General features: G+C 49.5%; 1 protein-coding gene across 1 annotated transcript; it reads left to right on the forward strand.

Annotated features, from left to right (window-relative positions):
- The first annotated feature begins 4,425 nt into the window (after positions 1 to 4,425).
- Positions 4,426 to 87,051, forward strand: LOC136159825 (collagen alpha-1(XIII) chain-like). The gene is made up of 37 exons (XM_065922495.1): positions 4,426 to 4,446; positions 7,061 to 7,096; positions 9,885 to 9,911; positions 12,526 to 12,576; positions 19,809 to 19,844; positions 20,637 to 20,663; positions 21,273 to 21,299; positions 24,785 to 24,811; positions 25,588 to 25,614; positions 27,439 to 27,495; positions 32,395 to 32,502; positions 35,088 to 35,114; positions 35,839 to 35,874; positions 44,843 to 44,887; positions 45,799 to 45,831; positions 46,435 to 46,461; positions 49,553 to 49,606; positions 50,573 to 50,659; positions 51,447 to 51,500; positions 52,610 to 52,654; positions 53,024 to 53,092; positions 53,940 to 53,963; positions 55,427 to 55,489; positions 56,581 to 56,625; positions 56,945 to 57,097; positions 57,618 to 57,716; positions 59,058 to 59,102; positions 62,982 to 63,023; positions 63,993 to 64,019; positions 64,943 to 65,023; positions 68,943 to 68,978; positions 71,083 to 71,136; positions 72,448 to 72,501; positions 74,459 to 74,494; positions 81,152 to 81,229; positions 84,208 to 84,246; positions 85,922 to 87,051. The coding sequence occupies exons 2-37, from the start codon at positions 7,082 to 7,084 to the stop codon at positions 85,922 to 85,924; spliced, it is 1,758 nt and encodes a 585-aa protein (XP_065778567.1). The 5' UTR covers positions 4,426 to 4,446; positions 7,061 to 7,081; the 3' UTR covers positions 85,925 to 87,051.
- Positions 87,052 to 121,939: the final 34,888 nt, after the last annotated feature.

Genomic DNA, 121,939 nt, shown 5'->3' on the forward strand with positions numbered 1-121,939 from the left:
GTTCCGTTCCATCCGCGTTCTGAAAGGCACATTGAACCCAGCCTGACGATACCGCCCAGCTTGCTCGTTGCTCACTTAGAAAGAGAGGAAAATCTTGTCATTCCCTGAGAGGAGGAGGGTTGATTTATCATGCATGTTTTGGATGTCAGACCTCAATTCCTGTCATCAATCTTCCAAAATAAACTCTGCATAGGAAACTTCGACAGACCACCTGCTGGAAATGGGCTGCTTTTCCCTTTCTTTTCAGACAAAGCCAGAAAGAGTCCTCACCTCCCCCACTCCCGGGACCTCCCCCCAAATACCTGGTCCCCACAGCCAGGCTTCCTGGCTAACTCGAGTCAGCGCTGGGTCCCTGCCTGACTTGGGGGCTGTGCGCCCCAGGAACGCAGTGTCCTGAGAACTTCTATAGGCCTCATCCCACAGTGGTCCCCAGCCAGGGAGGTGCTGTCACTGCGGAGGGCTCTGCAAGGTGGGAGCAAAGTGGGAGGTGGTTGAGTGGGCTTCTCAGGTGGCACTAGTGGTAAAGAACCTGCCTGCCAGTGCAGGAGACATAAGAAACATGGGTTCAATCCCTGGGCCAGGAAGATCCCCTGGAGGAGGGCATGGCAACCTACTCCAGTATTATTGCCTGGAGAATTCCATGCACAGAGGAGCCTAGTGGGCTACAGTCCATGGGATCACAGAGTCTGAAACAACTTAGCTCGGATGCATGCATGCGTGGGTATGAGTCTCTCCTCCCAATGTCTGCCCGCCCAGCCCCCAGCCCCATGGAGTGAGGGACGGGGCCCAGGTAGCTCTCCCGAATTCTCAACCTGACACAGAAGAGGCCTGAGTCTTCACCCAACCCTGGCTGAAACCACAAGATGAGGAGAAAGTTGGAAGCCAACCAGGGTGGAAATCACCCCCTTGCCTGTTCTCTCTGCTTCCCACGATGGAAGAATGCCACCGGCCAGAGGCAGGGAGAGGGAGATGGCAGTTGATCACAAGGCTGGTCTGCCGCCCTTGGGGTGTTTCTCAGGGGCGCCTCCTGGGGTGACTCCAGTTCACAACCGTGAAGGATGTGACTTCATCCTGGGGTGACTCCAGTTCACAGCCGAGAACACAACCGTGGAGGATGGATTTAAGTAGCAGCAGGGATCATCTGAGCGGTAGAAAATTGATGCCCACCACTGCTGCATCCCCGCTGCCCATGACAGACATTGCTAATCGATTAGGAGGCATCTTAACAGAGAGCTTTACTCAGTCACTACCAGTCTACTGGAGTCCACAGTAGCTGACAGTTGTTGGCCATTCCGGCTCTAGATTTAAGAGAGTGTCTTAATGATGCCAGCTGTGAGACTGAAACAGGTAACCAAGGGAAGTGTACGTGTCTCTTACTCTGAAGGAATATGAGGAAATATAGGATGTTCAGCTGCTAGCCTTGGTTGCTGAAATACTAGCCAACACTTACTATGTGTTAGACACTGTTGTACTGTTATGGAAGCAGTGTAATAAAGTGATTACAAGCATCAGCTCTGGAGCCAATACACCTGGGTCCGAATCCTGCTTCTGCCACTTCTAGCTGTGTGACCTTGGGCAAATTACTTTACCTCTCTGTGCCTCAGTTTCCTCATCTATAAGATGAGAATGGTAATAGTACCTGGCTCATCCAGATGTTGTAAGGAATATATACATAATTATATGTATGGCCTGGAGAAGGAAATGGCAACCCACCCCAATATTCTTGCCTGGAGAATCCCATGGACAGAGGAGCCTGGCAGGCTACAATCCATAGGATCACAAGAGTTGGACATGGCTTAGTGCTGTCTTTCTTTCTTTCTTTCTTATATATATGGTTATGTGTGTATATGTATACATATTATGTATACCTATATATGTATATAATTATGTATATACTTTTCCATGTTAAATATATTAACTCATTTAAACTCTAGAAACAGAAGACTTCCCTAGATGATCCCCAAAGATTCCCCAAAGATTTTCAGGAGGAAATTATTGTTTTTGTATTTTTATTCATTAATTTACTGCTTCATTTTATTTCTATCCTACATTATTCCAAGAAACATTTGGGAGTGACTCATAAACTAGATAAGGAAACAGTGGGTGGGTGTGTGGAGAGCAGAGGCAAGAAAACAAGGGGCATCCAAGCTGGTGACCCCACAACATCCTGTGCAGACAAGCCATGGGTTCAACCTTGAGCTTCCTGGTGGACAGAGCAAACAGGAAAGCAGAGTTGTTGCAAGAGTCCAGGAGCAGGGAGAGTTAGGTGAAGCACTCCTTCACCTGCTGCCAAGACCATAGAGAACATCCCCCGCATGCAGGTGATGTCGGTGGTCAGCACACAGAGCGGTCAGTAAAGTGCCCCTCTGTCCGTCTCCAGGTCAGAGCCCCTGCGTGAGGTTGGGAACCCTCCACAACCCTCCACAAGGGGAGGTGGCCGCCCCTTGTTGGCGCACCCCCTGATGGCATTTAGAAGAGGGACTGGCTCAGCGCTGCAGCTCTGGATCAAGGAGGACACCAGGGGGGCCCCAGGCTGTCTCTGTGGGGCTGGGAAAGAAGGCGGCTGTGTTCCCAGGTTCATTTGTTCACAAACATGAATTAAGGACCTATTAAAAGCTCAGCACTCCTCGGCACTGGGGACACAACCATGAGCAAAATAGAAAGTGCACTGCCGGCCCTGGGAGCTTACCTTTTAGTGCCCCAGGGGTAAAACTCAGCAGAGAGGGGTGGACACTGACCCTCTACCTGTGGAGCCGCTAACCAGCATCCCCTGAGCCCGGTTCTCTGTGGGGGCATAACCGCTCCCCACCCCGCCTCCCAGACATCCTCAGAAACAAGGCCCCAGGAAGGGGGCCTCATTCCTGGTACTGCCTGCATTTGCTCAGCAGCCCGGGACTAAGGGACTTGTCTCCAGGTGGGCACCCTGAGACCTACTCCTGGTGTTGCCATGGGTTTCTGGGAAGAACGGGATGGCTGGAAGGAGAGAAACACAGCTGATGGCTGTGCCCGTGAAAGGAGAGAGGGGGTCTAGCTGCACACACCTCCCGGCCAGTCCTCTTCTCTTCCAAGGGCTGTGGTCCTCAGCGCTTGCTCCCTGCCAGCCCTGCGCCATATGCTCTACATACATTATCTCATTCGATCCCAAGAGGTAGAGATTGTTCTCCCATTTACAGGATGAGGAAACTGAGGTACAGGGAGGCCAAGTGACTTGCCTGAGGTCACTGACTAAAAATGACAGCCGGGCTGGCTGACCCCAGAGCCCTGCTGTTAATTGAAGCCTGCTTCTCCCTTACCAAGACTCTGTCTCTCCTGACCCCAGGCCTTGGCCATGCCACGGTGGGGCTTGGCTCCAAAAGCTCTCTCCAGGTAGTCCTCCCACCCTCTGCAGGGTGCCCTGTGACATCCCACCAGGCAGCTCCTAGAGCAGTTTCTCCACCACCCTCTTGTATCAGATCTATCTGGAAGTTGGAGGCCAGAAGGAAAAACATATGCGCTTCTCAGAAGCTCCTGCATTCCTGCACCCCCTCCTGTGCATATGACTCTGAGAATAACTATTATGAGCAATGCTTTGTTGAGTGTTTTCCTCTTTTCAAGGGATTTTAGATCCATCATAGGGAGTCTTTAGTCTACACCCAGAATTGCGCTAGGCAAGAGTCCTAGAGTTATTCATATAAAGGGTTTGAGACAGACATGGCTGTGGTCAGTGAGGACAGGCTCCTGGAGCCACATGGGGTGGGGTCCAGCCTCCTGCTCACTCTCAGGGCCTATCCCCTGTAGAGAGAGTAGCCTGAAGCCAGTTAGAAGCATGAAAGAAAGGAAGTCCCACTGCTCCCCTCACCATCCCAACAGAGGGGAAGGGGTCCCCCCAAGGGAGGCTCCCACCCTTTCCCACCCTCTGCTCCCTAGTCACAGTCCATTGGCGCGGATGGGGCAGGTCCACCAGAAGTGTCCCAGGCAGACCGGCTGCACCAGAGATGGTGTCTGGCTTCTGTGTCGTAGGACAGGGAGGGCCAAGCCCCAGGCCCTCAGGCCCTTTCCCAGGCCAGGGCCAGAACACGTGAGCAGAGACCCTGAGGCACAGAGGCTCAGAGAGGGGACTTGCTGCTGAGGCCCGGAGCTCTGATACTCCTTGAGGGATAATTATGAAGCGGCATTCTTGTCTTCTGTTCCCTGCACAGACCCTGGGCCTGGCACAGAGAAGACCTCTGCTAACTGCTTTCCTGAATGAATGAATGAGTGACTGAATGCATGCTACGACTGAAAGGAAGTTTAGTGATTAAGGCCCTGTCTCCATTTTGTTTATAAAATAACAGAGGCTCATAGAGCACAAGGGACTCCAAGGTCACACAGCTAGTTGGAACTATCAGATATTGCAATACCCTGACCTTCCTAAACTTCACTTTTACTCCTTAATTTCAGGGTCCTGCTGGAAGACCCGGCCTCCCGGTAAGTACCTTTCATTTCTTTTTTGCTTTGCCTTTCTCTCACAGGCTCTTCCTCCATCCAAGGACAGGAGAGGGTGGGTGGCCGCTTTCCACCAGGTGTGTCTGGATGGGAGGCCTCTCTTCAGCATCTCTAACCTACGGCTGAGGGTGAAACACCTGGGTACCTTTCCTGGGGCCCCAGGCAGGCAGATGACAGCATGCAGGCCCCTGCAGGGCTGCACCTGACTTCACACTGGTGGCCCCATAATGGGGGGCTGGATGGGAAGGCAGCCCCCTGGCTTGCTGGTTATCCTCCTGCATACCAGCTTCATTGAAGGCCACTGTCCCTGCTTTGTCCCCTGGTAAGAGTAGACTCAAAAGCTTTATTTTCCCCCTGAGTTACCATTTCTGAGTGCTGGAGAAGCTGGGTCCAGTAACCATGGGGGCTTTGGGACAAAAGTAGAAATAGTACTCATAGCCTTCTCTCACTGAGACCTTAATACATGCCAGGCAGCTCTTTATACATTTGATTTGTTCACCAACTCAATAAAATGGGTACTGTTATGCCCATTTTATAGATGAGGAAATAGAGAGGGAAAATAGCTGGTCTGATTGTCCAAGCCTCAGAGGTAGACCAGTTGAAGACCCCATGTTATCGCACAACATCCCATACTGCTGTTTTCTGTGATCCATACTGGGCATCTGAGACCCATCTTTAAAGTCTTCAAAGGCATTGCCCTGTGGAGTGTAGCCTGGGGCATCGATGCATGGAGTACTGGATACCATGGGCCCTCAGATAGCTGTTGGCTCAGGCGAGATGCCCTAGCCAGCCAGAGGGCCAAGGTGGGCGTTTAGGGGAAGCCAGGGCTGGCACCAAGCTGCCCTCTCTCCCTGCCCCGAAGGCCACCTCAGTTGGATTGCAGAGCCTCCTGTCCATCTTTCTATCCCAGTTACTCCTCTTTTCAATGTGAATTGTGCTATAACCTCTTGACTAAACCAGTAACTTCTAGAATTCAAATCTAGCAAGGACTCTTAATGAAATACATGTGGGAGAATGTTTAGCTTTGAAAAATGAAAACTGTCCCAGCAAGTACAAACCCTGGAGCAAAGAAGGACAGGGCAATCTGTCCCATGAAATCCAAGGAGGGGGGAAAATCAGATGACTGGGGGAACGTGGGCAGACTTTGTTTTTTTCTGACAACGTCCACCTTTAAAAAGCATTTGGGGGCAATTTGCAAAGCAGGGGCCGCCACACAAGAATTTCCAGTCTCCGGCCACTCCATGCCCATCCCTAACCCAAGCGTTTTATGGCCAGGACTGCAAAGACCATTAGTTTTTAAAAAAAAAAGAAATGAAACCAAAACACACATCCTGCAAGATCATTCAAAAGCACAAGAGCAAGTGGGCCATTGGGATGTCACAACCAACGACCAGTGGGCTGGCGTCCTCAGTGGGAAGGGTCACGGCCCTACTCAGGCTTCCCCATGAAGGAGCCTGGGAGTGACCCACAAAAAGATCTGCTGATGCTGGTCCCTTGTTGTAAAATCCAAAAGTGTGAGGTACACAAATGTTTATAACAATCACTTCCCTGGCACCTTGCTGGGCTCAGTACCTGTAGGCGCAGTTTACACGGCACTCACCAGGTGAAGGCACCCAGAGTTAGATTCCCAGAGCCATCGTTTCTTGGCATCCTCTCAGCAGCCCCAGGAGGGAGGCCCGGATGCTCAGGGAGCTTCAGGGAGCTCATGGATCATGGTTATGATCCGTGCTCATAACCCTCACTGCAACCCTGCCACTCTCTCCCAAAGTCTGAACACTTACTGAAGACACCTTCAGTCTTGACAGTGTACGTGTAACAGGACCCTAATTCAGAGCTGGTTGCTACTCCCTGGTGTGTCCATGTACATCTTAGGATGTTAATTATCCCTCAGGACATTTTGCCTAAGTGGCATCAGCAGACACAAAAATCACTCCAGAAATGCCCACCCTTCAGATGAAGCCACGAACCCAGCTCTACAGGGAAAAACACTGTCTGATTTTCAGCTCCTGTGACTTTCCATCCTTCCAGGCTCCCAGCAAACCCCAAGTCCTACCCCAGATTTTATGAGTCTGCACATATATGATTGCAAAAAAATATTCTCTACCAAAAGAGTGAGGAGTAAAACTTAATAAGCAGATTTCCAGAATGAGGAGATATAACCCCTGGCTGCAAAATAAAGCAGTTTGCTCTGAGCAGCTGAAACTCGTGATGTGGCTGAAGCCACAGGGCGCACTGTGGGTGCCAGGTTGGTGGCGAGGAGGGGCAGGACTCTGTTGGTAGTCTTTGCAGACACAGGGCTTGGGAAGGAGCTGGGCACCATGGGCGCTGTTCCCCAGCTCTGGCAGAGACAGAGCGAGGGTAGTGATTCACCCTTCTGTCAGATGGGAGCTGCCATTCACTCTCCCTGCCTTGAGGCTGAGCATGACAAGGATGCGACCGAACAGTCTGTGGGGCTCAAGGGGCAAGTTCACCCACAATGCCTGGGAATCGTCCCAAGCACCCAGGCAAACCAGATCTTGGGTGTAGCTAGCCATGGGGCCCCTCACATGCTGGCCCGGCTCTGGCCATCTCTAATTGTTTCTGCCTCCTTCATCAGGGGGACAAAGGTGCCATTGGGATGCCTGGACGTGTGGTGAGTTGGAGCATCTCTGCCTGCTCGGGCAGCTGTTGCTTGCTTCCCTGTGCTGGCCTGGCCTGCAGACCACCCCACCCCGCTAGGAGGCAGTTGGACCTCTCACTTCTCCCCACCCAAGGCTGCTGCAGAAAGGACACTCAAGGAGGAGGGGAATGGTTTATTCCAATCCTTCAGATCTTGCAAAATGGCTTTAACTCTCCAGAGAACTGCCATGGCAAAGGAAAAATCCAAAAACGGCACGAATTGGCTCTTTGCCAATCACTACCAAGGATTCCCATCCACTCTGCTCCCTAACACCCCCCTCTCCTCAAGACTGGCAGACACCCTCAGATTTATAGCTGTTCCTGCAACCATCCTCCAGCAAGAGCAGTGAAAGATGGCAGGAAACACGAACAGACAGTGTCCTACAGAAACTACAGTGTAACCAGTATTTGGAGGCATCTTCCCTAGATGGAGGCTAGTGATGAAGACAGGGCTTCCTTCCAGGCAGTGCCTTCAATCCTCACCAGGAAGGTGGGGGTTAAAACCTTCGTTTCCTGATGAAAAAATAAGATGGTGAAACGGAAGATTTGATAGGGAGCTTGTGTCACAAATGGGAACATTAGCGCTAGGCTTTGAGGGCCCAGCACCAGGGTTTTTCCTAGGGCTTGGAAAGGCAGCACCTGGTGGCTGCCTAAGGCAGTGATAACCACACCCCCCCCCTCCAAGTCTAGGACGTGGCCCGAGCTACTCTACCCGACTGACCTCTGATTCCCCACCAACCGCCAGCCTCAACCTTCACCCTGGTTTCCAGTGCCCCTGACCAACCCCGTGCCATCTTTCCATGTCACACACATGCTTTTACCTTGTTCACATCACCTCTTGGCCTGGGTTGGCCTTAAGCCTGGGTCAGGCATCCTGTGTGCATAGGCTGGCCTGGTGTGAGCCCAGTGCGCAAAGCCGCTAGATCACAGCTAACACTTGAAAGTGCTGCCTCTTGTGCTCAGGGACTTCCATGCATCAGCTCATTCGGTCTTCCCAAGAACTACATGAGGCAGGCACGCTGTCCACCGCCATCGTTCAGATGAGAAAACCGAGGCTCAGATGTTAAGTGTCTGTCCCAAGGCCACAGGTTCAGGAAGTGGCTTATCAGTGACTTTAATCCAGGCAACCTGATTCTAGATCTGTGCTCTTGACCCTAATAATGGAATCCTGCCTCCCACCTCCCAAATCCCCTCCATGGGCATCACAGCTCTAAGGAGGGTCTGATCCTTAGGGTGAAGCCAAGTTCTAGGCCTAGGTTCTGGGACATTCCAGAGCTTCAGGACAATGTCGCAGAGTTTTGAGCTCCCTTGGGCCACCCGAGAACCATCAAGACAGGGAGATTGGGAGCCCTGGGCCTCCCCGTTGTGTGGTTCTCCCACCACTCCCCAGATCACAGCACTGTGGCATTCCTGCCTGACCCTTTCTCTAGGCATCAGCTCTCTAACTCCAAACCCTGAGTCCCCCAGGCTTTCAGTGGGTCCTGTGTAGAGTAGGGGGATGACATTCAGCCAGCCTTTCTCAGGGGCTCACTTTGGGAAAGCCTGGGCCAGGTTCGTTCTCCACCGCAGCCCTCTGAGAGTCTGTTTGTCTATGAGCACGTTGAGGCTCAGTTTACCCAGGATTGGCGTGGAGTTGGGTCTGGTACCCAAGACACCCAAGTCCTTGCTCCTGACAGGTAAGCTTCAGGAGTCTCTACCCTGCAGGCAACCACCAGCCAGCAGGGAAGCCTGCAGAGTGCAAAGCAGCCCCTCCAGGCCTGCCCCCTCATGCCCTCCTTCTTGGGCCCTATGGATGTGTCCCCCCAGGAAATGTCCATCCAAGCCTTGTTCTGACCACAGTGCAGGGGGGGCGGTGCAGCAGGAGAGAGAACAACAGGAGGTCTCCCCATTTCCTTCTACACAAAGCTATTTTCAAACCGCCTTGGTGCTTTTATGCTGCTTGTGCTGTTTTACATGTGACAATGGACCCATTTGGCTGCTCAGTAGGCGTCCTGGCATGGACCACCTGATAAGTACTGGGGTGGCCAGTGGGTGTGATATGCCTGAGATGTTCTCGTGATTCACCAAAGGTGGCGCCCCTGGCTGCTATGAATGAGGGTTGATTGGTCACCCTGGGTCCAGGGGTCCTTGGCCATGACCCACTTCCCTCTGCATCCCGGATGCATCCTCCGTCTTCCCAGATGTGTGTCCTTCTGTCTGTGCTCCTCTTCGCATCTTGCCTGGCCACCCCTAATGACTCCTGCCGTGTCTAGCTTGGCAATTTTGTGCTTGGTGTTCAGCTAGACCTTCAAAAGGACTAGACTCCACCTCACCTCACAGTCCTTGAGAAAGTCTCTCCCATGCCCACTCCCTCCTCAGATGACCCAGGCTGCCGGGGCCACGGCTCCTCAGACATGTTTCTGGCCTGGGTGGGCTCTCCGTCTTTCTGTCTCTCTGTCTGTCACTCACACATACACACATACACACACACGTCTAGAGGGCCACTTAAGGCCCCTGCCACTATTTCCTTCTTCGTTATCTGGCTGGGGCCAGCCTCTGGGCTGAGACGACAGCCGGCCATGAGCCATGCTTGCCAGATTCGGGACCTGTCGAGTGTCAGCATCTGCGTTTTGTTTTGTTTCTCATTTCACGGTGATTTCTTGTGTTTGGTCGTCATGCCATTAACACGACTTCTTGTGCGTGTCTCCCTCTCATCCTTTCTTTTTTCTCTCCCTCCCTCCCTCTCTCTTCCCTGCACCCCATGTTGCATGTGATCGCCCCAGGGAGGAAAGGGCCAACCAGGCGAGAAGGTGAGTCCACACTTTCCCCTCTGCACCGGCGCCTCCACCCCCTGGACTCGTGGGGGCTTTTGGAAGCCCCCCACTCCAGCCCCCCTTCTGGTGCACAGGCCCCAGTGGAGGATGCCAGCCTGGGCTGCTCTGCCCTCGCAGCCTGTCACGGCCGGGTCTCCTAACAGCCTCCACCCCACAGGCAGGAGTCGTGGGCTGAGGTCCCACTTCCCTGGCTGAGGTCCCACTTCCCTGGCTGAGGGGTCTCTGCAGCCCGTAGGGGCTGCACGTGGCCTCCTGGCTCTGATTTTGGCCTTAGACAGTCACCCTTCCCAGAGGTGAGGAGAGCACCAGCTGCCGTTGTATGTGACTGGTTCTACCCCCACCTGCAGCCCACCACTGCCCCCTCAGACCTGGACACTCTCTTTGTGCTGCCCCCGAGAGAGTCCCCCGGCAAACACCCAGACAGACTCCGGGGGTGATGGAGAGGAGTCTCCCAGGAAGCGAGACGCCGAAGAGACAGTCCTGTCCCAGAACTGGGTGGGCTCTGAGGGATTATAGAGCAGTGCAGCTAACCAGCTGGCTCTCGAGATGAGGCCCCGAGTGGGTGTGGGGCTTGCCCGAGGTCCCACAGGATTAGAGATGACCAGAGGGCGAGACGCAGACTCCTGGTCCCAGCTCCACACTTCCTCGCGTGGACACCACAGTGTGTATTTCTGCCAGTCTCCCTATCTCCGAAATAAAAGTGACAACCGTAATGACAGCAACAACCGTGTATTACGCACAAACTGTCAGGCGCTGTTTAAGCGGTTTACTCTGTAACAGTAACATCCCAGGTAACAGTGATGTGGCCCTTCCAGGGAGGCTTGGTGGTCTCATTTACGTGAGAGGGAACTGGAGCACAGAGAGGCAGGGTCACAGACCCAGAGTCACAGAGCAGAAAGTGACAGAGCTGGGGGCTTCCCTGGCCGTCCAGGGGTTAAGACTTGGCGCTTCCACTGCAGGAGGCACAGGTTCAATCCCTAGTCTGGGAACTAAGATCCCACAGGCCTCATGGCATGACCAAACAATTAAAAAATTTAAAAAAATATTTTAAAAGTGACAGAGCTGGAGATGATTCCCGGGGTGCCTGACTCCGAGTCAGACGCGGGTCCCTAACCACTGTCCTATGCTGTCCTCCAAGTATAACGAAGGCTGGGTCTCACCCTCACAGGTGGTTAAACCACCCAGGAGAAAGACAGGGGACACGATCACAGTATAAGGACAATAGCAGACACTTGTTAGCCCCTTCGGAGACCAGGCATTCTTTTAAGCATTTTACACCATTATCTCATGAGATTTTCACATCCACCCTACGAGACAGCCGCTATTATCTCTGCATTACAGGTAAGGAAACTGAGGCAGAGAGAACTTAAGTAGCCCAAGGTCAGCCAGCACAGAGCAGAGCTGGGCTTCAAACCCAAGCATTCTGGCTCCTACCCATCACACTGTGTTGCCTTGTATAAAAATTATTATATAATTGCAATGGAATTAACAGCTACTAATTTGAATTCACTCTTCACCTGCATGTGAGGCATGACATTTTACAAATGCATTTCCATCCCTTGCCCTGTAAGGGCAGCAGAGTTTCTCTCAGCATCCTGTTCACAGAGGAGATATATGGGCTGAGAGTTTCCGTGAGGCAAAGCAAGACCTGCAGTTGAGGCCTGGGCATTTCCTGGACTCCTGGAGGGAAGTAGCATCCTGCTGTCCTCCAGCGGGGCACCATCAGGATCCTTCTGCAGGACCATCACCTCTCACCCCCACCTGTGTCCATACAACCTTCGCCCCATTTCTGTCACACTTCCCCAGGCTCCAGCACACACACACACACACACACAAGCTTATCGAGGCAGCTGGACCACATGGCACTTCGAGCCCCCAGCCCAGCATCCACCGTCCTCTCCGGGCTGAAAACTCTGCCGCAGGCTTGACCCCTCTGTGTCACTCAACACCGGGACTAGGAGGCCAAGGCAGCCCTAACCTCCGGGCTCAGGTCTGCTGGGCCCACACGGCAAGTGTGTGTCTCGTTTACAGCAGATCCATCCAGGGGGCTGCTATCTGGCAGTCACGGGGTGCAGCTGCGTGGGCACTGGGGCCTGGGGAAGGAGACTCGGGGGTGTGAGATTTGGCTGGGGAGCATCCTGAGCCGGGCCCTGTGGGGATGCCTCTAGGGCCTGAGCAGCCGTGGCTGAGCTGAGTCTCCCTCCTTCCCTCTCTCCCCCACCCCCGGCACCTCCCTCTTCCCCATCCCTGCTCGAAATCCTCTTCTCCCCGCTTCCCGGCCTGGGGGCCCGCCGCACTCTTTCTCTGGTCCCCAACCATGTGCTCTCACTTGTATCTCCTCTCTCCTTTCCTCCTGCTTCCCCACTGCCCTTCTTGGTCCTTCTGGAATGTTCCGTTCATCCTCTTCTCATCCCTTCTCCTGTGAGTCCTTCATCTTCCTCCACATTTTCTGCCCCTTGTCCTGCGGTCTCTGGGTCTTGGGGTCCCCCCTCGCCCTCTCTGCCTTCCCCACCTGCCAGCTTCTCCCTTCTGCTCCTCCCTCCTCCCATCCCCTCCCTCTCCCCCTCCTCCCTCTTTCTCTCCCCCACAGGGCGCCCCAGGAGATGCCGGCATGTCCATCATTGGTCCCCGCGGCCCCCCTGTAAGTGGTTTTTGCCCTTCTTTGAGATGGATGGATGGGTGAGTTAATGAGAAGGGCTGAGTGGGGAGCGGGGTACACAAGTCCTGGCTGTGCCTCTGGGTGTGATGCCCACCATATGGGATGCGGTCAGCCCGGCCAGGCTTCAGTGCTGCTGTCGATGTTAAAGAAAGTAGCCTAAATCTGCCTCAGTTACACCCTCTTGGGAAGGTTGAGAGCCACCCCTCTAGCCACGAAATGACAACAGCTGTGAGGCGGCCCTGCTGTTTACAGGCAGAGGGAGGAAGTGCTGGCTCTGCTTGGGGTGGGGAGGCCTGGTCCTCCAGCTTTCCAGGGTACAAGACTTGTTTCCAGAAGCCCAGGGAGCAGCTACCCCAGAGGCCTGGTTTCCTGACCCAAGCTCCCACTCCTGGTCTTAGCAAAGCCTGCCCATCACTCGCCCACAAAAGCTCTTTTTTGTGCTCAGTGCTGGGTCCCAGTACCCTCTGCCCAGTGGCCAGGGGCTTGGGAAAATTGCGAGAGGCTTCCCCTCCAGCACAGTTCCTTAGGGACCAAAAGGGGGGCTCGGGTGATGCTGCAGGAAGATACCGTGACTGTGGGAAGGAGGACTGACTTTTTCTCAGAGAAAAAAACACGGGGCTTCAATCAAATCTCCAATTGTCAGAGCAGAATGGACCTCTCAGAAAGGGAAACTGAGGCACAGGGATGGGAAGGGGCTTGGCCGGGGTCCCGCAGATAGAGAAGGATTAGAACCCAGGACCCCTGGCCCCAGGGCTTCCCCCATAGCAATGGGCTGCGGTCTCTATGCTCCGCTGGGCTCTTTTGCTGACTGACCATGTATGGGAGGGGGGAAGGGATGCGGAGGCCTAGCCTCAGATTCCCCAGAGCCTCACCCAGTGGGTGGATGAAGCCTTCTAACTTGTCCCCCTGCGTTCAATGGCAAGCAGGAGTCTCCTACCCACAGACTAAGGAGAGGGGTCAGAGAGCAAATTGCTAAGCTCTGTCCAAGGGAGGGGACCCTTGTGGCTGTGCAGTCAGGGAGGGGCTATGGTGAGAGCGGGGAGCAGAGGGGGAGAGCCCAGGAATTTTAGCAGGGGGAGCCAAAGGATAGAGTGGGGCTGGCAGGGCTGGCCAGTCGGGGGCCTGGGCTGGAGGCAGGGATTGAAGGGTCCTGGGCTGCACAGACAGGCCTTTCAACAGGTTTCCATGGCTCAGACCACACAATAGGGCTAAAGATTGACACTTTGCACTTACTCTATGGCAGGCAGGATCCTGAGACCTTTACACATAGCAGCTCGCTTAACCCTCATGAGAACCTCACAGGGAGGTACTATGAGCACACCCATTTTATAGATGAGAAAATCGAGGCCTAGAGAAGTTGAGTGACTTGCACTCATACACATGAGTGGGGCCTTGCTAGGATATGACACTCAGCCGGGCAGTGTGCTCAGAGTCTGCCCTCTGCCCTCTGCTGCTGAAGCAGACCTCCCGGCCACAGAGTTCCCATCACCTGTGCTTCTGGGCTCATGTGGCCACTCTCACAATGGACTATAAGCCCCCTCATGTATTGGGTATTCCCAAAAAAGGCGGTATGCAGCTAGAGGGCAAGTCAGGAGATGGGAAAGTCACAGAGAAAGACAGTGCCCTAGGTTCCAAAGGCAAGGACCAAGCCCGGGGCGGGCCTGCTAGGAGGCCAGGGGAGTAACGCAGAGTACGGGCCCTACCCCTTGGCCACCATCTCTGCCTGCCTCCCCATCTGACACGACGCTCCGTTTGTGTGGATCAGGCTGGTCCTCTCACACCCTCTTAGCTGCAGTTTTCAGCAGGCTACGTAGAGGTGGTTGAAAAGACCCTACATCCAGAGAATACAGTCAGAGGGCAGAGTCTGCTTTAGCCACACCCTCCCCCCTCCAACCTTCCGCCCTTCTTCTGGCTCAGCGTGCATAAATATAACCACCACGCTGGACTTGGTTCCAGGGGTGAGAAGTACTTTCTATTTCTGGTAATAGCGACTGCTTCCCTCTCATAGACACCTGGAGACATGCTGGGTCCTAAACTGAAAGACCAGGTATGTGCTGGTCTCCTTCAGCCCCCAGGAAAACTGTGAGGCAGGCCCTGCCAGCCCATTTCCCAGAGAGGGAAAGAAAGGTGCTTGACTGGCGTGTGGTCACCTGGCTCCTCAGTGCTGGAGCTTGGTTTGGGCCCAGTCGGTCTCATTCCAATGCCAACATCGTTTCCCCAACACCCCCTTTCGTGTTTTAAGTTCAACTGTTTAAGAAAGGATATTTACCTTGCAGAAAAAGCCCTCCCTGTGAGTGCTGGGTTGGTGTTAAGAGAGGCTTTATGGCACCAGAAGGCTTGACCAAACCCAGGGCCCTCTGACTTTGGCCTGTGTGTGAACATCACAGAGATGGCGGGGCCCACCCCCACTGAGTCCTCACTAGACATCAGGGCAGCCCCTGCATCTCCTCCCAGCAAGCCCCCTGGAGTTTGTGAGAGTACGGGACCCCAGAAGACCAAGGGACCAATGCAGTCAAGGGGCAGAGGTCAAGTGGGCAAGCCCTCTGTGACCAGGGGTGATGGGGAACATATGGCTTTCCACTCAGCCAGGAAGGGTCTCAAATATACACTGCTAATGAGAACCAGCCTTGCTGCTCTAGGGTTCACCTGCCTCCTCTCTTGGAGCTTTAGAAATGGTCTTTGCAAAGAGGGGACCTCCACGCACTTTGGTGAAGGATGGTTCAAGATGCCGGAACAGTGGGCCCCATTAAGCTGAGCTGGAGGCTGGGACCCTGAGACGCTGGCTGGCCTCGCAGGTACTAGAAAGGTCATTACCCAGGTTAGGAAAGCCCACCATCTCAAAGGGAGCTTGTTCCTTCCCAGAGCCCGTAGCTTTTCTTCAGAGGCAAGGAAGAGCCCTCTAAAGTTCCAGCCCTCACTCACAAGGAGACACCCTACAACCAGGTTGATACACCTGCTGGATGTGTCTTCATTTATTCATTCTATTAATATTTGTCAGGCACCTACTGCATCCTAGATCCCGTGTAGATGATGAAAACCTGACTGCAGCCCACTTACCCTTTTGCAGAGAGAAACCACCCTATCATGATTATAGTCCAGATGGTCTGTGCTTAGCTGGGGACAATTAGGGACACAGAGAGAGGCACCTGACCTGGGGTGAAGGCAGGCAGGGAGGACTTCCAGGAGGAAGAGGTAACTAAACTGTGATCAAGGAGGAGTAGAACTTCCAAGGCAGGTACAATTCCTATAAACTACTGGAGAAATGGGTAAAGTTCTTTTAAAAAAATTATTTATTTATTTGGCTGTGTCGAGTCTTAGCTGCGCCACGCAGAGCCTTTCATTGCAGCACACAGGCTCTAACTGGGACCCGTGGGCTCAGTAGTTGCAGCACGCAGGCTTCGTTGCTCCGTGGCATATGGATTCTTAGTTCCCCAACAAAGCATTGAAACCCAGTCCCCTGCATTGTAAGGTGGATTCTTAACCACCAGGGATGTCCCAGGAAAGTTTCTTCTAGAACAAAGCAAGAGCAAGGATGGTGAGAAGGAGGTTATCGGGGTGGGCGAGGACCCAATTATGAAGGACATGATGTCCAGGAGTTGGGACTTTATCCGTTGGGTTATGTTCTGCTAAGGGGGGACATGACCAGACTTGCGGTTTACAGAGCTCCCCTGATCCTTCCTGCTCCAGCACTGAGCATGTTTAGAAGAGGCTGCAGGTGTGGGGCTGGTTGGAAGGCTTAAAATGGGCTGTGATGGGAGTATTTACAGAATCACAGATTTCCAGAAATCGGCAAATGCTGCACAAAGCAAGGCTGTCTTCCCTCCTCTCCCCAGCGTAAGTGTTTACTAGCACCGAGTCCTGTTGAGAAGATAGTCAGCTCTGACTTGGGGTGGGGGAGGTGGATTGAGGCAGGCTCTGGACAGATCCATGACTGACCCTCTTTGAGAGGTCAGCCAAGAGGGAAGTTTCTCTCCAGCCAGAAACTTTGGTTTGTGCATGTTGCTTTACCCTACACACATACAGGCAGGAGAAAGGAAGGGAGAAGAAGACATAGGGATCCACCTGGCTCCCTCTCTTCCCTGGCCTTGAATTAAGGGAAGAGATTTTAGAAAGCATCGTAAAGTTTGTTTCCCTTGTTCTTATATTGTTGTTTAGTCCCTAAGTTGTATCCAGCTCTTTTGCAACCTCATGGACTGTAGCTTGCAAGGCTTCTCTGTCCATGGGATTTCCCAGGCAAGAATACTAGAGTGGGTTGTCATTTCCTTTTCCAGGGGATCTTCCTGACCCAGGGATCAAACCCAGGTCTCCAGCATTGCAGGCAGATTCTTTACTATCTGATCCACCAGGGAAGCCCTTGTTCTTGTATACAAGGACATAATATTAATCAGCAAATTAATCTACAAATAAATCTATCATCCATAATTTTAACATGATTCTAATACCAGTGAATTGGGGGGTGGGTGGTTAGGAGTTCAACGAAACAATCTTCAATTTCGTTTGGAAAAAAATCTTGTAAGAGTTTCAGAAACTTTTTGAAAAATAGAGAAGGGGGCATAGGAAGGAGAGGTGTAGTTCTTCTACTAGATAGTAAAACATATTGTAGAAACAGAGCAATTAAAAGAACAAACAGAACAGAAATAAAGCTAAAGGCATCTTGAAATCTGGTCCATGATAAAGACTTCACTTCCCAATAGAAAAAGAAGATAGATTGTTCAGGAAATGATGCTGAGACAACTACAAACAGTATAGAAATCAGAATAAATTTCAAATGAACAAATACTTAGATATAAAATATGCAGCCATAAAATTAGAGAACAAGCATGAGCAAACATTTATATTTCTGAACTGAGGAATGTCTTTCAAAACATGACCTAAAACCCAGAAGCCATAGGAAAATATTGATACATTTGTTGACATAAATGTAGAGTTTCCATATGACAGAAAGTATACCATAAAAAAGACAAATGCCAAATTGGAAAGAATATTTGCAACACATATGACTCTCTGTTACTATTCTTGACAAAGAGCTTTACTTAAATCAGTAGGAAAAAGATAAACAGTGCAGTAGGAGTTACTGGTAAAGAATGCACACAGGCAGTTCCCAAATAAATACAGTCAGTCAATAACCATTGGAAGATATGTCCACCTTCGGCATAGATGTGAAGAGAGAGAAATTAAAATCCAGTTTCAAGCCTCTCCATGTGCCTCACCAATACCCAACCTCTCAAGGAAGTGGAGACCCAGTTTCCAGTTGGTCAATGACAACATCCTTCCCAAGATCTCCTGAAAAAGCCTTGGTTAGCCCCAGACTTGGCTCTGGGTTGAAGAGACGCACCCTGCTACCAGGGACGGCTCTGTAATTAGCAAACCATGTGATTATCCCCACCATGTAAATATTATCCAGAGTGGGACTGAAGATGTTTCTTGGAATCCTTTCCTCCTGACCTTTTCTTCAGGCCTCTCAGTGTTCAGCATAACTGAAAGTTTACACTGGGAGGTTTCCGGGTTTTCTCCTTTGTGCTATTCTTAGCATCACTTATCCTTGAGAGGAGAGAAGCCTGGGTCCTTCTGCTACATGAGTGGTATCTCCACCCTCTTGCCCTTTTGGATGCTTTCCACAAGCCCATCCCAGGCCTGCAGCATGCTCCAGTGTGCTACCGGCCTGACCAGTGCATGGACTCTGCCTGCAGGGACCCGGTCCCACCCAGCCTTGTCCCCTGAGCATGCGCCCTGAGCAGAGGCCTCTGGACACTCAAGTCCACAGATTCAAGGAGGACCCAAGCAACCTGGAGAGGTTTCATGTTTATAGCAGATGAACCCAAAGAAATCCTCCTCAAGATACAGGGTCTGATTTGAAACTACTGCTTGGCAAGGACAACCCTCATTGACCCTGAGACATATCAGATCAAAAACAACCTTACTGTGTCTGGTGCCCCTAGGTTCAGTTCAGTTTACCGCGATGGTGGCAGCTACTATCTCAATAGGCTCTGAAGATATAGTTGAATGACCCTGTGAGTTTATATAGCTATTCTATAGATGAGGAAACTCTATAAAAGCGATTTATGTAGCTACTCTATATAGCCATTCTATAGATGAGGAAACTGAGGCACGGGGAAGATAAGTGGCTTGCTCTGAGTCACACCCCCCTCAGTGGGTGGAGGAGACAGGATTAGAACTCAGTCTGCCTGACTCAAAACCCCAGACTTGGGAAGGGACTGAGGCCATCTCAGCCAAGGGGAGACTCCAAGCTTAGAGTTAGTCATGTGAAGGATGTGGTGTGTCCAGGGACAAGCAGGTCAGCCAGGGCGCCTGGGTAGAGAGTAGGTGGGAAGGTGAGGCAGGAAAGGAGCTAAAATGATGCATCGGAATGAGATTGAGGCTGACCTTGAAGAGAACCCTGGCTAGTTCTTCAGAAGGGGAGTGATGGGATCCAGGTTTCTCAACTCTCTGTCACCTTGGACCTCCTGGTCACCCCACCCCAGCCCTGGATCTGCACAGCCTCATGTTTCTCATCACCTCCACTCTTCTCCTTTGTCCTAAATCTGGATCATAAACTTCTGGACTGTGGCCAATGAACCTGCCTCAAATTTCCAACCTGAATACCAATCTATGTACTCTGCACCCCTGGGGAAATGGGCATGATGGCTCTGCATCCCACAAAGATGGGGGGGATCCAGAGATTGTCCAACCAGGAGAGCCCCATCAGCCAGGGTGAAAGGACGCTGGACAGTGGACAATCTGACCTGTTCTGGCCTGAAAACACATTCTGAAGGTCAGTTCTGATATCCAAACCATCCTTAGATAGGTGGCCACGAGCACTATCTGTAAATGAAGAGGACTTGGACAATCACAGTCAAGGAGTTCAGTGTGCTGTAGATTGAGTCCCCAATGTCCTTGCTCCCCCTCCTATTCCCACACAGGGGTTCAGAGCATCTAGGCAGGCAGTGAGGAGCTCAGGGAGCTACTTCCCAGAAAGACCCGAGGAGGCTGACCACCTGCTTTCCCCTTTCCCACCCTTAGTCCCTGGAGGAGATTTCCTATGATGGTCCATGTCCATCTTTCCCCATCCTGCCTCCCAGGCTGTGTCTCCCAGAGACGATCACAGTGGAATGCGAGGGAAACCATGGACCCTCTGGGAGCCCAGGTGAACCAGAGACTAAGGTTTGGCTTCCTCACCTCCTCGCCCATCCTCACTTCTCTCCCACTCTTTTCAGGGTCAGCCAGGCACCCGAGGTTTTCCAGGATTTCCGGTAAGTGGAGAGGACTGGTGAGTTGTGTCTGCGGAGACCCCTGGTCCTGGCTGGGTGATAAACTTTAGGCAGGGCTGGCGCTCAAGCTGAATGTGCACTATTAAACCCCCATCAGCAAGGACCCCCTTCTGCTGGCTTTCACGGAAAGCCACCAAGGAGAGTAGCCTGGTGCTCGACTCACAGTGCAGAGAAGGACAGGGACATCAATATGGAACTAGAGGCGTGTCAGACCAGACAGGCTGCGAGGTCACAGGCTAGGAAGCCTGGCTGGCCCATGGACTCTGGGGAAGATGATGCATCTCAAGGAAGCCACCTCCAACCTCGCTTTGAGGGTCAGTCCACCTGGGGTGTGGGGCAGTCAGCTGGCCATCTGGATGTCCGGGGAGCCCCTCTTAAGCCCTAAGACAGATTCTGAGAGCAGGATAGGAGGCAGGCCTTTCATGCAGGCCTCAGTACTGGCCAGCCCTGCTATCCAGGAGCATGCCATCCACTCTCCCCTGGGGTGAGAAGGACTTTGGTACCAAGGTGACTGCCACCCATCAGGTGCTGGGCATGCGGCAGGTGGCATTTCATTTACTCTTCACAAAGACTCCATGTCGGAGATTATTTTATTCCCCATTTTAGAATGGGAAGCCAAGGCTTACCCATGGTCTCATAACAGCCAGTGGTGAAGCAGAGACATGAACCCTACCTCGTTAGAGTCCAGAGCCTGTGTCCTTAACCGCCCCCAGGCTGCCTGTCTGCCAGAACACCTGTGATGCACAGTGTTCACATCTGGCCTCTGTCTTTCAGGGTCCCATTGGGCTCGACGGCAAACCGGTGAGTGGCCCCTCTCACACTGTGAGCGCCTCCCCCTTGCTTAGTCCGGATCACTAGCCTGGGGTCTTTTAGTCCTTCTGGGAGACCCTGACTCCTTAGAAGGCGCTTTAAATAAAAATGAATCTTCTTGAGGTGTAAAGTCACTGCCAGTGGGAAGGGGAGGAGGGGCCGTTAGGATGAGTTGCCGCAAGCCCCATGGGCACAAGTCCACGGCCAAGCTGTGCCCTCAGCATCTGGAGCAACATCCATCCTAGAATTTGCTGTTTCCTGCCTCCTGAAGGAGCTGGAAGGGAGTGAGGCGGGGAGAGAAGAGGGCTGGAGAGCTTGACCTGCTATTCTGAAAGGAGCCCAGGCTCCAGCTCACTCCCTCGCCCCCTGAACCCCCACCCCAGCACCTCAGGGTGCCTCCTGTGTTCTCCTGAGGGTCTCCCGTCCTGGTTGAGCCCGCACACATGCCCAAGTCCATGGGGAGGCCGCTGCCCGTCCAGAGCCCGTCTCTGTTCATTTCAACCCCCTTGACGTGGCCGCAGACACAGATGGTCATGAGAGGGGCAGCTGTGGGGGAGGGGGTCCTGATTGCAAACAACTCACTTGCTCTTCTCCTTCCAGGGCCGGCCAGGACCAAAGGGGGAGATGGTAAGACCAGCTCACCCTAACCTTAAGCCTTCTCTCAAGGGCAGGGGGGTCAGACTGGCCCTCCTGGGCTAACAAACCCTACCCAGCCGAGGGAGTGTCTGCCCCAGGGTCACTCCCCAGCTGGGTGCCACGCATCCCACTTATTGGGCACAGGAAGGAGAGATGGGCAGGGGGCTTCTCCACCTGAAGAATGAGGAGAGAGAGATTCAGAGAGCATCCTTGCTTGGCCAGTGTCACACAGAACTGGCAGCTAGCACCCCCAAACCATCACTCATGCTCAGCACTCACACTGGGAGCAAGGGGTCTCCCTCCAGCACTACGTCCTGAGCCTCATTTTCTTTTTTAAAAAATAATTTTATTTATTTATTTTTGGCTGTGCTGAGTCTTTGTTGCTGAACAGGCTTTTCTCTAACTGTGGCGAGCTGGGACTACTCTCTAGTTGCGGTGTGAGGGCTTCTCAGTGAGGCTTCTCTTGTTGCCGAGTGTGGGCTCTAGGGCTCAAGGGCTTCTGCAGTTGCTGCCTGTGAGCTCAGTAGTTGCAGCTCCCGGGCTCTAGAGCACAGGCTTAACAGTTGTAGCACATGGGCTTAGTTGCTCCACAGCACATGACCTCCTCCAGGATCAGGGATCAAACCCGTGTCTCCCACATGAGCAGGCAGATTCTTTACCACTGAGCCACCAGTGAAGCCCTGAGCCTGACTTTCTAGCGTTCCCTGCTCTGGGCTGCCCAGGGCTCCAGGTGCTGCTGCCCCAGCCAGGCAGAGAGCTGACCTGGAGAGACACACCACTGTCCCCACCTTCCTCCTGCTCCTTCCCACCTTCTGCAGAGCCTTAACACAGTCAATGCAACCCCAGAAGTAATAATGATGGTCATCAGCCAGGCTCTGCCCCCTAATCCTCATAATAACAACTTATCATCCTCCACTCTACAGAAGGGGAGATAGAGACTCAGAGTGGTTGAGTATAGTGCTCAAGGCTACACAGCTCATAAGTAACAGAATGGGATTGAGACCCACATGGTAGGATCTTACCCTCCACCATGCCTCCTTTTGCTGCCAGGGTCCTTTGTTCAGAAAGAAAAGGACCCTTCTAAGGGACTCCTCCTCCCGCCATCCCTCTGCCCCATCCCAGTTAACTACCCATGAATCTTCCCAGTCTGTTCTGGAGTTAGAACAAATATAAGGGGGGGGAAGGGTGAGGCCATCCCTTCTACCACAAACCCACATCGGTGTATGCCTCACAGTCATCCATCAAAATCCAACAGGCCACAGAGCCATTAGGCTCCTGTTTGGCTTGGCACAGGGACCCCGAGCTATTAATCCCACATGCCGTCTAGTGTCATTATCTTGGCCTGCTTATCAGCCATCCATCTCCTACTCTCCTCCCTTCGGGATGGTTTACCGTCTGTCGGGCGTCCAACTTGAGGGCTGGGGCTCACCCTCACCTGCTTAACCTGTGTCCTCACCTGTCCAAAGAGGGTCACCTCTGCCCCACCCACCTCCCAGTAGCCCCAAGCAGCTGATGTAAGGTATAGACAGGATCAGGGTCCCACCAGTCGTGTAAAGGAGAACCAGGACTCCAAATTCACATCTTGTCCCACCTCTCACAGGTCATAAGGTGGGAAGAGCTAATTCACATCAAGTGTTTCAAACAGTGCCTGACCCAGCAGAAACACCACGGGTAGCACACTGCCCTGACCCCGACCTGCCCTAAAGGGGCAGCCCCAAGAGCTCGTTGGTGCCAAGTGTTGCTGGACCTTGAAATACTTAAACTAGAAATTCAGATTTTTGTTGTACTCTCTGTGTGCTTCATTATCGGCAGTTAGTTGAAATAAAAGTGTGTGGGCTCAGCAGAATATCCCCGGAGACCGTGATTGTCCCATGGGCCACCATTTGGGGTCTCCAGACTCCATCCTCCATTTCTCTGCAGTCCCAAACCTTCGGGTTATTTTGCTGGGCCCCTGGACCTCCCTCTCTCATCACACTCCTCTCTCTGTCCCCAGGGAATGTGGCCTGGTCCCCTGTAGCTCACTCCCCTGCAGATGCATCATAGTCTGTTGAATTTGATACTAAACACTTGGTCAGCTGCATGGGCTGGGATGCCACATGATTTGTCCCAGAGACCACTTGTCCCTTCCCACAAATCTCCTGGGAAACTCCCGGTTTGGTAATTGGCCCAGTTAGCAAGTCAGGGACAAAAGGAGGCCTTTCACCCACCCAGATGGATCTGTCCATGGGGATCCTGAGGTCTCCAAGCCCTACAGAGACTAGCCTGGCAGACGGGCCCTCGCAGGCCCTCAGGATGGCGGCTGGAAGGGACCTCAGAGCCCCAGGGGGTGGGGCACTGCCTGTGACTCCAGCCAAGTTCAGAAGCCCTGCCCCCCGGGGTCCAGCTCAGTTCAGAACATGCAGCAGAGTGGACGCAGCTGGACCTTCCCGGTCCCAGCACTGCCTCTGCTCACTTAGCCACAGGACCTCGTCTCCATCACCTCTTCCGGGAGTAGGAACGACTCCAGTGCCTTCCTCTCGGGCCAGCGTGGGCGTGAGCTCAACGTGTCCCAAAGCCTGCCCCTGAGGGGGTCCTCAAAACAAGGGGCACCTTCCCTCTCCCTCTCCACTCCACACCAGCCACACCTGAGGCCTCCTCAGCCCTGAGCCTCAGGTCAGGCCCCTGAGAGAGCCAGCCGGACGCTGCATCCCCCTCAGAGAACCGGGGTCCACCCTGAATCCAGGCTCCTTTCTCAGCCCTGTGAGCTTTTGATCAGACTCCCTGGAGGGGAGCTCTGAGGCCCTTACATTCCTCCAAGGAATCCAGAACACAGAGATGAAATTCCTGCTTCATCTCTTTGGCCAAAATTTCCTCCAAAGTTCCTGATGTCTGGAATGCTGCCCCAGCCCCCGTGTCCCCAGAAGCCCTTCTGGCTCAGTGGGTTTGATGCTGAGGCTGCGGAGGGTAGGAGTTAGAATGTGCTTTCGGTTCCGAGAGGAGATGGCCTGAGAGTGCAGGGCGTCTGGCAGTAGCAGAGCCCTGTCCCGCCTGTCCATGCAGCCTCCTCTGTGGCCAGCCCACAAGACCCTGGCGGATGCAGGAATAAGTGAAAGATGACACCTCTTCTTCATCGTAGTCAAGTGTGGGGAGCAGGGCACACCTAGTCATGTCAGCTGGTGGATGAAGAAGCTGGGCCCCAACAGCTGGACTGTCTCAGGCACAGGAAGCCCAGGCATGGGTGGCTAAGCCTGGCTTTCGGGACTCAGGCCTTCCAAAAAGTTTCTTGCACAATCCCACGCAGGCCTGCATGTCTGATTCTGCCCATCTTCTTTATTCCACTCACCTGTGTCACCTGTGCACGTTTCCTTCCCTCAGGGTCTGGCGGGTCCCTGGGGACAGCCGGTTGGTGTATCACCCCAGGGCTTTCCAGCAGAGAGGCTTCGGACCCTGAGTCCTGAGCCTCGGTTTCTGACTGTCTCATTTCCATCTCTTTGTAGGGACCTCAAGGACAAAAGGGAGAAAAGGTAAGCCAATGGGGGTTTTCTAGAATTTTCATCTCAAGATGCAGTTTTCCAACAGTAGAAAGTATTATTTTCAAACTTCAGTTCTTATCAACAGAAGCAGGGAACCCACTGTGGCACTCAGTATATGAGAGAGAAGGGAGGCTGCCCTGGGTGGGGGTCTTTTCTTGAGGGAAGGGGACAGTCTGGAGCCTGGCCCTTCTTAGCCTCTTTCTCTACACATCCCACCTGCCACCCCCATGGTATTTCCTGACCACCTCCCATGAGGCTGTAGGGTTTCAGGGGGTCCGTTTGGCTTGGCCCTCTTCCCAGCCTCCTATGTGCTCTGTCTCCTTGAGTTTCTGATGGGGGCTCTGCTGGGCTTGCCCCCAAATGAATGGTGCAGGGACCTGGCACCCCAGCTCAAAGAAGTCTTGTCCGAGGGCTCCGTTGCCCTTGCCTCGATGTCCACTATTCTCATCTAGGGACTCCTGTTTAGGGCCCACCCAGAGGATGGACCTTTCTGGAAGATACCCCCGCCAGGCGTGGAGCATAACCCCTGACTCCACCGTCATGGCGCATGATGTATGGTGGCAGAGTCCTGCCCTTGGCTCTGTGGGGCCACAGAGGGGGTTTCTTCCCCGCTGCCAAGCGGGCATGAGGGAGGGAGTCAGACAGAGCCCGGAGGCGGGTGGCGTGTGTGCCTGTGTGTGGTGTGTCCCCTGGGGTCCTGAGGTTGCCCCCAGGGTCCACCTCCCAACAAGTGTCTGACGCCTCCCCTCCTTCCCTCTCTTCCCCAGGGTCAGTGTGGAGAGTACCCACACCGGGTAAGTGAGCCCCAAAAACTGATCCATCCCTGGGGCACAGCCCCCAGCTTAGCCTCCTCTTCCCTACAGAGCTTGGGCCCGGGCGCACACAGACCCTCTGCACTCAGCAGACAGAGCAGCGCCGTGACGGGGGCAGTGCGTCTGGCCGGCCCCCAGGGTTGTGCCTAGTGATCAGCGCGTGTGTGTTTGTGCAGAGATATGTGTCTCTGTGTATCTACCCCCGTGCTGGCTGGGCCTGGGAGCCCCCAGCACGCGTGTATCTGAAGCTCCGAGTGCCTGGCTGTGTGCTCCTTTGCAAGTGGCCTTCAACATAAGGCTGTGCAACTTGTGTGAGTCTGGGTCTGGCTCCCTACCCGGCATTTCTGTGTGTCTGTCTGTCTGACCGGCTGGCTGGCTGTCTGCCTGCCCTGGCCAAATCATAGGGACTTTTGGGTTAGTCATTGTTTCAGATGACCCAGACCTGCGTGCTGGGAGATAGTTGGAACCTGAGTATCAGTGCAAGAGTAAAGTCTTTGTTTTGCCTCTGAGTCAAGGAAGCCCCTCCAAGTGGGGTGGGGATTTCAGGGCTGGTGTCCTGCTCTTCCCCATCCCCGATCCAGTTCCTCCGTTCCCTTGCTACACTGCAGGATACGGAGCCCAAAACCTGCTGAAGTCGTAGTGAGTGCCCTCAGATGTGTGTACTAATGAGAGCCATTCTTGGGGGTGGGGCAGGGGGCAGTGAAGGTGCCGGAGCCCCAGTGAGCCGGGACACCCCTCATTTTGTGGATCGCCCTCCGGCAGCGGAATGGGGCTGACAGGCATCTTTAGGTGTCCATCCCCCTGTCGTGGGCTTCCTTTTGCCCCCAACACACTCAGTGTGGCCAGCCTGGCTGTCCACCCCTGCCAGGCAGGGGGCTTGAGGGAGTGGAGAAAAAGACTAGCCAGACTCGGAGTCAACCAGCTTGGCTCCAAAAGGCCCCGGGAGGGCCTTGCTAGGTGCTGACCTCTGGTTCCCAGGCCAGAGAGAGGCCGGGGGCAGGGTGCAGCCTTGAATGTGAGCGGCTGGGGTAGGGTTGAGACCAAGGCTGGGTAGGGGGCGCAGGCAGGCCGGCAGCAGGGCAGACAGAGCCAGCCTGGCGGCGGCATGTGCTCCAGGGAGTCAGGGGCCCTGGTGTTCTGGCCAGCCTGATCCCGATACAATAATAGAAGGTCAGCTGTGTTTATTTGAAACGATGGGCTCACAGGATTGTTATGTTACCCGAAAGAAAGACAGCATCCCCCAGCAGCAAAGACAACACGACTGTAGCCGCTTTGGCAGTGTGTCGTTAGCTCTGAGCATGGGGGCAGGGGAAAGGAGGGGCTCTGCCCTTGAGCCCAACCCAGGAAGAGGGAGCCAGCAGGGATGGAAGGCTCCAGCACACCTTGGCCACAGGCGGCAGAGAAACCCAGGGTTATGACTGCACCAGGGTGGGTAACAAGTCAGGCTGGGTGAAAGTGGAGGTGGGGATCCAGCTGCTGGGCAGGGCGAGGCAGCTGGCACCTTCCATTCATCTGGAAGTGGGCAGGAAAGCAGGGTGTTTCTCGGGCAGGGGGTCTGTTGCCTTTCTGAGGGGTCTGCAGGCCTGAGGGGGGTGGCAGGCCCCCCAGCCCACGAGATACATGATCCAGGTGGTCTGAGCCTCTGTTCCAGCCTGCAGCATCCCCAGGGAGAGAGGGGGAGGCCAGGTGGGCAGTGGGTGTCTGGGGTGCCCTGGGAGTGGGATCTGGTATCTGAGCCTGGCACTCACTCTCCCTGTTGCCCTGTCTCCCCCCCACCCCTAGCCCCTACCCCCTATCCCACCCCAGGAGCACCTAAGTGGCTCTCTAGCAGCTCTGCGCTCCAACCAGATAATTATTCTGAAGGTTTGTGGGTTCTGGAAGATCTCTGGGCCCCTCTGGTGAGAGGCTCCGTGGACAGAGAGGACAATGTTGCACTTCCCCAGGCCCCAGTGGGAAGGCTGGGGCTCCCCGCGAGGCAGCTGCCCATGAAGGTGGCAACGACCCAGAAAGGCCGTGACTGGGCTCCCAGGTCCCTGGCTGGGTGCATCCTCAGCCCAAGCAGCCCTTGCTTCCTAATGCTCCTCCCAGCCCCCTCGTGTGAGCTACAGTGCTTTCAGAAACAAGAGGTGGATTATATGCCATCTCTGTTTTCACCTGGGTTCTAACCTCTTCCTAAAGCTGTGGGGCGCTCAACTCCACTGGATAGAGAGACTGGAAGCAGCCAGAATTTCCAGAAGTGAAAATTGCATTAGCTAACATGATTGCCTCTCCCTGCCCCGCTCCCCCAAGAAAGTGGTTGAACATGCCAAAAATGTCTTTGTCCAGCCTCGATGTTCCAAGCCCCAGGGTGAGGCCTCAGTAGCACTTAGCTGGTGCCCGCACTGGTCACACCCTCCTCCTGTTCCGCCCCTGGGAGCTGGGGCTGACCACCTTCCCCAGATTCGCTGACACTGGCCCTTCTCGTCCAGCCGAAAAAAGAACCCAGGGGTGGCCGCCTACCAGCCTGGCTTCAAGTACCAATTTAGGCTGATCCTGTGGCTCCAAAGTCAGAGCCTCAGAGTCTGCTCCCCTCAGCCCTGCAGCCTCTGTCCACGACCAGGGACCCGTGGGCCTGGCAGTGCAACGTTGGGCCGTGTGTCAGGAGGCCTCCGCAGCCCGGCTTGGCCATGGAGGCCCGGCCAGGGGGCCCCCTCCCCACTGGGGAGTGCTGCTGCCAACACCCCGAGGGCTTGCCTCCTTCCAGGGATGGGGTGCCTTCCAAGGGCAAGCTCAGCACTGCCCCCACAAGCCTCGAGTGGCCCGTCCACGCCCTCCCTCCAATGCCTCACGCCCGCTAATCTCTCTTCTCTCTTCCTCTCCTCCCTCCCTCTTGGCCACCCTGCCTTCCTGGCGGACTTTCGACCCTCCTGAACACCTGCGATCTTTGGCCTCTGCCCTCTGGCCTTCCAACTCATCTTTCTTCTCAGCTGCTGCCTCTCCTCAATTCAGTGCGGCTGGCTCCACCCCCCGTCATTAAAAGGCGGACCTTCCAGGTAGACATCTCCTTTGACCAGACCACAAGGGGCTTCCCAAGGGGCTGGCGAGTGTCTGGACCCTGACGAACCAGCTGGGGCTGTGACAGTGAAAGTCACTCAGTCGTGTCTGACTCTTTGCGACCCCATGGACTGTAGCCCACCAGGCTCCTCTGACCATTGGGATTTCCCAGGCAAGAACACTGGAGTGGGTTGCCATTCCCTTCTCTAGGGATCTTCCTGCCCCAGGGATCAAACCTGGGTCTCCTGCATTACAGGCAGATTCTTTACCATCTGAGCCACCAGGGCTGTTGGCAAAAGCGGAATCTCACTGCACTCCCATTACATTAAATTAGCCAAAGACGGGCCTACAAATGCCATACACGTGGAAATACACGACACCCGGGCCCAGAAGCCTCAACTACTGTCTCACTGTTGCTGCTCACAAGAGCCAGTAACAGCAGCCTCCACTGTGTGCCAGTTGCCGGGCCATGCGTTTTACAGCCTGCTTTCGTTTAATTCTCACAACGGTTGTATGAGTTAGGCATGATCATCCTTGTTTCACAGATGAGCAAATCAGGCTCAGAGACGTTAAGTAAGTAGCCTGAGGTCACACAGCCGGTAAACTGCAGAGCACCCACATTCTCCGACTGTTACTAGTTATGCAATTTGGGGCAAGTTACTTAACCTCTCTGTGCCTCTGTTTTCTCATTTGTAAAATGAGAATAATAATGGTTCCTACTGTATAGGGTTATTGTGTATGCAGAACACTGGGAATACTTCCTGGCAGAGTTTAAGTGCTGAAATTAAGTTGAGGCTCAGAGAGGTGAATTTGTACCCAAGGTGGCACAAACAGCAAGAGACAGAGTGGGAACTGGCAGTCGGGCCTTCAGACTCCACTCCAGGGCTCTCTCGGTTGGACCTACACCCTTTATATTTAGAAATGCAGATTGCTTAGCATCCAATCACTTGTAACCTGAGTTTGAGAAGCAAGGGAATTTGCAGAGGAAATGTAGCCCACAACCAACAGGTGTAATCATTGTGAACAACTGCTTCCTTCTTCCTGCCTCACTAAGCCAAGGAGGCTGGGACAGGACCAGATCACAAAGAACAAAGAGCAAGAGACCACAGACCCAGGGATCTAGGCAAAAGCATTGCAGCTTGATGCCAGGCCAGGAATTCCACGGCTGCCACCCGCACCCCTAGCCTTGCTCACACTGGGGGTCAGAGGTTACCCCCAAGGTCTCAGGAGTGCTGGAAGTGGCAGGACTCTGAGATGCTCTCTGAAACCCTGACAGCAGGGCCTGGAGCCAACAACTGGCCTGACTCAGGAGCCCAGGGGCCTGAATGTTCAGCCATCTGATTGAACAAGGCTGAAAGATTAATGGCGAAAAATACAGAGGGACACGTGACACGTGTGCTACCCAAGCCTCCATATCCCGTTACACCAGCCAAATCCTCGAGAGCCTCCATGTGCTCCGAGCGCTTACCCAATGCCTGGTTATTCAGGGGACCCACTGGCAGCTCAGAGAAGCACCAGGCCCACCCAACTCTCGGCCACCCCTACCCATGTCAGACCCCGTTTCAGGAGAGCTAAGTCCTTGCTCAGAGTGGCCATTTGCCTCGACCCCCATCACCCACCTCCTGGCCCTAGTTGCATTGACTGCTATGTGTTGAGCCCTTGCTGGGTTCCAAGCTCTGTTGTAAGAATTCTACACGGATTATCCCATGCAATCCCACACGGGCCAGCAGGCAGTGTAACTGGCATCATCATTGCCATCTTACAGAAGAACAAACTGACAGAGGCTGAGCCATGTTGCTGCCACCCTTTTCAAGAGCAGGAGGAGGAGAAGCCAGAGCTTTGAGAGAGAGAATAGGGGCCCATGTCTTTCCTGCTGCAGATTCTGCCTAGAGAGTAAGGTTTTTATGCTGTCGGCCACCGTGGGACACAAAAAGTCTTGTCCATTTCCAATCAATAAGCCAATATTGATTTCACAGGCTCTGTAAGGTGCTTAAACATTGAGTTTAACATTAGTTGAAAAAATGTTATGTTTAGCAGATGGCATTCAAGGTCAGTGCCAAAGTGCAGAAAGCTGGATGGTGAGCAGTTTTTGCTGGGGGCTTATTTGGAATGAATAGAAAAGCCTAGAGTTCTGGGTTTTGATTCCAGTTCCCCCAAAATTCTCCATGTGACCTTGGTCAGGGTGCTCAACTTCTCTGAGCCTCCGTTTTCTCTTCTGCAAAATGGGACTGTGACCCATCTCTGCACCTGCCTTCTCCACCATGGACCCTCGGAGTCCTTAAGTGGTTTCTTAGAGGGTGTGGCAGGATGTTGCTCAGGCCAAGAGTGGCACTGCTGGTAGCCTCTGTCCTAGGATATCCCATTGGTGAGATAGTTCAAGTGGATGCTGCTAAAATCTGAGTTCCCATTCTGAGGTCATACACTCCTATTTATAATCATCATTTTCCTGTATGGGGTTTACAGCAAGCATCATCAGGCCCCTTTTCTATGTACAGTGTCATAAAGGATTACTGAGATCACACTGAGAAAGGCGGGCTGGCCTGGAGTCTGGCCACCTGGGTCTCCTGCATCCCAGCCTGGAGTACTCACACCTGCCAGACTGTTCTACTTGAGTCTGCAGGGCTGGAGCCCTCGGGGCAAGAGCTGAACCCAGAGCCTCCCCGGAGAGGTCATGGAGAAAGCAACCTAATGACAGTGGTCTGCATAGATCGAGGATGACACGGGCTGGCCCCCAGTCCCGAGATCTGGGTCACATGGACCAGGCTCTCTCCTGCTCCTGAGGGAACACGATCCCACCCCTACCTCCCTGGACTCTGGGTCCACCCTGGGCACCTGCACAGGGTGGGGTGACAAAGGCTTCAGGATAAGGAAAAAGAATAATAATAGTGACTCCAGAAAGGCATGAAGCACTTTATACCTTCAAAACTCAACCAAGCAAAGGGTTGCAAACTCAACTGTCCACTGAGGTCAGACACAGATCACACAAGTGACAAAGCAGTCTGCACACAGAATGGTTTGGAAGGGTGGGGCCCGAGGGACCCGGAGAGCCCAGCTGAAGGCAGCCGCCCAGGAATGTGGGTCTAGCTCAGCCAGGCTCCATTTTTTTCAGCAGAAGCCACCAAGCCATATATATATATATATATATATATATATTTTTTTTTTTTTTTTTTTTAAACATAAAATCTCTTGCTCAATTGTTTGCTGAGCTAAACAAAATTCTGTGGCCTCTGACCTAAAGACTCAGTTGATCCTCTGGGCCAGATAATCAAAGACGGCAAAATGTGACATGAAACAAGAAACGGCTGTTCTCGTTTGACGGCTGGGAGGCCAGGGCGCGGAGATCACAGGGAGGGGTCGAGGCAGGCTGAGACCGCCGCCACCTCGGCGGGACCCTGCTCATCTGACCCACCTGGGAACAGGACTTCAGCTGGGCTGGGGGGCGCTCACCCGCTCCTCTGCCTCTGCCACCGCAGCAGAGCTCTGCCCAGAGGACCAACAGCTCACGCAGCAAACCCTGTCTGGAAGCCTCTCCTCTGGAGGCCTAATGTCTTGGCCACCTCCTCACTGCCCCCGGCCTCTGCATGCGGTCACCACCACCGCACCGTCACGTCACGCCCCTGCCGCCTCCCCCAGAGCCCACGGCGGGGCCTCACCGGGTGCATGGCACTGGGGCGGGACGGCTCTGCAGCCCCGGGCTCTCCCTCTGACACTTGTCTCCACCAACCTCAGGGTGAACAGGGCCAGGCTGGCATCCAAGGCCCGCCAGGGCCACCAGGCCCTCCCGGACCGACTGGACCTCTGGGGCACCCAGGACTGCCAGGGCCCATGGGGCCGCCCGTAAGTACCCCTTCTGCTCTCCACCACCTCCTCTCCTTCAAGATTCATCCCCTGAATTCTCTGCAAGTTTGGGAACTGGGTAACCGATGGGACTCTGGGCCCCCGCTGAAAGGGCAGAAACGCATTGGCAAGGCTGCCGGACGTGACTGGCCCCGTGGGAGCTGCCCGTCCCTGTCACGCTCACCGGTTGCTCTCCGGTTCTGAAAACACGTCCTGGGACCATGTGCTCCGCTTCAGCCACTGCCTCCCAGGGGGGAAACTATGAGCAGGTCTGCCTCTCCCAGCCTCAGGAGAGAGGAACTTGGAGAGAAAGTTCCCAGGACCACTCTGATGGATGTCCCCTGCCTCCTGGGCTTAGGAAAACTTGAGTTGGGATGATGTGTCCTAAAGGAGGTAGCAAGGGGGCATCTGATGGCCTAGCATCCCTAACAGACACGCCTTTGCTGGTGTGTGTGGATTTCCCACTCCTGGGCCACCTTCCAACCAAGTTACACACCGGGTCGGCCAAGAGGACCCTACATCGAGCCTGTGGATTGGACCACTGTCAGGAGGGACCCAGGGGAGCTGACAGACACTCCTCTGGGCAAGACCACACTCAGGTGATAGGTCAGTCCCAGTGTCCACCAGGTCGTCTGCTTGCAAGCTCTAGCCAAGCCCCAGCTCTTTGTCAGCCCTATTGTGTTCAAGAAAGCACCAGGGCAGAGTAACTCAGAAAACCCTGGACTTCTTCTTTAGAGAAAATGCATTTCTACCCAGAGCTAAGACCAATGTCAGCAGTTATTGGAGGCAGAGGGGTTAAGGACAGTCTGTTTGATAATGTTTTTTCCATGTGGCTTTTTTTGTGTTTGTTTTTCTTTCTTATGACAAAAGCATCATATATCCATTGTGAAAAATTTTGAACATAGAAGAAGAAAAAGTTTTAAACTGTCTGCTTTCCCATATCCTGGGTTCCCCTTCATTAACGCTGGGGAGAGTCCTTTCCATTTCTCTCCTTAGACTTCTCTGCACATAAACGTTTTCCAGGTTGGTGATGTTCTGAATAACATAACACTTTGTATCCTGTTACTCTTTTCACTTAATCTCATATACCATGACCTTTCTTATGTCAGGAGTCTCCCATGATATGGATTTTAGGACTGCTGGGTCTCTTTACAAGGTAGTTAATGGGTTCCCTTCTGTAATATACATCCTTAAACAAAAACGTGTGTGCACATCTCCGATGCTTTCATGGCAATAGATTCCCAAAAGTGGAATTGCTGGGTCAGGGGTGCTTCTGTCAAGTAGCCCACGATGAGTATGGCCACATTCCAGGTCACTCAGCTTTACACCTGGCCCTCGGCTACCCCAGCTTCCAAGGCTAAAGTTCTGTGTAGAGTCCCCCTAGGCTGGTTGACCACTCTGGCCAACCAGGGCAGCCGGCTTGACCAGAAGGCAGCACAGCAGAGTGAAAACCTACCTTTCTGGGAGAGCCAGCTCTCCTGCTCAGCTTGATCCCCATAACGGATTTTAAATATTTCCATGATTTCTCCCCAGAACTCTGGGGAGGGAAGATAGTCTCACTATCATGGATTGATGGATGGAAAAGCAGAAAACCTAAAAGGAAGTGGAATTTAGAGAACTGAACCAAACAAACCAAGCCAAGAAAATAAACCAAGATTTTTAAAAGTGCTCAAAATCCACTTCTTTCCTGACAGCCCTCACCCGAACACACTGGGCTCCCGATCCCTGAACCCAAGCCAGGCAGTTTTCTTTGTTAGGTTGTTTATAAAGAAAAAAAACAGAACGCATGTTTTTAAACCAATTGCAACAGGCCAGACTCAGGCATCATGGTTTTCTCCAGCCAATGTTTGCCAACCAGACCCACGCCCGAGACCACACTGAAGCCTGCCTTCCCCTTCCTCTCCCTCGGGCTCCCGCAGGGCTCACACCACTTCCCCCAAGCTGGCTCCTGTGGTCACAGCGCCCCAGGGGTGGGGAATGGAGACAGAGGGCTCCCCTACAAGCTGGCAGGGCCAAAGGCAAAACCCAAGCTCTGCTGGGCAAGGTCCGCTTTCCAGGGAGCGGCTCTAGTTAGGAGGTGGGTGGGTGGGGCCCTGGACCAAACACACTATCAATTTCACATGATGCCATTGACCTATTTTGCAGCGGGCCAGCCCAGCAGAGGTGCCCGAGGCACCCATGTGGCTCCAAAGAGGGACTGAGCCTGTTGTCCCCACGTGCCTTCAGCAGGCTTCAGATACCCTTTGAGGGCCCTCGATCTGTCCTCCAGTGCATCCAGAACCCACTGCAGCCTCCACTGTAGACGTGTTTGTGTGTGTGCGTACTCAGTCGTGTCCGACTCTTTGCAACCCCATGGACTGTAGCTGCCAGATTCCTCAGTCCATGGGCTTTCCCAGGCAGGATACTGGAATGGTTGCCATTTCCTGCTCCAGGGGATCTTCCCGACCCAGGGATCAAACCCCTATCTCTTACATCTCCTACACTGGCAGGCAGATTCTTTACCAACTGCACCATCTAAATGTGTTTAGCCCTCACCATTTGCCAGTGGAATCCATCTCCACTCACCTTTCTTCTTGCTTCTGCAGGGCTTACCGGGGCCTCCTGGACCAAAGGTGAGGGCCCTTCAGTGATGGGTGATGCATCAAGTGGGTGGGGAAGTTCCCTGGTGGGTAGGGGCTGGCGCACTGACAGGTACTGAGTAAGGGGCTGAGAGGCAATTGATTGGCTTCACAAGGATTGCACTTTCGTGGGCTCAGGCCAAGCAAGTGCTGTGGCTGGTATGGAAAATGCAGCCCTGCTCTCCAAACAGATCATGGTCTAGCTGGGAACTCAGATGCCCAGGACATTGTCACAACATCCCAGTAAAACAGTGGCTCCTAAGGGGCCAGAACTGGAAAGGACCTTTGGGGTCATCCAGTTTCTTTTGAAACCTTATCTGGAAGCCCACAATGTCGAGTCTCCCTTTGAAGCTGGAGTCCCTGTGACTCTAAGAAAAAGAAGTTGCAAAGCACTGATCCAGCCAGCCGCTTCACAGATGCAGAAGCTGGAGTCCGGGGGAAAGTGACTTGTCCAGGTGCCACAGAGAGCCCATGGTGGAACCAAAACTGATCCTCAGGGGTCCTGTGCCCCCGCCGAGTCTACCCGTCCCTCCTCCCTCAGCCTCTGCAAGACAGGGACTGGTTCTGGGAAGGCAAACAGTCCCTGCTATTGTTCCAAGGTTGGCTAGAGGTGGAGGTCAGAGGATTTGGAGTCACTGGGAGGAAGGGGGATGGTAACATGGAGGAGGGGGGTGCAGCAAGAAAACCCCTCTAATGGCCTTCTCTTGGTTCCCCTCAGGGAGACCCAGGGATCCAGGGCTACCACGGCAGGAAGGTAAGAAGGAAGGGGAAGGGAGGACCCACCCCCACCAAGTGACAATCCAAGTGGGGCTTCCGCAGTGCACACGGGGTCTGGACTTGGTCCATACACACTTTTGCACACACATCAGCAAGGGCCTCAAAAGTCTTGAATTTAAGTGATCAGCAGGTTTGTGTCTCCATTGAGGAAGTAGGAGGCTCAGAGGGGGAAGGCTTGGGCAAGTCAGTGGCCCCGCTGGACCTCAGACCCAGGAATGTGTCCCCTGCCAACCCGAGGGGCCGTGTCCACACAGAGGCGCAGGTTCTCGCCTGCCCACTGAGGACCTAGTAAGTAGGGACCAGGCAGAGCTTCTGAGTGTGGTAGGGGATATGGAAGGTCCCAACTCTGCTGTCTGGCTGCTCACAGGCCAAAGAGACAGGATTCCTACGCAAATAACCCTAGTGAAGGCAACTGCACTAACCACTACCATCCCAAGTGCTGTGTCAATATTGGGGTAGGGGGTTCAGGGCGATTCATTCTAGGTGGGGAGGATTTGGGGGAAGTCGTCTGAGAGAGGACAGCCTCTGAGTTCAATCCCGGTGAATGGGTAAGTGTATCAGTTATCTATTGCCGTGTAACGAACCATCCCAAACTTACTGTCTTAAAACAATTCTTTCTCAGGATTCTGTGGCTTGGCCAGCTGTCTCCTCGGGGCTCACTCATGCAGTCACACGGGATGATGGCTGGAACGGCCGGGGGGGGGCCAAGACGGCCTCGTCCACATGCCTGGGGCTGGCGCTAGCTGTGGCCTGGGTTCCTCTGTTCTACTCCACGTGGCCTCTCAGCCCCTAGTGTAGGGCAGATGGATTTCCTCACAGCATGGCAGGCCCAGGTCAGCTTTCGAAACAGGCAAGTCCCAGTGCACAAGTGCTTTTCGAAAGCATCTCTTGCATCACATTTTCTGAGATCCTATTGGTCAAAGCAAGTAACACTGCCAAAGCATTCAAGTCAGTGGGGCGAGAGGACTCAGCCCCTTGTTCTTCTTGTGGGAGGGTGGCAAAGCCTTTGTGACCATCTTTAATCTACCACTGTGCTTCTGCAAGCAGCAGATTTCAAGGGAAATGGCATTTTAGACAGGGAAACAATTGAGCCAAGGCCCAGAGATGGTCATTACAATAACTTTAATAATATAAAAATAATTTTAACACCATACACCACTTACTGAATGTCTCCTGTGTGCCAGGCTGGCCTTTAATGGGACCTGCATCATATCATATTCAGGCTGGTACTCTTCTTCTCCTATTTAACAGATGAGGAAACTGAGGTACAACCTAAGTGGCTCTTAAGTGGCAAAGCAGGAATTCAAGTCCAAGTCACGGCCCTTCCCATGATGCCATATGTCATAAAGAGCCCATCCCACCCTCCAGGCCCCAGCTGGGAGGCCCTGGCGCCTTCCAGGGGAAGAAGAGAGACAGGAAAGAAAGGCAGGACGAGGAAGGGGAGGGATTCTGGAAAGGGAAGAATCAGCTCTGGAGGAGCACATTCCACAGGCTCTGTAGCTCTGTAATCCGACAGGGGCCTTCACCGCATTGTTTTATGGGTGCTTGGTGGGTGAAATGGCAAGACCCGAGAGATCTTTCATTAGTTCTGCATAAACTGCGAAGTTTGTACTGTGTCAGGAAGTGGAAATTACAGCCCCCGAGGTTGCTTCCATCCACTCAGGCAGACTCACAAAATTTACTGCCTCCCAGTGGAGCACAGGGTCAGCTTTCCCATTAGCAGCCAGACCAGCTCTTTCAAGCTGTGAAGAAACTTCAGGGCAGCGGTTTCCCCAGGGGGTCACAGGGATGCTCACGCTGGCATCTCTACCATGGCAGGCATCTGCATTCCCCTGCCAACTGGAAGTCTGGTTCATTCAGAAAGGAGGTTGGGGAGCCGGGGGAGTCTGTTGCCCTGAGGATAGAGAGGCGTCAGCTTGGGGCTAAGGTGTCATGATGGTACAGGGCCTGGTTCCATGATTGTGGTCATTCTGGGTGAAGTTTGTGGGAGGAATCGTTCAGCCCTGACTGTGTGGAATTTGCAGAGGAAACTAGCGTGGTCCTACTGACAGAGGGGCAGCCTCTGATCCCAGGGAAGCCTGTTCTGGAGAGAGAAGGCTCAAGGCTGCTAGAGGAGGCTCAGGGCTGCTGGAGAAAGCACAGATGTACTTCTTTTGCCTGACTAAGGATAAAGCAAGTGCCGGTGGGTACCTTGAGAAGGACGGGGCTCCCTGTCACCAGAGGCATTTAAGGAGAGGCTGGAAAACTATGGGTCTGTCATGTGTTAAGAGAAGCTTCTATATCCGATGGGAGACTGGATTGAAATCCCTTCCTGCTCAGGGAAATTACAGCTTCCTAAGAACAGAGCTGGCTCCATACCCGCTAGAGAGGAGCAGCCTCCCACCCAACCCTGGCTTTATGAGTCAGACCCTTCGAGTCTATGTCCAGGCCTTTCTTTATCCTCATCCAGTGCTTGTCAGAAGCATCACCGCTCTTAGGTCTCCTGGGGTTCTGAGAAGGCCCGTCTTCATGCTCAGCTCATGTTCCCCACACTTTCTTTCTCTGTTGACCTGCTCCTGCCCTTCCACAACAGCCTCTTCTCATGGAATCCAGGGGGAGCTGTGAGGCTGCCGGCTTCTCTGCATTTCTGGAAGGCCCCTGCCAGCTTCTTTTCTCCCAGCCTGTCCTTGAGACTTCTCAGTAGGAGCTCTGGAGCCACCAGGTGGTCTTAGAACTCTTGTCTCTGTGCTCTCCCTCACTCTGCTGGGATCCTTGTCCTGTCGTCACTGAAGCCGCAGCATCCTAGTCCAACGCAGGCTAGGGTGCACTGGAGGCCGATGGCCAGCAGCAGAGTCCACCCGCAAGAACCTGGGGGTCATTCCTGAAGGTCAGGTGATACTCAGGAGGCTACGAGTGCCTGTTCCCACTGCCTGAGCCCCAGTGATCACCATACCCAGGCAGAAGTATTCTTCCCATCAGAATTCTTAGACGAAGAGTCCTTTTTCCATGAGATATTACTTTTCTCCTTAAAGTGTTCCATCCCATTTTTCAATTCTTAAATGAAGAATCTTGCCCAAGGACAAGGGCAGCAGTACTTCACGTCCCTGGTTCAGCCAAAGTCCTTTCACTCTGTCTCTCACTCATCTCATCTCACCTTGGCCCAGTAATTTGATGCATTATCCCCACTGTCAAGAGATGAGAAGCTCAGAGAGGTTAGTACTCTGCCCAGCGTTGCACAAGTCAAGTGTTAGTCACTCAGTTGTGTCCGACTCTTTGCGACCCCATGGACTGTAGTCTGCCAGGCTCCTCTGTCCATGGAATTCTCCAGGCAAGAACACTGGAGTGGGTTGCCATTCCCTTCTCCAGGGGGATCTTCCCGACCCAGGGATTGAATCCAGGTCTCCTGCACTGCAGGCAGATTCTTTACCGTCTGAGCTATCAGGGAAGCCCCAACACTGCACAGCTAGTGATAATCATGCTGGGATTGGGAGCTAGGTCTCATGAGTCTGAACCCAGGAGCCAGTCTTCCCGCCCTAGTGCAGAAGGACATGTCTGCTCGGGGGAGGCGGGATGTCACCCCAGGCTAAGCTAACTGTGCACAGACCACCCTCCCTGTGGTTTCTCTGGGATGTGGAGGGGTAACCCTCTGGCTCTTTTCCTTTGTCCACCAAATCTCTTTTCTCTCTTCCCATCTCTGCTCTCTGCCTAGAAAGAGGCCTGGAAGGGGGGACCCACACGAAAGGCAGCTTGGTCACAGATGCTGGGAAGACGAGAATTTGCTCCCACCCAGCACCCCGTGCCACCCAGTGGGGACACCCCGTGTGTTCAGGGTGTGAGGGGGCCCCACGGGGTGACCAGTGGCCCTTCCACATCTGTCCCGGCAACTTGACACACTTGCGGGGAGGCCTTTCTTTCAGTAAGGGGTAGAATTTAACTCTCAGCAAAGACGCTTCTGGTCCTGTGAAGTTTGCTGTTGATTAGTTCCATCCACCACCACTACCACCACCACCCACCCCAGCAGCCGGACCCAGCCTGGCATGCTCTCAAAGGCCAGCCAAGGCCGGCAGGGCAGCGTCTCCACCAGCTCCTCGAGATCACAGCCCGGTGTAGCCAGCGGGCCGCCTGCTGCCGCAGCCCCACTCACACCCAGCCCCACGGCCCAGACACTGTGAGCATTGTTGTGTGCCCATGTGGTACCTATTTGATCCAAATTTATGGCACCGATCTACTTTAAATGTGTTGCAAGACGCAAAATGTGTGTTTAAAGCATCACAACCTTGGCTCTCTTTCAAGAGGATTGATGAGTATTGTCAGATTGTGTATGGATCACAAAACCTGGTGAGAGCTTATCTCCAAGCACGTCAGGACTGGCCCGTCCATCTTGGCAGTAGGGGGTGCCTTTGGCACATGTCGCGGTCTGGGTGTTAAGCCTTGGGGTTTGCATGAAGGACCAGAGCTGAGCACACATTCCCATCCTGCCGGCTCCGGGCTCTGCATCTTCAGACCAGTGCAGGCAGGATGTGACAGCCTCGTGTTTACTCAGCTTGTAACTGAGGTCACACCTCCTGGAGGCGGTGGGGCTCCCCAGAAAGAGGGACTCCCAGGGAAGGAGATCCGATGGGCCCTGTGGTTGGCTGGCTAGGGCGCTGGAGTGAGGGTGTGAGGAGCAGAAGGGCATTCACGCGGGTACCTCAGTCCTTCCACCAAAGGGCAGAATCGTTCTGACCTGCCAGTCAGCACAGCATCACGTGGGTGGACACACCTCTGAAGGACGTAACTAGAATTATTGTATCTACCTTTCTGGGCCTCTTTGTGCCAGGCTGTGTAGGAGCACTTTGCTTGCATCATCTCATCAGATCCTCATAAGCACCCTGTCAGGTACGTTTTATTCTTATCCCCAGTTTATAGATGGGCAACATCTATAAATTCACAGAGGTGAATCCCCCTAGGGCCACAGCTACAAAGCAGTGAAGCAGGTCTGTCTGGCCCCAAAGTCTTGTTCTGGATGACTCTACTACCTGGGTTTTATGAGCCCAGGGAACCTATGATTTCCAATACCCCACCACTACTGCCTGCTCCCGCTCCCAACTCCTCCACTAGGAGGAAAGAAGGAGGGAGCTGGCCTGTTTTCCTTCTTGTGAGAAGGTTGTGGCTGGATTCAGGCCCTCCTCCATGTCTCCCAGGCTCTCTGTGAACATCTAAGGCAGAGAACTTGGGGGTACTTGGTGTATTTTATTCAAAGAACCAAAGAAGGGGAGTGCTTTGCCCATTGGCGCTGATTGTACCCGAATTCTTCCCCGGGGGCTGACCTGGTCCTGTGACCTCCAATAAAGCCAGGAGAAGGCTATCTGAGCTGTGCACCCCAGCAGAGAAACCTCCTAAAACTTCCCTGCACCCCCTGACTCCCAGAGGACCCCAGCAACCCTAGGCTCCATGCCATGCTGACAGGCAGCAGAGCATGCCCTGAAGATGGAAATCGTCGATGCAGAGTGGGGACAGCACTTGGTTTCAAAACCAGGAATTCCTTGGGGGCGGGAGGGCATCCAGACCATTTCAATTAAAGCAGATCAGGGAGCTGAGACACGGGCCCCACCTCTGAGGCCTCATGGGGGCCGACAGGACTCCTGCTCTGCCTGCCTCCAGCCCCCAGCCTGTGCTCTCTGCGCCTTTTCTCCTGCACTCCCAAGTCCCCAGATTAATTAGAGCTGACTTTTCTTTTTGGAACTAACTACAAAATCAACCGATCTCAAATCGAGATTACAACTCAGCCGCCCTTCCAAAGCCCTGGCCTTCGATGGGGCGCCTGACCCCGGTAATTCCCCAGATCACTTCCTGCCAGCCCTAATTACCGAAGGACCTGGCGTTTCCGTGGCCCCAGGCCTCTCCAGTCTGGGGCTGGCTGGGGCGAGAAGAGGGAGTGAGCTTCCCTCCTCCCGGAAGGGAGCCCTGGGAACTCTTCAGGGGAGAGAAGGACATTAGCTCTCCTCACCCGGCTTTTCCAGCCCAGAAAAGGGCCCTGGTCCAGACTTAAGGCCTGAGTCACCTGCTGGCCTCCCCCCAGTCCTCCACTCCCCACACTTCTCCCCTGCAGAGAACAAAGAGTCTGTGTGGACCTGCTCAGGCCCAGGGCCACCCACCCCCCCAACCCACAGCAGGAGCCTCACATTAGGGAGGTCTGTTCATCTCCCCCTGCTTCTCTGGCTTGACCTTTGCTCGCCTGGGGAACTGACCTGGAAGTCCCCCACCTCTTGCCTCCTTTGCCAAGTCCCTGCCCTATTTGTTCAACAAACAGTAAATCACCAATTAAGAGAGCAGAACACAACTGGTTTGTGCTCCAAGGAGCTTGCTTCCATCTCATCATCTGGTCAAAGGATGGGTCCTCCCACCTGGAAACAGAACCAGAATACAGAACCTACTGATGCTGGCAGGCACTGCAGGCAGGGGCAGCAGGAGTCAGTAGCATCGTAAAAGTGGTGGCTGGGACGGCCTTCAGGGTCATTCAGGACAGCCCCCCGTCTACCTATGTGAGCTCACTCAGCACTTTCTTAGCCACCGAGACTGGAATCCACCCCTTGCAGGCCAGCCATCCAGCATTGTTGGTTCTGGGAACCAAGGTTAAAAGAGCCAGCCTTTCACAGGCCTGGCTCCACCGCATCAGCCACCATCCATGCTCCGGGCATCCGGGGCAAGACCTTTTGTAAAGCTTGGAGCACCCACTTCCTCAGCCCCCCGGGGGAGCTTCCAGGCTCCCTGCTCGGAGGACAAGAGGTGCAGGAGGTAAATTGGGGCCCTAGGGTTTTGGCAAACTATGAGAGCTCTCTCCCCAACTAAGATGTTAGTCAGTTAATGGATCTAAATTCTTCAGCACAATTCCAAACTTAAACCTTTTAAACAAACAAACAAAAAACTTTCATGTAGGAAAATGGGAACGAAGGAGCCTCTAGGTATGCTCTCACAGACACGCCACCAGGAAAAGCTCTGTGAACATACATGTGTCATTGTCTTCCCTTTAGCAGTGGCCCCGGAAACACTCCCCACTCCACAACCCCCTATCACCCCTCCAAACAGATGCCCTTGCTCACAGCCACCCTTGATAATGACTCAGCCCGCTCTCACCTCTCCCATCGTCCAGAATCAGTGTTTTCTGGTGCAAGCTGAGTCCAGACCCTGGTTCAGAGGTCAGGCTGGGGTGAGCCCCCGGAGACAAACCCTGGAGAAGGAGACTGATGAGAGTGGAATGAGCCCGCGGGGTGGGGTCAGCCAGGGGCACCCTGGCTTCCTGCCCAGCAGAGCGGTGGGGGTGAGGGAGGCCCTGAGATGGGGATCAAGGGAGTCTGGGTCACTTGCAGAATTAAGAGACTTGACGCAGAGGGAGGGGAGGGGCAAAGGTCAGCCATCCTAACGAGGAGACTGCCTCCTCCGAGGGGCCCAGATTTCCCTGGAGAGTGCGTTTGTATCTTCACAGACAAACCTTCAGGGTCTGAAGACAACCCCGATTACATCAGACACCCTCACTCCAGGTTTTGATCTGCACAGCGTGTGTGGAGATTGGGGACAGAAACCCGGAGATGGAACATGGGCAGCCCCCAGCCTCCTGCGCTACTGAGGCACCCCAGGCTGTCCTCTGGGGCAGGAGGAGACCCACTGAGCCCCTTGAAGAACCACAGTTTTACCCAGAGCTAACATCACCTCCCCCACGGAACCTTGTTCTGGGGCTGCCAACACACCCAGCGTCAGCTCCTCGGCTTGGTCCTCCCAGGAGCAGGAGTGAGTAGGAGGTGTCTAGTCCTCACTTTGCAGGATCCTGAAGCCGGAGAGAGAAAGTAACTTATCCAAGGTCACACAGACACCCAGCTCAGCTCTCTCACTGGAGGTGGGAAATGTGAGGGCAGATGCATTGGAAGAAAGCTAACAGAAAGATGGGAAGAGAAAGAACGGGGTTCAAATGGGAGATCTCTGAGTAGTCAGGGCTGCCCAAGCTGACCTCCCGCCTGTACCCACCACCACCCCAGGGGACTCTGGTGTCCCTCTGGGCTGAGTCAAGCCAGCTGAGTTGTTTGGAATGGAAACTGGGGACTTCAGCTTATGCGCTGTAGCTAGTTACCAGAATTCTGACGAAGTCCTGTGGCGCTCTCTGCTGGCCTTAGAGCAGAACTGTGGTCACAGGCCAGTCGGGCTCAGCCTTTTTCTCTGGTGCCAGGGTTTGAAAACACAGCCCTTGGGCTGAGCACTGATCCCTCACCCCTATGGGGCACAGACCTGAGGGCCCTCCAGAATAGAGGGCGTTGCCCTGCTTTTGGCCTGCAGAAGGTGTTTAATGGGAGCAACGGATGCTTGCGGTTGCCAAGCAATAGAAACTTCTGATGCTTGGGGTTGGCTGAGAGAAATGGGTACCTGGGCTTTGGCAGACAAAAGACGTGTGTTCAAATCTCTGCTCTGCATGACCTTGACTATCATACCTGGCCTCCCAAAGCTCACCTGTGGGACAGGAATAGCATCCACTCCCACACTGACTGTAGGGGGTTCCTAGAGATTGAACAGAGGATGGATGTGACGGCTTCACTCAGTGCCAGACACAGATGCAATAAATGACTGTGCCTTTCTCTGCTCTTTCCCACAAAAGGGATTTTCCAGAATTTAGTGCCTGGGGAACAATCTTGTCTGTTGCGGTTGCTTCTGAGTCCAGCTCCACCACCCCTGCCTATGGCTCAGGGGTCCTGGTGGGGTCAGGGTGAGGGAGGGCTCTTGCATTGGAAGCTAAAATTTCTGGGCCTTATGCAGAATTTAGAGACCTGGCCCAAAGAGGATGGGGTGAAGCCATCCCTGGCAGATGTGATTTGAACGGTTATTCTAAGCTTCTGGAGCAACCCCTCTCACTGACATCCTCGCAGACCATGCTTCAGGGCCGAGCCCTTGGGCCCTGAGTCTGGTCCTCTTCTCATTGTTTCTCTTGTTTCTTCCTGCAGGGAGAACGGGGCATGCCAGGGATGCCAGGCAAACATGGAGCAAAGGTATACAGCTCCCCCCAACTCCCTAGCAGCTCCCCCAGCCCCAGTGCTCTCCCCTAGCACCTCCTCCTTCTGCATCCTGTCCTCCTATAAAAACAGAGATGGGCTGCACATTTCTTCTCGTCCTCTCCCCTTGCTGCCTGGCCTGTTGTTCAGGCAGGGGTGCTCCTTTTTGACCCATGAACCATCACTCACCGGCAGCCTCCCAGCATGGCCAGGCCTCCTCCTGGGCATCAGTGGGTCATCAAAAGAACCTCTCATGTACCCTCAGCTCTGGCTGAACTCCTGAGACAGCCAGAGCTGTCTGTGGGAGTCAGGATCCCCTAAAAGTGACATTCACTTGAAATTTAATAAGTGCTGTGCTTGGCAGTTATTTACCTCAAAGTTGGTGGTCTGGAGCTGATAAGAAAGTGGGGTTCACTTCCAGCTGCTCCCCAGTCCACTGGGTCTTAAAGCTAGAGAGGCCCCTTAAGGAGAGTCCCACAGTCAGCCTCAGGGGCCAGTGAGCTTAGTAAACTCAGCCACCTGCTGTTGTCCACTTCCCTGCAGCTCTCCTTCCTCCCCCCTTTTCTCCTCCATCTCCTCCTCCTCCTTTCGTGGCCCCACCCCCATGCCACCCAGGGACACCCCCCCCCCATCTAGCCAGCCAGGGGCTGCCTGCCATGGTGCCCTCTGAGTCTCCCAGGAGGGTCTGGAAGCCCAGGGAGCCTGGCTGAGCACAGAGGGTCTTTCTCAGGCCACTCTCTCTGAGCCGAGCTCAGCACCCCCTTCCCCATGGACCTGAGCAGCAGCCCAAAGTCTCCACGTCTCATGTCTCTCCAAGAGGAGGCTGGGAGAGGAGGCTGGCCACCTCTTCTGTGCCCCCACCCCGCCTCAGGTGAGAAAGTCCCCACGCCTTTCCTTCTCTCTGCCAGGGGGCTCCTGGAACCACTGTGGCTGGGATGAAGGTCAGTGGACCTTGTAACTCAAGACCTGAGGGGCATGATGGGAGGGGTGGAGAGAGGACAGAGCTGGGGTTTCAGGGGCTCGGTGGGTGGTCACTGTACCAAGGCGGGAGCAGACTTCAGAACCGTTGCCCTTAAAGTAGCATGTATGCCAGATGCTCAGCTTGAACAACAGATGTTTAACTAAGCCGCTCAAGTAACTGGCAAAGGTTTACCAGTCTCAGCTGAAGGTCCCACCAGCCTGCCAATGTGAAAGGAGTCTAGTGCTTTCCTTTGCTCTCCAGAATTCAGCTGGTGGGCAGGAACACTCCTGAAGCAGAAATTCTCTATGTGGATCTCCTGGCAGGTCATTTACAGGGACACAGCATCCGAAGCAAACTCCCCTTCCTTCCTCTCCCTCCTCCTGGGCTGCCTGCCTCTCATCTGCCACCATCTCACCTGGGGGAAGAATAAGGAACAGTCCAGGAGGGGCCCGAGTCCGAGGCAGAGGAAAGCCCTGAGCTGATCAGACACTTCTGCCCCCAAATGCCTCCACTCCTCTGCTCCTGGCCTCATTCATCTGGCTCTCTCACATTCTTTACCAGAGTCTTCTTTTCTCCCACACAGGGTGAACCTGGGATCCCAGGAGCCAAGGTACTGATACAGAGGAAATGTTCCGGGCAGCCTGGAGCATCAGGCGTGGGGTGGAGGTGGGAGGGGCTGCTGTGGTTTTGCTCCTAGTCCCCCGAGGCTGGTCCGGGGCTGGGGACCTGACGGAGCAGACGAGAGCCCACCACCGAGGGGCTTGCTTGTCAAGAATGAGCTGCAGATGCCTCGCTTCCCCCTCCCTGGATCCTGGCCTGGGCAACTGTCTGGTTTACATTCACACCAGCGGCAGCAGGCTGTGACATGGTCCCCTGCACCCACAGGGCTGTGTGTCTCATCCAGTCCAAAAAGAGGTGTAACGTGAGAAAAGTTTCCGTGGTCAAAGACATTTGAGAAATAACGGAGTTTCAAACTATTATACAGGTTTCTTTCCTGCAGGCTTTCTCAGAGCCTTTACTGTGCTAAATATACACTAGGAAACTCTTTCGGGGGCCGCAGAGAATGAGATGGTTATATAGCATCTCTGACTCAATGGACATGAATTTGAGCAAATTCCAAGAGATAGTGAAGGATAGGGTAGTCTGGCGTGCTGCAGTCCATGAGGTCGCAAAGAGTTGGACACGGCTGAGCGACTAAACAAAAGCAAAGTAACTTCTGCAGCATTTTCAAACTTTCTGACAAGGACAACCTTTTTTTAAGAGGTGCGTCTTAGGGGGCAGGTATTCTGGAAACACTCATCTATGATTACTGCCCCTCGTACCCCCTCACCACTCCCACCCCATCCTCTTATCAGTGACTTTCTTTTCTTACCCCAAAGGGAGACCCAGGAGCAACAGGGAAGCCGGGGCCCCCAGGTTTGCCGGGAAAGAGGGGGCAGAGGGTAGGATACCTGTCTCCGAGTGTGTGCCCCCTCCACCCCGGCCTCTCCTGGTCCCCCTGTTCCCACCCCCACCCCCGTGGCTGTCATGCTGCTTGCAGTGTGCGGTGGGTGCATGTGTCCCGGGGAGGAAGGGAATGCCGGCCAGGATGGCCTGCAGATCTTCAGAAATTCACGCTCGAGGGCACAGCCTTTCTCCCTGAAAGCCACTGGGTACCCAAGAGGAAAGCCCAGCAGAAGGAAGGGAGGTCCTCTCTCCCCTGCTCCCATCCCCCAGGACCTCAGCAGGGCAGCCCCACACCCTTCCCCGTAGACCCCCCGCCCCAGACGGGGTATGCCCCCGCTAAAGCCGCAGGCCCTGCAGGGCGAGCTGGGGCCTTAGGACTCGTCCCTCTCACCCCTGCGGCTTTTACCTGGCCCTCCTCTCTTCCCTGTGTGTGTGCTTAGCAGCTCAGTCATGTCCAGCTCTTTGCAACCCCATGAATTGTAGCCGGCCAGGCTCCTCTGTCCATGGGGACTCTCCAGGCAAGAACACTGGAGTGGGTTGCCATGCCATCCTCTTGTCATTCACATTTTCTACCCCAGGGCAGGTGGCAAGGGGACGACAGCTAGACTTGATGCGACATCCTTTGTGTCTTCCGCTGAAAAGTTCGTTGAGACATCCGAGTGAATTATGAGTCCAGGGCCCTCAGTGTATATTATTACATATGAGAACCACCATCAGACTATGGCAAGTGGAGCTTCTCATGCTGGCCTGGAGGGGCGCTCTCGAGGGGCCCTCCTGATACAGGACGCTGTGAATCCAAGCAAAGTCTTTGTGACACAGAAGGAGAAGCATCAAGAGAGCTGGGTGCTGCATCCAGCTCTGCCACTGCTGCACTGAGGGGTCATCCACAGTCACGGAGACCCTTCATCTCTGCAATGAGAGCGGGGCTCTGGGACCCAAGTCATGAGCGAGAAAAAGTATTTTTTGGCGGTAGACTAGAAAAGGGTACTTGTTTACTGGTCTTCCCTGGTAGCTCAGCTGGTAAAGAATCCACCTGCAATACAGGAGACCTGGGTTCGATCCCTGGGTCGGGAAGATCCACTGGAGAAGGGTTAGGCTACCCACTCCAGTATTCTTGGTCTTCCCAGGTGGCTCAGATGGGAAAGATGGTAAAGAATGCACCTGCAATGTGGGAGACCTGGGTTTGATCCCTGGGTTGGGAAGATCCCTCAGAGAAGGGAATAGCTACCCACTCCAGTATTCTGGCCCGGAGAATTCCGTGGACTACATAGTCCACAGGGTCACAGAGTCGGACACGACTGAGCGGCTTTCGCTTGTTTACTAGGGCTGCCCTAACACAGGACCACTGACCGGGTGGCTTCAACAGCAGACATTGATTGGCCCACAGTTCTGAGGCCGGAAGTCTGAGGTCAGGTGTCAGCAGGGATGGACACCCTTCTGTGGGGTGTCCCATGCCTCTCTCCTGGTTCCCGGTAGCTTGCTGCCATTCTTGGTCTTCCTTGGCTTGTTGAACTATCGCCCTAGTCTCTGCCTTCGTCTTCACGTGGTATTCTCCCCAAATGCATGTCTGTGTCCAAAGTTCCCTTTTCTTTATAAGGACACTGATCATACTGGATTAGGGGCCCACCTGACTCCAGGGTGACCTCATAATTTAGCTAATTACATCTCTAGTGGTCCAGTTGCCAAGTAAGGTCACTTTCTGAGATATTTGGAGTTAGGACTCCAGCATATGAATTTGCATGGGACACAATTCAACCTGAGGCACACTTCTAAAAATATTCCTCCAAAGGAAAAGTTCTAGTGTGATGGTTTTGTCCTCCCTAGAGGCAGGAAGGAGGTGGGCAGAAAGCTGCCTCTAAAGACCAGGAACATCTAATTGCTAGACATTACAAACGTGAAAAACAGCAAAGCAGTTTTTTAAAAAGAATGCCAAATATTGGCATTCTGAATGGCTCACGTCTCCCTAGGAGACCCCCCCAAGGGACTCAATGCTCTTGGCTCCTCTCCCTACGTAAGTGCCAAGGGTGCCACCCACACAGGACTGGGAGGACAATGATACCAGTGGGAAGTGTCCCAAGGAAGGAGTCAGGTCCCTGATAGGATCCAGCAGGAAATGAGTCCTTGAGAGAACAGCCCAGGTAAGGGCAGGGAGGCAGGAGAGAAGAAAGTCAAGACCCTACATTGGAGGGCTGGTGCCTTCACCAACATACTAAAGAAACAGTTCCTAACCCAAACTGTCTGCATTCCCTCCACAGGGTGAGAAGGGGGCTGCGGGGTCCCCTGGACCACTCGGCCTCTTGGGGCAGAAGGTGGGTAGCAACCAGCTATGAATGGTGGGCTCTGTGTAGAAGTTCAGCATCCATCCCCACCCACATTTCCCACCCACATTCACACGGGCCCCAGCATTACAGGGGTCCCTCCCAGATTGGGGGAAAGCAGCCAGATTCTGTTTTGGGGGACAGAAGTATGGGGTACCACATGGGAGGTCCTAACTGTCCCCAAAAAGCCCAAATTCAAAGAATTTATTAGCTATGACTTGGTCTGATTTCTCTGCACCCGGTCTGAAAGCATAGTCTACAGTACATGAGCTCCACAGATATTCCATTTAAAAAAGAGAAGTCAAATAAGTTTGGCTCTATACAATAGCCCCCTCAGAATTCTACTCAATACTCTGTAATGGCCTATATGGGAAAAGAATCTGAAAAAGAGTGGAGATATATATATATAATATATGTATGTATAACTGATTCACTTTACTGCATACCTGAAACTAACACAAGTTAGCCATACGCCAATAAAAATTTTTTTAATAAATAAAGCAGGCTCCTCAGAGAGTCATAAGCACCTTGGCCTGTCCAAGAGGCTCCTGACACCCTGTGGTGAAGGAGCCTGGATAGCTTCATTTCATTTTGCCTTTCCGACATTGTTTGGCCCCCAGACCCCTTTTTGTCACATTCTGAATATTCCCAACCTGCTGAAGGAGTGTTTCCTGAAACACACTTTGAGAAACCTTGATCCTGGTCCTGATGGGGATCTTGTTCTAGCTTACACCTGTTCCACTTTAGTAACCAGTTCCATTCTCTCCTCAAATCCCATGGCCAGGCTTCTGAAAGCCTCTGGTCCCCAGCCATGCTGGAGCCCACCGTTCCCCAACATTCAGCATAGACCGAGGGGCAGTCTGCTGTCTTTAGTCCTTTGAACTGTGAGGGGAGAAGAGACAGAGACCAACCACCTCCCTCAAAGTTAGTGATGGTAACTCTACCTTCCACCCCCAGGGAGAAAAAGGCGATGCTGGCAACTCCATTGAAGGAAGCAGAGGAGAACCTGGCCCCCCAGGACTTCCTGGACCCCCAGGGCCAAAGGTGAGTCTTTCCCTTGGACTGGTGCTCAAGCCATGTGTTTGCCTGTGGTCCTTATCCCTAGTCCATTTGGGGGACTCTATATCCTGGGCACCTTGCCTTCTCTCCTCCTCTAAGTGTGTGGTTTTTCCAGTGGATTCTAGAAAGGTCCGAACTCCTGGGACCGAGCTCCTACTTCCAAGAAGTGACCTTGACCCTCCAGAAGAGATGCCCTCTCTGGGACAGATGGAAGTAGGAGCCATTGACTCAAATGGCTGTGATGTAACTGAGTCAAGGACCAGTGGCTGCCAGGTCTTTGGATAATCAGAAAGGCCCATAACCTGGACTCTGAATCAGCCACAGAGACTCCTGCCTCTCCCTGCTCCTCCGGTCCTAGGCCTCCTGGGGCCCCCTCCCCACATGCCTAGGCCCTTCCCACTGCCCTCTGTCTCCCAGGCAGGATCTGGTGAGTGCTCTAAGCTCCAAAGTGACCTGCCTCCTACAGCCAGAAGTTGATGAGGGTCCATAGTTAGGGGCCTCAACAAGCTGGACACGTGTGTGTTGACTAAGAACTGAGGACGGCCTGGCAGCACAGAAGTCAGAGGAGGAAAGGAGTAGGTCAGGAGGGCTGCTTGGAGGAGGTGGGCCTGGGCAGGGCCCCAGGGTGGGGAAGTCAGACAGGTGGAATAGGGGGAGTTAGTAGATATGAGCGGGCAAGAGATAGAGCCCAGATACACTTGCTACAACATGAATGACCGGACCGTCTCTTGCCCCCTGCGTATCCTCATCCCATCTCTCTCCTGTTGCCTAGGGGGAGGCTGGAGCAGATGGCCCACCAGGCCCCCCAGGAGAACAAGGAGACAAGGTACAGAGGGCCCAGATCTAAGAGCTGCAGGATGAGGGTCAGCTTAGGAGCTCAGAGGGAGAGAGAGTCTTGGCCGTCCCTGCCACTGGGCCCCCAGGCACAGGGCTGACTGTCATGACTCCTGCCTGCCATCTCTCGTGGTCACCTTGGGCTTTGGGGAACTCCCTCTGAGATGGTGGCTAGGCACGGGCCAGGGATGAAACGCTGCGCCTGGAGAATGCAGTGCCCCAGAGGCCCTGCATCTACTATTTTCCAACTGCTGGTAAAGGTGGGGCTCCATTCTCTCTGGCTCCTGTGGACAGGTCAGCCTGGTGCTGCTAGGGTGCGGGGAGGGGCCGACTGCTACCTGGAGGTGATGCTCCCTGAGCTGACCACTGGAGGGTCAGCAGAAGTTGAGTTATATTAAAGGGTTTGTTTTCCCTTTATTTTTACTTTCTGGCTTCATTTTTAAAGCTGTCTTCAGGGTTCACATTTTCCCAGATCAAGTGTGGAACTCTGCTTTGCTTTTCACAGTTTACACCACCTTTCGTTTATTCCCCACGGTTCTGTCCTGTTTCCAACAAGTACAAATCCTCCCCCATCCAACCTTCTGCAGGAGGCAGGGTGTTTCTAATCCCTCACCCTGGCCCCCCGTGTTCCCTCCCACAGTTTGGGTCTCCCACCAGCAGACAGGAACCGCCGGGGCTCTCCAAGGCGATTGGCGAACACCCATGCAATTGGCACAAAGTTTCTGAACACTTGCTCCTTGAGCAGGATGGGAACAGAGGGGCAGAGGGTCTGATCTCTGCTCCCAAGGAGGTGGCTGACTTAGGGGACTGAGGAGAGGTGGCCAGACAAACAAGGATAGAATCACCAACAGCTCACGCGGGACAGAAAGAAGACCTTCCAGTGTGAAGCTGGAGGGAGCTCAGAGGGAGAGGGGCATGCGGGCTGGCGGAGGCGCTTCCTGAGGGGTGGATCCTGCATGAGATGGAGCCCTGCGCCCTCCTGGCCTGCCCTGAGCTGAGCCTCCCGGCCCCTCCAGGGCCCCAACACACAGACCATCTGGGGACATCAGATTCTCTGTACCTGCTTTATGCCTATTTCACTCTAATTTTGTCCTGCAACAGGGGGAGCCTGGAGTAGCTGGAGAAAAGGGACCTACTGGCCCCAAGGTACGTGCATCTCTCGTCCAGAGAATCAGGGCACATCTCAGCTCCCTGGGGTCACGGCGTGAAGTGGCTCATCTGGGGCTCCCCAGGAAGAGCAGTCTGGCCCCAGACAGGTTGCTGGCTAGGATGTCTGACATTGCAGCCGCAATCAGACTCAGCGTGCCCCAGATCTGTCTAGCCCAGGGCTCTCCATCGGCTCTGGATTCCCTGAGCATGCCCTGAGTGTCTGGAGCCCCAGTAGCCACCACCAGCTGCTCTGGACCCACCTGTGGAGCCAGCGTCAGCTCTGATCCCATTTGTAGGAGCAGGAGGTGCCTGTCCTGAGGTCCCCGCTGACCCAGGCCCTGAGTACAGCTATCGTTTGTCTTCTAGGGCTCCAAGGGAGAACCTGGGAAAGGGGAGATGGTGGACTACAACGGGAACATCAATGAGGCTCTCCAGGTGAGTGGAACCACCCAGAGACAGTTGGTCCAGTGGTTAAGACTCCATGCTTCTACTGCAGGGAGCCTGGGTTCCATCCTTGGTTGGGGAACTAAGATCCCTCATGCCATAAAATTTTTTTAAAAAAGCGGGGTGTTACTGACATTTGGGGCTGGTTAATCTTGGTTGTGAGAAGGCTGACCCGTGTGCCGGAGGATGTTCAGCAACATTCTGGGTCTCTACCAACTAGATTCCAATAGATGGAACCTATGTCATTGCCTCCCAGCTATAAAAAACAAAATATGTCTCTGCACACTGCTGAATGTTCCCAGGGGGACAAAATCACCCCAGATTGAGAACTGTTCCTTTAAAGGAATCCTTGTACCTGTGTGAATCCATGTTCAAGGTGTACATATTTTTTTTTAATGCCAACTATTGTCCCTCTAATTTATTTTCAAATAGATCCGTGTTTTGTTCTGCTGTGTTTAAAGGGAGGTACATCAGAGCCTTAAATCTGGGTCTTAGAAGAAGGGGGAAGATGAAGGGAGGGTCCCGGTCAGTGATTAGAAGAAAGACATGCTTCTTTCTTCCCTCTCTGGTAAAGGGACAGTTTTCGGTCCCTTTAAGCATGTCTGAGTCTGTTGTAGACAGCATTTGGTGCTCGTGGGGTGTTCTCTGTCCAGTGATTACGAATCTCTGTAAGAGATGAGGGTGGGGTGAGTCTGGGAGGCACAGAGTCCCCGAGAGGGTCTACCTCTGTGGTGCTCCTTCAAGGGGCTCAGCGCCCACACTTCCAGGACTGTTTTGAGGGACCCTCCAGGTGGCTCTTGATTTGCTCTTCAACTGATCACATGGTGTTGATTTTTAGGAGATCCGGACACTGGCCTTGATGGTGAGTGCTCGTCCCTTGATTCCCTCCCCGGCCCGCCCCAGGTGCTGGACTGAGGGCTGGGGGTGGGCAAGCTGAAAGCCAAACCAGAAGGTTAGGGTAGACCCTGCTGTGCTGGGGCAGGGACTGGCCTGAGCCTGAGCAGGATCACAGCTGTCATCTGGAGTGGTTCTTCACCAACTCAGCAGGGCGCTTCTGTCAAAGAATAAACGCTGGGTTCTCTCTGCAACGGCGTCGAGAAAGTAGTGGTATGGAGGAAGATATTTCTGTGTTTCTCCTTTTATCCAAACTTTCACTAATAAAGTGTAATCCTAAGAAATCAGTAGCGATCCTCCACTTTTCCTGGAAATCAACTTCATTATTTGCATCTGGAAAACCAGTGTATTCTAAGCCTGGATCCTGCATGGGTGCCCACCAATGATAGGCCCTCAGTGATTATCTGCAGTTAAAATGATCACCACCTGCTTTAACTTCCAAGTCAGAGAAAAGAGGAGAGATCAAGAAGTTCTCAAACTACTCACATTTTATGTCATTAAATATTTTTTAGTGGCCATATGCTAGAGAACACACTTAGAGATGATGCAAATCCAGAATTAAGCATCAGTCATGATGCCTCAATCCCAGAGATTGGTATTAACCAAATGGTTCTGAAATAGTGGGCTTCATTTGGAAACATTAAAATATATTATTTGAAATAGCTATTTGAAACAAAACTTTCATGGAAAAATTTTTTAATTTTTAAAATCAACCTTGAATTAACTGTACATACAATAAAATATACCCACTTAAGGTGTAGAATTTGTTGAGTTTTGACATATGTATATAGTCTTGTATCCACCACCTCAATCACTCCAGAAAATTCCTTCCTGAGACTCAAGAGTCAATCCCACACTCACCCCACTGATCTGCTTTCTATCACCCTAGCTTTGGTCTGTCTTCAGTTCTGGAGTTTCTTAAGAATGGAATCAGTCAGTATGTCAGCATCTGCATCTGGCTTCTTTTGCTCTGCATCACGTGTCAGAGTCTCTTTCTTTTATGGCATGGCCTGTGCAGTGCTTGGCTCTTTTTCACTGCTGTATAGTATTCCACTGTGTGAATGTATCAGACATTCACCTGTTGATGGACATTTGGGTTGTTTCCCAGAGACATTTTTAATCACTGTCAGGGAAGGTCAGATTTGTCTTCTAGGAACCCAAGGAGCCCCCAGGGTGTAGAGGGAAGGGGAGGAAAAGGCTGATAGGTGTGACTCTAGAATCCCCAAACCTGTCTTTAGCCTAAACACACTCAGAGCTTACCTGCCTTACACTGTGGAGTCTCCTTGTTATTTTCTTTGGAAAAAAAAAAAAAGTGTTCCTACCGCTGATGAAATGTTTGGAAATAATCAGCCTCCACATACACCTGCCTGGAGACAGGCCATCCGTCCTCAGTCATAAAGGTCTCCCTCAGGTCTCTCTTTCCTTTCCTAGGGGCCCCCTGGCCTTCCTGGGCAGATCGGCCCACCCGGAGCTCCAGGGATCCCAGGCGAGAAGGTAACACTGTCTTGACAAGGCAGGTGCAGACCCTGCAGAAGCCCTGCATGTGTCTCTGAGCACGGGACCCTATGGCTGCCCCCATCTGTATCCTTCTCATGTTCCCAGGGCCACCACCCCACTCCAGCCTGTAATTCTCCCCAAGCTCCAAGGCACCAGCTGCCCACCATCCCTCCCACACCCTCAACTCTGCCGTTCTTCCCTCACTGTCCGGTCTCAGGCTCCTGTAACTCACAGGTCCCCTCTGTTACAGTGAGGCCTGGGTCTAGACGAGCTCCCACCCCAGCTGGGCCCACAGCAGGGACTCAACCCGCCATCACAGCACGTAGCACTTAAGCCCCTCCCCAGTCTCACCCATCCCTCCATTCCTGCTTCCTTTTATCCTCTGCCCTCATCCCTGTGGATTTTCTCAGAAAGCCACGCTCATTGTCCTTCTGTCCTCTACTCATGAGGCCTTCTCCCCTAAAGTCCCTTCTTGTCTCCCCTACCTTTCAAAGTCCTCATATTTCAATCCCACCTTGAAGGCTGCCACCTCCTCCCTTGAAGCCTTACCTGATCTACCAGGAGGAATTCACTGCTCTTTCCTCTCAGCTTGCTTTGGTGGTACAGCTGGTTATTTGCTGTGCTGTGTTTAGTCACTCAGTCATGTCTGACTCTTTGTGACCCCACAGACTGTAGCCCGCCAGGCTCCTCTGTCCATGGGGATTCTCCAGGCAAGAATCCTGGAGTGGGTTGCCATGCCCTCCTCCAGGATATCTTCCCAACCCAAGGACTGAACCCAGGTCTCCCACATAGCAGGAGGATTCTTTACCATCTGAGCCACGAGGGAAGCCCAAGAATACTGGAGTGGGTAGCCTCTCCCTTCAGGGGATCTTCCCTGCCTAGGAATCAAACCGGGATCCACTGTTCATTAACCACAGTCCTTGGGCTCACAACTCTGCACTGGGGGACTCTCACCTCTAAAACAGAGTCAGTGAAAGTACATACCTTCTGCGTGAATGCTGAAGACACCTGCCACACCAAGTGCTATATAAATAATGGTTACCGTTCTCCTCTGGTCCAAGAGTGACCTTGGCTTGTTCTGGCTGCAGGGGGAGATTGGACTGCCAGGCCCTCCCGGACTCGACGGGGAAAAGGTAAGCACACGCCCAGGCAAACCTCTAAAGACAGTCTTTGCCCCGGGGGTGAGGGTGCAGAAGGCTCTGGAGGGAGCCCGGGTGCACACTTTGTGGGGAAGTGAGAATAGGGGAGGGGGACCCCCCTGCAGAAGCCTCCCGAGCCCCAGTGCTGGCCCCAGGAGGAGCCAGGCAGACCCACGCTGCACAGGCTCTCTGCCTGGTCCAATAGAGCACCGAAGAGCCAAGTCCTTAGGGCCCCCCACAACCCATTCTTTCATGTTCTTCCCCTCAATCCTCCATGGGTGTATCTAATACGTGTTGTTGATCTTTTCTCAAGGGACCTCGAGGCAAACCAGGAGATGTGGGCCCTCCTGGTCCCCAAGGCCCCCCAGGAAAGCCTGGGCCTACAGGAATGAAGGGAGAAGACGGCCTCCCGGGGAGCCCAGGAGAGAAGGGGGAGAAAGGGGAGACGGGGCAGCCAGGACCACCGGTGAGTGCCAGGCCCACCTAGCGTGATACAGCTGTGTGCTGTGCCCGGTGCAGCTGGAAACCAGGTCGGGAGCCTGCTTCCTCCTCCAGCCTTACTCTATGAAAGCTAGTTTCCTGCCTCAAGAGACCTGGGTCCTGCTCTGTCATCTCCCATTTGCAGGAAAGTTCCTGAGCCTGGCAGAGCCTCAGTTTCCTTGTCTGTAAAATGGGAATGATAATGCCATCCCTGGATACCTCACTGGGTTGTTGGGAAGATAAAGTTGTGGGTGTAAAACTGTCTCTTGGGACAGCATACAGAAGCCCTAGACCCAGGAGAGGTACTAACAAGGGACCTTGCCCAGGCCAGCTGGGTTTGACCTAGGAACCTTCTTTGGGCCTCACAGCTTCCATCTGAGAAATGGACGGCACCCTAGACATCTGCTCTCGGGGCAAGGGGGTCCCACGTGCAGGCCACAGCTGGTCCGCAGACCTCAGTGTTATGACCTAGCCCTTGGTTAACAGAGATCTTTGTCAATCCGTAGGGTCTAGACGGCCCAACTGGGGAGAAAGGAGAACCAGGTGACCCAGGGAGACCCGGCGCGACTGGACTTCCTGGCCCAATCGGGCTCCCAGGATTTATAGTAAGGCGAGAGGACAAGCATCACGGTAGTCAGCGGGCCTCTGCTGATGAGGGCAAGCAAGTCGGGTGCCCTGACTGCGGTCACCTGCCTAGCAGGTGCCTGGTGTGATGAGGCTGCCCTGACCTCATCTGCCGTCCCAGCCTGGGGGTGGGAGGGTCCTCTGGATGAGCAGCTGCTCCCTGAGGGGCAGATGGGTGTCAACAGGGGCTCCAGCTCCCTCTGCTCACAGCATGGTGGCCTCCCTCTCCAGGGGCCTACAGAGTTCACAGGTGCCAGAACCTTGGACTTGGAGGAATTCTCCTCTTAGAGGTAGAAAGAACCTCAGGGGTCAACCAGTCCTACCTCTGACCCAGTGCAGGGGCCCTCAGAGGCCACTGACTGCCCACTCAGCTGGGACAGGCAGGCAGCTGGCGGCCTCCTGCCGTGTCCCCTCCAAACTGGAGGGAGTGCTCCCTATGTGGTGTGAGGGTCCTCCATCAACACCCCATGGGCCTGGCTCTGCTTCTGGAGCCATATTTGCTTTCGGTAGCTGCATAGCAAGTCACCACAAATTCAGTGGCTTAAAACAACACACATGTGTTATGGCAGTTCCATGGGTCAGGAGTCCCGGCATGGGGCCTCCGCCCAGCGCCTCTTGAGGCTGCAGTCAGGTTGCCATCAGCTGCATTCCCATTTAGCGCTGGGGTCCTCTTCCAAGCTTACTGCTGTTAGCATAATCCAGTCCTTTCTATAGTAGGACTGAGTCCCTCAGCTCCTACAGGCCACCTAACAATTCCGGATCACACAGCCTTTCTCATAGTAGGCAGAGCACATTACAGTAGCTTGCTTCTTTAAGGCCAAGGCCAGGAGGAGCATCTCAGTGCATGCAAGCAAGACGGAGGTGTGTGTGCATGTGTGTGTGTGTGTGTGTGTGTGTGTGTGAGACATATTTGTAACACAGTCTTAACCCATCAGTTGTATAACATCTGTATAATTTGTACCTAAGCTTATAACATAATCACAAGAGAGACAGACCATCACCTTTGCCACAGGCCATATTCTGTTAGTTAGAAACAAGTCCCAGGTCTATGCTAGGGTCTCTACCCTACAGGATCCATGCAGAATATCAGCCTCTCCTCCCATGTGCTATTAATAGAACCTCAGATACAGGAAGCCAGTGATCACAGGCTCCCTGCCCTGGTCTTCATCTTCAGGCCAGTTACGCCCCCGTAGCTTCCCAGGCGATCCTTGCAGACACCTAGACATAGCCTAGTCCCAGTCTGGTTCGTCACAGATTTGAGGGTGTCTATCCGGGACTCCCCAGAGTGCTGGCATCCACGCCGTGTTGTTTTGTGTCCACAGGGAGAGAAAGGAGAACCAGGGGAGAAGGGTGACCCCGGAATGGAGGTAGGTTGTGCCTGCTGTGCGGCTTGTGTCATGGGGATTGTGACAGGGACCGCATCACACCACAGCCACCAGTGGGCACAGCATCGCCGTGCTCCAGAATGAAACTCACAACTGCCTGGCACAGGAAGGGGGCAGGAAACAACATTTCCTGAGCACTCAGGATCGTTGTTGTGAAGTTCGCTCCACTGGTCAAGTCCCTCGGTGGCATTCACATGGCACCAGCCATGTTCCATTCCCAGTGCTAGAGCCTGCAGACAGGAAAAAACAGACCTCTCCTGGGCAGCAAACAATCTCTACCTGTGGGCACTAGAACGGCAACAGCTCAGGGAGTCGGGTGAGCACCCCAGAGGATGGGTCATTGGAGCAGGGTCTGTAGGAGTTTGCCCAGAAGCTCCAGAGGTAGGCTTTCCAGAGAGAGAGTATTCTTATGAGAAGTGTGGTGGTGAAGGGGAAAGGAGAGAACAGTGGAGTGAGAGGCAGTCAGGATGGAAGCCACCTTCTCATAAGACAGGAGGGGATCAGGCTCAAGGGAAGAGCCCGGAAAGCAAGCGAAATCAAGGATGCATGAGGGAGAGCCTGCGCCACCCCAACACCACTGCAGGGAGAGACCCCCAAAGAATCTCAGTCCCCAGAGAAGTCTCCTCAGCCACCCTTCAGTGTCCCCAAGCCCCGTCAGCATTTAGTAACCCAGACTTGATTATAGAACACGTGTGTTATTTATTTGGATAGCCTCCTAAGGAAATGCTCTGAAATTCAGGAAATGCATAATATGTAAAAATGTTCCTTGCAGATGTATTTAAAGTACAAATTGGAAACAGCCTGCATTTCTAACAAGGAGGAAATGATTAAATAACTTACCGCAACAATACTAATGGTAATAATAGTCCCCATGTTGGAGAGTTTTTCTTATGCCAAGCCCTGCTCCAAGCCCTGACTAGTAGGAACTCATTTTTATTCCATTCGGTGAAGAGCACATCAACATGGAAAGGAGGTTTTTGGGGAATATGCAAAAATGAAAAAATGGGTTTTAAGTGAAAAAAAGAACCAAATTTTATACATATATATATATATATATATATATATAAAATATCATCATAAGTATAGATAGACATTCAAATACATTTTATGTATCAAGAGTATAGAAGGAAATAAAACAAAATATTAGCATTACTCAGAAATATTTAGGCTTTTTCCTTCTTTCAATTCTCTGTCTTTAATTAATTAATTTTTAAAATTTATTTATTTTTTAACTGAAAGATAATTGCTTTACAGAATTTTGTTGTTTTCTGTCAAACCTCAACATGAATCAGCCATAGGGAGACATTCTCTTTAGTTGCTATGTTAATGAATTTGTATTCCTTTAAAATTTTTAATATTTTAAGTTCTCACGTAGTAAAAGTGACTTTTCAGGGATGTGTGTAAGGGTCTATGAATTTTAATATAGTCATGATTTTTATAACCTCTACCCCCATCAGGATATATGATTTACTTGTTTATACTAAGAAAAAAAGTAGTAAACATTTTTTTTAAGAAGGTAGAGTTTGCAAAGATTGCATTCCCTACAAGGTGACTACAGTATTGCGGAGCTAAAAACTGCACGTGGCCAAGGACAACAGGAGTTCCCTGTCTGCCGAGTGCAGCGGCTGCCTTTGTGGTCACCTGGCAGAGGGTCCCCATGCTGGCCACACTCCAGGGGATTCTGTCCCTGGAAAGGTGAGGTGCCCAGGGAGAGTCCAGAAGCTGAAGTAGGGGGACCCACTCAGAAAAGAGCAGGCAGGTCTCCTCCCAGCTCTTGGGTAACTGACTGTGGACAAATGGATGTCCATCTTCACCGGAGACAGAATCTACCCTTCACAGCATCCTCCTCTGAGAGGAAGACCTCCCAGGGTTCCTTCATCTTCACTGTCCAGTCCAAATCTCTTCTACTTTAACCTACCTTCAAAGGAAATGGAGACCCATATTCCCCCTTCTGTTACCACCCTGGGGAGCTTGAGGAATAGTCTTGAGAAGCATCTCAGTCGCCTTCCATTCCAGATAACCAATCTGTTTCTTTAAGATAAAGGTCTCAAACCCAAATGCCAGCCAGGACCAAGCATGCAACAAGTGAATGCAAAAGGTCTGGGTTCAAAACAATAGAGAGGGACTTCCCTGGCGGTGCAGTGGTTAAAACTCTGCACTTGCAGTTCGGGGGGGGGCACAGGTGTACATCCTAGTCAGGGAGCTAAGATCCCACATGCTGCGTGGCACAGCCAAAAAAAAAATAATAGCAAAAAACAATAGGGAGTGGTGAGGACTAGGGTAAACCAAAGAACTGAAGCCCCACCAAGCAGGGAAAGCTCTCCTTGAGCTTCAGGTAATTGTTGCCAGGCAAGAACAAGAACAGGTTCAACAGCACGTGAACCGTGAACTTCCAGACGTTCAAGCTGGTTTTAGAAAAGGCAGAGGAACCAGAGATAAAATTGCCAACATCCGTTAGATTATTGAAAAAGCAAGAGAGTTCCAGAAAAACATCTATTTCTGCTTTATTGACTATGCCAAAGCCTTTGACTGTGTGGATTACCACAAACTGTGGAAAATTCTGAAAGAGATGGGCATACCAGACCACCTGACCTGCCTCTTGAGAAACCTGTATGCAGGGCAGGAAGCAACAGTTAGAACTGGACATGAAACAACAGATTGGTTCCAAATAGGGAAAGGAGTACGTCAAGGCTATATGTTGTCACCCTGCTTATTTAACTTATATGCAGAGTACATCATGAGAAACGCTGGACTGGAAGAAGCACAAGCTGGAATCAAGATTGCCGGGAAACATATCGATAACCTCAGATATGCAGGTGATGCCACCCTTATGGCAGAAAGTGAAGGACTAAAGAGCCTCTTGATGAAAGTGAAAGAGGAGAGTGAAAAGTTGGTTTAAGCTCAACTTTCAGAAAACTAAGACCATGGCATCCAGTCCCATCACTTCACGGCAAATAGATGGGGAAACAGTGGAAACAGTGGCAGACTTTATTTTCTTGGGCTCCAAAATAACTGCAGATGGTGACTGCAGCCATGAAATTAAAAGACACTTACTTCTTGGAAGAAAAGTTATGATCAACCTAGCATATTAACAAGCAGAGACATTACTTTGCCAACAAAGGTCCGTCTAGTCAAGGCTATGGTTTTTCCAGTAGCCATGTATGGATGTGAGAGTTGAACTATAAAGAAAGCTGAGCACTGAAGAATTGGTGCTTTTGAACTGTGGTGTTGGAGAAGACTCTTGAGAGTCCCTTGGACTGCAAGGAGAGCCCACCAGTCCATCTTAAAGGAAATCAGTCCTGAATGTTCATCAGAAGGACTGATGTTGAAACTGAAACTCCAATATTTTGGCTACCTGATGCAAAGAGCTGGCTCATTGGAAAAGACCCTGATGCTGGGAAAGATTGAAGGTGGGAGGAGAAAGGGATGGCAGAGGATGAGATGGTTGGATGGCATCACTGACTCAATGGAAATGAGTTTGAGTAAACTTCGGGAGTTGATGATGGACAGGGAGGCCTGACATGCTTCAGTCATGGGGTAGCAAAGAATTGGACACGACTGAGCGACTGAACTGAACTGAACTGAACAGAAGAACAAGAGCCTGGGGCTGCCAGATTTTCTGGTTTTTCAAAAACGTCTAGAAGAATAGACATTTTGAGGCATTAGGCTTTTTTTCAACATTGTGTAGGGAAATGAGTTTTTATGAGTTTCTGACCTGTTCTAAGCGTTCGTTTGGGAGACTGTGTACTGGCGGTTCTGTCTTCCCCCTTGCAACTCCAGCCGGACCCCAGACTATGGCAAAAAGCAGGGCCACTGAGAGTATAAAAAGGGGTGGGCTAATCATTTCCCTTTGGCTTCTAGGTTCCTGGGCCACCAGGGCCAGAGGGGCCTCCTGGACCTCCGGTAAGTTTAGAGGGCTTGTCTGTGTTTCAGTCCACTGTGACTAGGCCCCTAACGTCCCCTCTCTATGGCAGTCACTGGGCTTAGCCTCAGCCTTAGGTCAACTATCATCTATTTCCATGGAGGGATTTTCACATCCACATGCGCCCTCCATGCTCCTTTTCCCTCCCACCTTAAACAGGCATAATCTCTGTGACACCAAGGAGCCTGGACATTGCCTGGTTTCCTGGAAAGAGTTGACAGGCTTGACAGCCCCTAGGTCTGGTCATGGGGTCTGGTCCTTCCTCACAGAAGTCAAAGTCACTCTGTTCCTTTGCTATCAGACTTCTGTTCTTCTCCTTCTATTCTGACTAACCAGCCAGCAGGATTAAAATAGAAAGTGACCCGTTTAAAACTGACTCCACTATGTTGGCCCTTCCATAGTTACAGGTGATAAGTCACCTTTAAAGGGACCCCTCTGCATTATACCTAGAGGATCCCTAAGCCTCCCCCCAGACCAGTAGATGCTGGTCCCTGCCTCTGTGGGGTTCACAGTCCCCATGAGGATGGGTCACCCCATTGCCACTGGTACAAGTAGTAGCAGTAGCAATAATGGCAGTCGCCAACATTTATTTAAACTTACTATGTGCCTGATACTATGCTAAGCACATTGCACATATCAATTTATTTCACTTTTGCTGGGTTCTCTCTGAATTTTCCTTTCATGACACTGAGTATTCTCTCATGAGTCAGCTGTGGGGGCCACAGAGAGATTCTCAGTTAGTACCTGACTGGGGAAGCCTGGCTCAGGCCTCACTCCAGAAAGCCCCAGCAGACCCCCTTTAGCATTCCCTTCTATCTACCCCAGGCAGGGATCCCAGGCCAGGCTCTACACCCTAAGCCCTTGCCCTTTTGTGGTCCAACTTGTGGACAACGAGAGTGACTTAACCAGAAATGCAGTTCTGAGGTGCCTTGTTTTGATTCCAAATGCAGGGGCTCCAAGGCGTTCCTGGACCAAAGGTAAGAGGAGGTCATGTGGCAGGTGCTGGGTGAGGGAGTGGAGGAAGGAGCCCTGTCGGTGAGGACAGAGAAGAGAGAACGTGCTTCAGAGGCAGACCAGCTGACCCCTTCCCTAGATGGAATTATGTGACACTTTAGCCAGTGGGGTAGAATTAGGACAGAATAAAGTCCTGTGGTCCCATTAATATCTATCACTGATGCTGGACAGGCTTTGGATTTAGAATTTTCCCATCCATCAATTGACCCTACAGAGTGACAGGTTAGATTCTTAGCAAATGATGAGATCCTTTTTCCATGTAACCTACCCCAGACCCTTCACTCACCCTGAGGTGTAGGTGGGAGACAGAGGGTGGCAGAGCATGGGACCCCTTCCTGGGACCAAGCCCACTGGACTCTGGCCTGGGATTCTCCCAACTCCCTCCCTCAACATCTCAAATGGATACAAGAGGCTGCAAGCCGCTGGCATGGGGAAGCCTGTGTCTCCTGCACTAACATTCTCCGGGGAACAGTTTATTTCACTGATTAGTTTGGGAGACTCAGAGATCCAGTGGCAGCATTTCAGGCATTTGCCAACCAGGATCCCCAACGTCCCAGTTTTTCTACTATGCAAATGGTCGTCTATGCCAATGCCTGACCTGGAACTCATGGGGGTTTGTCTCCTCTCTTGCCATCCCCTTTCCCTGTGGAGATCTCAGAGTTACTACAGAGACACAAGGGACTCTAACATGAGCGGAGCCAGGTGAAGAATTCAGTGATTCCTGGAGTCCCCAGCCAGCCACCCCTGAATGAGCCACCTCTTCCTCCTCGCTCCTCTGCCTGCCCCCCTCCCCACCACCCACCCCTGTCTCCAGGACCCCAGAGTGCAAGGGTGAGCTGTCTGGGCCATGCTCTTCTGTGATCTCACCCACCTCCCTTCCCTACAGGGGGAAGCGGGACTAGACGGAGCAAAAGGAGAAAAGGGCGTCCAGGGAGAAAAAGGAGACCGAGGTCCTCTGGGATTACCCGTAAGTATCGCGGACCCTGCACACTGGTGTGAGGAGCCCAGCCTGGTGCTCCTGAGGAGGTGCTGAGCAGGGCCCCAGGAAGGACCACTGGAAAACTCAAGGTTCAAAAGTTGTGAGCGCCCCAGAGCTCCGTGGGGTTTTGCTTTCCCACCTGGACTAGACCATGGGCGCGAACTCTTGCTGAGGGCCTCCTCTGGGCTGGCCCTGGCCTAGGTTCTGGAGGAATGTGGATTTGAACAACTCCCCACCCCCACCCCAAGGAGTACCCAGCTGGAGAACCAGAGGAGGCCCAAGAACAGCCTTATTGTGCTCAGTCCTAATTGTGCTCGTTTGAGGCAATAAAAATCTCCCTTTACTGGGGCCGAGCTTAGAGGACTTGAGAGCACTGGGACAGTGGAGTGTTCTCTATCTCTTTGCTGCTTTCCCAGGCAGACTCCAGGAGAGCCCTTGTTCTCAGCTCTTAAGCACTGGCCACAGCAAGAAGCTTGCAAAAAGTCAGATCTTCCTGTCCCAGCAGGCTAAGGCCATTCACGTCTCGGTTCCCTGAGATCTCTGATCTCAGCTAAAGGCCCCAGGTCAGGGTAGGGGCTGCTTGGTAGGCCTCTGCATCTCCAGATGTGGGGCCTGGGCTCAGTGAAATCCTGTGCCCCAAGCTCCAGTGGGAACCCCGCTGGCCTGGTCACTGCCTCACCTGTCTCCAGGGAAACGCATGTCACCACCCTCCCCAGAGCCCTGGGCTCCACCCTCCCTCACACCCCCGTGAGGTTGGCTTGCTTTGTTTGTTTTTCAATATATGGAAGGAAACTTTAGGATTCCCTGTAATCATTTTATTAACGGGTCAGGAGAAAAAAGTGAGTCACTTGAATTCACAGATGAAGTCAATGGCCCAGCTGGGCCAGAAGCTGAGCCTTCACTGAGGCCACAGCCTTGCAAAGAGAGCTTTTCCCAGCTACTGGGGCTTCCTCTGTCCCGAGCACAAGGCCAGCTCCCACTCTAGGAAACCATAAAAAAGCAGGGGAACGATAGGAAGCCCAGTTGCCCCAGCTTGGCAGGGCTAGAAGGTCTGGTTAATGTAATCACAGCGACCAAGCAGCAAGAGCAAAAGGTATGATTACACCTCATTACTGCATCAAATGTGGGAATAGTTAAGGAGCTGATTTCGCCTGACAGACTACAGTAACTGATGACTTTAGCAGATACTTTTCCCGTGTCTTAAGCTGTATCCGGAATGATTAAGTGTTTTTTACTATTAGAGAGCCTTCCAGTCCCCCACTCAACCACAGACCTCTCCTTGTTCACCTTCATGGCCCCCACGACCCTAGTAAACTTTGGGGAATTCAGTCAGAGGTTGACATGAAGACCAAACAGGTAATGTAAACAAAGAAAGCGCCAGACGAAAGACAAAGTATACAACTGTCTTTAATTTTTCAGCTTTTGATAGAGACAAGGGAACAGAGAAGTACTTTTGCTGGCTTAGAAAACAACAGAGCAAACAATATTCATAAAAGACAACTAACATGGACTTCAGAGGGACAATAAGGAGAAGTGGGGACTATGGTTCACTGGAGACCGTGTGTCTCTTCTAAAAGAGCCCAGTCCCTGCTCAGTTCAGTTGACTTGCCTTAGGGGAGTGAGGGTCCAGTATTTCTGCATACTCTAACTTTTCTAAGGAAGCTAGACATCTGGCATTTGATGGAATATCTCATTTTCTAATATTAAGTCAAAATTATTTGCAATACTACAACCCATATAAAATATGTTAGTGGTCCACATACGGCCTCAAAACCTCCAGTTCATGCCCTCTGGTCCAGACCGCTCAAGATAACTCGGTATTAATACTCCATAGACAGATTTCCCTGGTCTTACAGTGGATAAGAATCCGCCTGCCAGTGCAGGGGACACAGGTTCAATCCCTGGTCTCAGAAGCTTCCACATGCCTCGGAGCATGCACCACAACTATTGAGCCTGTGCTCTGGAGCTTGGGAACTGCAACTGCTGAGCCCACGTGCCTCGACTACTGAAGCCTGTGAGCCTAGACCCCAGGCTCCTTAACAAGAAGCCACCACAACGAGAAGCCCATGCACCATATTCTTCATTCTACTTAATGAAAAATAGCCCCTGCTCACCACAACTAGAGAAAGCCCACATGCAGCAAAAAATAATAAATAAATAAATTATGTATATATATACACATATTAAAATACTGCATAGACAAAGTATATGGATGTTTAGCTCAAGTTCTATTTTTAGGCTTCACCCCAGTGTTTTAGTTCATACAGCAGCAACCTGTGTTTCCAGGCACATCCTGCTGAGTTCTTCCTATTTACCCTGCAGCAGAGATTCTCCATGCGGGCTGTACACTGGAATCACTTGGCGTTTTCCAGTGTGCTGTTTCCCAGGACTCCCTCTTGGAGGCTCTGTTTGAATTGGGCTGGGGTGGGCCCAGGCATCTGTATTATTTAACATCACCCCCAGGAGATTCTGACACGGTAGCTGGGGTTGAGAACCATAACTTTCTAGGCCGTAAGCAAGATCAGTCCCAGGAGTGTGTGGTCCTAGGACTGAGAAGCAAGGCCCTGTGAAAAGGTGAAAGTGTTCGTTGCTCAGTCATGTCTGACTCTTTGTGACCCCATGGACTGTATAGCCCACCAGGCTCCTCTGTCCATGGAATTCTTCAGGCAAGAATGCTGGAGTGGGTGGCCATTCCCTTCTCCAGGGGATCTTCCTGACCCAGGGGTTGAACCTGGTATCCCACTCTGCAGGCAGATTCTTTACCATCTGAGCCACCAGGGAAGCCCCCTGACTAAGAAGCGACACCCTGAAGGATCCTACTACCTGATATCCTTCCCCCAGGATGAAACAGCTCCCTTCCCCCCTCTTTCCTGGGGGTATTCCCCCACCTTTAAAATCCTGAGGCCTAGGCTCATTTCTGAGGCTTAGTTGGAAGCCACTTTCCAAAACTCAGTCTTCACTAGCCTAGAGTGTCCTAGCTACTCTTTCCCTGGTTGTCATGTCGGCATCATCAGCTCTCCTAGGTGGGCTGAAGGAGCAGCATCATAGCCCAGCACAGGGGCAAGAGCTCTAATTCCCACTTTACTATCACTAGATGCTGCCCAGTGAGCGGGTCTTAATAGCATCCTGACTGCCAGCCAGTTTATTCCAAGGAGCAAATGGCCTTAGCCCTCTGTCCTAGAAGCAGTCAGCTATTTCTAAAGCCTTTTTCTATAGAAGAGGCCCTGTCTGGGATAACATGAATGGGCTGAGTTTGTGTTGAGCTTTGCCAACTGTAAAGTGCCAGAGAAATGTCAGGCAACATGAATATTATCATTCAAGGCCCAACTCCTCCCACCTAGCTGAAGCTGAAGTAGGCCAGCATCTACTGGATGTTGTAATTCAATGTTGAGCCTCCTGGGGTCCCCCAGTGTGGACTCACATCAACAGGTATGCAGAGGAGGCTGGGAAGACCATCCTTACCTGGGCCCCACCTGCCATGTCTTCCCCCAAGTAAGACTGGTCGTAAAGGATGCACTAGCTCTGGTTCAGACACCTCTCCATGAGTTTACCTTCTGTATCTCTTTCCCTGGAGCACTGCAACCTCCTTGGAGAGAGGTTTCTGAGAGAGGATGAAAGGAGAGAGGGGAGCAGGGGGCACAGAGGATGGGGATGGCCATTGGCACTGATCTCCATCCAGCTTGCTCAGCAGTTGGCCACACTGCACTCAGTGTCTCCATGTTTTTGTTGGTTTTCATGTGAATACATTACCTGTCCTCCCAAGCTTATTTCTCCCATTTTGTTTGATGACCAGCATTTATGTCTGTCCAGAGTCACTGCTTCACTCACCTCTCCCCTCCCTGGCCCCTTTTTCTCCCTCCCGTTCCTCCCTTCCCCTTCTTCTGGTCAAACTGTTCCCTTTGTCCAGGGAGCTTCAGGTTTGGACGGCAGGCCTGGGCCACCGGTGAGTGTCACTTCTCCATTACCCCTCCACCCACCCCACCCCACCCCACCCCACTCCTGGCCTATAAGCCCTTTCATCTGTCCTGCTGTGGCCTCGTTTTTTTCCGTAAATCATGGCTTATCCCACCACCGACACCAGAAAGTGCGATCTGTGCTCGGTTCAGAAGTGCTTATTCAGGCCTCTTGACCAAAGACAATAGGCCTTCATCTGTTCATAGTATGCACACAGGGTCCTCAAATCTGAGTTTCAAGACCACTGGATGTGGGGTGGGAGGCTGCTCCAGTAGCAAAGAATCTGTTCCTAAAGGAATGCTGAGTTCAGCCTGGGACTCAAGCCCTGGGGCCACTCAAGTTTGGGCCATGACTCACCCCCACCAAACACAACGGTGTCTGTGTGTGCCCGTCATGCTGTGCTGTCTTCATACTGTGAGCTCTGTCCATCTCCTGTCTGCCCACAAGGGCTTTCTCGTCCTGTGCAGCCACCAGTCTGGTATGTATGTGGGTGAGGCCAGCACTGATGGGTGAGGGCGGGTGTGGCACAGAGGAGCACATAGGCAAGTCCCAGCTTAGTGTTCGGAGAGCATTTTACATCCACACCTTCCACCACATCTGCCTTACACCACAGTCCCTTTCTCTTTATCCTCCTTGCACCTAGCACACCTTTCCCAGGTGGCCAGTCTGAGCTAGAGGGATTATCTGTGGCTGAAATCAGAGAAACCATGATTTCCTCTCAACTACTTATTCCATTCATATTGGACAGAGGGGAGCAGTGCATATGTATACATTTATATTTTCTGTCCCCTTTGAACCTGAAGGATTTTTCTCATCAAATCAATAACAGAAAGTTAAAGGAAAATGTTTACTTGCCAGTACTAACATTTATTGGGCACTTCCTAGGTGTCAGGCCCAGAACCAAATGCATGCCATGTTTTCATCCATTCTAACCTGGCAGCAGCCTGGGAGGCAGACACTCCTGTTCTCATTCCCGTTTTACAGGTGGGAAAACAGATCCTTAGGGAAACCAAGAAACTTCTCCAGTGTCAGTTTATAGCCTTCGAGGAAGGAGTTTAAGCTGACCAGTGACTTCAGAGTGCTATTCTGACACTCCGTCACAGACGTCCACAGCTTCTGCTCCTCCCTCAAAGGGGCCACCATGAACATCTTATGGCTCTTTTCTTTTTTTTCCACATAAAGTAAATCAGCCCTTCCTCACTTGCTCCCCCCACCCCCCCCCACCACCTGTCACAGCTACATCCCAGCACCACCGGGAACCACCCATAAGCCCAGTCCCAGTCCTCATGTCCTGAGCAAGAAATACAATCACTGAGGCTGAGCAATAGGAAGCTCTGAATTATAGGTTTCACCTAGCAGGGCTGTAAATTAGGAACCTGGAGAAGATGTCTAATTATGCCCTAGCAAGCCCCCCTCTGTTTCTAAGCAACACAGCGCTGATCCCTCCAGCTGCCCCGTGGGGCTGCAGCCCTGAGTCAGGGGCACATAGGGCACACCTCCACGGCAGGCCAGCATCAGCAGACATTCACTAATCTCTCTAATCCAGTCTGTCCCTCAGGGCCTGGGATGGGGACAGAAGGCCCAGCCTGAGGCTGAAGGCCAGGGCCCGCAGTGGGGGCGGGGTGGGGGTGGACAATGGCTGAATGACCCTCCCACGCCTGCCTCTGTGTGTGCGTCTGCATCGGTCTCTGTGGCATGAAGACCCTCCCGCTGCATGTGGAGCTGCGTCAGCAAAGGGGTTCCAGCCCTCAGCCTCCCCACCCCTGGGATGGCATCAACTCCCTCCCAAGCGCTTCTGGGAGCAAACTAAGCAACCGTTTTCCTGCTGTTTTCAGCCTTGGCAAGCTTGGTTGTGAAGCGAAAGGGTTTCCTTCCTCAAATCTGGCTCTGAGGCAGGGGGGAGACCTTTCTCCCCGAGGCCCCCAAAACCAAACAGGAACGCGGCCCAGTCCAGTGACTGCCCTGCACGAGCCGGGCCTCGCCAACCCTGAAAACTGGGCCTCTGGACCTTGCTCATCTCCAGGCGTCGGGCGGGGATCCCGGGCTCCCCCCAGTGCTAGGGCCCTCACCTCCGCGTTCTCTCACCTCCCCAGGGTACTCCAGGACCAATCGGAGTTCCAGGCCCAGCGGGACCAAAGGGAGAGAGGGTGAGTGTCCAGCGAGCCGGGAGCCTGGACCACCAGGACCAGGGGCCCCTCTGCCCCTCCTCTGCCTCAGGTCCTCAGTCCTGGTTCCTGCGACCCACAGGGCCACCGTGTCAGCCCAGCCATCTCAGCCCCCATCTGTTCCTCCTAGACCCCGCCAGCACCTCATGCACGTCTTCTCTTGATGATCCCTCCCAGCCTGTGGGGGTGCAGCAGGCCTGGGGTGCTCATTTTTTTTCTGGCGGTGCCACTCAGCTTGTGGAGTCTTAGTTCCCCAACCAGGGATCGAACCCATGCCCTCTACAGTAGAAGCTCTGAGTCCTAACTACTGCCCCTGCCAGGGAAGGCCCATGGGTGCTCATTTTGTAACTAAAAGTGGACAGAGACTTGGAGAGCCTCCTCCCTTCAATTTCTGGTCACCTGGCTTCGGTCACAGGTAACTGGCAAGGCCCCAGACCCTGCTGTCACCAGACACGCCTGACCTCTGCAGTGATTTAGGGAAACAGCATGGAACGTAGTACCAGGTGGTGTTAGAAATCCTGGAGACATCAAGAAGCCAGGAGACCTGTGCATCAGACCGGCTCTCGTGGGTCACTCTCCCCCATCCAGTGCGGTGGGCTTGTGCAGGGGTTGGAGGAGGAAAGCTCCCCACTCCAGCTCCTCCCAGCCAGGCCTGGTTTCCACATTCTCAGGGCCTGGCATCACTGCAGGGCTGGCACAGGCACTGGAGCCCTGAGTGGGCATCTGCGGGGCTCTCCGCCTGTAAGAGCAGTTAGCCCACCCTGCTGACTCTGCCCACAGGAGAGGCTTTGTCTGTTTAGCTCTCAGACCACACAACTGGGGGGGCGGCGGGGAGGGAGCTGCAGGAGAGAGATGTGGGCTCTGCAGCCATTTGGGGAGCCAGGGTGGCTGCTCTGAGGGTGACACCTGCAGCTTCAGAGAGAAAGCAGAGCTCTCTTTCTCTCCCCGTTGCCCCCCTCCTTCTCTCTCCCTGTCTCCCGTTCCATGCCCATGTCCTGCTCCTTGTTCTCCTCCCCTGCGGCTCCCCCTGGCCAGCCGGTACCCCCGCCCCAACAAACACACACTGTCCACGGAGGCCAGGATCTGTGGAAGAAGGCTGAGAGGACTCCCAAGCCCCCTCCTCAGGACACGTGGCCCATGCCGTCACCCCACCCTCCACCCAGCCCTTACTTCCTGGGAGCCTCTTTGAAGAGACTGGAGAGGTTGCCCAGGTTTCGTATGAAAACAGAAAATAGCTGTCGGAAGGTTGTTACCCCATCAGGGAAGGTTCATGTGTCCTTTCTCTGGTTTCAGGGCAGCAAAGGCGACCCTGGGATGACAGGACCAACGGGAGCAGCTGGGCTTCCTGTAAGTCTCATGGGATCAGAGGCTCCACCCGCCCGGGTCCCCCACCACAGAAGCACTGTCAAAACAGAATATCCAGGGCCTGGAGCAAAAATTCTAGGGCCAAGCGAGGAGAATTCTCATCTCCGTGGCAGACGAAGCAGCCAGCTGCCGCCAACCCAATCTCTAGAACTCCCCTGCTGGGCTCTGCTCCAGGCAAACCCTGGGGCACATGGCCCCTGATAGGGAACCAGGTCCTCCGCAGTGTGGACCGTCTGACTCACATGGCTGATCCCCTTCCCTGGAGGCCTTTGTGTTCCATGCAGTGAGGGTCTCACAGGTGACTGTGCCCTGGCCCCTGCCCTCACGGAGGGACAGAGCCATGTCCAGATCAGGACATGGGAGGGAGGGAGATCAGGATCAGGCAGGGAGACGTCTCCCAAGACAGGCAGCTTCCCAGGGGGATGGCTTCCCATTTGCAACGAACTTCTCTTTGCTGGGTTATAAAAGTCAGCTGCCTGCGACAGGCAAGACTTTGGTTTCCCACCCACTTGAAGATCGTACACTGATTGGGTTCCAAGCTCGGCAGTGCTTCAGCACCTCCAGCCAATCTTTGCTTTACATCCCTCCCCAGCGGAAGACAAGGGGGAAAAGAATTGAACGCAGAGTCTTGTAGAGAGGTTTAGTCACAGCAGCATCATTTGCAATAACTAAAAATGTGAAGCAACCAAAGTGTCTGTAGATACATGAATGAATAATCAAAATGTGGTATATGTGTGCAATGGCATGTTTTCCAGTCTTAGGAAGGAAACTCTGACATGCTACACTACAGTGAACCTTGGGGACATTTAAGTGAGATAAGCCAGTCACAGAAAGACAAATACTATATGACTTCCCTTACATGAGGTATTTATAGTAGTCAAAACCATAGTGACAGAAAGTAGAACACTAAGTGAAAGGTGGAATGAGTAGTTACTGTCTAATGATAGAGCTTTAGTTTTGCAAGGTAAAAAGAGTTTTGAAGATGGAAAGTAGTGATAGTTACACAAAAACATGAGTGTACTTAATACCACTGAACTGAATGCTGAAAAATGGTTAAGAAGGTAAATTTTGTGTATGTTGTGCTGTGTGCTAAGTCACTTCAGTCATGTCCAACTCTGTGCGACCCCATGGACTGTAGTGTGCCAGGCTCCTCTGTCTAGGGGACTCTCCAGGCATGAACACTGGAGTGGGCTGGCATGCCGTCCTCCAGGGGATCTTCCCGACCCAGGGATCGAACCCACATCTCTTCTGTCTCCTGCATTGAAAGCTGGGTTCTTTAACAGTAGCGCCATATTTTACCACAATTTAAAAAATTGAAGGAAAAAATAATAAAGAGAGCAGCTTGCACCTTGAAAAGAGGGGCTCAGGAGCTTTGGAGTCATTTTTCTAGCAAGAGGCAGGTGGGATCTAGGAACTCAAATCTGGTCAGTACTCTGACAACCCAGAGGGATGGGATGGGGTGGGAAGTGGGAGGGAGGTTCAAGAGGGAGGGGACATATGTATACCCATGGCTGATTCATATTAATGGATGGCAGAAACGAACACAATTATAGTAAAGTAATTATCCTCGAATTAAAAAACAAAAAAAGAGGCAGGCGGGAAAGCCATGTAAACACCTGCCTATCCAGGAGAGGTCTTTGCTCCCAGATCATGTACCTGGCATGCGCCATCTAGAAGAACCTGACCCCAGGCCAGCGTGTTGGCTACAGAGTGAGAAAACCAGAAATTGTGTTTGACTTTACCCATAACTCATTATCTGTCTCTAGGTCAAGTTCCTTGAGTAGGTGTTCTTTGTCCCCCTTCTGTAAAATGGAGCTCATGAAACCTGTCTCTGATGAATTAGGCACCAGTAAAGAGCTTTATGAGCCTGGAAGGAAGGACTGTATGGCCATCCTGTGTTTTCTCCTTAATGTGTCTTTGTTTCTCGGATTTATTGCAGGGTTTACATGGACCACCCGGAGACAAAGGAAACCGGGTGAGTCTGAGTCCTCACACTTTGGCTCTGATTACTAATGTCTTCATGGCGAGGTGGAATGACCAACTGGGGACTCCTGACTCAACGTGGAAATATAGTTTTTCCTGACAAATCATTCTGAATTAAAAGACTTTCTAGTGAGGGGCTTAATCCGTGGCACTCAGGGAGCCTAGGGACCTAATCCTGAAATTGAAGCACGTATTTTTCCACGAGGAAAGGGGAGGCTGAGTCCCAGGGCAGCCATCAGATTAGCATTGCCATCCAGTGACAGGAGTCATGAGCCCAGCTCTCTCTAGGTTTCCCTGATAATGGGCCCCTAAACGAGATTTTTACATCCATCATTGCCGAGTCCTAGTCTTCTGACACTTAGTTTTGCCAGGCATCCCAGGTCACTGGTGAGAGAGAAAATACATCCCAGCTCCAAGAACAAGCAGACAACTGTTGTACACAGCCAAGCCTTTAAAAAGGATCCCAGCCGTTGTTTCTCTTGGAAAGAGTCAGCAGGACTATGAAATGTGTCATGGCTTTCAAGGACCCCGCTCCTCCTTTGGTTTCTGCCGTCTGCACCAGGACACGGTTCTGAGTGTCCATGGCACCCACGGCCACCTGATGGCCACATGGCACACTGGTGCCCAGCAACAGTCATTCACGGCATCTGACCAAGGGCTGGCCTTTGGCTTCCTTTCTAGAACGTCTTGTTGCCTTCCTCATCACGGAGGTTCTCAGTGGGGTGCACATCCCCAAGAAGGCCAAGAGCAACTTCTAGTGGGAATAATATTCAAGGATCTTAGAGGTAGAAGAGTGGGAAGAACCGAAGGGGAAACAGTGCTGCAAACTATGATAATATGTTCTGAGTCCCCACGAGAGTTAGACACAGAGCAGGGGACTTGCAGCAGCGCAGTCTTCTGGCTAATCTTTGAACACTGATAACAGAGCATTCATGAAGAGAACACGCCAGAATCTGTACATTTGTATCTGGCATCAGCGCCAGTCTCTTCCATTTAAGATGGATTTACTGAACAGTTCCATATTCCTAACGTTTCCTTTCTGGCAGCTGGTCAGCTGGTCAGAAGCAATCCATTTGTCCCATATATTCTATGAACAGGGAAGGAAAGGCAAAGCTACCCCTATCAGACTGTCCATGAAAAGCCCATTGTTGCTTCACTGTTGCTTGTGGAGGTGAAGCTGGAGATGTTCAAAGCCCCTCACACCCACTGACTATGGAAGGGGGCTCCTAAACTTTGCCTCACGTCACACCTGGAGCACCCCATCAGAGAGGCTCGGAATAAACCACTGGAATAAACAGACCCACTTCCAGAAATGCGCCAGCCAATTAAGGCAGCCTAGAAAGCCCACCTCCAACACTGGCATCCAAGAGTTCAGGCCACTAAAATAATTGATCATTCCACCTCTCAAATGGCATACTAACCTCCTTTCTAATTTATTTCTGCAGTGTTCTGGTTTTCTTTGTTATGTTCAATCAATACTTGTTAAGCCTCTTTCTTAAGACTTTTTCAGTTGGTTTGAGGCACTGGGCCATTTAAAGGCTACAAAACCAATCCTTCCAGTGGTGGTGACTGTGTTGCTCTAGAGGCAGAAGAGAGGCAAGAAAATGCCTTTGTCAGGACTTCCCTGGCAGTCCACTGGTCAAAACTCTGCCCTTCCAATGCAGGGAGCATGAATCGGGGAGTTAAGATCCCACACACTGCGCAGTGCAGCCGATAAATAAATAAAATTTTTCAATGCCCTTGTCACAGATGGAGAGAAGGTGGGAGGCTGGTGGCTCTGGTGCTTAAAGAACCGAGGTCATTGAATGAGCCACTGAGGCCCCATAATTCAGTGGGAAAATATTTCTTCTCCAGTTCCTATTCTAAGGTTTTATATACTTCTCCCCTGTCCCACAAATAAATTAGCAATATGTCACTTAGTAAAAATCAAGTCCAGAAAACAGACAAGTTACATGAACCTTCCTTGAAGTGCCTCATAAAAACCAGTAGACTTCTTCCAAAGAGCAGGTTTCCAAATCAAGGACCAGCTTATTCTTCTATCCAAGAGATCTGACTCTCAGGATGCCAAAATGTCCTAGAAGAGTACCCCTTACAGCTCACCCCTCTTTCAGACCTCTTTATACCACTGACCCTAATGGAACTTTTGAGGGGAGAGATGAGGGCTTGGTGATAAAAGCCTCCAAAATGAAGAAAGGTCCAAGCAGAGTCAGCTCTGTGTCATGACAGTTTTTTCTAGCACTTTGGTCCAGAGAAAAGGCCAGAAGTGCTTAGATGATGTTCAGGTTGGAAGTTTCATTGTTGCTTGTGGAGGTGAAGCTGGAGATGTTCAAAGCCCTTCATGCCCACTGGCTATGGAAGGGGCTCCCAAACTTTGCCTCACATCACACCTGGGGCACTCCATCAGAGAGGCTCGGATGGCTGCCCCAGGTCTGTTATCCTATCTCCGAGTGACCCAAGACACAGCCTTAAGACCATGCTACTCCGAGTCCCACCAGAGGATGGTCTTGGGGCCTCCTTCCTGCTCCTGGAAGGAGGATGGTCCTCCTAGTGGTGGGCAAGACCCAGAGGCCAAGACAGGCAGTTTTCCAAGGGGCCACACATGCCAGGGGAAAGAGTCTGTCCTTGTCACTAGGAGCATTCTCCTTGTCCCTTAACAGCTCTATGAATTTAGCCTGAGAGCCACTTTTAGGATGAAAAAATTCATCACAGGGTAAAGGGTGGTGTGAATTTGGCAATCAGGGCATCAGGAAAACTGGGTTTCGCTGTGGAGCTTCCTGCAAAACCAGCCAACTGAAAGGTCTGGAAGCATTCGTGCAGCTTCTGTCACTCTCCAAGAGGTGCTGTCTGCAATGTGTGTGTGTGCAGGTATGGGGGGTGGGGGGGAGTGCACGTGTGTACGTGTGTGTACATGCTTGCTTGCATGCATGTGTGCACATGCGTTTTTGCATCTTGCTTCCCCAGGCCCCCTGGCCTCCTTCCTCTCCCCCATCTGCTCTCTCTCAGCCTGGGCCTGCTTCTCCCCTTTACTCCCTGAATCTTGCTCCCTCTAGATAGGTTCACCCATTATAATGATCCCACAGCCTCATCCTTTCCCTTCCACTCCTCCAGCTTCAGTTTATTTCCTCTAAAAGCAGTTTTGTTCATTTTTTTAAGAAAGCCCTGCTACTTGATTCTGCCTGCCCCCCTCCCATACCAACTTGACACCTCTCTGCACCAGGGCCCTTTTCATGTCCTCTTTGGGGAACGGAAGCAGAGAGGATGTAGGTGAAGTTACGGCTCTGATGTCTTCAAGGGGCACCCAATAAGGCCACTTCCTGTGCCCTTAGAACCTGACAGCCCAGAGTGCAAGTTTCCCATCCTGAAGGGACCTTGGCTAACCCTCTGCCCCGCCAGGCCCATCATTAGGACCTGCAGACCCCCACTCCCAGGAGCTGTGCTCACCCTCTGAACTTAAGGAACTGTGCTCACTTTTGTGCTGGCCTCACCCAGAGTATAAACGACACCTTCCTGAAAAAGTTTCCCACGGGGTTTCTTCATCCAAATAGCAAGTGGTTTCGCTTGTCCACTGTCTGCAGGTTAACTGTTCCATGATTTCCTCATTGGTGGGCCTATCTTAGAGCCAATGCCATGACACTTAAGATGCATAGACACATTTCCTCTTAAACACATCTTTATTTTCTAAGTAGGCATTTGCATTTTAGAAAACTCAATTAGAAGGATGTGTTGGCAATTGCAGGTAACCTCTGGAATCAAGAAATGTGGGTAATTTCCAAAGGCCTGGAGAAATGTCTTAAATATTCTTATCCATTGCCTTCCTCTAAGGAACCCTGTAGCCTTCCACTGCTGGAACACAGTAGACAGGAGGCCCAGCCTCTGACAGCAGCCTTCGCTCCTACACTGGCTGGCGAGAAGTGATGATTGCTACTGCTCTTGTTATGAAGCTGCTGTCATGCCTGAGCACATACTATAGGCCAGTGCATGCGTGTGCGCTAAGTCACACACACTCAGTCGTGTCCAACTCTTTGCAACCCCATGGACTGTAGTCTGCCAGGCTCCTCTGTCCATGGGATTCTCCAGGCAAGAATACTGGAGCAGGTTACCATTTCCTCCTCCAGGGGAACTTCCCAACCCAGGGATTGAACCTGCGTCTCTTACGTCTCCTGCATTGGCAGGCGAGTCCTTTATCACTATGGTGGTTTTCATGTCCAACTCTTGGATTCTTGCGACCCCATTGACTGTAGCCTGCCAGGCTTCTCTGTCTATGGGATTCTCTAGACTACTGGAGTGGGTTGCCATTTCCTTCTCCAGGGGAATCTTCCTGACCCAGGGATCGAACCTGGGTCTCCTGCATTGCAGGCAGATTCTTTACCAACTGAGCTATGAGGGAAGCCCTTTATTCCTATATGCCAGTATTAAGCACTAAATGTGCACAAAGACCTCGCAACAACGTTCTGAGGGAGGTGTTATTATCCACACTTTACAGATGAAGAAACTGAGGCTCAGAGAGGTTAAGTAAGCTCCCAGAGTCTCGTGGCTAGTAAGAGGCAAATCCCATTCAGCTGCAAGCCTTCTCTCTGACCATTAGGCTACCCACCCAGAAACACACAGTGGAAGCCCCCAAGCCTGAGACAACTGGCCTTCAATAGAGGAGAGTTCCAGGGAGATTTCCCAGGGGCATGCTTGGTCCCTTATAAGGAAATTCAACATATAAGACCCCAACTCAAATTCATTACACAGTTTCCCACAGCCCTTCTTTAAATGGAGAGTGACCTTGGCACATGTAAAATAGGGTTCAATTTAGAAAGATGATGTTTGCTGAAGCTTTTCAGAACAAATGAATTCCTTGAGTCAACATATCCATATACAAGTAGATGCCCATGACCTCAGACCAGGATGGAGCAGAGAATGGGAGAACTCAGCTGAGAACCTAGATACACAACATACACACATGCACTTGTACATACACGTGAGAACACACACTCATCCATGCACACATCGTGCACACACACACACACACACACACACACACACACACACACACAAGGGCTCTGAACAAAATCACCCTGCCTCCTAAGAGGACATCAAAGGGATGGACCCAAGTTGGACAAAAGCCGTCAGGGCAGACCCTTTTTTTCTAATATGAGTGATCTATGATGATCTTTCATTTATTTATTTTTGGCGGTGTGGCACATTGGATCTCAGTTCCCCGACCAGGAATCAAACCCACACCCCTTGCATTGGAAGATGGCAGTCTTAACCACTTGACCTCCAGGGAAGTCCCAGACCCCTTAAAAAATGAACTCTCAAAGAGAAGGAAATGGGTTCCCCTGTCCATTATATAGATGCATTCTGGGCTCAGAATTAGTATCATCCATCTGCACTTCCTCCCACCTCTGGCTATCAGCCCTACTGACCCCCACACACACCTGCCGTAGCCAAAGACTCAGGTTCTTTGTGGGGTGGGGTGGACACTGACCCCTGATCCTGTTAGAGACTATCCTAATTGAGAGAATCTATTTTCCCCTCTTTTTTTTTTTTTTCTGTCTCTGACCTTAACACATGAATGATCCTAAAGTTTTGATGTTGTTTTTTTTTTCTTGGACTAAACCATTATTTACAGGGGGAGAGGGGGAAGAAAGGCTCTAGAGGGCCTAAGGGGGATAAGGGAGACCAAGGAGCGCCTGGATTAGATGCCCCCTGTCCATTGGTATGTTTCCATCTATCACTTGGTTGTTCTCATTTTTCCTGGAGGTTTGCAAGCTGGAAACAAAGAAGGCAAATAAACTAAGATGAAAACCGAATGACTCCACTAACACTACCCAAACCGGTCTGTTCATGTGGCCGATGAAATTCTGCCTGCTGCTGGTGTTGCCCTGAAACCACAGCTGCAAGCAATTCCCGCTAAATCCCTTCCCTTTGAAGATGCTGAACAATTGATGTGTGGAAATGGAGACACCACAAGGAAAAGGATTTGGGAGCAGGCCTTGGCTCTTAGCTCCGGGGTGGCTTTGGGAGCCAGGGTAGCATTTGTGAACCACCCCCATTTGCCTTCTTTGTTTTGGGGCCACCTCTGTGGCCAGCAGTTCAAGTCATCTGAATCCGCACTTGGTCAGGATGCAGGACACCAGGGCTAGTATCTCCTGAGGGCTGTCTTTGTCCCAAATGGGGCAGAATGAGGCCAGAGAGAGGCTTTTATATACAGCCTCTCAATGCGCACCAGCCATCCAGCCAAAACCTGCAAAACTGCAGACCAAGGTCAGTAGACAGACACCCCCAGGAAGCCTTCCCAAACCAGCCAATGAGGAATGATTCATGGCACATCTGCTGGGCTTCTCAAGTGTCCCTCAACCCATTGGAGGGTCCTAACATTATGATGCATTAAGTTGAAGCTCATGTGTGTTGACGCCAAGTGCGTCTCTAAATAGAGAGGGGGCTGGATGGACACGTCGCCAAGCTCAAAACATTTCTGGAGCCAGAGACAGCACAAAGGCTGAATTGGGAAGGCGGGAATCAACTAGGGTTTGCAGTTTACTTGTAGACGCCCTAAGGGTCCTGCATCCTGGCCAGGGTAGGACTGGGTCTCTCCACGCCACAGTCGGAGCTGGCCAGCCTTGACCGAAATAACCATCGTGGTTGGTTTTGTGAACAGGGACACCGAGGTTTTAAAGGAGAGAAAGGGGAGCCGGGGTTACCAGGGCTGGACGGACTGGATGCCCCGTGCCCATTGGTATGGCATCACCCTCCCTTGCCTGCATGGCCAGTATGGGCTTCCCCACGTGTGCGGTCTGTGCCTGTGTGCCTCTCCAACTGCCCTCCACACTCCTGCTCCATCATCCATCTGGCCTCTGCTTCCCAACTCTTCACTCTGTAGGCACCAAGGGTCACCCTGCCTTGGCTGGCCCTCAGGGGCTCCCGCACATCCCCCTCTTGCATGCAAAGTCTGCCAGGAGGCTTTTTTTTTTTCTTCCTCTTGCAGCAGCTTCAAAAGCCCATCACCTTAATGTGAGCTAGTCCTGCCCATCCAATGCCAGCTTTAGCTGCATCGGACCCTCCTTTCAGAACTGCTTCTAGACAGACCTGCCACCAGAAAGGAAGCCAGGGAAGTGGAATCTCTGCATTAGCTCTCAGGACTGTGATTTCTCTGCCTTCACACACTGCAGTTAGTTGGATGAACATTTGAATGAGATGCTCAAGTTGGCACCACATCCCTCTCCACTCCAGCATCTCATGATTTAGCAGAGGACAGATGGACGCCCTTATAAACACAGGGCAGAATGAGGAGTTCTAGAACTAAAGCAGAGGAGGGGGTACTCTGACTGACCTTCCAGCACAGATCCTATCCAGGTGACACTGGGATCACTGTCCAGGTGATGGTCCAAAATCAGGATTCTAGATCCTAGAGGGTTCATCCTTTTTTGCTTGAATCCCAGAGGATGCTGCAAGACTGTCCCTTGGTTTGCTCTTTTTTTTTTTTTTTTTTTTCATTTTTCAGTGGTTTGCCACCAAAAAGTCTAGAAGAACATGGAAAGGTTGGTTAAGGAAGGGAAGGGAGGAGACAGGGAGGAAGGGGAGACATTGAGGACACTCCCAAGCATAAGACCTGCCTAAGTGGCTACAGTTCTGGTTCCCCAGGTCCCAGTCCCTCTCCAGGCAGGGACCTTCTAGGCTTCCACAGCGATCCTTTCAGAACACTATGGGGGGAAGCAGAAGATGGCCCTTCACTCCACGACAGTTTGCTTACAAGCTTCCTGCCCCCCTAAATTTCCCGATGAGGTTTGAAGCTCATGGAGCTATTTTAACACCAGTAATTGTCAGATGAGAATTCCCAGCCTCACATCCCCACGCCAGGGTCACAGATGAATTATCTTGGGACAGAGGAGAAAATGCTGTAAGAAAAGATGCTGTGTGACCCTGACCGGTGACCACAGAGCCCCTTGAAGGGACTTTCAGGGACCAGGAGAGGCAGATTAAGCTGACAGAGTGGCTGCTTCCTGTCCCTCACCCAGCCTCCTGAATCCTCAGCATGCAGCATGCATCGCACAGGCACCTTTCTCAGCCATGGAATCTCCCATGCCCTCCATAGCACCTCCATTGATCAACAGCCAGTCAGCCCCTCTGCCACAGCCCTTTCCAGAATCCCAAAATCTGAGTTCTGCCGGCCGCAGCCCTGGCTCCTCACCCTGCTCTTCACCCACACACCGCCACTGCATCCCCTCCCTGCCTGCCCAGCCCTCCTCTCTTCCCCCTGCCACCGTCCACGTGCCAATGGGAAGCCGCTGTGGCCCGCGGAGGCTCCTGTCCCTCCCAGAGTCCATGTGAAGTGTCGCACTGTGGTGGGCTGGGAAACGGGACCCAGGTCTTCACTGAACCCTGGGATGCACCACCGCCCCCCTCTGCAGAACCTCCCCAACCCAGAAGGGACGGTGCAAGTCACCTTGATTTGATCTTTAATGCAAACTGGCATTATCTCCAATAATGTGTCATTTGTCTATTAATTTTGCTGTAGACTTTTACATACCTTGCCTTTCTTGTTTTGCGTTGTTTGCCGTCTCCTGCATTGTGTTACTGTGGGTGTGGGGCAGTGGGCGGCGGGGGTGGGGGGTGGGGGCGGCAGGGAAGCTGCGCTATCGATCAGGATTTTTAGTACAAAGTAACTAGACTTCTTCAGCCCTGGTGCAGGGCCGGCTGTCTGCTGGGCTCCGGGTGAGCGGTTTCCACACCTGTCCTGAGTGGATCCGTAGGATCAGGCATCAGGGGCTCCCATTCCAGCCCCTCGGGGGCTGACCACTTACTCCGGTCTCCTGAAACCCTATGTGCATCTCCTTCTCTGCCTTGGAACCTGAAGTTCTAGAATCTGGGCTGCAGTTCTAACAGACTCAGACTGAGAACCAGATCGTCGCCCTGGTTCAGCCTCACCCTCCCTGCCTGCTCGTCAGGGGTTTCTAGTTCCCCCCAGGGCACACCAGGGCAGCCAGGACAGCCGGCCGAGGAGACTCAGGATGTCCTGGGGCTTCAGGTACTCAGTGGGTGCGCCAGCAGGGGGACAAGTGGCACCTGGTGGATTCTTATCCTACCACTGCTCATCCCCCCAAGCCCCCAGAGACACTAAGGCTGTGCCGGGAGCCCCACCTCCTTGCTTAAGGCACCTCAGCCCCACGTTGAAAGCCTGCGAAATCAACCGTCCTCCTCCTTATTGATCACCAGATGGGAGCTGCCTGGATGTCCGCCCCCAGCTGCTAAGGAAGAGAGAGAAATCAAAGAATGAGAGAGTGGGGGGTGTTCGTTCCATAGAGCCGCACCTTCCCCGGGTTTTATGGAGGAGGAAACTGAAGCCTCCAGGTGCTGAGTGCCTCGCCCACGGGCACCCCACACCCAGTACAGCCAGACTGGAGACCAGCAGGCCTCCGGCTGTCCTCTCCACCATACTCAGGTCGCCTCTGCTCACCGGGCCCACAGGCAATAGGACAGCCCATCTCAGCTTTGAACTGTAACTACATGTGAGCTCGGCCTGCAGGCAGACAGGTGGGCTTGCTTCCTGCCTCCTTCCGAGGCTAGGCCCTGGGGTAGAGAAGAGAAACAGACAATATCAGGTGGGCCGCACCCTGATCAGCTGACACGGTGTTTCTGGCCCTTGTTCCCCTTGTCATGCTGCTTGTTGGGCCATCCCCGTGAGTCTGAGCCGTCTGCCTTTCTTCCTCACTGCAGGGTGAAGATGGCTTGCCAGTCCAGGGCTGCTGGAACAAGGTAAGCTTTCCCAGGGTTCCAGGGCCTCAGGGCAGAGTTGTACGTGGGCTCCATTTTCTGCCATGGGATAAAGCATGCACGATTTCCATTCCAGGCCTTCCTGCAGATGAGGCAGCAGGACATGGGTCCAAAAAGGAACAATCCCAAAAGCAGGGTGCCCATTAAACAATGCCACTCACTGCATGCACTTGAGAACATTTAAAAATAGTTTTTAAGGCATCAGCAAACCCAGTGTATGGAATTTTCATGTAGCCAGACAGATGACATCTTTATGCTTCATGAGGTTAATTTATACCATACTTCTTCTGCAAGGAGTTCTAAACCATGTTTCAAAATCAGTTATCATTAGCTAGTCTCATAGTGTTCATAAGAGGCCATTTAAGCCATATGATGATGTTTATCCAGATGTAGGAAATCTCTATACTTTAAGTATAAAGTCATATGGATTCTATACCTCCTCATAGAGACCTGCCAGCTCATCCCTCAATCCTTCCCCTTGAACTTAAATAGTCAGAGTTTCATGCTTCTGCACATTGAGGCCTGCCCACCCTCTCTTGGAGTTCCATAGTTCCTACCAACGGGGAGGTTTCCTTTGTTCACACTTGCCTTTGGCATTTGCCATCATTAAAGCCTCCTGACACCCCAGGGCTGTGCCCTCAAGATAGCCACCTGACTCATCCAGGGCCCCCAATGTGCAAGGCTCCCTGGCATGACCAGGGCCATTGGTTTCCTAATCCAGAAACCCAACTTGGTCTTGGAAAAGGCAGCACCTGCCATGCGTTCCCACCTATGGCCTCCCTTCACCTTCCTCCTGTTCAGAGACTTTTCACCAGCCCTGCACCACCACTGTCTCAAGATTTTGGTTCATTCTCATTCAAGAGCTGGAGATCCTTACCTGTCCAAGAGTTTGCGCTTAACTAATCCAGTCCTGCCCAGTGATAGCACTCACACTTACAGCGAGATGAATCACTCCTCTGGCTAGGTGTCCACCAGCTCATTAGCTCACAAGATTCGGTAAAAGCAGTGAAACCACTAAGACACCAGGCTGTAGGCTGAGCATCTACTCACCCAGGTACCTAAAACACCCCCTAGCCAGAGAGAGGGAAAGCTCTGCTTTCAAGGGAGATGACTCCCCAGGAATCTGTCTGTCACTTCATCCTCTTGGTTAATTCCCCTAGACCTAGTTAAAGCTCCAAGAAACAGGAAAGAGGTGTGTCCCCTAAGAAAAAGACTTTCTTCTTCAGGGTTGCTGTGGATGGTTAGGAGATAGAAATGATTGAGCTTAGCAGGGGAAGAAGAGCCACTCTCGAGGGGTACAATGTCTGGGAGAAGCAAGAAGCTGCTAGAGAGCCTGATGTCTGCTGATTCACATCATAAATTTATTCTGGGAAGATTCGGTAATTCAACAGCCCGGCCTCCAAAGGCTGCATAGAGAGAAAGTGCCCTCTAGTGACCAATAAGGGGAATGACTAGAAAGAAAAGGTGTTAGTTTCCCACCCTCAGGGTGCTGACAGTCAGCACCAGGGTCTTGGAGGAGGGGGTTCCTGGCTCCCCCAGGTCCCCTACCCAAAGCCCTCCCCTCCAATCCAGAACAAGACCTACCTCATTTCCCACAAGGGAAATAAACACTCACAGACACTAACACCATGTCGTTTTGTTTGTTTTTGTTTTGCAGTGATGCCTCTAACCTGGGATTGGCCTGTGTGTGTGTTTGTACATAGAATATTTATTTTTATACAGTTTTCACTTTTTGAAAATGCCCGAAGTATGATGCATCTTACAGATTATTTTTTAAAAAAGGAAAACCTGCATATTTTGTACAGAAAATACCAACCTCTTCCCTTTTGTTTACAAGATGTTTTGCATACGTCTAAGACTCTAATACACTTTTCATTTGTGAGTACGGCTGTATGTTTGCATGATATTTGTGCACACTTATTAAGTATTGAAGCTTAATAAATTATTGTGTTCCAGTGCCAAAGGGGGCCAACCAGCAGTTAGGTGCTGGCTGGTTTGTGTGTGACTTCACAGATACAAGAAGGTCCATGGTGTTTGCTAAGCTTAGATGTGTCTCAGAATATTTTAAACTCTTACAGATTTTCACTATTAAAAAAGTGAAACATGGAAATTCTTGATCCTGATTCATCACTAAATTAATTACATTCTTTTCTTGTTAAATCAGCAAGTCCCAGAAGCAGGGGTCCTCAAAAATATAATGGTTTGAGGACTTCCCTGGTGGCCCAGGGGTTAAGACTCTGCACCTCCACTTCAGGGCACAAGGGTTTGATCCCTGGTCCAAAAAGTTCTACATGTCTTGCAGTGTGGCCAAAAAAAAGGAAGAAATATAATGGTTTGAGCCATTTTAAGTCCAACAGAGGAAGGGCCAGGACTGTATTAAGCGACATCTTTTGTAATGTACCCCACGTTCATGGCAGCTCCATGTACACGTGTAAGGTTCAGTTTCGCTGAAACCCTTCAAACCCCCAAGGTTACAAAGAACTAAGTGCTAGTACTTTTGATTTTTGGTTTGTTTTCCTTCCTTTTGAGCTGCGGCCATTAATACCAGCTATTGTTGATGACGGCCATTCATTTGCTATAGATTTGCAAGGTCCACTCACAACTAGCAGCTGAAAAGTTTGCCCCAACAGTCTTTTTGTTCCAACAAAGGACACTCAAACAAATCTGGTTAAGATATTGGCATTCTGTTTTTTTGTTTGTTTGTTTGTTTTAAGAAATAGAATTTTACTGCTTTCTGTACTGTTCTTAGTGCACTATTTATAAAGGTCTCACTGCTTGTAAATAAAACAAAGCTATTTTAATTACCAGGTGAATATTACCTATGGGGCAGCACACAGGTGTACTGTTAGGTATTACAACATAAGTGGTGCTTCTAAAGGGCTTGAAAATACCAAAGCCCTTGAGTAATTTAAATACCCCTCCCCACTTTGTTTACACTTTGTGTTTATATAAATATATATCCTTTCATCACAGACAGTACAAAAGCAGACTGAAGCAGAGACGCTTCCACAGGTAGTCACATGAAGTCTAAGTTGGTGAGCTTCACATTCGCGGGGCCCCTGCCGCACTGTGGGGTGAGGTTGCACTCACAGACTCTTGTCTTCATAGGACCACATGCTGCGCAAACCCCAGGGACCTCACTGGTGTTCTCAGCAAATGTCCACACAGATAATTTGGAAGTCAGACACCTTCCTCCCCTGGGTCTTGGCTTCCTTGTTTGAAAAGTGAAGCAGTTGAATGAGAGCTGCTCTCCGTGGTCATCTGTCCCCTCACCAGGCTGCAGAGCATGAGGGACCCAGGCCCCAGCTGCTAGCTGGCACAAGTTACTTTTCCTACCGAGGGGGGTCCCAGGATGCCGCACTTCCCTGATAATGCCTAAGCCCACTCCCCAGACCCCACCCAGAGCCAGCTGCCCCACCAGGCACAGTGAACACAAGCCTGGGCCTTTGGGGGGATTTCAGGGGGTAAGACAATATTTTAATATTTTCATTTCTTTTAAGTCCAAAAGAAAAAAATTGAGTATATAATCATGAATCCAGCCAGGATTATATTTATCTTTCTACCAGAGCAGTCATAAAATATATTTTTTTTTAAATTTTGTTTTGTACTGGAGTACAGCCGATTAACAGTGCTGTGATGGTCTCAGGTGGACGGCAAGGGGACCCAGCCGCACATACACGTGCATCCTCTCTCCCCCAAACCCCTCCCATCCGGCTGCCACGTAGCACTGAGCACAGGTCCCTGGGCTCTGCAGTAGCACCTTGCTAATTGCTTGTATTTTTCTGGAGGAAAGTGTCTGCAAAGTCAAAAGGACCCAGGGTCCCTGTAAGCCACAGCACAGCCTTGTCCATCCTCTACTCCTGGAGACATGCTCTTGTCCTGGCTCTACTGACTTGGGTTTCCTGCAATGCCACCCTCCTCACCGTTTCTTTGGCTTCCTCACCCCCTCACCCGAGGTCCTAAGGAATCAGAGTGTACCCTGGCTTTTCTAGGCTCACTGCCTCATTCTATTTCAGGGTCTCACTGGAGCAATCAGAACCTAATGATCAATGAGCAATCAAAAACTAATGATTTTGAAATAGGGCCAAACATGCCCTGGAAAGTTCCAGAAGTTGAAATACTGTGTTAGCTGAACACCCTGAAAAGCTCTGGGCAAATCCAAACCTTACTTGGCTTCCATCCTCATCTCTGTTCATTTACTTCTTGCTGTGCTGAGTCGCTCAGTCGTGTGCGATCTTGGCAACCCCATAGACTGTAGCCTTGGAGAAGGAAATGCCAACCCACTCCAGTGTTCTTGCCAGGAGAATCCCAGGGACGGAGGAGCCTGGTGGGCTGCCATCTGTGGGGTCGCACAGAGTCAGACACGACTGAAGCGACTTAGCAGCAGCAGCAGACTGTAGCCTGCCAGGCCCCTCCATCCATGGGACTCTCCAGGCAAGAAGTCTGGAGTGGGTTGCCATGCCCTTCTCCAGGGGATCTTCCTGACCCAGGGATCAAACCCAGGTCTCCCGCATTGCAGGCGAATTCTTTCTGACTGAGCCACCGGGGAAGCCCTCATTGACTTTGTGAGGTGAAGTCGCTCAGTCGTGTCCAACTCTTTGCGACCCCATGGACTGCAGCCTACCAGGCTCCTCAGTCCCTGGGATTTTCCAGGCAGGAGTCCTGGAGTGGGGTGCCATTGCCTTCTCCACTGGGCCTCTTTACTTGGACCTTAACCCAACTCAACTCCATGTCAGAAGCATGGAAGCAAATAGTGAAGGAGTAGCTGCGGCAGTGGGGTGGGGGGTGGGGGTGGCCTCCCTGGTGAGTCCGTAGTAAAAGAATCCACCAGCCAGTGCAGGAGACAAGGGTTCTATCCCTGATCCGGACAGACCTCCCAAGCCACAGAGCATCTAAGCCCATGCGGCCACAGCCATCAATCCTGTGCTCGAGAGCCTGGGAGTCGCAACTCCTGGAGAGTAGTCCCTGCCTTCCACAACTAGAAAAAAGCCCTCGCAGCAATGAAGACCCAGCACAGTCACAAACAGATAAATAAAAGCAGTAGCAGGGCCTCCACACTCACGCTGGCAGGCAGGAGCTCTAGGAATGAGGCAGGAGCTCTAGGAACAGACAGGTGTCTTACAGGAGAGATGGACCAGGGAGGGCCACGCAAGGGGCTGGTGGACTCAGAGAGGTTAGAGACGCTCACACTGGTCCTGGGGCCTTGCAGCCCTCCTTGTGAGAGCCGTCTGCTCAAGGAGTGACTGGGGCACCAGCCCTGACCAATGGGGCAGATCGCAGCACTGTTGGTGACCTTCTCTGTGACCTGCAGGGAGCTGCTCTGGAGAAGCACCTTCTCTAGTTTGCTCCCTTCCCCGTGCTCTGGCACCAAATGCACCTGGTGGCAAGCACTGTCTGCCTGGAGAGTTGCAAACACCCAGCTAGACAAAAGACGGAGTCAGCCCCCTCCTGAGCGACAGGATAACAGGTCCTCTAGGTCCAAGTAAGGATTCTCACCGAGGTCAGCCACTGTACCTGTGCAGTCACGGGGCCAAAGGAAGCCCCATCTCGCTCAGGAGACAGCCCCTTCCACACACCCCATGGCCCCATCACCACCTTCCACACACCCCATGGCCCCATCACCACCTTCCACACACCCCGTGGCCCCATCACAGCCTCTCACATGTCCCATGGCCCCATCACAGCCTCCCACACACCCCATGGCCCCATCACCACCTTCCACATGCCCCATGGCCCCATCACCACCTCCCACACGCCCCATGGCCCCATCACAGCCTCCCACACACCCCATGGCCCCATCACCACCTCCCGCACACCCCATGGCCCCATCACAGCCTCCCACACACCCCATGGCCCCATCACCACCTTCCACATGCCCCATGGCCCCATCACAGCCTCCCACACACCCCATGGCCCCATCACCACCTTCCACACACCCCATGGCCCCATCACCACCTCCCGCACACCCCATGGCCCCATCACAGCCTCCCACACACCCCATGGCCCCATCACCACCTTCCACACACCCCATGGCCCCATCACCGCCTTCCACATGCCCCATCGCCCCATCACCACCTTCCACACTCACCATGGCCCCATCACAGCCTGCTACACGCCCCATGGCCCCATCACCGCCTTCCACACTCCTCAGGGCCCCACCACTGCCTCCCTTGGTTCTTCCTCCCCACCTGGTCTCCCTTCCCGGGATCCCAGCTTCACCTGGCAGAATGAAAAGCCACAGATGTGGGGAGGGTCAGCGTCAGCCGAGACGGGGGCCGGCACTGACCAGGAGTCTGGAGCCTCAGCTCCCAGCCCTTCCTCCACCACTCAGTTCCCCAGGTATCAACGACAGGTGACCTCTGACATCTTGAAACCCCCTGATTCCACTGGCTGGTCAGCTCCTGGGAGGACTGGGACACTGGAGCATGCCGTGCCCCTCAGCCTAGAGTCGTTTTCAGCTGTGACAGTTTTGTGCATGAGCTGGCATTGCAAATCCATATGCTGCATGCATGTGCTTCATAACCCTGAGTGACCAGACTCCTGGACGTGCCCCGGGGAGTGGGCGAGCGGGACCGGCTTTCCTGGGGCAGCGGTGACTGCAGACCTGGTCCCTCCCAGCGGTGTCCAAGCTGCCACATTCTTCAGGGACTCAACATCACAACTTTAACCACCCAGCATGCAGCTGGAGTCCCAAAGCCCCCCGGATGTACAGGGACACGGCTGCCTCCCTAACTCCAGGCTCTTGCGCCCTTCCCGGGGCCCCACCCACACACCCACAGCCTGGCCCCAGCCCCAGCCCCGCACCTGGACACACTCTCGGGCAACTTGAGATGTCAAGCACCTAAGACCCCATCCACACCACCGAAAAGAGGGTCCAGAAAAGAGGAGGAGATCCACACGGAGACGGAAGGCAGAGAAGGAAGGAAGGGACAGGGAAAAATCAGCAGCTCATTGCTCCAAGGAGGGGAGTTTTCAAGGGGGAAGTTTCCCTGAAGCAGTAGTGGAGGAGGGCCAGGGAGGAGGACGCAGGGAAGGGAGCTGGATTTGACAGGCCTAGGCAAAATTCCACACGCAGAGACCCTCAGTTCCTGGAACAGCCCTGCTTCCAAGAAACAGCTGGGTGTCTGTTGAAGGAAAACGTACATGGAGGCAGAGCTGAGCCAGGGATGCAAGCCTCACACCGTGGGGCCTCCCTTTCCAGGTCTACTCACCGGCTCCTGCACACACACCCTTTGCTTCCCCCTACACACACACACACACACACACACCTGGCCTGTGCGGAGCCCTCGGCTGGAATGCCTGCTTTCTCACCTGTCAAAGTTCTACCTCCTTCTAAGGCCCAGCTCAGACTCCAGGGCCCTAGGAAGGCCTTTCTGGGTTCTTCTGTTGGATGAGTCTCCCTCTCCGAAAAGACCAAGAACCCTGTCTTGTTCTTTTTTCCTTCCACCTTCTATTAGAGGAGGAAATTTGGTCTCCTATACTAGACAGTGAGCTCTTAGAGAAGGACTTTCTCTTTCACTGGGCCCCTCAGGGACCTAGCTCTGGTCTCTCTGCCATGGCTGAGACTCATAAACATCTCTGACCTGCTGACTTTTCAATATGGTTTATTAAGCACCTACTGTATGCAGGCAGTGGGGGGGAAGAGGGGCCACTAAGGACCGTAAGCCTGTCCTCCGGGAGCTAACAGTGTGCCCGGCAGCTCAAGCACTGTGCTGAGCGCTAAGTGAGGGTACGTCTGAGGATGCTGCGGCAGCCAAGGGGTCAGAATGAAGAGAAGCCCCAGGGGGCCAGGAAGGAATTAACAGCAGAGAAGAAGGAGCTGGCCACTGCAGACAGGGGACCCCTTCCTCCTCTCGTCCTCCTCACAGAATCTTCCAGTGAGCAGGATCCTGGGTCACGCTAGCTTCTGGAATTACAGAAGGGCAAACCGAAATTGTGGTGGAAGGAAGGGAATATAAAGAGGGGGGTCCAAACTGGGAGGGCCCTTTCCAAGCTCGCAGGTCAGTGGGACCCCTGGCTCAGGGAGGCATCGCCCATCACCAGCGGGCCTCCTCCTCAAACACGCGCCTCTCTCTGCCTCCTCAAGGGCCAGAGTCCATGGTTAGTCGCCAAGAAGTGAAGCCAGGCAGCCCAAGCCTTGGGAAACGCGTTTTACCCTGGAGGAGGGAGAAGACGGGAGCTGCCTCTGGACGGAGGGTCGCGGGCCGAACCCTTCCCGGGGGTCTGGCTTGAGGGTGATCGGAGGGTGACCGCAGGAGACCGTGACACCTGCCCTCACACAGCCCGTCTCCTCCAGCGCTTTGCTGGGGTTTCTGCCGCGGCCTTGCAGCGAGCGCCCTCTGCTGGCAGCTAGCGCCCTCTGCCGTTGCCGCGCTGCAAGGGCGCTGGGATGCCTTCTAGGTAGTGGAGAGCTGTGGATCTTTGAGCGACCATCTCTGCCAAGTGGCTGCCGGCATGGTCACACTCTGACCTTGAAAGCCTCCAGGAGGCTGTGGCCAGAGACTGGTCACCTTTCCCAGCTCCTTCTCAACAGATTTCCTTTAACTTTCTTTGGTGCTGCCACCATTAACCTTTTAACTTCCTGGGCTCTTTCAAATGTTGTAAGCTGATCAACATACCAAGCGACAAAAGCAAAGAGCATGTGTCTTCAAGAGAAGGGCGCAACAATGTCATAGAGGAGAGAAGCCCATGAGCACGACTGGGCGATGAGCTTGGACATCTGGCCTGGCCCTCACAGTCAAGGGCCTCATGTATCTCATGTGCAGCCCTGGGATGATGGAGATAGGCAACAAGCTACCTGCTTCCAAGAGGATCTGGAATAAACCTTCTTCCTTTAGGTTGAAGGGATAGTGCCTGGGATGTACCCACCACTGCCTTTCTTCTTCTTTGGTCACCATACGCAGAGGCTCAGTGGGTGCCCCTGGGTTTTTACAGCCAGATTAACCAGCCATCCAATGCTCCTTCCATCCCTGGGCCCACGGGAGAAATAGAGAACAACCCTCTAGAACATGGTATTAACACATGAGTGAAGGGGTTTGAGGACTTTCACTGACTCACAGGATCCTGGACATGTGCATATATCAGTAAGAAAATGGTCTGTGTCATGTGCTGGCAAACCACCAGCTCTGAAGCTACAACACTGGAGGAAGACAGATCCATCACAGCCACCTTTTAAAGAGGAAACTGCCAGCGCCCGGGTTCATTTTACTGTTTAAAAAAAAAAAAAAAAAAGCAGGGAAATTGCCTGCTAAGAGACATTTTTCTTGCACTCTGCTCATTCCAAAGACAAAGTGTTTTATTGCAAAAGTCTGCCAAAATAAGCCAGCTGCAACTCCCCCCGCCAGTGGGAGGTACTCTGGCCCGGGAGGAAGGAGGTCTGTTAGCTGGCCCTGACTGCGCAGCGCTGGCTGGGCCACCTTGGACAAATGCCTGCCATGCTCTGAGCCTCCACTGCCTCCTCTGAGACCTGGGGAAGATTCTGCTTGCCTCACAGGCCATGGGAGGACTATCTCTATGAGAGGACTTGGAACATGGGAGACAGCTGTATAAAGTTAGACAAGGAGATGGTTAGTATTCAGTTCAGGGAAAAACCTTGCTTTTTGTAATCAAACCTCCATTAACTGGAGCCACTTGAGAAATTGTTTATTAAGATTTCTGGAGAAATTCAGTTCAGAGCAGGCCCCCTTGTGTCCACACAGAGGACCTGCTTGACAGACATCATGGACACTGAAAAATGGAGATGTGGAAATGGTGGCCAACCTGATGTGGCTCAGGATAGATGTGAACTGGCTTCCCCACCCCAGGGAAGTTGCTTTTTAAAACTAAATGTCATAAATGTTCATACTTTTTTTTTCTCTAAAAAGAGAAAGATCAGCAAATTTTTTAAATCTTTCTTTAAAATTCCAGTTACCCATATTCCTGGTTGAGTGAGGACTTTTTTCCCTTTTGGCTCCAATATAAAATGTGTTATCGGGAATTCCCTGGCGGTCCAGTGGTTAGGACTCTACAGTTTCACTGCTGAGGGCGTGGGTTCAATCCCTGGTCAGGGAACTAAGATCCCATAAGCCTCATGGTGTGTCCTAAAGACAAAACAACAACAACAAAAATACGATGTGTTATTTATTCTGGGCCTATTACCATCTCCCTAGCAGCAGCTCCCCACTTCTGCTCCCCACCTATGACCTCTTAGACATTGAGGCCAACATTCCCCATGCAGCCAATCTGTTGTCTTAAGTTTAACAATCATTTCCTCGGTATTTCAATAGAAAAACTTCTCTTGCACTGCGTCTTGCAGGAAACTTCACTGCAGTTAATTGAAGATTTGGTGTATTTTTTAAGTAAGTCAGAACCTAATTTTCTTTATTGCATAATGAAGATCAACAGCTTATCTGACTGATTATATAGATTAGAGAGTAAGGAAAAATAAAAGCTTTTCAAGAGTAATTCCTCAATGATAAAAGCACTGGTGAATTACATTTTTTTCCTTGTGTAATTATTTTTAGTAAGGACCTATCCATACTGCAGGCAGTGGGTCTCTTGTATGGAAGAAAAAAATTTACCTGCATATAGTTTGCTGATGCTTTAAGTTTCTCTAGCATTTCTGTTTTGATGTTAAGGTGAGATGTGCTCTTTTTAATTTTAATAACTGTATTTTTCCTATGACTTTTAAAAAGTTATTTCCTCCAAGCTCTCCTTTGGGTCAAAAGTGCCTCCCATGAAGGCAACCTGGTGCTAAGTTCCTGGAGTGAGGCATCCTATACTGGATTCCCCGCCTTAGGTGCCCCCAACAACAGGCTTTATTTTTCTGGGCTCCAAAATCACTACAGATGGTGACTGCAGCCATGAAATTAAAATACACTTGCTCCTTGGAAGAATAACTATGACAAACCTAGACAGCGTGTTAAAAAGCAGAGACATTACTTTGCCAACAAAGGTCCACCTAGTCAGTCAAAGTTATGGTTTTTCCAGTAGTCACGTACAGATGTGAGATTTGGACCTTAAAGAAGGCTGAGCACCAAAGAATTGATGCTTTCAAACTGTGGTGTTGGAGAAGACTCTTGAGAGTCCCTTGGGCTGCAAGGAGATCAAACCAGTCAAACCTAAAGGAAATCAACCCTGAATATTCATTGGAAGGACTGATGCTCAAGCTGAAGCTCCAATACTTTGGCCACCTGATGCAAAGAGCCAACTCATTGGAAAAACAAAAACAATAAAAAACCCTGACAGTGGGAAAGATTGAAGGCAGGAGGAGAAGGGGATGACAGAGGACAAGATGGTTGGATGGCATCATCAACTCAATGGACGTGAGTTTGAACAAGCTCCGAGAGATGATGAAGAACGTGGGAGCCTGGCATGCTGCAGTCCGTGGGATCACAACGAGTGGACACGATGGAGCTACTGAACAACGACAGGCTCTCTTATCCTGACCACTGCAGGAACCCCTGTCACATCCTAGTGCCTTTTTCCAAAAAGAGATCAATTTTCAATGAGCAGGACCCCCCTAGCTCCAGGTCAGCCACTGGTCTCCACGGCGCCCCTTCCACGTCCCTCAGAGTCCTGGGCTCGCATCTCCTCCCCCTGTCAAGCAGATGGTGAGAGCTTGGACGCTTTCTACCTTCTTACTGCCTTTGCCACTATCCCAAATGGCTCCCAAAGCCTCTTACCAATCTCTGACCCTCCAAGGGGTGAGACCCCAGCCCTTCAGCCTGAATGGTCTTCTCAGCCTTTCCTTTTGGTTCCCTCTGAGGATCTCACCTCCTTATCTTGCCTCCACCCACGACCTGTTTTCTTCATTTTTTCAGTTCTCTCTCCATTCAGACCGCCCTCAGACCACCCACCACCTCCACTCTCGCACCCTCAAACCACTTGTTTCCCGCATCTCTCTCTCTCCTCATCTCCTTTTGCCTCCCTCCCCATCCTCAGCCCCCACCACCCACACCCCAGTTCCCGCACACTTCTCTCAGCTCAGTCCACTGAGCATCATTTTAGCTCACCTCTGCAAAACAAGACCCCTGGGGAGAAAGATCTGCAATCTGGTCAACATGTGTGACAGCTTTGTTTTCCTACCAAACACTCCTGGTGCCTTTCAATTACATAGAGTTGTTGACAGATGTATCATTTATCCTATTATGGCCCTCATAAGAAGAGAAATCCACACCTTTGTTTTATTTGATTTTATTTTGGGTTACTATTCTGAATCTGATAAAATGTTGTTATTAGGACCTACCAGTGAAGAAATACTTTGTTTTCTGGCTTCAGGGTCATAAGTAAAATCTCTAGGGTTTTTTATTATTATTTTTTTTTACTGGTTTTAAGTTCAATAAGTCACAGCAAATTTCTTAGTCTAGACCTGTGACTTGCTCTGTCTCCAGAGGAAGCCCAGAGGCTATGGTGCAGAGAGTTTCCTTTTCCTCATCCTTAAAGTAAAAGGTTGAGACTAGATTTAATATTTTGTGCTTCTATAATCCGTAGCTTTTTTGCTGATTTCAATGGGTCAAATGCATTTTTCCTTATGCCTATCAGGGATTGGTTTGGTTTGGTTTTTAACCAGGTGTCTATGTTTTCTAGTTTAAAGAGGGGGTCTGGCTCAAGCCTGGGTTGACAAAAACACCCCCTCCCCACCGAACCTGGGTAGAAAGTTGTTTTGGACAAGGAGGGGTGACAACTCCCCGTGCTGGTTCTTTCCTTTTTCTTTGGGAACTCACTTGGTTCCCTTCCATGCATAAATTGCTGGAATCTGGGATAAAGTCTCTAACACACGATAAGACATTCAGAGAAACCCAGTGCCAAGTACTTATGGCTAAAAACATAGCTGATCATTTTCTTTAAAACTGAATCTTTGGTTTATAGCTTAGCCAAAATGAAACAAGCCAATTCCGTGGCCATCCAAGACCCCCTCAAAAGACCCTCAGGATTTCCCATGAATAAGCAAGGGTCTGCGGGATCCCTGCCACCACAGCTTTTAAAGTTCAACGTGTGCTCCTTCAGGAGCACACGATCAATGTGAGAAAGTCAATCTCTAAGTAGCTCTGTTGCTGTCCTGTGGCCAAAAGGATGTATAATTGTGTGTAAGAGAAAATTAACAGTGTTTTATGTGCTATCAGAAGGCATTACTGCAAGTTCATGCAGGACGAAGTGATGTCCCTGGGAAAAGGCTTGTACATGGACAGTGTAAAAACACCTTCCAAGCCCCTCCCCAGTAGGAGTAAGGGCAGAAGAGAGCAACGTTTAACTGTACCAACTGGCCAAGAAATACACTCTTCCCAGGCACCCAGACTTGGAGGAACTGACTGGTTCTTCACTGGGACACAGTCCTCCAGTCCAAATGTTAACCTAATCATCAACCGAGCAGGTTCCCACTCGGAAGGAGACCCTGAAAGAAGCCTGGTTTCTCCAGTTAAAGTTTTCATTTCTGAAGTAGCCATTGGTGAAGGCATCCCTCATCTAGTCCCGAGGCATTCACACTGGGCTCTTCAGAGCAAGTCCAGTTCTGAATGTCAGGGTCCACATTTCCCAGCCCGTCTACCCCAGACTGCTGACCACGGAACAGGATGCCTCCCTGGGGCCCTGGAGACCTGGGGCCTCGTGGCCTCTGCCACCAGCCACACAGAGACATTCACCAGATGGTGGGAACCCCAGAGCATGTCGGCGCAAGGCCTACCTTCAACCTCAGCTTCTCTCTACTGACCACAGAGACCGCTTCAGGGCAGAATCCCTGTGCCTCGGACCCTACTTTGCTTCAATAGCCAGACTCCACTAAGCACCATGACCTCTTCCAATCATATTCTAAAAAGGCCTTCAAAGAATTTTAATTAATCTATTTTAAGTTTGAGAATTTTCTTTGAAAGAAATGGTATAGAATCTCATATTATATTCTAGTGATTCAGAAAAAAAAAATGCCATTTTACCAGGTAAAAAAGCACAAAGTGCAAAAATGCCTGATTCCCTTATTCCCAGCATTTGCTTTCTGCCCAGCTGGACTTTGCAAACTTCCACTGCAATCCCAGGCTGATCTTTCCAGCCTGTTTATTGAAGCAGTTGGGTTTTACGCATTTGTTAATTTTACATTTTCATTTAAACTTTTTTTCTTGTTATTTGGTGCATTTGAGGTACAGTGTTTAAATGCACAGTATTTTATTTTCATGATGAGCTTGATAATGGAAGTTTCTTTTGCTTCGCACAATCTTCAGTTTGTGTTTCATTGTACACACCCATTGATACATTTTGTGCTGCTGCTAACAGTCATACATGTAAATATCTTCTGTTATATCTTGGTATTTTAAGCATTGCCTCTTTTTTTAATTGTGATCACTATCACTATTATTCTTTTATCATGCTTAATTTTGAATTTTTTTTCTGGTGCAGTCAATTTATTTTTCTAATGACCTTTGATATTTTGGAATTATGTTATTTGGGATAGTAGACATAGGAAAGCACTTTTTTTAAGCAGTGAGCAAGCTCTTTGATAGACAGATATTGACGTTAAAAGATCAGTCCTTTAACATGTTTCCTATATGGTTTTCTTCTTCTTATCAGGTGCTATTTCAACAAAACTGATTCCTCTGCTGGATTGTTCTGTCCTTCCCGCTTTTTACTTTGATTTTTAATTGCCTGTGATTCAGTTTGCCAACCTGATCATACCAGGTCAAAGACAACATGGAAGTGGGATCTTTGCTCAATTTCAGTAACTTCCAGGCTACAGGTGAACCACAGGGAAAATATCCCAGGTGATCGGTACTTGCCTAAGGACCTATTTCTAGATGGCTTCACAAGTGGCTTCTTCAGTGTTTTTGACACAGAGGGCAGAGTCCCCGGCTGACCCATACCCACATCTGTTTAAAACTTCTTGCCTCCCACAAGCGGGCATTCTGAGCAACTCCAGCCCAGCTGCTGTGACACCAGGGTTAGGGCACTGAGATGGGGTCAGTTTCAATCCCAGTTCTGCCAGGGGTACACTGACAGTCTAGTTAGTGACCAGTCTAGTCTGGTCCCTGGCCCCGTAAAGTTCAAGGCTGAATAGTCTTTTCTATTGGAATTCTCTCTCCTGAAAAACATGGCTGAGCAAATGAGCCTATTCCTTGAAATGTAGCCTTGCGGCTCCCAGATGAGTAACATTGCAGCAAATAAGTCCAACTAGTCTTTTAAGTAGAAACCCATACCCACTGGAAACCCGCAAAGGCCAGTGGCCTGAACCACAGTATCCTAAGGCTCAAAGGTGAACCCACGCAAGTGATGTGGCAAGATCAATTACTAATTATTCTGAACAAAGGCTCTTTTGGAGAGCCCATCAAGCTAAAAAGATGAAACAGTAACTGCCTAAATCAGCAAAATGTTAGGCTAACGGTTAGCCTAATGCACTTAAACCCGTAAGGAGAAAAAGAGAAAACTCCCTGCCAAAATTGTGGTCCTTCCTGTCTGTGTCGTCTTAGAGTTTTATATGCTATTTTGTACTTAATATCTATGGTGTAAATACTTTCCATGGCAAAAGATGTAAATATGAATTATATATTTTCTTTTTGTCTTTTCTAAAATGGAAGTTGATCTAAGTAATAAATTACAAATCATCTACATCTTGTTCTTTTTTTTTCCCCAGAAATTATATACCTTTACTTTAACATCTTTCAGAAAGGAAAAAGAGCTTCATGATTAAAGGGAGCATTCATTCCTAACTAATGGAAGTAAGATGGTACCATATAAAGAGGAAAGGATTAGGGTTCAGGAGAGCGGGTTTTAGTTCTGACTCTTTCATTAACGGATATGAGACTGCCTAAGTCACTTAACCTCTTGGAGCTCCATCTAAAAATGAAAACAGCTGCCACAGTTGTTCTTAAAATTTGAAAGGTAGCAGATGCACTTGGAATTACTAAGTCTTAATTTCCATTAGGCCAACTGGTTGGAGTATGAATATTTTATATAAGGGAGATTTCTGTTTAGTATTTTATTTTGCTTCAATTCTATTTTGGGACAAAACCAAAAAGAAATTGAATGTGAAATGAACTTTTTCCATTGTATAAGACACATGATTAATAGGGTCTTATGTATAAGACCCATGATTAATAACCAGAATTATCTTATTAGCTTTAAGAGCATTTAGAGAAAAAATAAATTTCAACAATTTTTAAAGAAATATTCAAACTTTGAATATGTTTTTGCTTTGACCAAAATTGTTTCATAGATGTCTAACATCACATGAGAAAAACCTTTGCCAAGGCAGAAATAATAGTCAAATAACCTGGAATTGATGATCCATTGAAAGTGGGTAGGAATTCCCGAGGAATGTCCCAGGCAAACTCTGTGATGGAGCCAAGGAAATCCTGCATGTAACTCCATCAAAGCTGAGAAGTGCCATTTTATCCTTTGTGGATGACCAAACTGAAGCATACAATTCAAAAGAAAGTCATGATGAATAGCAGGTTGCTTCCCACTTCAATTGACCAAAAGGCTTGATCTTGGCTTCCTACCGTGTCAGAGTAGAAACAAGCCTTTGAGATCATCTCCAGTCCCCTCCTCATGTATATGAGAAACAGAATTTTTGTGATTCAACATCATGGTCTCTCCAGTTCATGAGAAAAACAGCTAGGGATAAAGAAGGGACCACCCAGGCCCTTCTCTGGGGCTCTGGCCTCTCCTTCTCTGCCTACTGTTCTAGGTGATACTTGTGGACTTCCGTGGTGGTCCAGTGGTTAAGAATCTGCCTGCCAATGCAGGGAACACATGTTTCATCCCTGGTCCAGGAGAATTCCACATGCCACAGAGCAACTAAGCCTGCGCACCCCAACTACAGAATCCCAGGCACCTTAGAGTCCATGCTCCACAATAAGAGAAGACACCGCAATGAGAAGCCTGCACACCACATATAGAGAGTCGCCCCTACTCACCGCAACTAGAGAAAGCCCGCAAAAAGGAATGAAGACCCAACACAGCCAAAATAAATAAGTCACATTTAGATGATGCTTGTGGGAGGCAGATGGGAGTGAACTTGGGGCATTCACCTTGTCACCTGTGGCCCTCTCTCTTCAAAATAGAGCATCAGAAAAAAAAAAAAAAAATAGAGCATCAGAAATACAGTCATTGCATCGAACAAGTTAGGGATCTGATGAGGGGCTTCTAAAAGAAAAAACTTCTACCTAGCCTCTCCTCTTCTGAAGCAGAGCAGACCAAGAACTCAACAGGAGATATGAGTTCCCGATCTGACTCTGCTATTAAATATGACCAGGAGCCCTTCCTGATCTGAAATGCTCCCACTGGCATGAGGCACATAAAACACCTCTTCTGTTTTCTGTTTCCTGACATTTTCTTTCCCACTGTCCTCCCCCATCCCAATCCCCAAACTTCTATCAGCTCCTTAATGTAAAATTGGTAAAACAGATGAATACTTTAGATACATAGACCTGTAGTTTCGAATGATTAAACCCCACAATTCAGAAAATAGCATTGAAAAGGAGGAGCGGGAAGGTTTCAACTGTTTGTTTTTGTTTTATATGACTGATATTTAAAAGTACCCATGAAGAAGTTTCCAGGGAGCTGATCTGCGTAACAAAATCTCAGAAAGACATGGAAGAGGAGAGGGGCTTAACTTTTTCACAAGCAATCAGGCAACGGAAGTATTTTTCTGTTAAAATATAACATCCAGAAAAAGGTAAAATCACGACGCTCTCAGAGATATAAAAATGAACACGTGGTAAGGATTTTATTTGACTCGTATGATGAGAGAACCAGACAACTGTCTTAACCTGTCCAGAGGTAAAGTTTAAAATGTACATGTGCGTGTGGATGAAAGGAATGTTGAGAGGAATAGCAAAGGGAACAAAGCCAACTATTATCATCAGGATAGAATTTACATATCTGACCGTTACCTACAACTTACAAAGGGTTGGAGAATAGTGGTAACCCAGAAGAATAGGCTTATAGAGTAGCGATCCCCAACCTTTTTGGCACCAGGGACTGGTTTTGTGGAAGACAATTTTTTCCGCAGACCATGGCTGCAGGGGCTGGTTTCAGGATGATTCAAGCATACTGCATTTATTGTGTGCTTTATTTCTATTATTATTACATCAGCACCACCTCAGATCATCAGGCATTAGATCCTGGAGGTTGGGGACCCCTGCTGTAGATGAAACATAGTTTTCCGTTAAAACACAAAAATACATTTCACAATTGTAAAGCCATGCTCTGCTTTATTTAATACCCAGACCTATTTCACCAATATTAAAACCCATCATCTTTTTCATATGTTATGTTATGCTGGTAAAAGTATAATCAGGAAAACCCTTGAGCAGCTATTGATGGAGCCCCGTATTTGAGCGTTAACCTCCTGACCTTTGTGAGCTCTGGGCCCTTCCCCTCTCTCTCTTCACTGTCTCTCCCACTGTCTCCCCACCCCACCCCCCACCTCGCTTGGGGCTAAGAACTCATGACATAAATAACTAACTCAGCAGAGCTTATCAAAAGCAGATGTGGTGAAGGGTGTTGACCCTGGATCTCATAGCACTCATCACTGGGTAAGCAATAAATCTCTACGTTTATACAGCTAGAGTCTTTCCTCTGAATTAAAGACCCCTGACCCTTCACGTTTCTGACTGTTAACTAAGAAGGCCCTCTTTGCTACTGGCCCCTTAATTCAGTGTGCTGACAGTTAAGGTGCTCTTAGCATAATGAATTGCGGTCTCTCTTTTTCGAACTCATAAAGCGCCCCCAACCTCCAATGATGCTTCATGCATATCACCCACCCGGCCTTTTTAATCAGGCTGGCAAATTCACAGCATCTTAGTCCTATTAGACATGAACTATGCACCCCATCCCTCCACTTTTTTCCAGTATTAATTTAACTAAGATGGCCACTGTATTAGTCTTGCCACTGCTGAACAGTGGTTTCCTTAGGCTTTCTGGATTTCGAGTTAAATAATAAATCATAATATTCATCCAAGACAGGGTTGTGGGACTAATGAGGGATGAGACCTTCCCTAGCTCTCCATCTCCTGAGGCCTCTACTTTGCAAAAAAAGTGAAATCATTGAACTCAAAATCTCTTCTGATACTATGATGGCCTCCAGCGATAGCCAAAGATCAATTGTGATCATTGGTACTTTTATATGATGTGACTATAGTTGTTGTTGACAGCTGTAAGTGTGGCTGAAGAAAGTCAGCATATAACCTCTCAGAGACAAGATTTGTAAGCTGGGAATTGAGGGAAGATTGGCTTGGATAGCACCAACACGTAGAGATCTCTTTCCCAGCTCAGGCTCTGTTCGAGAGAACAGTAAATTCTCCCAAATGAGCTGTCAAAGGGCATCTCTGGGGATTCTGAGCTTGAACAGGCCTTGAAGGGCTTGGGAACCAAATGTTGCAGAAGTAGACTGTTTACCTCGCTAGCTCTTCAGGAGTGAGAAGGGGTCAAGCTGAGTTGAACACACTCTCCTTCAGTCCTTCCACCTCCAAATTCTCACTAGCAACATCGGGTGTAAGAATACAGTGTAAATGGAGAGAGATTCAACAAAAACATGGGCCTGTACTCTTCAAAAATATTAATGTCATGAAAAACAAAGACAGACCAAGGAACTGACCCAGAATAATGAAGAATAAAGATTAAACAGACTTGAGAATGCAGTGGATCCTGGATGAGAAAAAAGGAAAGCTATAAAATTTATTATAGGGCAACTGGAAACACTTGAATTTGGTCTGAAGTTTAAATGGTATTGTATCAATGGTAAATTTTCTGTTTCTACAATGGTATTATAGTTATATGAGTGAATATTCTTGCCTTTAGAAAATGCACAGTGAGTAAATAAAAGTAAAGGGGAAGGATAACTACAATTCTCAAATAGTTCAGAAAAAAATAGAAACGGATAAAGACAAAAATAAAATAATAAAACAAATGTGGGAAAATACAAAAATGGTAAATCTGGGTGAAGGGCATACAGGAGCTCCTTATACTACTCTAATTTTTCTTTGAAATTGTTTCAAAAAATAGATTTAAAAAGAAGACAATGTAGGAATAATTTCTGTGCTGAGATGGAATAATTTTGAACCTAAATATTATATCCAATCAAACTATTATTCTAGTTTCAGAAAAAATAAAGACATATCCAGATGTGCAAGACTCAGAATATTTCTTAGACCATGAACTCTCATTGCAATTATAATCAAGATGGCCAACCTTACCCAATACTAGAAAGTGTACTTCAACCAAAGAAAGAAAGAAAAAAAGACATTTCTGGTACCTGTGTAGAAATGCAAATCACTCAATGAGAGACCACTTCACACCCACTAAGACAGCAATAATAAAAAAAAGATGGATAACTGTAAGTGTTAACAAGTTGCAGGAAAAGTGGAACCCTAATAAACTGCTAATGGGAATGCAAAATGGTGCAACCCCTTTGAAAACAGTTTGGCAGTTGCTCAAAAAGTTAAGCACAGAGCTACCAAATGACCCAGCATTTTCATTCCCAGGAATATACCTAAAAGAACTGAAAACATATGTTCACACAAAAACTTGTAGACTAATGTTCATAGCAGCATTACTCATAATAGTAAAAAAAAGTATAAACAACCCAAATGTCCATCAGCTGATAAATGTATAAACTGAATGTGATGGATCTACATAACGGAATAGTATTCTGTCAGAAAAAAGAAAGAAATGAAGCACTGATGCATGCTGCAACATCGGTGAATATTGAAAACATTGTGCTGTGTGAAAGAAGACAGAAGTACCAAGATGCAAAGAAATGAATTAAAACAATAATAAAAATTGAGAGAGTCGCATAGAAATATATACATTACCATATGCAAAATAGATAACTAATGGAAAGCTGTATGAGACAGGGAGCCCAACTTGGTGCTCTGTGACAACCTAGAGGAGTGGGATGGGGTGGGAGCTGGGAGGGAGAAAAAGGGAGGGAACATACGTACACCTATGACCGATTCATGTCGGTGTATGGCAGAAGCCAACACAATTATTGTAAAGTAATTATCTTCCAATACTTTGGCCACCTGATGTGAAGAACTGACGCATTAGAAAAGACTCTGATGCTGGGAAAGGTTGAAGACAGGAGGAGAAGAGGATGATAGAGGATGAGATAATTGGATGACATCACCAACACGATGGACATGAGTTTGAGTAGGTTCCGGGAGTTGGTGATGGACACGGAAGACTGGTGTGCTGTAGTTCATGGAGTCGAAAAGAGTCAGACACGACTGAGTGACTGAACTGAACTGAATTATCCTTCAATTAAAAACAAATGCTTTTTTAAAAATATAAAGTTGAAAAAATAATAAGGCATTCCCCAAACATTTTTGTTTTATAATATTAATTAAGAATTAATTAAATATTAAAATAAGCTAGACCTCAACAGTATGTGAACCAAGAACTTCCAGATGTACAAGCTGAATTTAGAAAAGGCAGAGGAACCAGAGATCAAATTGCCAATATCCATTGGATCATCAAAAAAGTAAGAGAATTCCAGAAAAACATCTACTTCTGCCTCATTTACTATGCTAAAACTTTTGACTGTGTGGATCACAACAAACTGAAAAATTCTTAAAGAGATGGGAATACCAGACCACCTTACCTGCCTCCTAAGAAACCTGTATGCAGGTCAAGAAGCAACAGTTAGAACCAGACATGAAACAATGGACTGGTCCAAAATTGGGAAAGGAGTACATCAAGGCTGTATATTGTCACCCTGCTTATTTAACTTATATGCAGAGTACATCATCCAAAATGCTGGGCAGCAAGAAGCACAAGCTGGAATCAAGATCGCTGGGAGAAATATTGACAATCTCGGATATGCAGATGACACCACCCTTAAGGCAGAAAGCAAGGAGGAACTAAAGAGCTTCTTGATGAAGGTGAAAGAGGAGAATCAAAAAACTGGCAAAAACCTCAATATTCAAAAAACTAAGATCATCGCATCCAGTCCCATCACTTTATGGCAAATAGATGGGGAAACAATGGAAACAGTGACAGATTTTATTTTCCTGGATTCCAAAATCACTACAGATGGTGATTGCAGCCACAAAATTAAAAGACGATTGCTCCTTGGAAGAAAAGCTATGACAAACTCAGACAGCATATTAAAAAGCAGAGACATTACTTTGCCGTCAAAGGTCCATATAATCAAAGCTATGGTTTTATCAGTAGTCATGTACGGATGTGAGAATTGAACCATAAAGAAGGCTGAGAGCTGACAAATTGATGCTTTTGAACTGTGGTGTTGGAGAGACTCATGGGAGTCCCTTGGACAGGGAGGAGATCCAACCAGTCCATCCTAAATGAAATCAACCCTGAATATTCATTGGAAAGACTTATATTGAAGCTGAAACTCCAATACTTTAGCCACCTGATGTGAAGAGTCAACTCATTGGAAGAGACCCTGAAGCTGGGAAAGACTAAAGGCAAAAGGAGAAGGGGTGACAGAAGATACGATGGTTGGATGGCATCACCAACTTAATGGACATGAGTTTGAGCAAACTCCAGGAGATGGTGATGGATAGGGAAGCCTAGCATGTTGCAGCCCATGGGGTAGCAGAGTCGGACATGATTGAGCGACTGAACAACAACAATATTAAATTTGACAAGAGTAAAAGGAAACAGACACTCCAATATACTATTAGAAAGGACATAAATTCAAGACAGTTTGACTACATCTCTCAAACCTTTGAACATATCTACTAAGTGAACTTGAAATTCAACTTGAATCTACCATACAGAACTTTACATATGTTTCAAAAAAGAATGCACAAGAGTAGTTGCTGTAAAATTGTTATAGAAAAAAGTAGAAACAATCTAAATGCCTACCAATAGAGGAAATATTTTAAAATTCTGCCATAATCCCTTCTGTAGAATATTAAACGGATGTTAAAGAAAACAATGTAGTGTTAACTTGACTGGCTCTGAGATTATGTTGCCATTTGAAAAAGCAAGTCACAGAAAGATAGAGAAAAGATGTTACTTGTAAAAAGAAAATAACTGTTTATGTACTTATATATATGTAGCTACAAAGAAATAAAACTGGAATTGTGCTCACCAAATGTTTAACAGTAATGAACCTCTAGAGGGAAGGCAGGCTCCTGTGCTAGAATGAAGAGCGTATATTGTTTCTTCTCCATTTAATAATTATTTTCATCTTTTACACAGTAAGAATGTATTCGTGTATTCTGTGCTTTTTGAGACAGAAGACAAGAAAAGAAAAGAAACCAAATGGAGGGGGAAATGTATTAACACAAAAAACAAAACGGGACTCCCCTGGTGGTCCAATGGTTGAGAATCCATCTACCAATGCAGGGGACAGGAGCTTGAGCACTGATTGCGGAAGATTCAACGCGCCGAGCAACCGCTGAGCCTGTGCACCACAGCCACCGAAGCCCACTTGCTTTAGCGTCCATGCCCCGCAACACGAGAGGCCACGGCAGGGAGAAGCCCGCACACCGCGACTAGAGAAAGCCCATGCGTGGCAATGAAGAGCCAGTGAAACCAAAAATTAATTAATTAGTAAATTACTTTTTAAGTGAAAGGAGATATTAATACTACAGAGGTAGTATCAATGGCTAATGTTCTCACTCTCCCTCCAAAATTTCCACAACAAAATTCCAAACCTGCTTTTGGAATGAAAACTTTTTTTCTTTTTTTTTTTTTCTTTCTATTTTTTTCTAGTCCTGGAATGAAAACTTTTATTAAAAATGTGTCTCTGGACTGGACAGGAAACTCGCTGAGCACCTCCTATTTCTCTGACTAGCTTCCGAAAAGTAGCCTAGCCCTTCCAAATAGAGACCTAAAGATCCACGCATCTTTGGGGCAAAAGGGATAGGAACATCTTTCTTAATTGCAGTTTAGAATGGTTTCCATCAAAACAGTTAAATAAATTTACTATCTTATCTGTTCAGTTTATCATGCCATCATAAAACCGTACGATAATGATAACGATGATGATGAAACACTATGTAACTACACAGGGAAATGTTTTTGACAGTTTTAAGTGGAATGAAAATAAGCAGGAAACAAGATCAGTTAGTCAGTTCAGTCGCTTAGTCATGTCTGACTCTTTGCAACCCCATGGACTGCAGCACACCAGGCTTCCCTTTCCAGGAAACAAGATGTTAGATTCTAGTAATACATGGACAAAATGAACAAATGTAACTCACACAAAAAAAGTTCCTGATGTAAAGTGACAGGATTATGGTTGATTTTTTCCCAATGATTCTCTTAAAATTGTCCTAATAGTAGATGAAAACAACTGGGAAGAAAAGAAAAATGAGTGAAAAATAAATGGGAAATTATTTCATTGCAACATGAGTATTATCTATTAAAAGTAAAAACAGAAACATTCTGATCAATAGTTCTAGAAACTGCCCTGTGTACAACTTGAAAATATTTTTCAATATACTTTATATGTCATCTATCAATATTATGTAGATAAAAATACATGCCAATGTATTACATATATAATTATACATATATAGAGAGAAAATGCACAAGAATACTCAATGTAATATTGCTTGTTATTTAAAAAATAGGAACAAACCTATGTGTCCATCAGTAGGGGGAACATCTTAATTTCTTTTTATTTGCAAACAATGTAATCTGACAAGGAGTTAATATCCAAAAGATTTAAAGAACCCATACAACTCAACATAAAAAAAAAAAGCAAACAGCCCAATTTAAAAATGGGCAGAAGACCTGAATAGACACTTTTCCAAAGAAGACATACAGATGGCTAACAGGCACATGAAAAGATGCTCAACATTGCTAATCATCAGAGAAATGCTGATTAAAACCACAATGAGAGATACCTCATGTCTACAGAAATGTGAAAGTGAAAGTCGCTCAGTCGTGTCCAACTCTTCTTGACCTCATGGACTGTAGTCCATGGAATTCTCCAGGCCAGAATACTGGGGTGGGTAGCTGTGCCCTTCTCCAGGGGATCTTCCCAGCCGGGATATCAAGCCCAGGTCGCCCACATTGCAGGTGGATTCTTTACCAGTTGAGCCACCAGGGAAGCCCATCTATCAGAATGGCTATTCAAAAAGATAGCAAATAGCCAGTGTTGTTGAGGATATGGGGAAAAGCAAACCCTCAAGCACTGACGGTGGGAATGTCATTTGGTGCAGCCACTATGGAAAATAGTATGGAGATTCCGTAAAAAACTAAAAATAGAGTTGCCATTTGATCCTGCAATCGCACTCATGGGCTTATATGCAGAGACAATTCTCACTTGAAAAGATATATACATCCCAATGTTCATGTTGTCGTTGCTGTTCAGTCACCAAGTCGTGTCCAACTCTTCGCTACCCATGGATGGCAGCATGCCAGGCCTCCCTGTCCCTCACTGTCTTCCAGAGTTTGCCCAAGTTCACGTCCATTGAACCCAACCATCTCATCCTCTGTCACCCTCTTCTCCATCTGCCTTCAATTTTTCCCAGCTTCAGGGTCTCTTCCAATGAATCGACTCTTCACATCAAGTGGCCAGAGCTTCAGCTTCAGCATCAGTCCTTCCAATGAGTATTAAGAGTTGATGTTCATAGACTATTTACAATAGTCAAGACATGGAAGCAACCTGAACGTCCACTGACAGATGAATGGTTAGAGAAGATGTGGTGTATGCGCACAATGGAATACTGCTCAGCCATAAAGAAAGAATGAACTAATGCCATTTGCAGCAACATGTATGAACCTGCAGAATATCATACTAAGTGAAGTCAGAAAGAGAAAGACAAATAACCATATGATATTACTTACATGTGGAATCTAAAATGAAACAAATGGGACTTCCTTGGTGGCTCAGTGGTAAAGAATCTGCCTGCCAGTGCAGGGGACACAGGTTCCATCCCTGGCCCAGGAAGATCCCACATGCAGAGAAGCAACTTAGCCTGTGAGCCACAACTACTGAGTCTGTGCTCTAGAGCCAAGGGGCTGCAATTACTGAGCCCACGGGCCCCAGCTCTGGAATCCTGCATGCCCTGGAGCCCATGCTCTGCAATGAGAAAAGCCACCACAACCAGAAGCCCATGCAGAGAATAACCCCTGCTCATCACAACTAGAGAAAAAGCCCGCCCAGCAACAAAGATCCAGCACAGCCAAAAATAAATGAATTTTAAAAATAAAAAACAAAATGAAAAAAATGAACTTATTTATGAAACAGAAATAGACTCAGACATAGAAAACAAACTTACGGTTATCAAAAGGGAAAGGGAGTGGAGGAGGGATAAATTAGGAGTTTGGGATTAGCAGATACAAACTACTATATATAAAATAGAGGAGCAACAAGGTTCTACTGTATAGCACAGGGAACTATATTTAATACCTTTTGATAAGCCATAGTGGAAAATATGAAAAATAATAGATATATGCATAACTGAATCAGTTTGTTGTATACCAGAAACCAATACAACATTGTAAATCAACTATAATTCAATTTAAAAAAAAAAAGAAGAAGATGACTTTATGGGTATTATGTTAAGTGAAATAAGTCAGGCAGAGAAAGACAAATACTGTATGATTTCACTTATTGTGGAGTCTAAAAAACAGAGTAAATGAACAAATATAATAAAACAGAAACTGAATCAAGCATACAGAGAACAAACAGTTGATTGCCAGAAGTGAGGACAGTGCAGAGGGAAATTAAGAGGCTGATTCAGGGTTAATCCCCTTTAGGATTGACTGGTTTGATCTCCTTGCAGTCCAAGGGACCCTGAAGAGTCACCACAGTTAAAAAGTATCAGTTCTTCGGTGCTCAGCCTTCTTTATGGATCAACTCTCACATCTGTAGGTACCATAAGTAAATAAATAAATATGATGGCAGTAAATAATTTTTTTTCTGTTAGAAATGTGAAGTTGGGAGTCATTTTCTTGCAATTAAATTTGGAGGCATGAGATGGACTAAATGTTTGCTTTCACTCAAAATTCATATGTTGAAGCCCTATCCTCCAAAGTGATGGTATTTGGAAGGAAGGACTTTGGGAGGTTTCACCCCTATGATGGGATTAGTGCCTTTATAAGAAAAGAAAGAAAGACCATAATTCTCTCCTCTCATCTTTCCTTCCCTTTCCTTCTCTCTCTCTCTCTTTTCTTTCTCTCTCTCTCTCCCCACCGTGAGAGGGCACAGCAAGAAGGCAAACACCTACAAGCCAGGAAGGTAACTTTCATCAGAAAGCAACCACGATGGCACCTTGATCTTGGGCTTGTAGCTTCTATAACTGAGAACATAAATTTCTTTTGCTTAAGCCTCCCAGCCCATGTGCTGTGTTAAAGCAGCCTGGGCTCACTACAACAATCAGTAAATTCTAAGTAGAATAAATGTTAATATACAACCACGAAATCCATAACCAGATGCATCATAGTGAAAATACTGAAGCTCAAACCCAAAACTAAAATCTTGACAGCAGCAAGGGAAAAACGATTCATCACATATAAGTGAACCCCAATAAGATTAATTGCTGACTTCTCCTCAGCAATGATAGGCCAGAAGGCACTGAGATGATATATTCAAATTGTTGAAAGAAAGAACTGTCCACCAAGAATATTGGAGCCAGCAAAACTATCTTTCAAAAATTAAGGTGCCTTCTTTTCTTTATGAATAATTAGATATTTTAAATAAGATCCAGTATGAATCTTCAAGACAAAAGTAAGTGATCTCAGATAATTGTTCTGTGAATTTAAAAGTACTTTAAAGAATAAAGTCTATAAGAAAATTTAATGTATGAATACTATGAGTCTCCAAAGAAGAAAATTAAAACAAAGGAATAGAATAAATATCAAAACACATAATTTTAAAACCTTTCTTTATTTTATTTTTTAAAAACCTTTCTTTAAATTAAAAGAAAAGATTTTGAAACTACATTTTAAAAGAACATATCATATGTATCTAAGATTATCAACCCAGAATTACCAACATCACAAAATATTCTAATGAAATTGCTAAACTTAAAAAAAATGCTTTGCATATCTAGTTGAAACAGTGGTTGAGTTATAAAAGAAAGAAAATTAGATTATCATGAAATATTTCTACACTAGCATTTCTCCAGAAGCAAATGGAGAATATTTTTAAGATATTCAAAGAAAGAAAATACGAGCCTAAGATTATAGACAGTAAAAGTAGCATTCAAGTACAAAGGTATAAAGTGTTACCAACACACAAAAACTTATGAAATATTGTTCCCAAGAGAACTTCTTGAGAAATATACCAACGAATGAGCTTCAGTCGAGCAAAATGATTAAAGGAACATTTAACATATGAATTGGTGATAAGTAATAAACAGGTAGCTATTTATAGAACTAACACTAAATGAGGTCTAAAAGAGAGAGAGATTTATAGTAAGAAATGACTGAAGTTAAACAAGTAGATACAGTTTAAGTGAGGCACAATATGCAAAAACAATTATTTTAACTGCCCTTAGTAATAACACTGGGGGTTGTAATATTACAGTTATTATTCTAAGGGTGTTTTGTGTGAGGGATAGAGTATATGAGTAATTATAGAATATTATATTTCTATCATCTCTTCTGTCCTTAAGAATCAAGATTCTTGGTGTAGAAGAGAGGAAATATAAATGTAATACAGAAGAAGTTGAATTTTACAACTGTCATTTATAAATTAGAAGTATCAATATGAATGCATGAGATAGTCTCTCTCTTAAAAGAAAAAATACACACACATAAACATATACACATAAAATCTTAACTCTGTGCACTAAAGAAGCCTGAAAACAATGACCGACAGCAATGATCTAACATTGATCAACCTAAGAGCAATGATCATCTCTAGCAGAGTGTTTAAAATGCCATTTTCTATGAAAAGACTTCTTGGGCAAGTTGCCATTCCTGGTTTGGGGCAAGAAATGTACAAGATGAGCCTGGAATATATTACATATTACAGAGGAATTTATTAAGCTATTAAGGTGCTAAAAAAACTCAGAGTTCTTCCTTTGCTTTCACCTGAAACTGTCACATCGTTTGTTAATCGGCCATACCTCAATACAAAATAAAAAGTGAAAAAAAACTCAGAGCCAACTTGAAGAGACTCCCCCCAACCAGAGACAGGGCAATTTGAGCTTCAAAAAGTATAATTGCAATTGATTAAAACCGATCAATCAATGAGTTAATAATGATATTAAAAATGAATTTTTAAACTAATGAGTCATCTTGAGAGAATGATATGAAACCAATTTGTTATCTTAAATGAATCATTTACTCTGCCTTCCCATATAAGCTGTACCATGAATAATCAAATAGTAATGAGGACATGTGTCTCTTTATAAAGCACTCCACCTAATAAATGAAAAAGAAATTAAAGAATTAGAATATCTCCATTTTGCAATCCTCAGTGAATGAATACATTTAGGCATGAAACATTAATGCTAACATTACAAAAAGAGAAACAACCAGACATTAGGTACCTCCTGGTGAAATCTTGCCAAAGGAATTGAACCCAAAACTGATCAGATCTCTGGATCTGGTTGCCCATTTGCAGGAAATATAAAAGACTTGGGCAATATGTTAAACTTACACCAAAAATATTCATCAGCAAAAGCCAGAGAATGTGAAAGCATAGTCAAACAGTTCAGTTCTTCCACAGATCAAATGAAAGAAAAAGAAAAGGATGAAGAAGAAGTCGATATATTAAGAGATTTAAAAGGTGCATAATAACTTTTTTATGGACAAGATTAAACTAAAGTTCCTAAAGATGTACCCCTGGGTGATAAAACTACCAAGTAGAATAAAGGATCAATCACTACAGAAGTCAAGATAGGGACTTCTGTTTCCGATCAAGATGGAGTAACAGGGACCAGATTGAGCTTCCCACCTGAAATAACTAAGATATAGACAAAATATTTTGGGGGGGGGGGCATTTTTAGATATTGGCTCTCTGGCTGCACAGAACAGTGATCCCTAAGACATGGGAAACAATGGAGGTAAACTCTAAAACTGCCACAGCTTATTGCCTAGAGAAAAGATTCAAGCCAAAATGCAGACAGGAGAAACCCAGCAGTCTTCCTGAGCTGAGGAAACAGAGTTGGGAGTCCAGGAGGCCAGGTGGCTGGAGTCCATGGGGCAAATTACAGGTGAGGAGATGAATGCATGACAAGAGCAACAGAGGTCCGCAGAGAACCACCTCTGCGAACTGAGCAGCACATGGCTATAACAAAACCACCCAAATCTGGGGAAAGAACCATCAAACAGAGAAAGGTGAACAATTTCCGGAGCTCACATAAATCCAGGAAAAGCCCATTACCTGGAAAAACCTTATAATTCATGAGGCATTAAGTAGTGGGGCAAAATCAGCCCTAAAACAAAAACTGTTCTGACTTCACCTATAGCTGTTTTTTGGTCACCAAGTTGTATCCGATTCTTTGCAACCTCACAGACCCCCAGGCTCCTCGTCCATGGGTTTTTCCAGGCAAGAATACTTGAGTGGGTTGTCATTTCCTTCTCCAGAGGACCTGCACCGCACCTAACAAAGCTTAAAAGCAAACCTCAAAGTGATCAAACTGTTCCCAAGTTACTTCACTGAATCCCACACATGAACTCAAGAATATTTGCAGAAAGATAAAATATCCAGTATCCCACATGTTAAAATTTATAAGATCTGGAGCCAGCAAAAAATTACCTGGTATAAAAAGGAACAGGAAAATGCGACCCATAAAAAGGAGAGGCAGAAATGACGCAAATAGTAAATAAAGACATAAAGCAATTGTAATTGCAGTACATATAGTTAATAAAGTAAAAGAAAGGTTAAGCATGCAGCAATTTGAACAAAATATTTTTAAAAGACCCAAACGAACAGAGATGAAAACTACAGTATCTGTGATTTTAAAAAAACACTGGGCAGGAGGACCAGCATATTAATTATTGCAGAAGAAAAAGTATTGAACTTGAAGGCCTAGCAATAGAAACTATCCAAAACAAAACACACAGAGAAAAAAAGTCTGGGAAAGAAAAACCCCAAAGCACCCGGGAGCAGTGGGGTAACTTCCAGCAGCCTGAAAAAGAACAGAGTCCCCAAAGAAGAGGAAAGAGGAGGGAGGTGGGGACAAAATTGAAGAAATAAATAATGGATGAAAAATTTCCAAAATTATCAAATGTATATATGCAAGAAGTTCAATGAACCCAAAGCACAGGATACAAGAAGAAAATTTTACCGAGGCATACTCCAATACTTTAGCCACCTGATGCGAAAAGCCAACTCATTGGAAAAGACACAGATGCTGGGAAAGATCGAAAGCAAAAGAGAAAGGGGCGGTAGAGGATAAGATGGTTAGAGAGCATCACTGACTCAACAGACACCAATTTGAGCAACCTCTGGGAGACAGTGAAGGACAGAGGAGCCTGGCACACTATAGACCATGGGGTTGCAGAGTCAGACATGACTTAGCGACTGAACAACAAGATATTAGCCAAACTGCTTAGGTCAGTGCAAAGATAAAAATCTTATAAGCATCCAACCGATAAGAATACAACTAACTAGGTACTTTCCTGACACTCCTGCGGTTAAGACTTTTGCCTTCCAATGCAGAGGGTGAGGGTCTGATCCCTGGTTGGGGAACTAGCATCCCACATGCCTCATGACCAAGAAACTAAAACATAGACAATATTGTAACAAATTCAATAAAGACTTTGGAAAAAAAAAATGATCCACATGAAAAAAAATCTAAAAAAAAAAAAAAAAAAACTAGTGAATGGAAACAGAGCCAGTCAGAAGACCACAGAGCAACATTTTAAGAACTAAATGACTACAAAAACTTATAATCCTATAATTTTATACTCAGAAAAAAATACCTTTCAAAAACAAAAGTAAAATACTTTTTCAAGCATAAAAGAGCTAAAAGAATTTATTAGCAGCAGACTTGCACTTTAGGAAATGTTAAAGGAAGTCCTGCAGATGGAAGGAAACTTAGATGGAAATCTGAGTCTATACAATAGAATAAGAGCACCAGAAATAGAAATATTTGCATAAAGTGTTTTTCTTATTTGTTAAAATCTCTTTAAAAGATCATTGGCAGTTTAATGAAAATAATAATAATGTATTATGAGGCTTGTAGCATACATAGAAGTTACAAATGATAAAATGTTATATATGATAAAAGTCAAAATAGTGGTTACTTTCATGGAAGGTGAGGGGGTTGAAATGGTGATGGGGCAGAATGAGGGGTTTCTGGTGTTGGTAAAGTTCCACTTCTTTATTTAGATATTAATTATGAGTGCTCACCTTGTGATAACTTATATTAAGCCATACATTTGAGTCATTTTCTAGATAGAGGTTTTATCTTACAAGACAAAGTCCTTAAAAACAATATGAAGAGCTTTGTGAATCATATAGACATGCTTATAAAAAAGGAAGGAGATTAAAGTGTTAGTGGTTAGCTTATGGATGTTGAGAGTACGGATGAAGACTACTTTTCTTATTTTTTTCCAAAATGCCTACCATGGATATTATTTACTTTTGCAATCAGGAAAAAAATAAATAGAACCAATAAATACTTCAAACAGAAACACTTAATCCACAAATTGGATATGTGGTCTTTTAGGGAAAAAAATTCATATTCATTTCACTATCTTTGCGTCTTTGCTTTGATTACATCAGTCCTGCCCACTTCTCTCCAAATTGGTTTGGACTGTGTGCTAGCAGCCAATATCTAGTAAACAGTAGATATTCCAAAAGTTTTTTGTACAGAACTGAATTAAAGGCAACTAAAAGCCCATTTTTGTCAATCTGTTGCTCTAGCTTAATAATATTTCACTGAGAGATAGGGAATCAGGAACAGTTATCCCAAAGCTAGAGTTAATAGTCAGAGACCCTGGGAGATTCTGCCTTGTCTAGCAGGTCTTGTGATTGTTTTATAAACAAAGAGACTGAGGTATTGCACGCACGAATTCTGTAGAAAGAGCCATAGTTTAGTATTCCAAACAGAAATACAGAGCGCCTCTAAATATCATCTGACAGAAACCTTATGCCTGAATTAGCCATACCCCAAACCAGAACAAACATAAATGAAGCCTGCCACAAACCTCCAACCGCACCAAAAGACCGTGTCCCAAGGGAGGAAAAATCAGCTCAAGGAAAATACCAGGTTTGACTGGAAATCTGAGGACCTGACAAAGACACAGCCTACTACAAACTTAATTGCTCACAGAGCAAGCAGGAAAGTGAAAAATAGCCCATGAACATCTGTTGTTTGTGAATGACTAGGGCTGGGTCAAGTAAGATTAGCCACAGAAGAATGTCAGCCCTATAGCATTTGCAAGAAAACACTTTACACACTCAAAAGATTAGCAAAGGGACTACAACGTACTTAAAAAAAAAAAAAAGGAATGTCCAGTTTGATTACTGATTTTTTTTAAAATGTGGAAAGGAGTGTGGTGGCACATGGGATGTCATGAGCTCTCACTAAGTATAATGTAGGTTTTTCTCATGACAAAGAGATTCAAAATTTGGGATTTTATCTAACCTTGAAGCAATATAAGAAAATTTTAAATAGTTCCAAGAGAACTATTTAACTGGGGCTATTAACTCAACTGAATCATTCATACACATGACCATTTTAAGGATATGCAAATATGAGCTAAAGGTAATCTGAACACATATTCTGCTTGGAAAATAAAAACATGTTCATGTGAAGCTTAGTTTACAGAATTTATTCTAAAAAGAATTGAGAGTATCTGATGGGTGAGCATGTGCTTCTTTGGGTTATGGACCATAATATCCTCAACATAATTTTCACTACAAATGACTATATGGATTACCAAAGCAAACACAAAAATCACCACAACATTCTGCAGTAATACAGACAATCCTTAAAGCCAAGTCAAAGATGGATAATACAGAACTGGAATCATTTCCTAGACGGAGGACCACTAGCAATAACCCTTAATAGCCCAGAGTCTCCAGTGGCACATTTAAAGCAGGATTCCTAGAGCCTGCATTTCAGCAACCACCATGGAAAGAAAGAAACACTTTGGAGTAGCACATGAAGCCCTGCTGTTGAGAACTGGCTGGTTCTGAGCCAATGGTTTCTCATCTCAATGAGCAGCAGCAGTCACAGCCACTCTACAGGGATGTCATGTTGAAAGTTCTTAAAGATCTTAATTGTGACCATCCCCTCTGGCTCTGACAGGCTTCCCTGGTAGCTTAGTAGGTAAAGAATCTGCCTGCAGTTCAGGAGACCTGGGTTTGATCCCTGGATCAGGAAGATCCCCTGGAGAAGGAAATGGCAACCCACTCCAATACTCTTGCCTGGAATATCCTATGGACAGAGGAGCCTGGTGGGCTACAGTCCATGGGGTCGCAAGAGTCAGACACCACTTAGCAACTAAACCACCACCACCTGTGGCTCTCAGTAAGGTTCTTCTTGCTCACTTGTTACACTGTTTGGGAGCACTCAATTTCATGATCATTGACACAGAACCAAGTGGTGACTACCTTCACCTAACGAGCTGGATGAATGTGGCAACCAGAGATAGAGGTAGCCCAGGGCACTAGAAAGAGAACTGGGCCTCTTGACAGCAGACTCAAAGGACAAGGCAGCTGTGACCTTGTTCAGATAAGAAAATTATTTCATCAGTAAATGGTGACTACACAGTCCTTTGGTCATAAATCTATGAATACACCAGAAGATTCTGGGTACATCTACTTAATTTGCTTCCATGAAAACTACGTTTTTATGAAAATGAACGTGTGTCAATAAAGAAATGGGGTCGTTTTCATTTGTCCACATAAAATCCAACTGCGAAATCTTCCTGTGTTGAATTATTTTGGAGTCTCTTCTAACCTTTGATATGAGACACACACAGTGATGGGTAGTGAGATTAACAGAGGCAGTTAGGTGGAATGGAGAGAACCTTAGAATCTCCATCAGAAGGTCCCAGTTCTGATGCCTGTTGCGCCACTAGCTGTGTGACTTTGGGCCCATGAGACAAACTTAGAAGACAACTTTTCTCTGAGACTGTGATGCAACTGTGCCTCTTGCCAGAGAAGCCTAGAAGAGGAAAGGAAAACGTGCCCTAGGTACATCTCAATGATTTGTTGCAGAAGACTGTTTTTCATATTATCCAAAATGCTTGTTTTAATATACATCTTTATTTTTGGGGGGGGGGGGGTGGCCATACCAAGCAGCTTGCAGGATCTTATTATCCCTGACCATGGATCAAACCCATGAATCAGTGTTAAGTATATATATGTCCCCTCCCTCTTGAACCACCACCCCCCACCCCCTCTAGGTTGTCACAGAGTACCGCACTGAACACCCTGTGCTATTCAGCTATATATTTTACATATGGTAATGTATACGGTTCAGCGCTACCCTCTCAACTGTCTCACCCTTTCTTTCCCTCGCTGTGTACGAAGTCTGTTCTCTATGTCTGCCAGTCTATTTCTGCCCTGCAAATAGATTCATCAGTACCATTTTTCTAGATTCCATATATATGCCTTAACATACAATATTTGTTTTTCTCTTTCTGACTCACTTCACTCTGTATAACAGGCTCTAGGTTCATCCACCTCACTAGAACTGACTCAAATACATCCCTTTTTATGGCTGAGTAGTATTCCATTGTATATATATACATACCACAACTATTTTATCCATTCATCTGTCAGTGGACATCTAGGTGCTTCCATGTCCAGGCTATTGTAAACAGTGCTGCAATGAACACTGGGGTACATGTGTCTTTTTCAATTATGGTTTTCTCAGGGTATATGCCCAGTAGTGGGATTGCTGGGTCATACGCAATTATTGTAAGGAGTGTATGAGACAATACATACAACCCGCTTAGCGGAACACACAGCACGTCATGAGCATGCAAGAGAGGTTATTATTATTAACATCATTACTGTTCTAGAAGTGCCTTGCAGTCCCAGGCACATGGGAAATGTTCAACAAATAATAGCTATTGATATTATGGGGGCTTCTCTGGTGACTCAGAAGTAAAGAATCTGCCTGCAATTCAGGAGAACCGGGTTTGATCCCTGGGTTGGGAAGAACCCCTAGAGAAGGGAACAGCTGCCCACTCCAGTATTCTTGCCTGGAGAAGTCCACGGACAGAGAAGTACAGTAAGTTTACATGTTAAATAAAATTCATTTTAAAGATTCATTTTAGAGCAAGCATTTAAAGATTTAATTACAAAAACAGAATATGGTATACTCCCCACCCCATTCTTAACCATTATTATCATTTTATAGATGAGGAAATTAAGGTTCAAAGAGATTCTATCACCTCCAAAGTCACACAGTGGAGGAACTAGGACTAGAGCCAAATCTTTCATTTCTAAGCTTCATGAACCCATATGAAGAAAAATAAAATAAGTTAGGAGTGTGGTCATGTGACAACAGTTCACTTATCACCCAACTGAGAGATGTGTTATCTCTTCCACTGCTTACCACTTCTGAGCCTTTTAATTCCCTCATGTGAAAAAGGTGAGAAATTTATTTGACATGTAATGAAGAACCTCCTCCAGTTGAACGAGACAGATTGAACATGCAGTGGATTAGTCTACTCACAATGACTTAAACTAGACAGAGGTGTAATTCTCTCCCACATGCCAGGGATCATTAGAAGCCCAGAGCTGATAAGGTGCCCCACTATGTTGGGGACCCAGATTCCTTCTCTCTTGTTGCTCAGCCTTCCCCAAGTGTTACCTTCTTCTGCAAGACTGAGGATGGTTCACCACCATAACCATGTTCCAGGCAAAAGGGTAGAGAAGGAAAAGACCAGCCTCTTCCCTTTAGAGTTTGACCTGGAAGCTACACACATATCACATGCAGAACTAGCCAGAACTTAATAACAGCCACATCTAGCTCCTCAGGAAACAAGGAAAAACAGTCATTATTCTGGCTATCTCACTAAAATTTAGGGGAGGGGGTTCTTTTAAAAAAGGAAAAATACATTGACTAGCAGGTGGAATTTTAACTCTGTTACCTATGTTTATTTTCACTTCCTTCTGAAACTCCACTAAAATATTAATAAAGGAAGTCACAAACATAAACCCTTAAGGAGAAAAAGTGTAAGAGAAATGACCACAGATGAAAGTATCAAATGTGAGAGTATTAACAGAATAAAACTGCTTACAGATATGCAAATACTTTTACCTCTATGCACCTTTTCTCAGGAAGGACCTGGAAAATGTTTCCAACCAAAACAAGGAAGTCTACCAAAAATAAGAAAGACAGTAGATCCAACACACAAAAGGGGAGAAGGAAATTGTTAAAGGGGTGGGAGAGATAAGTCCCTCAAATAATTAGACAGCAATCCTAGAAAGCAAGCAGCACAGCCTGGAGTATGCAAAGGAGAGATCCAACAGGAATGTCTTAGAGAAGAGGAAGAAGAGAGGGGGAAGAGAAAGGAGATGGAGGGGGAGGAGAAGAAGGAGAGAAAGGAGGAGGAGAAATGTTATCACCCCTAAAATAGAATCCCATTCTTCTCATTAGTAGACCTGTATTCCAAAGAATTAATCTCCAAAATATACAAGCAGCTCATGCAGTTCAATACCAGAAAAACAAAACCCAACCAAAAAGTGGCCTAAGACCTAAACAGACATTTCTCCAAAGACATGAAGATGGCTAATAAATACATGAAAAGATGTTCAACATCACTCACTATTAGAGAAATGCAAATTAAAACCACAATGAAGTATCATCTCACACCGGTCAGAATGGCTATTATCAAAAAGTCTACAAACAATAAATGCTGG

The sequence above is a fragment of the Muntiacus reevesi genome, chromosome 2 (assembly GCF_963930625.1).
Source record: "Muntiacus reevesi chromosome 2, mMunRee1.1, whole genome shotgun sequence".
Classification (NCBI taxonomy): Eukaryota; Metazoa; Chordata; class Mammalia; order Artiodactyla; family Cervidae; genus Muntiacus; species Muntiacus reevesi.

Coding starts and splice junctions, on each gene's coding strand:
- LOC136159825 (XM_065922495.1), top strand. Junction 55,490..56,580: donor CAGGGATCCCAGGCGAGAAG/GTAACACTGTCT, acceptor TTCTGGCTGCAG/GGGGAGATTGGACTGCCAGG. Junction 57,717..59,057: donor TCGGGCTCCCAGGATTTATA/GTAAGGCGAGAG, acceptor TTGTGTCCACAG/GGAGAGAAAGGAGAACCAGG.